Below are 144,179 nucleotides of genomic sequence, written 5' to 3'. Positions count from 1 at the left end.
GTCAGCTGAGGAGGGGGAGTAAGGGAGCAGCTGGATCAGAGTCTGGCAGTGAGTCAAAGTCAACCCACAGCAATGCTACATCGGTCCCTCAGACATTTGATCTGTGAAGGCAACATGTTCCCCAAATATACCAAAAACACCCTGTACACAAGTATTTGCCATTCTTGGATGTTTTCCTTCTTATGGGAGACTGATAGAGAAGCCAGAATGTGTCAGGTAGAGTAACGAGACTGGGTCTTGGGAAAAAAAAACTGTTAAAAGATTTGCAATTTTTATGTTTCTACACTCTCAGGAGGATAATTATTCTTCTGTTTCATTCAATAGTCAATCTGGTTGTTTTCCACAATTATTTCTGTGTTAATGTTTCAGAATTATGTAAAGAAAATGGGAGTTGAGACTTTGTTTGCTTTTTCTGATAACCAGCTATATGTTTTAGCTTCTGGGAAGGTTGCAAACACACCATGTGGAGCCAAACACCTTTGCATCTGACAGCTACTTCAGAATAATTTCTTTAGTTCACTTTTAAAAGTTTCAGAAGTCACCTAGAAGTCCTTTCACTGAGCTGACTTGGTCTGACTTTAAAGATCTGAATTACAATAAATTGAGAATAGCATCTATTTACAAAGTAAATGTGCTTTCAGTCATTCAAAGGGGACAGAAATCAGAATGTAGTGTCTAGTGGGAAACATGAAAAGTTAGCATAAAATCTAATTAAGCAAGATGGAGGTAAAGAAGGAATAGTTAATTTATATTTTTATGATTTTTTTGTGTGCAGGAGGAGACAAGAATAATTGGCATGGAAAGCCCAAAATATTACTCACATTTTATTTTGAAGGTGTGTGTATCAGAAGGTATAGGTATCTGAGCCACTTCCACTGAACTTGTGAGCTGCCCAGTCCAACTCTCCTTTTGCAAAAACACCCAAAAAATCTTGCCCAAGGCACACAAAGCAAAAAGTCTTTACACATTTTTCCTACCTAAATATTGCAATGTCAGCCTAACTTCCATTAGTATTTTTCAAGAGTATTTTTCCAGGAGTATTTTTCAGCTTCAAATGGAACTTACTTTTAAGATAAAGTAGCCATTTTTACATTTAGAGAACAATACAAAATCTTAATCTGCAAAGCCAGAGCCTAGACTGAGAGCAGAACACTGACTTCCTTCAACTCACAGCTAATACCTACGATCTTCTTATGATGGTGAAGTTGTCAGGAACAATATTTGCATTGTTTTATTCTACTATATTTCAGCTGGAAATAACTCCAGTTTTTTATTAACTGCAAGACTGAGCCCTATTCATCAGTGAGGCAGGTGTATTGCCTGATAATGCAATAAGCTTTGCTGGATGTATGAGTTGTTTTATTTCTTTTATACAAGTAATCAGTTCCAAGAGCATAATAAAAACAAAAGGTTTATTTCTTTCTTACAGGTAGCAGAGTCGTAAATTATCATCCATCAGCAATAACTGTTGCCATTTAATAAAAAAAAATAAACCTTTCCCTAATCTCACATGGAACATAAGAGATAAGAATAAACAATGATATTAAAGTTGGTGCCAAAATGAAGGATTGCTGCAACTGGGGATGTGCAGTGAAGTTATTTATGTTGATAACACAGTTTGGCAACAAAAAGGAACTAATTCAGTCATATTAAAATAGATAACCTAAATGTTTCTGAAAATAAATAGCTATAAACAGCAATAATTAGAAATAATTCTTCAAGTGTTTCAAAAAGAAAAAAAATTGTCAGAAACACAAAGTAATTTTTTCAAATATCCAACAAAATCAAAGTTGAATGTTCTTCATACTTCCCCTGCAAAGTAGCTATAAGCTGTTTACCCAGGATCTCCAAAGGAGGTGCTCCTCTTTCAATCCTGTCCTGCCTGGCTCAGACCATCAGGGTATTGCCAGAGTTCTTTTTTTTTCTAGATTTTTCAATCTACTGCTGAGCTAAACGTTAACTTTAAACAACCAACATGGAGATTGCTACTTCACAAAGTCTGCAGGTTTTGCAACCACAGCCAGATATGCACCACATTTTTTAAATCACATACCAGAGGAAAAGTTATTGTCTTAAGCAAAAAAAGAGAAGTCTCAAAAGCCAGACTTTCAAATGTGGTCAGCAAGAACCATTGGACATGAACCTCTCTGCAAGACATAGTTTGTATTACCTAGAATGATCAAGCACTTACTCAGAAAAAACTTTCATACAGACTCTAGGAGTAGCCAGGATAACCAAAATAAAACATCTTAAACAAAGCACTGTTTTGCCTCCCACTCCAGTCAGGTCTCCTCTTTCAGGACTCTGCCCTGGCATCGACCACCCCTGAGTTTCTCCACAGCTGAAGGACCTTTGTGCATTATTTAACCGCTTCCGAACTTCAACATCTCAAGGTGACAAGTGCCGTGTTTGTTTGTAATATATCAGGATTCTATAAATATTTCATATTTTCTCATCACATTTCTCTTTTTGTGAAGCAAGACAAAGTGCACAGTGGGTACATCTGCCCCAGCAGCAGAAAAGCCATTTCCCAGCTACTCCCCCCGTGCCTCACACTCAGAGCTGCAGCAGGAAGGGGAGGGAGATCAGAAGCTCAATAAACCAACAAGATCAACATGTATGAGCAGGAGATTGTGTTCCCAGAAAAATGATCTGCTGATGGACTGCTTGTCTTCCCACCTGCTATCCTGAGAAGGTGATAATTCATCCTCTATCTTGCAGCTAGGTAAAAATACTCTTTTCCATTTGCACACCTGTCAGTTGGCAACTGGGTCATCACTTCTTTATTCAAGGAGAGGGGGACCCACCCCTTCTCCACTTGCAGAAAGGGCAGCGAGGGGAGCACAACTCACGGGAAGCTCCTTCACCTTAGGCTGGTAAGGGGCTGGAGGAAGCAGAGTGCAGGACCAGATGATGCTGAGGAGTAGTGTCTGTGTGAATGCTGCCTACTCCAGAGGCCTCATCTAGGTGTGGGACTGAAAGCTGAGGTTGTGAGGACAGTGCCCACAGCTTCCCATAAATCCTGACATTCAGGATTTATCTAAATATAGAAAAATGCACAGGAAAAATGCATCATGACTCAGCAATAAAATCCATAGGGATTACTATTTTTTTTATGCTTAAGGTTTAAAAATGGAAAATATCTTTCCATTATCTCTTCTCTTTATATATACGCTTTATAAATAATTGGCATTCCATTAGTCTACACTGGGAAACCAGTTTATATGAGCAAATGATAATGCAATTTCATTACTTTTTATTTCCTCACAAAGCTGACCAACTGGAGACTAAGGAAGTCACATATGAGGGACCCCTCAGAGTAGAGGATAAAGACACATGGGCCAGAGAGGATGCCAGTGAGGATACAGGGGACAGTCAAACGCAGTGGAGCATGCTCACAGGCAGCAGATTAATATCCACTCCTTCACAGTCACTAACCAGAATGGACCATTAGAACAAATTGCCTGACCTCCTTAGGTATCACAGCCATACCTTTCATTCATCTACACCTATAATAAGCTCAACAACTTGTCAGTTCATCTTTCTGTAAAAAATCAAAGGATAGTTAGGAATAAAAAGCTCAGCCTGTATAGGCAACAGACACCATCAGGTTTATGTGTTGGATAAACCACAGTATGCAGCTAGCATGAGGCTGCAGGTCTGCTTTTGCTAATGCTTTACCATGAGCCTACTTTCAGGTTTTGCTTTTTGTCTTTCCACCTCCTCCCCCTTGCAGATCAGCCTCCCATCTTGTGTAGTAGCCTAACTCATATGAAGCAGAAGTCTGAGTTCAGTGAATAAGGGATAATTCTTTGGTGGACATATGTAGACAAGTGGCTCCTAGGACACCAGATGCACTAAGCAATTGTGCTAGTGCTTATCCAGTGTTAATAAGAGTCACTTCAGACAGGACTCCACTAGACTCATCTCAGAAGGAAGAAGAGAGATCCAAGACCTGCACCAGTTTTGACTGAATAGTGCATTTCCTATGACAGTCAGCCAGCAGCTGTCACACAGGTAGATGTCAGACCTGCCAAAGGGAAGCTGGCTTTAGCTAGGATGGAGGCTTGGGAAGGTTGTGGTTTCATATGCAAAAAGCAGGTACCAAATTCTAGCTTTGCGAGGCTGCCAGAACCTCCAGCCCACGAAAGGAAAGTGCTGAGTCCCAGAGGCCCAGGTTGCCATATCCAATAAAGTCTCAAATGTATCAGTCTGAAATTCAAACCCCAAAGCCCATACAGACCATGCAGCCACCCACTTGACTGCTGACAGGGAATATTTGATTTTCATGCCAGCTAGACCACAGAAAACATATGTGAGAAAGGGTTGCGCAAAAATAGATAAGTCTTTATTTCCTGTCCCTAATCACTTTATATTTATTAGGGTTAAATTTTGAGAAGTTACATCTCACTTCACTGACAAAAGTACTCTCACTAACACAGTTGTCTCTTCCAGCCCATTCCATAACACATTTTTTCTCTCATTCCTCCCCTCTTTCACGTTCTCCTTCCCTCCTCCCAGTCTCTGTCAGTCCAGGTAAGCAATAGCTCTGTCCCTTTGGCCTTTAGGGCTCATCCTAAAAGGGAAGTTCTACTGGAGGCTAGTTTCTGAGGTTGTGCCAGAGCCTGGGGAAATCCTGGGATTCCAGATCAGCACTTCCAAAGTCTTGGATGTGGATATTCAACGGAAAATTTCTAGGGGGAAAAAAATCCCTACTGGAAACATGGTTAAAAGGACCAAGTGTGTCATTTGACTTCTGCAAAGATAAAAATGCTTCAAACTTCTTTCACTTTACACAAATAGCATAATGTACAAAGTCATCAACTTGTATTAAGAGAGGAGGGGGAATTAATTACAAACATTTGCTAGAACAATGAGTTCAGCAAGACAGTATAATATTACAGGCTTTAGTATTTAGGCATGAGAAGTCATACTTCATGAACTCATTCATTACATACCCTAGGAAAATCATGACTTTCTTAGTGAATATAGAGAAGGGAGAGAATGCGTTAAATCGTTTCTGAAAATGATGCTAAATGCTTCAAAGATCAGCAACATAAAACTTCTTTCATATTAACTGCAACAATTCTTCTGTGCTATAATAGCTTAGCAAATATACTTGGGATTTTTACAATAAAGAGAAAGTGATAAGGCAATTAGTTACTACCCACAAAAAGCTTTGAATCTATTTACTCAACATACCATCAAAATTACACATTAGATTAGCAGGTTGTAAATGATAAGATACCACAAACCTCTGTCCTGGTTTAGCCAGGATTAAGCCAATTTTTCTTTTCACTGATTTTTTTTTCCTTCAGTAAGCTTTCTTGTAACTAGCAACTGTGTGTTCTGCTAGGCTGATAAGACAGTGGAATGTTTTTCTAACTACTGAGGCTTCAAGGTTACACCTTCACTCCGCCGGCTCAGACACTATGGGGAGATCTCTGACCCCCCCGTGGGAGGCTGAATTAGACAGACAGCAAAATTGGCCAAAGATATTCCATTCCATATATCTACGTAAGCTCAGAGGAAGGACAGAGATCTTAGAAGACAGCTTCCTCCTTCTTCTCGCCTGCTTCTCTTCCGTCCATGGCCGGCGTCCGGGGAGGACTCTGCTCATCCATCACCGCCGACCCTTAGGCTCGAGCTCTCCTGACCCTCATAACTCTCAGCTTTCTCCAGCAGCGGCTCCGGGATTTCTCGGGACTCTTGCCAGTTCAGGGGAGTGCTGTGGGAGTTGCTGGGGGTGGGGGGAGGCGAGAGGCTTTTGCCCATATCTGAATATATCTGTATATAATTGTATATATTTTCTTGTGTGATTCATTAGTGTTCTAATTAAAGCTGTGTAGTTTAGTTTTCAATCCAGCCAAGTCTCTCTCCTTTTCTCTCTCTCCTTCCCTGACTGGGTGGGGGGGGGAGGGGATCGAGAGCATTGTTGTCGGACCTGAGTCAAACGGTGACAACAATTTAATTGGCGCCCAACGTGGGGCTTGATTTTAAGCCCAGATTACACATTTTCATCAATTGGGAGTGTCCAAAATTTCATCTCTGAGGGGAGGAATCCCTCAGATAGCAATGAGCAATAATTCTGCTGAGTGTTCTGACGGATTGAAAACTGAACAGACACTTGCTGCAATGAATCTATTGGATCTTTTTCCAAACCTGCAATTGTACATGTGGTATGTAGCCGAGGGCATTCTGCACTTTGTAGCTGCTCTTGTGATTCATTTGTGGTTTATTGACAGAACTGTAGCCATGGTCAACCGTATCATTACCAGCCTAGTGATCCTAGGGATGATGATACTGTTCTCTATGGGGTCACTGTATGTGTACAGTTACACTGCTAGTCCTACTGGTACAACTCCTAAAGTGAATAGAACGGTCCATGTTGATAACAGCAATAGCTGGTTCAATTTTACCTCTCCATATTCTCTCAAGCTGAATCTCCCAGCTCTTGATGTGAATAGCATGGTTGCAGTGGGGATGTTTTTGCTGAATGTTTATAATATATTGTGGATGCGTAGGGCCAGATGTTGTTCTGCTCACTGCCATTCCCCCACAGGCAATGTTGCTGCCACTGCTGCTGCCAACACCACTGCTGCCAATACCACCACTCCTGCTGCTACAAAAACAACTGCTTCTACAAAGAAAAAGCCTGATCCATCGCGAACCAAGCTAGTTAACCCTGTGACTAGGAGCAAGGCAAAGACAAAAGCAGCAGAAAGTGAGGGTGAGGAAGAAGAGGATCCTAATACAGTTGATGGAGCAGGTACCTCTCAGACAGAGGCTGATGGTGAGGAAGGGAAGGATTCTAAATCAGATGATGGAGCAGGTACCTCTCAGACAGATAAAAAACCAGACCACTCTCAGACAGATAAAAAACCAAGCCACTCTCAAGCAAATAAAAGAACAGCAGGTCCTCCTCAATCGGATGACGACGATGACCTTGCCCACCCTTTCTCTATGAAAGAACTGCGCCTCATGAGAAAGGACTTCACCCGCATTGATGGTGAGGGAATCCTTCCTTGGCTGCTCCGATGCTTTGATAGTGGTGCTGAGACCTACAATGTGGATGAGAGAGAAGCCAAGCAGTTGGGATCCCTGGCCAGAGATGCTGGTATTGACAGAGCACTTAGTAGTAAGACAGGAACTACTACCCTGTGGGACCGACTTCTTTCAGCTGTGAGAGAGAGATACCCCCACAAGGGTGACATCGGATGGCGCCGAAGCAGAACACCCACTCTCGAGAAAGCCATCACCTACTTGAGAGAGATTGCTGTGCGAGAAGTGATCTATAATAACGATGGAATCACAGATCCTGACGATGTTGAATGTGACACGCAAATGTTCCGGAAGTTTGTTCAGGCTGTACCAGCAGCGCATGCCCATATATTCTCCTTCATGGGATGTTTTGAAGGTTACGAAAGACCAACTGTACGTGAAGTAACTGTCAAAGCACGACAGTATGGAGACATCCTCTCTGATTCCCTTTACTTCCAAACCTCAGCCGTTAAGAAAATGGTTGACAGGAAGTATAAGATGCCAAAGGGAAGTAAACTCCAGACTCTTCCTAGAGACGACTGGTCACGTGTTGCAGCTATTAAGAAGAGACGTCCTGCTACGAGACAGCAGCAAGGAAGACAGGACTCACTGCGACGCCACCTGTGGTCTCTCTTGAAAAATCATTTTAGAGAGGACATGAGAGTCTGGGACAAGAAACCCACTGATATGCTCCAGTTACGTGTGCAAGAGCTTCTAAACAGAACAAAGCCAGGAGATGGTTCTTCCAAGAAGAAGGTTGCACCAGTCAACAACCAGGATGGTTCATCGAGCTCTAGTGCTCAACCTTAGGGATGCCCTGCCTCCAGCCAGGAGGAGGAGAGGGACAACCAAGTTTATTGGACTGTGTGGATTCGGTGGCCTGGCACATTAGAACCACAAAGATATAAAGCTTTGGTGGATACTGGTGCACAGTGCACTCTAATGCCATCGAATCATAAAGGGACAAACCCTGTCACTATCTCTGGAGTGACAGGAGGTTCTCAACAACTGACTGTCGTGGAGGCCGGTGTGAGCCTCACTGGTAAGGAGTGGCAAACGCACCCTATAGTGACTGGCCCAGGTGCTCCGTGCATCCTTGGCATAGACTATCTCAGGAAAGGATACTTCCGTGACCCGAAAGGGTACCGGTGGGCCTTTGGTATAGCAGCTGTAGAGACTGAGGACACTGAACAGCTGCGTACTTTGTCTGGCCTTTCAGATGACCCTTCTGTAGTAGGGTTGCTGGAGGTTGAAGACCAACAGGTGCCAATTGCCACTTCAACAGTGCATAGACGACAGTATCGCACCAACAGAGACTCTGTGATCCCCGTTCATAAGCTGATTCGGCAATTGGAAAGCCAAGGTGTGATTAGCAGGACTCATTCACCCTTCAACAGTCCTATCTGGCCAGTGCGAAAACCTGATGGCGAGTGGAGGCTGACAGTGGACTATCGTGGCCTGAATGAGGTGACACCACCACTTAGTGCTGCTGTACCGGACATGCTAGAGCTTCAGTATGAGTTGGAGTCAAAAGCAGCTAGGTGGTATGCCACTATTGACATTGCTCATGCATTCTTCTCTATTCCCATAGCACCAGAGTGCAGGCCACAGTTTGCTTTCACCTGGAGGGGAGTCCAGTACACCTGGAATCGACTGCCCCAGGGGTGGAAACACAGCTCAACCATTTGCCATGGACTGATCCATGCTGCACTGGAGAAGGGTGGAGCTCCAGAACACCTGCAGTATATTGATGACATCATTGTGTGGGGTGACACATCAGAAGAAGTTTTTGAGAAAGGTAAAAAGATCATCCAAATTCTTCTGGATGCTGGTTTTGCTGTAAAAAGAAGCAAGGTCAAGGGACCTTCGCGAGAGATCCAGTTCCTGGGAATCAAGTGGCAAGATGGTCGTCGCCAGATCCCAATGGATGTGATCAACAAAGTAACAGCTATGGCCCCACCATCAACTAAAAAGGACACTCAAACCTTTTTAGGGACTGTTGGTTTCTGGAGAATGCATATTCCATGTTACAGTGAAATTGTGAAACCTCTCTATGAGGTGACCAGAAAGAAGAATGATTTCAAATGGGGTCCTGATCAACAGAAAGCTTTTGAGCAGATCAAGAAGGAGATTGCGCAGGCAATGGCCCTTGGACCAGTTAGAACAGGGCCAGACATCAAGAACGTGCTCTACACTGCAGCCGGACACAATGGTCCCAACTGGAGCCTCTGGCAGAAAGCACCAGGGGAAACTCGAGGTCGACCCCTGGGATTCTGGAGCCGGAGCTACAGAGGTTCCGAGACTAACTACACAACAACTGAGAAGGAGATACTTGCAGCATATGAAGGAGTTAGAGCCGCTTCAGAAGTGATTGGCACTGAAGCACAGCTCTTTCTGGCGCCCAGACTACCGGTGCTGAGATTCATGTTTGAGAATAACCTTTCTCCTGTCCATCATGCCACCGATGTGACTTGGAGTAAATGGACTGCTTTGATCACCCAAAGAGCCTGAATAGGGAAACCTAATCGTCCAGGTATTGTGGAAGCAATTACAAACTGGCCAGAAGGCACCCACTTCGGAATGCCACCACAAGAAGTGGTGAGACGAGCTCAAGAAGCTCCACCATATGATCATCTACCAGAGACTGAGAAACAATTTGCTCTTTTCACCGATGGCTCCTGTCGTCTTGTAGGGAACCGCCGGAAGTGGAAAGCTGCCGTGTGGAGTCCTACACGACTGGTTGCGCAAGCAGCTGAAGGAGAAGGTGAATCAAGTCAGTTTGCAGAGGTAAAAGCCATCCAGCTGGCTTTGGACATTGCTGAGCGAGAGGGGTGGCCGAGACTCTACCTCTACACTGACTCGTAGATGGCAGCAAATGCCTTGTGGGGTTGGCTAAAACAGTGGCAGCAGAATAACTGGCAGCGAAAGGGTAAACCTATTTGGGTTGCTGACCTGTGGAAAGACATTGCAGCTCGGATAGAGAAACTGGAGGTAAAAGTGCGTCATGTGGATGCACACGTGCCTCTGAGTCGAGCCACTGAGGAACACCGACACAACCAACGAGCAGATGAGGCTGCCCAAGTGTTCCAAGTAGACTTAGACTGGGAACACAAGGGTGAGCTTTTTCTGGCTCGGTGGGCCCATGATGCTTCAGGTCATCAGGGCAGAGATGCAACATACAAATGGGCTCGTGACCGAGGGGTGGACTTAACCATGGACACTATTGCACAGGTGATCCATGACTGTGAGACATGTGCTGCAATTAAGCAGGCAAAACGGTTGAAACCTTTGTGGTATGAGGGGAGGTGGTCAAAGTACAAATTTGGAGAGGCCTGGCAAATTGACTACATCACACTTCCTCAGAGCCGCCAGGGTAAGCGCTATGTGCTTACAATGGTGGAAACAAGTACAGGATGGTTGGAGACATATCCTGTGCCTCATGCCACAGCCAGGAATACTATTCTGGGTCTTGAAAAGAAAATTTTGTGGAGACATGGTACTCCAGAGAGAATTGAGTCAGACAATGGGACTCATTTCAAAAACAGTCTTGTCACTGACTGGGCTAAAGAGCATGGTATTGAATGGATCTACCATATCCCATACTATGCACAGGCCTCAGGGAAAGTTGAAAGGTACAATGGTCTGTTGAAAGCTACCCTAAAGGCAATGGGTGGTGGAACTTTCAAAAATTGGGATAAAAATTTGGCAAAGGCCACCTGGTTAGTTAATACCAGGGGATCCATCAATCGGGCTGGTCCTGCCCAGTCAGACCTTTTGCATACTACAGATGGGGATAAAGTCCCTGTGGTATGTGAAAGAAACCTGCTGGGTAAAAGTGTTTGGGTCTATCCTGCTTCAGGCAAAGGTAAACCTGTCAGGGGTATTGCTTTTGCTCAGGGGCCTGGACATACTTGGTGTGTGATGATGGAGGATGGTGAAGTACAATATGTACCTCAAGGTAATCTGACTTTGGGAGAGAATCCTTAATTTGACAGCTGGTAATGTATAGAGCCTGTACGTAATATATGGTATGGAATAAGGGGTGGAATGTCCTGGTTTAGCCAGGATTAAGCCAATTTTTCTTTTCACTGATTTTTTTTTCCTTCAGTAAGCTTTCTTGTAACTAGCAACTGTGTGTTCTGCTAGGCTGATAAGACAGTGGAATGTTTTTCTAACTACTGAGGCTTCAAGGTTACACCTTCACTCCGCCGGCTCAGACACTATGGGGAGATCTCTGACCCCCCCGTGGGAGGCTGAATTAGACAGACAGCAAAATTGGCCAAAGATATTCCATTCCATATATCTACGTAAGCTCAGAGGAAGGACAGAGATCTTAGAAGACAGCTTCCTCCTTCTTCTCGCCGCTCTCTTCCGTCCATGGCCGGCGTCCGGGGAGGACTCTGCTCATCCATCACCGCCGACCCTTAGGCTCGAGCTCTCCTGACCCTCATAACTCTCCACTTTCTCCAGCAGCGGCTCCGGGATTTCTCGGGACTCTTGCCAGTTCAGGGGAGTGCTGTGGGAGTTGCTGGGGGTGGGGGGAGGCGAGAGGCTTTTGCCCATATCTGAATATATCTGTATATAATTGTATATATTTTCTTGTGTGATTCATTAGTGTTCTAATTAAAGCTGTGTAGTTTAGTTTTCAATCCAGCCAAGTCTCTCTCCTTTTCTCTCTCTCCTTCCCTGACTGGGTGGGGGGGGGAGGGGATCGAGAGCATTGTTGTCGGACCTGAGTCAAACGGTGACAACCTCAAATGATGGCTTTTGCATCCCAGAGTGATAACATTATTCCCAGCTAGAAGGGAATAAAAATACAAATTATTTTTTCATTGTGACAGTAAAAACTTTCCAGTTACAATTCACATGCAGTTCAGTATTTTATGCACAAGTGAAGGAAGTAACATTTAGATGACAGAGTTATCAGTCTTTTTTGTATATTGCAGCTGTTTGGAAAGCCACAGGGCAAAGGCATTTATGTATGAGATAAGCTCAGTCTGTAGAACAAATTAATGCTAGATTGTGTATTAAATGGCATGTCTTTGGACAGCTAATTAGCTTTGTGCCGCTCAATTAAGCTTTGAAAGGACATGTTGTGTTTCTTAAGGGAAAACATTTCCAGGCTGTTTCACATTCTCAGTGCTTTCTGTTTCTTTGAGAAGTCCAAGAAGAAAAAGAAAAATCCCCTAGCCTTAAAGAAAGGTATTCAAGTCTAAACTACAAAGTATGCAACAAAGTTATTTTCAATAGTCCCAAAAATCTTTGATTTCATGTCAAATGGCTTAAAAATTGAAGGTAGTTTGGGATGGGAGGGAACTACAAATCCATGTGTTCAATGCTTTTTAAACTGGAAAAGTAGCAGGAGCTCTCCAAGAAGAGGATAGAAAGCTGTAAAATAGCTTTCAATGATTTGTTAATATTGCATATGTCTTCAGTTAATCTAGAGTTTTCCACCTTTTTTTTCCTGACTAGTATCCTAAGCAGATGTATCAAGCAATAAACCCTCAAATGCCATTTGCGTTCCTTGCTCAGCAGTACAAAACAGACATTAAAGTTCCAAGTCCTGATTCACTAAGAATTATGTTTCTCTTGTTATCAAAATCCTTTGAGACTTAAACAGTAAATTAAAACCTTCCAAGATCAGGTTTCTCACAAGAACTTCAGTACTTTCATCTTTTTCCTATGCTGGTAGTAAATAGACAGCTCACTTCTAGCTTCTCTTTTTCCGCTTGCCAACCTTAGAGTAGAAAAGCCTGGTTAAATTGGCATGGAGAGGGGGTAAAGCTAAATAAGATTCCTGGAAAGGAGTAATGGTTTCCAAATTTAAAATCTTAGTGATTCAGGCTGCATTAGCTCTAGCAGTGGGATCTCTCTTGTAGGATGAGAGACCAAATTCTCTCTCCTAGTCAGATTTTCACATTAATCTACTGTTGAGCTGTGAAAGGCACATGCAGAGTATTTATTCAATGGGTGAAAACAGTCACCAAAAAGGAGAAACCTGTGATCAAATGCTGCCCTTTGGCACCATGGACTTTATGGATCAGCAGTCTCTCATGGAATCATATTTGGAATTTGTTGGATGGCTCTTCAATCTGTTACAGATATTCTGGCACAGTTGACCTTTAATATTTAAGCTAAACATGCCATCACAGGCTTCATTGTGTCTTTCCTTAGATGTTAACATGAATTAGCTCTGGACATTTCTCTACTACACTTGGAAGAGGAAAACAAAATGGCAGCAGGTGCAGCTGGCAGGCACAAGTCCTCACACTGACAGACAGACAACTACAGTGCCACAAACAGAGCAAAGGAGCACTATCTGCACATAAAGAAATGAGTCTGAGTATGTTATCAGCTGGTGTTGAGAACAGCTCTCCCATAAATAAATGAAGATTTCCCCCAAAATGTATTTTCATTCAGAAACATAATAAGAGATATTTATAAGATGTCAGTAGCAAAACCAACCATTTTGTTACTTAAATAGCAGAAAAAGAACAAGAAAAAAAAAAAAAGACACCTTTTTGGTCACCTCAGTGACAGCCAAAGGGCTAAGATTCCCAAAGCCCTCCCCAGCCAGAGGATTGCAACTACTTGCACAGTGGTTAAAATGTTCAAATTGCACAAATTACCTTGAAAATTTTAACAGTTACAGCTGTGCAGCAAATATTTTCAATTCTTTGGTAACTTTCATATTACATACCCCCCTTTTTTTTTCTTCTTTTTTTTTTTTCCCCCCTTTTTAAAGGCACCATTAAAGTTTATTTCTTCCTGGATTCTCTCTCAACATTCATACCACCACATTTAATTAAGCAAACTCTGAAAACTCTGAACACACTTCAGAAAGGCCAGGCATCACAAGCCTGTGTACAACACAGAAGTGCTTCATTTAGAAAGCTGTCAGAATGGAGAAACAGCATCTGTCTGAGCTGTATTTAGCATTCTCTGAGTGAATCTGACGTGTCAAGAGTGAGCAATCAGTGAGAGCCAACCATGAAAAGAGAGCTTGCTTTGTTCTGAGTCCAAGAAGACATTCAGCATCACTGCTTCCCAAACTGTGTATGAATCCTGCCCCGGTTCATTATTCAAAGCCCTTAATATGATGGGTTGAAAGCAGGCTTACTTCAAAATACACCAGCAATGGATCTACAATCATTAAATGTTCTGCTGTTTTATCCATGCAGGTTCTGTAGTGCCAGATCTCCAACTATTGCTATGAAGCCAGCACAGAGGAACAGTAGCTCTTTAAGCACCAATTTCTAAGACTTCATATATGTTAAGGTCACATGGAAGGAAAGCAACATGCATGAAAAGGAAAAGCAGGGGGGAGCATTAAGCAGAAAACTCACAATAACTAAAACCCAACCCTTTATCTTTTTTTTTCTTCTTTTTTTTTTTTTTTTTTGAAGAAACAAGCAACAAAACTTTTCAGTAACGCAAGAAGCAATACCAGGTGAAATGCTTCTTTCACAGGTGCTTATCAGCCCCCAAGCCCTTGGCCCATACGTTTGGGCAGTGGCTGTGAATCACCTCTGGGCAGCAGACCCTCCTTGTGCCCCGCACTGCACCTGCAGCGCAGCCTCTGCCATCGCGTCTGCTCCAGCCTGGGCTGATGAGCTAAGCTGGTGCTTTCCTTTGCTGCCTCCCCCAAACTCCTTTCCCAGCAAAGCCCCTTTTGAGTTCAGAAACCTCCCTCTGTGGGAAATGCGGGGCTGTGGGTAAGTGGTGATAGACATTTCACCTTTAGTAGCCTGTGCACAGAGCTTGATGTCAGCAGAAACCCAGATAAAAGCTTGATGGTGTCAAATGCCAGAAATGCTCCTTATTTCCTTTTTCATTACGAAAAGTGATTTTATCTTGACTTTTCAGAAACACAGTGTGATTGCTCTTTCAATTAACGTAGTGTTGTGTTTTCCATTAGGACAGTACAGGATAACTGTAACCCATTGTACCGTCCCTGGGCTTTTTTCAAAAACACTGATTTACAGCAGAAGAGGGATTTTGTGTTTCTTGCCAGTTACAAAATTGCTAAGGTAAAGCTGGGAAGCAGACATGTTAGCATTCATTTCATCTTCAGCTCCTTCTGTTTCCCCAAGAAGACTGAAGAAGGCAGTTCAATATAAAAGTTATTAAAAAATCCACACTCTTGAAGCAATCTACATAAAACTGATAATTAATTCAATTTTCAGATTGCTTAATACAGCCTTCTCTTGACTAACATGGTTATCCTAACTTAAGGACCTTTTAAACTAATGGCCTGGAAGGAATAGGGGATATTTCACTTGAATCTGTGCAAAAATTGAAGAACAGCTTTGTAGCCTGATTTTCTGCATCTCTTAAGACCATTAGTAGTCCCTGAGCATCCCTCTCTGCCATGGAAACTTACAGGAAAGAATAGGGTGATTCATAATGCAACACAAGTGATTAGGTATGTTTGAACTCAGAAATACTAATAAGTTGCTTGTCATTATTTAAAACAAAGTCATGCATAAGTAATGCCTTACAACTCCTGTTCAAATATTACAGTAGGTAAAATAATGAAAGTTTACTTAACTAAACCACCTAGGACCAGAACATATAATAAATGAACTTCTGACTTTGTTCTTGAATTGGAGTTAGGATAGTTTACATCTTACAGCTCTTTTTCAAATACAATATTTGATTTAAGAAAAACAAAACAAAAAAACCCAACAACTTTACAGAAAATAATGGCATGAACTTACAATAATAACTAGATTTCCAGATTTGTCCAGGTCAGTGAATATCAATTACACTGCTGAAAAGACAGTTTCTACAAAGCATGCTTCCCTACCTAAGAAAACACACATATAAATAAGTCTGCAGTAAGTCTAAAAATCAAATGGAAGGTAGTATTTGTCTTCATCAGCCCCATTTGAAGATAGTGGCACGGATTTCTAAAGGGCTTTGTGAGAAACAGCCACACAGAGGTGCAGACTGTGCATGTTTCTGGGTGATGACACTGGCCTCACGTCACCTGCAGCCCCTCCTGGTATGGGTTAACTCACTGGCTCAGCTCCACAGCAAGCAGGGCTTCAGCCTCTGAGCTAAGCCAGCACCTCCAGTGGCTGCTGGTGCATTTAGAGTCTTTACTGGACCACACAGACCATAAAATTTATTCACTCAGACAAGACTGGTCCATAGCAGAGAGCCACAAGCACTGGAGATGACACTCAGCAACCGTAAGTGACAGCCAAAGTTGCCAAACCTCCACCTTAACAGAAAGGCTTTGAAACACCCAGGTTTGTTTAATGTTCAGATTCCACTGTACTACTTGCTGCTAGAGATAAAATGCCTGCACCCTGGCAAGGGGACAGCCTGCTTTGTGAAGAAGCATGAGCAGTTTAAAGAAAACATGGTAAAAGTAATATTTTGCAGCAGAGTGTTCCCACAATGCCCATCAAAGCCTCTCAGCCTCTCACAGGGATGAGCCCTTCTGCTACACACTATGACTATTCCTTTTGAACTTCTGATGGGGTTTTAGTTCTGATTTGAGAACAAGCTTGTGTATCGATTAACAAGAAAAAGGGCAAAAATTCAGCTTTGAAACTCTGCTTTTGAAGATATTCTCTTCCAACTTCATGTAAATATCCAACGAATTTGGGAAATATTTACGTCATTCAAGTGGCTGGATACAATCTTAACCCATGGAAAAATTTCTACACTGATACTATTGAGTGTTGCAGAGATTTGGATGAGTGTATCCACTTGGACTAACATACTATCTCCAAGAGCTACTTTTAAAAGAAATTAGCAGATCAAAAAAAATCTGTATTTGAACAACTGCAGATAATAGTTTCTTTCATGTATGTACTTTTACAAACTGCAGTTGCAGCTTCATTATCTGATTACATACAGTGCATGATGTCAAATTCAGGGAGTGGTATGTTCATATATTCACTGAGCATATTTTTAATGAACAGCTTTCAAATTTCAAATTTTAATGTATGCCATAGGGACACAGGCTAATGCCTGGATAAGTTTAGCTCTAGAAAATTCTGAAGATGCTTTGACAAGCTGGGTTTCAGAGCAACATATATTACAACCAAGCCTCTGTCACACCTGGGAAAAAAAGATTAAGCAGCTCACATAGACACAATAAGAACACTTCAGAGCATAGTCTAAATAGGGACAAACAAATGAGAAGGAAAAGCCTTAACCCCACTTGACAGAGAATTTAACCTCCAAGCAAGGTCCAGAAGGGAAGTCTTCCCCAGAGCAGGGACATGAGCCAGCTCCTTCGAAAGCCCCTTTGAAAGCTTTGATAATAAAACAGTCCTTAATCAAATTGTCCCTTAGTGTCACACAGAGTGCCACTTTTGAGAAGTGTTTAGTGTTGACCTCTGCCTGTTGCCTTTCAAGTCAATGGCAAAGCTCCTACTGATGGCAGCATAAGCACAGGCAAGCCAACGGGAAGAGGCATTTAGCAACTTCTCCATAAGATGCACAGTGAGAGAACAATTTTACTTGCCCTGTTGGTTTGAACAAAGCATTATCATCCTTTTAGCACACCTATTTTCTAGTGAGCTACAATGGTTCTTAGAGCATAAGCACAATCTGCCATCGCGTAATAAAGTTAACACATTATAGTTTAATTGGATGGAGTAATTTACACAGTAATAACAAGGATTAAGACACAGAACACGACAAACCATTTTCTTAAATCTGTAACCAGCTGGTTTCACTGCAGGAGTAAAGAGTATATGCCTCACTCACCTCTCATTAGTCTACATATTTTGCCAGGTAATTTAAGAAACGTTTACCAAAAAATCCACCATTTTCAGAGAATGAGGCATTCAGCATCACAGCTGCTCACAGGGGAGTCAATCTGCACAGGACTGCAAGAGGGGCTCCTCCAGCTTTTACAAAGCTGCAATATTGGACTGCAATACAGATACAGAAAGAAACAACCAAAAAGGCAAATTAACTTATTTTCAGGAAGAAAAGTCCCAGTAAGACAGCTGTTCCCTGAAGCCCTTTGCTCTTGTGTACAACCCTCAGAAGAATGCTCCTAGAAAACTTTGGGATAATTACCTTGACCATGTAGGACCATGACACATGTCTGCTGCAGGACATGATTGTCAGCCTCAAAGATAAAACTGGTGACTATTTTCACTCACCAAGCAAACCCATGGCAGCTGTGCATGCACCAATACCACATTGCATCAACAGGTCCCAGGTGCACTCAGGGTGGGCACTGTTTTACAATTCCCACATTGCACTCAGGCAATTGAGGGGCATAACTTAAAACAAAGAGACAGCCTTTTAAGGGTCCTGAAAGCAAAGCTGTGCTCACTGCAAGATTCTGAAAGTTTCACATAGCCTCATTCCTAAAAGTATCTAATCATAAACTATTACATGGTAGTAAGTGGTTTCTGAATGGCTCCATGCACTTAAACGGTCTGGGCTGAATCCCTCATTTCTCTCTATTTTTTGCTAACCTTCCCGTTTCAGGAGATTCAAAGGGAAAAGGTGGCCAGACTGAACTTTGTTATTTCACATATCTGTGGGGATCAAGCAGGAACAGCCACTGGAGGGTGCCACACGGGTGCCCCTACAGAGCTGCCTTCCCCTTGCTCTCTGCAGCACGGAAAAAGAGGAAAACATGGCTAAATTAATAAACCAAGGTAACAATAGGTTGTCTGGCCAAACTGCCATTCTTTCAGTGCCTTTTGTATTGTTTGGTACTCTTGTGTTACTGAGCTGACTGGCATGAGGTGGCATCAGACATGCAGTGACACTAACACATACAGTGACAAACAAATAACAGTCACAGGCTGGTGACAGCCAAGCCTCCCCCCAGCATGTCTGTGAACAGCTACCAAGCAGAAAGCAGTAATAGCACAGTGCTTATTTGCTGGAATACAGCTCAATTCAGAAAGCTGACAGAGACAAGGATTGTACAATGGCCATTTGATAGATGCTATTACAGAAAGAGAAAAGTAAATGTAACCATAAGAGATTAATTATTCGCTGCAAGCTATTTGCCAAATTAAATCTTAGTATTTCTTTTAATGTATTTGCTGGTTGCATTTTATTCTAAATGAAATTTCATAACCTATTAACCACATCTTACAAATTCATCCTTGCTGGCTTGATCAGCACTAATTAGACAAAACATTTGACTGGATAAATACACTAATGTTTTCTCTTCCATTACAAAAATGTCCTGTTGGTGCCACTTTGCCAGAGTCAAACACACAACTGTGAAACCTGGAGCTGTTTTCCAACATCATCTTACCAATAAACTAAATGTTACCGGATGATTTTAGAAAACAAATTCTGAAGTTATGCAACTATTGCCAAACCTGATTCATTGCCAAATCAAATGAGTCTTTCCATAAGTTCTTTGGCATAATTCATCTGAATCTCTGCATTTTATTTTTCTTCCCCTCCCAGTGTTTGATTTCCAGCAACAGTAAACACTGCTCCATAGTACAGACAATGCAAAACAGTCCAGTGTGAGGATATCTGCATACAGAGACTGCTTCTCTGGTCATCTGCTGTATGGGCTAGGACAAAGAAGTTGGACTACTTCCCAAATCTGTTTTCTCCAAGGAGCTCTGTATTAGAACTAGAAAAATGAAACTGAGATTAAAAAAATTAAATAATTAAAAAAAAAAAAAAATCAGTTCTGTGATATTTTAGCATTTCCAGAAAGAATATTACATTTCTCACAGAAAGAAAATAACTTCCTAAGCAATTATCTTTCCAACTGCAATATATTCTCAAGAGCACCCTGTGCAGCCCAGGCCAGCTCTGGGCACTCTCCAGGTCCTGGCTCAGAGCAGCAGCTTGATGCAGCTGCTGGCAGGACACAGGGAGAGTTTCCTGCAGAGCCCATGCTGCATTGAAAGATTAATCCAGTTGAACACACTTCCATGAAACATTTCACTTATGACAAATTGGCATATTGTGACAAAGAAATGTACCTTCAAAAAAATTCTGAATAGCTTCTCTTGGTGTGATTTTGCTACAGAATAAATCTTGACGGTGTTTATTTTCATCCACCAGGACTCCATTAGAAGAATGGAAGTTATGCATAAGCTGGTTCTTGTAAAAGGTTGCCATCATTTAAAGTTTCATCTTCTCACATAATTTTATTTATTTGCTCCAGTTTCTCTTCAAGATGTATTTTACACATTATTCTATTGTATTATATGTCCCTGAATAAACAGTTCAGTAATTTTTTTGGGGTAGCGACTCATATCAACTGAGCTAAATACAGACTTTTAGCCTGTTTAATGCTATCTACTTAGAAACAAACACATTTAAAAGCATTTTTTTAGGTAAATGTAGTTATAAGCAGTACACAAGGTACTTTTATGTATGTGGTTTATCTTCATAAAGAGATTGGAACAGATTGGAATTCTTGTATCTTCGTTGAAACAATTGCTTCTAAGTACATATTACTAAGAAAGAAACCTCTAAAAACCAACAGCTCATGTTGGTGCACACACAGCAAGACAGTATTTTCAAACATTACTGAGAAACGTGACACTGGGTATGCAAACTAGGGGAACCTAAGGTCTAATTTTAAAATTGAGAGCAGCTTTCTAACATGTCTAGCACTGACCACTCCGAGAACAAATTAGGACACTTTAATATTTTTTTCCTGTGTTAACACGTAATACAAGACATGAAATACGTTTAGTATACTTGTTGCATAGGGAAATCCACGAGGTAATGCCTTTACAATGACAGCAAATATTGCAATATTAAGAAAAATGCCTCCAGCTAACTTGAAAGATCCCTTAGAACAAAAATTAAAATGACCAAGTCATACATCATTCATTGTCTTGATTTAAATCCATGTACAAAAATTAATCTCTAGTTCAAAGAAAGCATCTGGAAGTTTGTGAAACACTTTTCACTTTAAATTGTTTTAAAAATCCATCAGCATTCAGTATTAGCAATTACAATCAACTCATTTAGGTTTCCCCCGAGGGGAACCCAAGGCAGTATTGACTTCCAAAGTAACGAAAATAATGTAGATGGCTTTGATATCGGTTACTGCCTTCGCAAATCTGAAGCTGAGAAGATGGCTTGTCATTGTGGAAGGGGCTCATGTAATGCTAGAGAGCCAATTAAGACCCCAGTGATGTCTGTGTAATTACCCTAACCTCTCTCCCTCTGGTCTGCAGTGGGAGAGTCATTGCCCATAGATGTTTCAGATTTTCACATTTCCATTCAATGCCTAAAGTCGTGTGGGAGGTACCCAGACCGAAGCACTGCAGTAGCTGTTATGGACTTACAAGGTGCTTCTGTAAAATGGTACAGCAAGAAATGAGGGAACCTGTTCCTCCAATTTCTCACTCCTAAGAACCTACTCCATCACCAGGACCACAATGAAATTAGAGTAAAAGTTTCCAAAAACATTTGTTTTAAAAGAAAGTTCCTCTCCCAAGGACATAAATAAGTCACATGTCCAACTCCCGTTTTAAACATAAATGAGAGTATTGAGGAAGATTACTTGTTTGTAATTATGTACAAAATATCTTGTTGAAAAACACTGAGAGAGTATAACCCTACACAGTCTGACAAAAACTTGTGCTTCAGTATTAACTTTATGATTTACCAGGGAGAAATAGTCTCTGGCAAGAATTATTTAGTACCATTCTTTCTCCACTTAATTTTTCCCAGAGGAAGGCCATTTTGTTTTAACTTCCTGAATGTTTGTTGACAGGGCCTTCCCTGCAATAACTTTGCTTACTTTAAGAGGCAGGCTAAGAGAGATGTGATTTTCACCTCTGTTCCTGGGAGAGCAGAGGCCAGGGACACTAAAGCTTGCTCTCTACCCCTCCCCATTGCCTCACACATGGGCAATGCAGGAACTCGTTCAGCCCACAGTGGTTTGCTGCTTGCTGCAGAAGCTGAGAGAGGAGGAATAGCCTGGGTCAACTTTTCTGCCCACGGTTAACCACACATTTACACCCACCAAGAAACTGGGAGTGCACAGCAGCTGCCCTGAGCTGAACAGGCACAGTTATGCAGCCTTCTGCAGGCTGCAAATTTACAAGCACAACCTCAACCTTTCTTTCTTCCAGCACTTGCTGAAAGTAGTTTGGATACTCAGCAAATCTGGGCTGAAGCATTCACCCCTTTGTCAGAGATCAGAAAACCTGTTCCTCTAGAGCATTCTCTGCCACTCAAACAGTATGTGTTTATTCCCTTACTATTCTCCTGTGCTGTCATTGCTGTAAAAATGTCAGTCACTCCTCTTTGCAAACTAAATATTCCTGCAGATTTCTTTAACCATCCCTCTGAATGAAAGCACCAAAGCAAATATGAGTTAAGATTAGGCTGAGTATACTCTGGTTTTGATTAAGAATATTGTAAAGGTTGCAGTGAGGTCCAGTGTTTCCCTCACTCTTGCCTATCCAGTTAATAACTTCTATGGCTGCTGGATAACCTTGTCCTGGTAATAAGGGAAAATCAGACACTGCCCATTTCTAAAGGCCTAATTAAATACCTACCTGCTGGTCTTCTGATATGCTCTCAGTTGCTGCTGAAAGACCAAGAAGCTACCACAGCAAAGGGAACCTATTCCCAGCTAATCTCACGTGGAGGCTTGGCACTTCTCACAAAGAAAGACTAAGTAATAAAGACCTAGCCTTTTAGCATCTTAAAACCAGCCTATATAAAATACTTTAGAAGTGATCATGAAGAAACTGGTAGTCCACGTGGTGAACAGTATAAGCCCACTTTCTGCAGGTTCCCAAATTACTCAAACATGTTGGTTTTATCAGACAAAGCCCAAAATTACCCTTGCACCTCTCTGTTTCCTGGAAACACAACTGCTGTGGCTGTAGTCAAGCTCATGAGCAGAGCATTGTCAGTATGAAAAAAGTCAACCTTTTTTCTTTGGAGTCCTTGGACTTTGAAATTCTTATCTACCCACTACCCTATGAACCGAAGACAAATGAACTTTGAAGCCACTCTTGCCAAAAGTAGCTTTACAGCAATGTGCTGAAAAAGAGTACAGTGGTAGGAAACTGAACAGCAATTCTGGGAATTACTTTAGTGTGTATGTTTGTAGTGGGTTATTTGATTTGGGATATGAGTTGGGGAAAAAATTATAAAGATCTGCTCTATACTGGATTTTAGAAATTTTTCCAAGATATGCATGGTATTGGATCTTTAAGAAAATAGTCCAAATAATGTAAAAGGTGTTGTTCTTGCTTGGTAAGGACACAATAATGCAGAGGTTAAGATTCTCTACCCTTAATGGATATCAAAATAAGCAAAAACTAAAGGAAAACACTACAATTAAATGTTTGAGTTTGTGTCTTTCACACCAATATCCTTTAGCTCCTGATGTCCTGCAAATATTTATGCCAGCTGCTGCTGCACTGGGACATGCATCCACTATGCACACCTACAAAAAGTAAGACCTTTGCTATGCTCAGGTCTCTGAACAGCATCTAAAAGTATTGGGTTGCACAGAGGCACCCTAACACAAGCCCTGCAGAGGCTCTTCACAGGCTACTCTTTTGCAACCCATAAATCAGAGATGTGCCAGGAATGCAACTGCTGGAAAGGTCAAGTTGGGAGTGAGAAGCTTCACATAGTTCTCATATGAGCAGGCAGTGGTGGCCCAAGTCACACAGACCCAGGGCAGTGAATAAGCAGAAGGCAGCTGAGCAGTCAAAGCCATCCCTCTGTCCCGCGGTTGCACCTTCTGTTTTTTTCCTCCTACACAACACAAAACTCTGCCCATGGTTTGCCAAACATCTGGAAGTAATGTAAATAAGAAGTGCTGCAGAATGTGGGGTGTTATAATTCCACACATATCTCAGACAGAAGATCCCTGTTAGTGACCTAACACAGCCAAGATTGACATGAAAACTGGTTATCTTCACTACCTCTCACAAGCGAAGTGCTGCCCATGCCAACACTGCACAGAGGACCAGTCAACCTCCCAGCACTGGCTGACTTTGAGCCTGGACCCCTCGTGCTGGGTGCTGTGCAAATACAGAGCAAAACCATGCTAGCATTCCCAACAAACAGAAAATGGGGATACAGTAATGCAAACTGACTTCTGCACATCATTTAGATGGCCGTACTGTGGTTTGTAAAAACATGAGTCAATGTAGATAAAAGCCTTTAGCAGAACAGGAAGGTGATGGGGAAACACCTCTTTCACACCCACGAACCTTCAGACTTGTTTAGAGTCTTGCACCTGACCAGGCTCATTTCATCCAAGGGTTGTGATCAGCACAGTTCATGTATCTGTGGGGTAGCAAGGGCAGTCTGAAATGAGACCTGGCACATCTGGAAATAGGGACAGGACTGGGTGGATCTGCTTTATGCACAACTGGTTGTGTGACCAAGTGCTATCTCACTGAAGGGTAATGAATGATAATGATAGGAAGGGTTTAAGCATTGCAACCCTTTTGCCTGGTCCCAAAATCTTATTCACCTGGAGTGCAATAAAGATTTTCTGTGAGATTGGGTGAGGTTTATCTCTATCAGGCTGGCCAAACACCAGTGTTTCTTCATGTTTTAGATTCCCAGGACAGAAACTGCTTGTGATCTTGTTAGTAAGTATGTTACTACACACTTTTATTACAGTAGTTTTATTCATTGTATTCCTTAATTAGCATTCTCAAAATTTTTCAAAATTCATTCATTTTAAACACTTTATTTCCTGAGCTGCTGTTGGCCCCCAGTTATGACTGGAAGACAAAGATTTATCGACTACGATGGGATTTTATGTAAAACAAAGTGCAAAATAAGTTTGAAAAACTAGAAAGCCCAGTTTTGCAGCCATAGTTTGTTTCTTATTAGCCTGCAGCAATTTCACTTAAAACTTCTGTAATCAAGCTGTCTCCTACTTGCTTTTTAAAAATAAAATACTAACCATCTTTCCAGAGAGGTGATTGGAACAATACATTAAAAATGCAAGTTGTAGAGCCTTCGGGATACAGTTTCACAAAAGGCCTTCACTCAGTTATTCAGACATAAAGAGTTTGGCAGTATCACCATCTGAATGTTGGTGTCGAGGACATCACCCATGTGTCAATCCTGTAATCAACTCAATTTGCTAAGCTCCCAAGTTCCTTGCCACAGCCTTTAGTCTTCCTGAGATGGAAATAAAGCCCTCTTGTTAATCATGAGGCTAATCGATTTTGCTGTAATTGACAGTGACAGAAGTAAAAACAAATTGCCTTGGGTAAACAATGAACTAGCAAAACCCTCAGCAGCAGCCAGCTATGACCCACATTTCTGAAACAGCAATAGCTGCAGAAATAATGCTGAAAGCAAGCAGCAGCTATAATCTGCACACACTTTCCAGTACTTCTTAAGCCGTAAAATTCCACTGGTAATTTTTTCCAGAACAAGAGGAGGCTGAGATATCTCAGGTATGAAAACAGGGGCAAATCGTGCTTGACAAACCTGATCACCTTCTACAACAAAGTAACCCACTCAGTTGATGCAGGGCGGGTAGAAAGACAAGGGGTAATGGGCACAAGTTGCTCCTGGGGAGATTTCGATTGGACACAAGAGGTAAATTTTTCACCATGAGGACAGTCAAACACAGGAATAGTCTCCCAAGGGAAGTGGTAGATTCCCCGATGTTGGACATTTTTAAGTCTCAGCTTGACAGGGTGCTGAGCCATCTCATATGAACTATAGTAGTACCTAGAAAGGTTGGACCAGATGATCCTTGAGGTCCCTTCCAACCTGGCGTTCTATGATCTGCATAAATGTAAAGGAGGAAAAGCCTTTTCTGTTAAAGTTGTATAACTCAAAGCCATAGCAATAACTGAAGTCAATGCTATTGTATATGTAAGTGCAGAAAGTATAAAACATCTAGCCCTTACTGTGTAATGTAGAAACAAACAGTTCAAAAGCAGTGCAGGCCAGGATTTACAAGCAGAACTTATGTGGGGGGAAAAAAAAAGTGTAACAGCAGTTGTTTATATTTGCACTCTGCTGTCACTCCAGTAGGTGCAGTTCAAAAACAGATGTCCATTTTGACATCAATCCCTACTTTAGGATTATTTAAAAAATAACCAATTCATAATAACATTTCAGAAAAATGTATCAATTTCAGAGCTACCAGCTCCCAGGTTGTGGACCACCGATTTAAAAGGCTACCAGGAGAATAAGATGGGGAACATGTTACTTTGGAAAGATTGTACACTCAGACTTAGCAATGTAATACAATAATGAGAAAGCAGGATGTGCTTGGTAACAAGTGTGGGTATCCACCCTTATTGTTGGCCTGGGAGCTGGGAAAAGCGCTTGCTCTTTCCAGACATGACTTTTCCTTTTGTCAACTTGCCATATAGCTTTGCATTGTGAAAACAAGACTCCATTTACACTGTAGTTATCTGAGGACTTCACTTGACTTAGCTTGCCCAAGTACCAGCAGGAGGTAAAAGTTTACACATTCCTTATACCCAACAAATTGAGTGGTCATGAAATCAAGCAACTTGCTAAAGGATACTTTGTGACACTTCAGCAAATAAGTGAAATTACAGGACCTCATGTGCTGTGTTAGAACTTAAGATACTGAGGGTACAGTAAATTAAAAACCCTAATACTCACAGGAAAAAATACTCTGGATACTGTTCAGTTTCTGAAGTAGGTGACATACAGACATGACAAATCACTGATTCTTTTGCTATATCAATCTATGTAGCTCTGCAAAACAGCTCTAACTTTTTCCACCAGGAACATTGTGGACATCACGTTTGCAGCTCTGACACACTGCAAAGTATATGTGCTCACCTTTCAACTCTCAGCACATATCAAGGCTGACCCAGTAACTCACAAGCTGCTCTTACATATGCTATATGTACAATATGAATTCTGAGAACCCGCTGTCAAGCAGCATTATAAAAATCCTTTAGAGCCAAGTTCTTTAAACATTTATGGCTAACTGCTATGCGAGACAAGTACACTGTTTATACTGCCAAATGTCATATCTAATTCCCTGTTATGTACCCTTGAAATAAAATTATGTGATAATTACACAATCTGTTTGAAACCTGACAAATATATTCCCAGGGCAAATGATTTATGAAGATAATGTGTTGCTATAGTATAATAGTACTTCTTCATGAAAGCAGTAAAGCTGTTTCCTATGCTCCGATAACTACAGTGATTTCTTACACAAGTACTGATTAAGCAATAGATAATGTAGGCATTTTGGAAACTATATATGCCACAGATTTGTTCCAGGCTGTTCAAAAGTTTATGGCCTGCCTATCTAACTGGCCTGTTAGCAAGGTGTCAGCTTCATTTGGGCTGTTTCACTCACTCCTACCCAATTTAGTGCCACTGCAATAGATTTATGTTTAGAGTAATGCACAGTTTAGTCTCTTTTTGTAAGAACTGCTGTTAATCAGAAAATCAATGACATAGCTGGTGTGGTCTGAGACAACAGTAATGCCTAGTCTGGTCTCCTGCAAGGGACTTTGGTTCAGTAACTGGTGAGGATACAAGTCCCACACCTTAGAAAGGCTCTTTCCTGGTGATTAGCTGTGATGAGCAATCCCTGCTGCTTGGAGATCATCACTAGTGACAGTAATTGAGGCACAGACAGCAGAGTGCAGCTTAGTAGCATCTTCTGTGTGTCCTCCCTTTGTTCCTCCACTGAGTGTCCTTCCTCCCACCAGAGAGGAAAGGGATGCTCAAGAGAGAAAGTGATCCAATACACTTTTCTCAGTTTAAGAGTGGCCCTACCAACCACATATTCCATTTGTTCCTACCTCCCTTTCCCACCAAGCGAGAAGATGAGCTTCTACTCAATTGTTTCAGCATCATTATAATTAATATGTATGGGAGATGATAAAATTAATTGTTTCTGGGCTGAAATCTAATACTGGTAAGATGTTAACAATTTAAATGAGACCTTCAATTTTCTACACATTTCTGCAGAGACTTTAGTAATTGCTTCAGCTTTGTTCATTCTGACAATCCATGCTTCATAACACTGATTTCATTAATGAGCAGCTAAACATGACTGCCCTGCTGATGATTTGTCCCTGTGCTACCTGTGAAATGTCATTTGAAATGGCCTAAGCTCAGTGAAAGGACACTGAAACATTTTAAGTGGCAGCACTTTGTTTTACTCCAAATTACTGCATGTAGAAGAAAATTTTTATCTTATACAGCCATATCCAAAACCACATCCAGAAATGACTGATGTGTGTTGCAAAACCATATCTGGTGTGAAGAAATATGAAAATTCTCATTGTGGCAAATAACGAGGTTTAATCAGCATAAATGTATATTTTTTAGTTCATCAGTACTAGAATCAGAGTCTACTTAAGGAGGGACTCTTATCTGATTGGTTCTTGCCTTAACTCTCCTTTATCAGTAATGCTAGATCTGTAAAGCATGAACATTTGATATTTCAAAACCAACATCAAGCAGTCTTAGGGAAAGGGGGAAAAAGGTTTGGGAGAAAAAGGTTTCAGAGGAAAAGGAAGTGGTTTAAGATGTGGCTTTCAGGAGCACAAGGGCCATGTTCACTTAGACGGGACAGGACAAAGGGCATCTGACACATTCACCTCTGTGGCTGGAACATTTGCTTAGGACAGGAAAAAGAGGATTGGTGTGGGGGGAAATGCACTGTCTGGTCTCAAAAGTAGGCATCCTTTCAGATTGACTAATTTGTGTTATTTTTTCTGTTACCAATACTATTATTACAGAGATAGGAAGGTTTTCAAGTAGCAGCTTGGTCTCCTAAAAGAAATCACTTTTTGCATAGATGATAGTATGTCTAATAGAGTTATCCAGTTGGGTTTTTTTATCTCAATATTCACTTACTGTGCAAAATTCACTGAAGTAACACTTGTTTTGTAGAAGAAGATTAGCACATTGGTGTCTTGTGAAATACATTAATAAAACATTGATATTTGCACAGTATATTTGATTAGTTACAGAATTTTTACATCTTAATATATCAAAACATTTGATCTTTGGAAGAAATGGCTGGCTGGGGAGACAGGAAGAAATGAAGCCTTACACATTATGGATATGTTTTGCCTGACCTATTGAGAAGCAATCATACAGAGGTGAGCACCTAGGGATTCTCCACTAAAATGAGAAGGAAATTTGACACATATTTTGATTCTTGTAGAAGATTTACAGAAGATTTCCAAGAGGTCTCCCTAACATCCTTGCTCATGTTCTATTTTCCTCTAAATCTTTTTATATATTGAAGTGTTTAAAGGGTGCACAACTTACCCCTTTTAAAAGATGTATCTTTACCGTAATACTTTCTGTGGTGGCACTTTACAAAGCTCCTAGCCTCTTTCCTCATCTGGGCATTCATTCTCATGTGTTTGTGTGTACTTTTAGCAATATTTGATAGCACCACCGTGTTAATTTATAATTGTTGCCAGATAACACACTTGGATTGATAATTTTTGCTACAAACATTTATTTTTAACCAGATTTCTGTCTCTGTAAAGCTTACTTCAATGCAAGACTGGAAAAACATATTATTTCTTTCTTAGTGGTATTCAATATTTTCCTGTGCTTAGCAGAGAACTTCTGTTGTCTCCAAGCTTTCAAGTGGGCAGATGAACATTATTTAAGGGAATAGAATACTATTACAGACATGTTTCTTCCTACTTTAGTAAAAATGTATCCCTACACATTCAAATCTTCAGTATCTTTTGTTATCTGAGTTTACAGATGTTCAGAACCTGATAAATCCTCCAGCTGGGACAGCAGGAGGGGAGCCACAGTCGTTCTTCCTGGCAGCTGGGGAGGAGCAATGGCAGAAGCAGAGTCAGGCACAGATCAGTCCTGTGGACTGGGACCAAGTCAGCTAGAAACACTTCCTCAAACAAGCAAACACTTACTTAGCTACACTGTACAAACTAATTAACTGAAATTTTGGGGTAGTTCATGATTGCACTGAGGTTCACCTCAACATCTTCCCTGCTACTGAATGAGGTTAGATCTCTTCATACAAAAGGCTTACTCTTTTCAGTGCTCCATTGACTGCAGACGTCCAAGAAGCCTACCAACACTGCTGAAAATTGTTATAGGAACATTTTTAGCCTGAACAAAACAAGATTTTTTTTTTCATTTAACTTTGTTCTGAATCAACAATTTCAATCTAAGCCTTCCTAAGAAAAATATGTCTTGTGACTCACAAAAGGACTGGTAGTTGAACAACCTTATAAGCAACAGAAAGCAAAATCCTAAGGAAACAAACAAACATTGAACCAGGCACTATTACCTGTACTGCCAATTGAAGGATTAGCCTAAACAGAAGCATCAGCAAAATACTGTGCTCATGAATAATTTTAAGGTGGTTATTTAAATTAGAAGTACAGCAGGTGTTAGATAATCATCAGTTGTGCAAAGTAATTACATTAGTTCTATGCAATGTAATTGCAAATGAGTGTAAGAGGCACTGAAGTAGGGGTTGGAGATAAGAGTAACAAAGGTAAAAGCCTGCAACTACACAGGTGAACTTCATGCATCTATTTATGAGGTACAAATAGGAACTTTTTCTAGCTCTCATTGGGCATGTGATGATGCTATGGCTAAGCAAAGTTACCAGAATGCAGCAGAATGGATGATGCCAGTCATATAGCAGTTTTCTGTTCTCCACAACATTTAAAAGAGCAGCTTGAAAAATGCAAGCAGATTATGTTAACTGCTGTGTAATATTTCCATAAGAGAATAAAGTTCACTGTTATTTTGAGACATTCTCAGATGTGAGAAGGGAACTGCAAAGAGCCTCAGACAAATTTGATTCAGTGGCTGACTGTTTTCCTTTCCACTGCCTTTCATGCACACCCATGCTGTAGATGTCCCCCTTTACTCCAGCTTGGCTTGTTGATGGTAAGTCTGGATGTCTCCCAGGGGCAGAGCTGGCTTACCAGGCCACCCTGCAACCTGTCTGCAGGACAAGGTAGGTGCACCAGCAATCCTCTATCTTGGTAGGTTAGGAACAGTTTGTCAGCAGCGTAAAGTACTTCCTGGTACCTCAGCTTGTGGGGCCCCTGCCTAGAGTGAATTGTAGCCAACAAGGAAGGATCTGAAAAGGTGCAAGAATTTTCCTAGAATAAACTGGTTGATGGGAGGAAAGAGTTTCAGAGAGTGAAGATCAGCTTCACAGGAATGCAAAATATTTTTTACTTGGGAAAACAGGATGAGGTGGCTTGAGGCTAAGACAGGCCAGAAAGGGGAGAAGGAAGGAGAGGAAGTTTCCAAAAATCCTGCCTATTGTGCATAGTATCAGGCCATCTTGTTGAAAACAGAGTGAAGACCATTGAACACCATTAATATTTAGCAATATGGATTAAGATCACATGATCAAAGCCAAACCTCATGGAGAGGTTTTCCCAAGTGTACCACACAAAATCTAAGCGGTACATTGCCCCTCCAGCTTTCCACCAGCAGAGGAGCCATGCCCACAGTCCCAACACTTCATGAGGTTTGCTGCACAGTTTGAGGTGTTTCTTCACAGCTAGACACTTCTCCTGGCCTAGACTTCACAAACATCTCGCAGGTACTTCCCATTCACAGAGTACTCCAGAAACAGTCACAGGTCCAGGGACTGAAACTCAGGTCCTAGGGACTTCCTGGTGAACCCCGGGTTCAGAGCATATACCAGCCTTCATGCTCTGAAATTCTGCATTCATCCAAGACAAGCCACAGTGTCACATCTGATCTAGCTTCAGCCAGAATTATTATGTTTCTATGACGCTTGTTTTATCTACCTAACTAGAAAACAAATACTCTAAAGGTTGGAGGAGGGAGAGCACAGCTTTATTCCAAGGAAGAAGCCAGGTTTCATTCATGTAGACAATTCACATGTAGACAATTCATATGTAGACAATATCTTAAAATCAGAGCAAGGGAAAACATTTTTCTGTGTATTTTGTGCTATTGACCTCTGTCAGTGTTCAAAAAAGTAAAACATTTGACTTCTGAGGAGGTTTTGGTTGCTTTTTTAATTCTCCAAGAATCCTGGAGTGATTATTAGATCAATTCCTGTCCCTTAGAATTTGAAATTAACCTATTTTGCAACTAGTGAGTGTCCTTCTAGTATTTCACTGAGTGTTTTTGAGAGGTGGATGAATTTAAATAGAACAAAAATTTATCTGATAATGAAGTCATTATGCTTGTTCTGATTTAATCAGAGTATTTGTACCAATCAAGTCCGTTAGAATATCATCAAAAAGATGATTCATACCAGGTTTCTTCAAGGAAATAACAGGCATTTTTTAAAATGTTACACTTCCAACAGTGTGACTTGCCTCTCACAAGCATCCACTTCACACCAAGCTTTGGTATGTTCATTGTATGTCTCTGCAGCCCTACAATCCTGCTTCAATGCTTTCTTAACAAAGGTGCCATCATTTAGAAGATGCTGTATGAAGAATTGTAATTTACCTTTAAAAGGTATTTATTATTAGGTTAATAGTTAGAGGGAAGTAAGTAAGGAAAAGCATATGTAACAAAGCTTCTGGGCGAAACCTGTGTCTGTTTCTCAGTTGCACGAAGAGAGCCAAGAGCAGACAAGGACCAGGAAGATGGCATCATCAGTGCAGCAGGACAACATAGCACTCCCACCCACCCAACCCAGAAATTCCATGGTGACCAAGGACAGGCTTTGGGCACAGGCCATTTATGGCCATTTGCCAAACACATGCTGCACCTACTTTTGGGGCTGTGTCCCAACCCCAGCACCTGTGGAGCCATCTCTACCCCCAATTCCAACAGACTGGATCCCACCCCACTGACACCAATATAATATCATGACACAACTCTGACCCCAAAGTTTGTGGGACCATTTCCTCTGGCCCCAGATAACTGAGGAGCAATGCCCCTTCGTTTCTAATGGCTGTGGTACCATCCCACTGACTCCTGATACCTTTAAGGTTTACATTAGATTTCCCTATCATTCTGCATTACCCACCAAAAGTGCCCTGGTCCTTGAGTAAAAGTAAATCCATTAATGAGTTTCCCTTTTGCCAAGAAAGAAGGAACCCACACAGTCGTTCTCAGTGCTTGAACCTCATCTCCATACACAACACAGTGGGTTTGTTTAGGCATGGCCAGATCAGTTAGCACAGCCTCTTGTGTTAACCAGCCAAGTGGCTTATGCTCCAAACATATTCACATTTAAAATCTGCTTTCAGGAAAAAAAAAATATCAGATGCAAAATTTCAGAAAGGCATTTTTTTTCTGCCATGGGTGTAATTGCAAGAGAAGATTCTCATAAAGCAATAGCAGTGGAGACATCAAAAAAGTGGCATCTGCAGAGTTAACATAACTTAAAATTCTCTCAGTGGATTTTGTGAAGCATCAGCATTCTTTTTCTCTAGCATACTTGAAAATCATCCACTGAAGAGCATTCACTGTTAGGAAGCCAGGATTCAAGGTTTTAGCTATCCTCTTTATTGACAGGGCAGATAAGTATCCATGTTGGCTAATGCAGGTGATACATTCTGCAAGAGATACCTGTTCGTGTTGCACAACTCTAAATTCACGATGCATCTTCCTGAGCAACTCAATAAAAATCTCTCTTTCAGGCTACATCAATGGTCAAAAAAATCGAATCAAACAATTGTATGCCTAGAAAATGTGTTAGAAAATTCTGAAATCGGAATAATGTCCTCAGATCAATATTACTCTTTCAGAATATAAAGACTGGACAGTCTAGCTGCAAAGGTGAAGGGTTAAGCTCAGTGTAAAGAAAGGCACAGAGCTTGCAGAAGAAAGTGCCCAGATTTTAATTCTAAAATCAAAAAGTTTGGTCCCCTCATTACAGCAATCAGTGTGAATGTATGTGACGAACACAAACCTGAGGCTCTGTCAGCATCTGCAAGCTCTACTCACACTCTCAGTCATACAGGCAGAACACTTTATGGCTCAAACTGTCTGAAATAGATACTGTGGACAGCAGCAAAAATACTTACTTTATCAAGAAAGCTGACACTGCGTTCAGCACATCTGTAATTGCAATCTGGCCCCTAGCAGAAGTAATTCCAAGCAACCACTTAGGAACTATATTTTTCTCCCTCTCCCTTTCTATTTCTAAAGAAACTCAGGGAGAGTCTCCAGATGACTCAGTGCTCCTCACTGCTGCAACCAACCAGACTGAGAAGCCAACCCGTAAGTGCACACACATCCACACACAACTGGAAAATACAGCAGCAGCTGCCTGCATCCCCACTGGACAAGTAGGGTCCTCTCAATCACTGCTGTGGCACTTGGTGAATAATTTCAGAAGGAAAAGTGTTTTGCTGCAGCCATCTGGTAAATCCCATTAGCATCCTGCCTCCCCAGGACTGCTGCACCACCAGGGAAACTCAAACTGCTTCAACAGCCAGAAGGAGCTACAGAACTTGTCAGAGTATAGGCATCTAGGCCATCTCATTCATTAAAATCACAGAATAAAAGCATTTACAGCTACATTTATCAGTGGTCTCTGAAAGCACAAAGAGGAAATGTCAGAAGCTTTTCTTTCCAGAATGGCTTTTGGATGAATTCACCATTTCATTGAAGGAAGAAGAGTCTTAGAGTACTTTTGCTCTCGAACCTGGCTAACACACAGCACACGTTATCTGTTAAGATATGGTCAAGAGGGAACTTTGATGCAGGTAACTTAACTGTTGTATTACCAATAGAAAGGCAATCCCAGGCTGATAAGGCTCAGAGCAGTTGCCACAGATATGCTAACTATCAGCATGTGTTTATATCCTGCATTACTGAGTGGCAGGGAGGAATAAGTGTCTGCTGAACTCAGGATAGTAGCATTCAAATGGTACCAAACCTTAAGCACACCTATTCATTTTAGGACAACATATTAAAAAAAAATATGCTACCTTAAACATAAAATCTCTGCTTCCCTTCAACCAAATCAAATTGTGATTTATAGCTTGCATACTTAGATTCACACATGCCGAAACCTGATTCTACTGTTATCCATCTTCACACTGGCTTTTGTTTAAACCTGCTTATTTACTGCCCCAATACGTAAGATCACAATGGAACCTAAAGCAAAAACTTGATCAAAACTGAAGTGCTTTTGTAGACAGTAACAAGAACACTTTTAGAATTCAAGCATTTAATAAAAAATAAATGTACCAAATTAAAGAAAACAAAAAAGTGTAAGCTAGAAACTTGTTGCCTTGTTGCCAGTTGTAGTATTTTCTATTTGAATGGCATCCTGTTTTTTTCAGCTTTATGAAATGATTTGCTGACCCAGCCTATGTAGAACTGAGGCCACACTGCAGACACTCAGATCCACAACTTCTTGTACCACAATTGCCACCCTATCATAGGAAAAAAACATCTAACCATTTTCAGTAAATGGTTTTACCAATGTTTTTATTTTTTAAACAAATACTACAATTTCTTAATAGGCAGGAATCAATGACTACTATAATGAGGTTCAGTATAGCTGTTCCAATGCCAAGAAGTAATTATGGTTTATTAGATTTACTGTTTTACTGGAAATGCCCACACTGATGACAAATTGCTACACTACTTTGTCTGGATGCTAGACCGCATCCAACATTAAAAGAAATCATGAGTTTAATTAGACTAGCTGTGACATCATGCTGGCTCCTTGCACTCAACGGTACCATCTTCCCCACATTAAAACAGGAAACATCTGAATGTTTTTATTTCATACAGTTAATGAAATATATTAAGGTTCCAACTTTTCCACGGATATTTTTTTAATACAGATTTAGAGCTTAAAAGTTGTAAATGATACCTATCAGCTGTATTTGCTCCACAGTAATTTTAACCATGTATCTTTTCTAATTATGGACATGTATATTTGATTCACAAAGATGTTCTCTAAGCATTTTTTGGCCATTTTTTGTTGGGAATATAGCATTAGCACCAGCGGCAAACACTGCAGCACATACAAGTTTGAAGTAAGTTGAGCTAGCCTGAAGTAGTTTCCTCTTCCACAACTTGCAGGCTCTTTCCCTTCCCTATAGTGCAGAGATCCACTTGAAGGAGGGGGTAGAAAGGAAGGATATCACTGTTGGCACTGGGCGTGCTGGCCGTGCTGAGGCCAGCCACCCCCAGCCTCCCCACACCTCCCAGTCACTGTGCCACTGCTGTGCTGCTCTCTCCAGTGCCTCCATTACCATCCCATACTGGCATCTGTGAGCACAAATTTAGTGCTCACAGAAATCTCAGGAGTGCGACGGTTCAACATGTGTTCAGAAGCTCTGAGGGCACCCGAAGCACATGCACACAACTTTCATCTCCCCATTCTGAGGCAGCACTGCCATTCCAAGCTTGGCTCAGCCAAGCTCCCAAGGCCTGGCTGCACAGAGCCATAAAGGAGACAGGCCATAAAGCCCTGGCCCACCCCCTGCTCCCCTCACCTGTGCCGCCCCAGCAAGGCCACGGGCTGCTGGGGATGGGTCCTGAGGGGGGGGGCATAGCAGCCCCTTTGGGGATAACCAGGGAAGAAGGGCCCTAAGATTGTCACGTGGCTGTGAAAAAACAAGTGTTGTTCGGGAACTTAGCTCCCAAACCAAGGGGGGTATCTGAGAATCGCCAAGAACTGGGCAGGGGAGGAAATTAAGAATCAACTTACAGCAGCAGGACTGCTCCTGGAGGCGCCTGGGCTGCTGGCTCTCGTGCTCACCTGTCACCCTCTCTTTTTACACTCCGACTGGGAAGTCTGAGCGGTTTTCGCCGAGCCTCGCACGGGTGCGCGTCTCCAGGCGCTGGCTGCGGGGGCTCTGCGGTCAGGAGGGGCCGGGGCTGCTGCGCGCCGGGCACAGCCGGTTCCAGCCGGTTCAGCCGGGTGGTCCCACCACAGGGCACAGCGGAGTCTTGTCAGCCACGCAGGAGGCCCTTAAGAGAGGACAAAACGCCTCAGAGGCGTGAGGGAAAGAAGTCTGAGAAGCTGCCCAGCGAGTGCCCAGGTCTGAGGAGGAGGAGGAGCGGGTGGGTATTTCCTTGCAGCCTGTGAAGGGGGCTGGGAGAGCAGCCACCCACACTGCAGCCCATGGAGGGCCCCGTGCTGGAGCAGGTGAAACATTCCCCAGAGGAGCTATGGCTCTGGAGGGCCCATGCTGGAGCAGGGAAAACGTCTCAGGAGGAGGGAGGGGCAGAGAGGAGCTGCCACGGCCTAACTGCGGCCCCCCGTGAGCGCGGAAGCATTCATGGGAAGATATCTGTGACCACGACAACTGAAATATTTCTCTCAAAACATCTTTAGCTCGGTGGACTTGTGCTGAATCTTCAGGCTGGCTCAAGAAGCAGGGCTTATTTCCAGCCAGACATTGCCATCATCCGTAAGATCTCAGGCAGATCTGCCACAAGGCTGATTTCCTCTGGAAAGGGATGTTATCTCCAAGTCCTGTCAGCCTTTCCAAGAATTTTTCATTTCTGCCACACGCTCAGGGAAATGGCCTTCCCATGACTGCTGAATGGAGCTGGGCTCTGGTATCTTCCCAGTTTCTCCTGAAGAGGTGAGTCTGAGGCTGGTAAGGAGCCTCCTTTATTTGGGTGTTTGGGGTTTTTTCTAGAGTTTCTGGTTGGTAGGAAATTTTGAAAGTTTGCAGGTGTTTTTCACTTTGGGTTGAAATTACATATCAAACCCACACAGGCAGAAAAAATCCTGGCAAATATCTGCCTGCCCTGTCCTTTAAACCTCAGCCGTGGAAATCCTACAGCCTTTCCCACTGCAGTTCAAATGAATAAAGAGGCATGGAGAAAGAAGAAAATCTTTGCCCGTGACCCCTTCACCAAAGGAGAGTGACAGACTAGCCAGCTGCTAGTCTGAAAAGTGTTGAATTGGTCTATATTTTTGCACACTGTGGTGTATTTTGAGCATTCTCATAGTCAGTTAGAGTGCCTTCATGCTTAGCTGGCCCAGAAGTACAAACATCTTCCTAATACCTGGGTCCCTTGTGCTGCAATTCAAGTTCAGCGCTTCTTCCTTTACCTGTCATAACCCTGGAAACAGTTTCTTTTTCTTTGCCACATTTTTCACAGCTGTATTCCAGGGCTGAGATCTTCTGTTGATCCTCTCTCTACAGATACAGCACCTCAGTCTTTGCTCATACATTTTACTTTCAGTAGCTCTGAACTCGCTTGGACAGGTCCGCTTCATATTATTAAGGACAGCACTAAGTACACCAGTGAGGCCTTCCCAGAGTGCTGCGTACACACTACTTCAAACATGTAAATGCCACACTCCTCCTTAAATATTGCAGTATTTGCTATTTTGGGGTAAGAAGGAGAGTTGCAAGAATATGATGTTTGTGATTTCCCTGGCATAGCAAAACAGCTGGAGGATAACTCAGTGTGGCTCAATTAACTGTCTTATAGGCACCGTTTATCACCCGCTTTCCACTTTATGTAACAATTCCTTTTAAAATTTCAGGTTGCTAAACAGCTCAGAATTTAACAGTCTTACTCCCTCCCCACAGCAGGATAATTTGCTCTTAAATTTCTTAAGAAACAGCCCAGCCTCCTGAGTATGTTTTCTCTGTAGATGTCTTTCCCACGTGGAAATCTTACTGATTACTGGGGAGAATTGAAGTGTGCTGTCTTGGATTCATCTTCTCTATTATCTTCTCCCTCTTTGCCTTCCCAAGAACACTACCACTATCATTTAGTGATCACAAAAGTGCCTTAGTAAGTCCCCTGTGCTGCTAAGTTCAAAGCTAACATGCCTTAGAAAGTCCCCTGTGCTGGTAAGTTCAAAGCTAACAGAGTGCTTCTCCCCACTTTCTTTGCTTCTCTCCAAAGTTGTCTCCAGCTTAGTTCTGGAGCCTCAGTCTGTGTCTCTGAGGAGTCTGTTCCCCCCGATAAAGTCCTCCATCAATCCCAGCCCTCCCATCAGATAATGGTGTTTGTTGTTGCTGAGGTTCCATCCACCCGATGTGGTCACCTTAGCCTGTACCACTGACATCTTTATTCCTCATTCCTTTCACATTTAACCAGTGGCTTCAATGGCTTTATTGCTGGGGGTTTATGTTATATGCTGGGGTTTTATAAAGCCGTTGCTAATGGCTTTATATGTCAGGGGGCATTGGCTTGCGACAATTGCCTACTACCTTCTGGACCTCAAAGTATTTAATAGCTCCTTCCTTGATTCCTCCTCATTCCTCATCCCCCATGGCAGTGTCCTTGCAAAAATGAACCTGTTTTTCTTCTTAGCCTTCCCAAAGCTGTACCTTGACAGCGCAAATTCACATCACCACCTCTCTTCCTCTCATGTCTTCTCCAAGGATCAGCTTAATCAGTCCCAAGTCTTATCTACTAGTTGGCAACTCTGCAACCAAATATACTCTTTCCAACACTTAGATTTTAGCCCATCTTTTCATTTTCACATCACCTTTTATCCATAAGCTGAATCACTCTACTCTAGGTATTTGATGTAAGTGGGCAGGTTCTCATAGAAATGTTTAGCAAGAAACAAATAATCACAGTGTTTCAGAACCAGAAGAACACACTTCAATAATTCCTGTTTTTTTTAACATTGATGGAACAAGAACAGAAAACATCTATCTATATATATAAAGAGATTTGTGTGTATGCATAGACAAACAGAGAGTTATAAATTTATAAATAAAAAACTTTTTTCATCATCAGAATCTATTCCCTTTAGTGCATTTTCCTTTGGCTTTATAGATGGCCTTTCTTTAGATCAAAGTCTAGCTTCCTGGAAACACATTTTCATAATTTATTAGTTTTAGAAAACAAAGTCCAAAAATACTGCAAAACTTCACATATGTATCACATGACACTTTGAATACAAAAGACCAAATGCTGCTGATCTTGCAGCAGTAGAACACCCACTCAATGAAGTTACATTTTTGCTTAAGGAAGAATAGCAAGTTTCAGTCCAGAATTGTATTTGTTTTGATTTTTAGAGATTTTTATACTGCAGGATTTTACAGTTAGGATGATTTCCATAACACAAAGCTCTGCACCCAAGTTGATCAACTTACAAGTGGACACATCTCTCACAGAAAATCTGTTATGCCTTTAAGGTGAATAAGAAATAAATTAACTAATGCTAAGGAAGGACCGTGCAGCCCCAAGAATTCTAAGTGTTTTAAGAGAAATGGGACGGAAAAGAGAGAGGACGGTGATGATCAGAAGTTCACTTTTAAGCCTCTGCAACACCTTCTTCACCTTTCTTCTTTTCTTTTCTTTTTAATTCATTATTTCTACTCCATAGAAGACAATTTCACAAATCCTTTTTTGGTAATTGAAGTATTTGATCCTGTGGCACGTGCTTCGTGCTGTACACAGAAAAACTGTCCACATTTCATGCTGCTGCTCAAACCTTACCCACACTGAAGGCTGCTTACATCAAATAACACAAAAGCCAGTGTTCAGTGTTCCTGATGAGGCTCTGCAGGACTGAGACTCTCCAGGAGCCCGGGAGGCTCATGAAGCTGCTCCCCAGCTCTGCAGAGCACTTGCACAAAGGCTTTCTTGGCTGCTAGGCTGAGACTACTGCCAGATCTTGCATGGTTTGTGGTAAATAAGCTTACAAAACCTTCCTTGGAAGTTCCAGAGATGACCAAGCTCTGGACGGTTTGTCAATATCAAACTATTGATATTAACAGCAGCCGAGAATATCAGAGGATTTTTCTCCCATCATTCCATAGGAAACACCTCCGTGTATCTGCTCGGTAACCACTGGCATTACCCTGGGGCTTGGCAAACTGTCCATGTCTTGGCCCAGACCAAAGAACAGAAAGCAAATCCTGGCAAGGTCTGCAGGACAGCATCAGCACAAGCCACATCCACAGAGGTAATGAACTCAAGGAGTGAAGCTCTTAAAGGAATGAACATCCCAAAATTAATGAATTTTTTTATTTCATTAGGAAGTGAATACTCTTTCTTTTTATTCTACATCATTGAAACCATAAAGACAGCCCCTATGGAAAGGGAAGATTCATCTGAAAAACTGATTTCATCTTTACCCATTATCTTTCTAAAAGCAGCATCTTAGTGCCTATGCTTTGAGTGTTCTCCAGAGAGCTGATGGGATTTCTTAATGAACTCTGTGCTGGGCTGTAGGAGGATGGCTCTGGCATTTATTTCCTTGCATAGCTTCACCTAATATTATACATGTAGCACTGCAGCTGAGGAAAGATGGAAGTTGTCAGTTATTGCCTTGCATGTGGGAATCTCACTTTTTCATTGCATTTGGGTGGATTTCCTGACAGAGAGAGCTCCAGTCCAAATTTCTGTGTAATTAAATTTGTGTTTAACAAACCCAGAAAAAGTGGGAAGCAATGCAACAGTGAGGTAAAGCATAGACTTGTTTTCAAACAGTCCCTGGGCTAGTTGAGCCAAGCAACTCTCAAGAGCTGTGTCTGAGGGTGCATCCAGCAAGGATGGGCTGTCACAGGGAGCCATGGAGCAGCTGCAGAAGGTGCATGGGGGCCTGACAGGGGCCGGTACTTCAAGAGGGAGGGTTTAAGGGAAATTTGGGCATCCTCTGCAACTGCTTCCAGCACTGTTGGTCTCAGTGCCAGCCACTATCCCTGGACCTCTCTAAGGACCAGGGAGGACAGCCTGGTCCCAAAGTCCCCAGTCAGCGGTGTGGTTGGGCACATGAACATTTCTTTGCTGGGGGGAAGGATGGAGGCAGGACTGGCCTCTCATCTAATTCCAAAAGTCTGCAGGTCCAGCTTGGCCACTCATGCTGTGAGTAATGAAATACCACCCTGTTACCTCTCAGTTAAAACCAATACTTTTTGTTTAACCAAAGATGTCTGCTCTGGGCTTAAGACAACAGGTTGTGATTTGAAAGCATTGAGAGACTGTGAATCAGCTGCCTCACTTGGTAATTTGTTCCAGTGATTAATCTAAAAACTGTGCTGGATTTCTCCTTTGAATTGATTGGTCTTCAGGTTTCAGCTATTCATTTTTTTTATACCTTATTTTCCCTGAGCCAATTAACTCTGTACTAGCCATTACTTTTTCCCTGTGGATTTCCACTGTAAACAAGTTACTTCTCCATCTCCTTCTCTGTAATTTAAACAATTTAAACTCTTTAAGACTGCCACTTTCAGATCAAGCCTAAACAATTATGAAGCCTGAAAGTCTAAGTACATCTTTTTTTTCTTTACCCCAATAGTGTTCTTCAACAACTGTTTTAAAATATCAGTCCCATTAAAATCAGATTAAAATGCATTTTGCCCAAGTAAGCCCTGTCTCCCAAGTGATCTGCATGACTTTCACAGATTTCCACTTCCTTGTGTTAGTTCTCTCTTTGCACCAGCCACAAGTTTGTAGCCCGTGTTGTTGTATTAACTCTGATGAAGTGCAGTAGTACTGAGGGTGCTCCTCTCCACTGACCCCAGAGCCACCCAGGGCAGGTGGCAGCTCTGCACACAGTGCTGTAGCACTCTGCTTATTAACATCCCACATGGCAACCACCTTTCTCCCATCCTGATTCTGCAAAGCTGTGACCCCTCCCTCTTGTGAAAGTGATCTGAGGGACTGCCTGGGGCTGTAACCCCCTGTGCCCCTCTGGATCAGCTCCAGCCATTCCCTTCTGTCTCAGGAAAGCCGTTAGGTGAATGCAGTACAGTACGCCTCTACATTTGTCACAGTATTGTCTATGCAGGCAGCATAATAAATAAAAGAAGCAAGGCATGCAACACCAGATTTTTGCTGATATGCCTTTGGTGCAGCCAGAACTCCCAGTGCTGTATACCAATACTGCTTCACCCATGAGGAGATGTGAAATGAGCAATTTTAAAGCCAAGATCAGCTTCAGTTCTTCAAGATTTTACATATTTCCATTTAAAAGTCACCATAGGTATCATATTCCTTCATCATAGTGCTTCCACAGGTGCCTTGCCTTTTCTTTTCTTTCCAGTAGTGTTGGTGTGTCCAGCTTGTTCAAGATAAAAAGCTCATAAATAGTTGATTGATTTTAACAGGCTACTAAAACTACTATTTATAATAAATGAGTGACACCAGGAAAATAAGGCTGCAGGGCGACAGAAGGGTGACAGGGGTAGCACTGCTCCCTGCCACTGCCATCTCTCCTTCACCCTCACCAACTCATGCAATCCCACCCACTGCACATGGACCCATAGTTTTTGCAGACCCAGTGCTGACCATGGCTACAAGCCCAACCTTCTGGGCTTCAGCTGTATAAAGAGGAAATGTGGATTCCACATCCTATTGTCTCTGGGGCTGCAGACACAATCCCAGTGTGGTTCATGTGTATATTTCAATGGAGTTTTGATTGTCTCTGGGGGAATTAAGGAAAATTAGGTTACAATGAAATATTTGTTTGTATTTTCAGAATGTGCCTTGTGAAATCTCTCCCAGGATTCACCTTCATGCATTCCTTGAGTCAGGAGTGAATAATGGGATTTAGCTTCTATGTTTGATGGACCTGCAGCTGCAGAATTAAAAGCCAGAGCCAAAATAAATAATAAAAATAAAACAAGTGCCAGAGAGACACTATTGTCAATCTGAGCAGAAGGCAACTCCTATAAACAGGAGTGCCAGGAAATGCTTGCTGGGCTTCTTTGGGAAAATAACAGGACAGCATCTTTCCATCACTGAAAACATCTGGGAAACAGCCTCTATGGGAAGCTCTCTACAGCTCCTTGTTCTTTGTATTATCTTTAAGTTAGGGCAGATGCTACTCAGGGACCTGCCATAGCTTATAACGTGACAAATAAAGGATAGTGTTTGTGCAGAGTTGAGTGGTTGGTGGATAAGCACATCCTGGCAAGTGTAAAAATCGGCAGCAGTGGCTGGTTTCTGGCCAAGCACACCCTCCTTTGTGGGGCACAAGAGCCACCACTAAGCAAAGCCTGAGTTGGTATATAGGCTTTTATAACTAAAGATTAACAAAGAGCCACACCTTGCCTTCTGGGAAGGAGGGAGTTAATACTTCCAGACTTATTTATTTTGGAAGCAAACCCTCTCCAAATGCCAAGTTTTCTTCATTGCCTCTCTGGGAGCTGGTGTGGTTTCTGTGCAGCACAGCACAGGGGGTGAGGGTATGGGGTTCCTGCCATGCAGGGAAAGCTCTGGGGCAGGACTGGAGGATGCACAACAGAGCCTGCTCAGCCCTCAGTGCAGCAAGTAATATTAAAGCAGATGGTCTGAAGTACCATGCAGTACTAACACATTTTAATTCTCTGTCTTTCCTTTCCTCGCCTTCCAACCACACATCTGTAATAATTTTCCTGTTTTACTTGCTAATGGAGTCAAAGCAACTAAGAGCAGCAGCTTTAATGCTCAATGAAGTGCACCTCCTCTGGAGCGCTGAGTGTGTGAAACAGCACAGGCAAGTGCTGGAAGTCAAGCCAGTCTCTCTGTAATGTGCCTATGCAGTGACATCCTCAGCTAGAAACATGTGGGCTGACAGATAATATATTTTCCTTTTCCCTATCACTGTGCACTAAAAGCCTGAACAGTTTAAGTCTTTCAAATACCAATGAAAGATATTTTTAACAGTTTGTAAAATTCTTTCTGGTTTTATTCTTTTTCCCGGACAAGGACTCTTCTTCTGACTGGTACTTACTGGAATTGCTTTTTAATTCAAATCACTCCACCTCTAGGTCACCCTGTCAGTTTGAGAGGTGCAGCCATTACATTTCTGCCTTCTCAAGTTTGGAACATATTTTTCATTTTGCATCTATAGGAATTAGCTCTCGTTTTTACTCCCAGAAGAGCAGCAATTACAAGAAATGTGCATCTTCAGGGGCAGAAAAGGAAAAAGTTACACTAAGCGAAACCCTGGCAGAAAGCCAGGGGAGTGCACTGGTGTCCTGCTGCCATCTCTGTTTTGAGGCATCTCTGGTTTTTTACAGCTAATTGGGCCCAAGCTCAGAGAGCTTCCTGGGATGGGAAAGAGGGCTGTCGTGAGGGGGAAACAGCTCTATAAAGGTGCAGCCACAATGCAGAGACATTGAACCCTTTGTTAGGTGCCGCTGGTACACCCTGGGATCTGCTGTGATTTCCCTTTGGATGCAATTATTGAATCAATACTTTGATGTGTTTGGGCAGGTAATTCCACTTCATTTTTATTTATTTATTTATTTTAATCCAGTTCAGATTTTCCATGAAAATCTGATTTCCACTTGGAATGGCAATTTCCATTTTCCAGCAGTTCTGATTAACTGTTGAACTTGGAATCTCTCCCTTTTTTTGTTTTTGAATGTGGCCAGAGTGCTGCCTCTCCGATCACTGCACGCTGCCTCCTGTCTAGTTCCCATGAATTCTTCTGCCTCTGTACATGCTGGTCACCTTTCACATTTTGGAAATTGCTTTAGATGCAAATAAATTCATTTTTGGCTCCACACTCAGGATTTTAAAAGTTACTAGAAAATTCAAAGTAACATATGACAGATCTGAGCCTTTGCTGCTGATTCACGTAATTGTTTTTAGGGGGGTTTGTTTTCTCATTTTCTTCTTTTATTAGCAGATGTCCTCTTTCATTTTACAGAGCTTCAAAATGTTAATTGTTTAAAATACCAAGCCTGATCATTCTTTATCTTCTCTACTTTTTTCTGCTTTTTCTTTCAGCAAGAGCACCAACCAATACACAGCACAGTTAATTCACCCAGTAGATGTCAGTTATAGACTGATTTCTTCCACACAGCGTGCTGAGACTTGGAGAAATAGAAGCAGAAACTATTGGACTTTAAATAGGGGTTCAGACACAAAAACAATTTACCCTGGCTTGAAAACTTTACAGGGAGCAGCTGGGCTCTAAGAACATGCTTTTAGTGTGAGTCAAACAGGAGGGATATAAATTTAGTTTTGTCTGCAAGAGGGAAGGATGAGCAAAGTCCAAGTATCTGGTATTTCCAGTGGGCTCAAACCATGCACACAAACTATTGGCACAGCTCAGCTTGGGCACAGCAGCTTCATTTATGGCTGTATTTTGCTGCCCTTGAGCTCGCATTGTCATTGACTGAGATGGAGCATTTTGGATGGGCTATAGGGCATATTGTCTTAGTTGTGTTTTATCCTTAAATACACATTTACATCAATACACTTGGACTTCGTGTAGGTTTCTAGGCAGGTGAGCAGTTCCATGCTGAAACCAAATGAAGGGCTCTGAATGATCACCTGGAGGGTCCTGGCTCTAAAATGTGCCTTTAACCACAAGGACATTCTGCCTAACTTAGAGCCATGGGCTCTGCACTTGAAATGAGTGTGTATCTTCCCCTTATCTCCTGAAGCACACTTCCCAGACCAATTCACAAAGGCCAGAGCACAATGAAGGCAAGGCCCCAAGGTAGCAGGTACACAGACATCAGCTTCTTCCTACTTAAGGGTTTTCCTCTAAGTATTCAGAAATCACATGAAGCAATGTTTTTGGCCATTGAAATCTGCTGAGGGTGGCCCTGTGAGGGGGCAATAGCAATGGTGCCAGCACTGTGTCACTGTCTTTCCCCCCTACTGCCTTCCCTGCTCCTTCGACACATCTGTCACACAGTGTTGGAAAATGAAGGGAGTTTCCTCATCCCCACAGAGGTGACCATGAGGCTCAAATAAAGGTTTTGAAAGACTTGTAGGGAAAGCACTAGAGGAATTCAACATCCTGCCAGTGCTGGGGGACAAGCAGACTGAGGAGATAACACAGAGCCCTGGGGCTGCCTCAGGGAAGGGTTTCTTGTGCCCTTGTTCCCATCTCTATGCATATTGCACCTCAAGCAAAGAGCCCTGGGATAAACACAACTTGGGCCTTTAATAATATACAGCTTGCAGCAGGCAAGGCAGCAAAAAGAAAGTTTCTCTTCTCCATATCCTGGGTAATCAGGTCTCCTGTTTTCTTCCACAGAGGGCCACCATTTTCCCAAGTCTTCCGTTTGTCACTGACATACATATAAAATCTCTTATTCTTGCCCTTGAAGTCCCTGGCCAGATTTAATTCTATCAGAGCTTTAACTTTCCTTACCTGATCCCTGGCTGCATGGACAATTTCTCTGTATGCCTTCCAGGCTACTTGTCCTTGCTTCCACTCTCTGTAGTCTTCCTTTTTGTGTTTGAGCTTGTCCAGGAGCTCCTTGTTCATCCATACAGGCCTCGTGGTATTTTTCACTGACTTCCTCCTGGCTGTAAAGAGGGGAGTTCAGAGACAACTTTTCCAAACTCTGGAGATCATCAGGTGTGACGTTTGAGTCTGGTTTTATAATCGGGAGAGGGCAGAATAACATATATATGTACATACCACTTTCCATGTAATTCTGCTAAATAGAATTTTTTCTATCTCATTCTGTCAGCTACAGCATTTCTCTTCATTATTGCTGCAGCCTAAGAAAATCTTGCTGTAAATCTTCCCCATCACTCTGCTCTGTCATGTCTACACCAGCAGGCAGCTGCCACTTCTTTTAGTCCCATTGTTTTACATTATCCTCCTGTCTTGACTATGTGGTCACCCTACTGACTGCATTCATCTTCTGCTTTCCCCCAGTTCTTACATTTTTCAACATTTTAATTTATTTTGCTGATAAGGATTTAGTGTCAATTAATCAAATAATTCTTGCTGCCACCACCTGCTACTAACATGGGGTAGGTGACTATGGACATTTGATAACTTGAGCCCTAATTTTCACCAGTTTTCAGGGGAAACAAACAGCTCAGGGCTGACCTGCCTGTGCAGGAGCCCTGATGTCTTCAAAGGATGCCAGTACTGGACTAAGCAGTAGAAATCTGTGATATCTGAATGAGGAAAAGAATGAAAAGTGCAAACATGTCATGTCTGTTACAACAGTAATGATATCACAGTTAGCATGTGTTGTCTTATTCCAGGTTTCTAGGTAGGATCTGTGAATACCCCAGGACTCAGCATGCAGTCCTACAGGCACTCTATTTGCATGTACACCACATTCTATAAATAAAAAATGGAGATGTCAGAGAAGCATTTTAAAACACTCTGTTATTAAGCAGTTACCGGCAGATCTTGTGCTTTTCAGTCATTAGTCTTCTACGAGTTTTCCTTGCGTATTGTGACAAGCTGTATATGTTCTAGTGTTGGTGCCAGACTGAAAACCAAAAAAAATTCTGTGTCTTAAGCTAGAATCTTACCTGCAGCCAGACTCTGCCTGGCAGAAGGAGTGATGGCTAAGCCCCATTTCCTTTTCTGAATAGCCACTTCACTGCCAACCTTAGACATGCAGCCCTGCACACCAAGGGACATTGATGGTCCATGAAATTTGAGCCTGTATCAATGATACATTTACTCTCATATCCTTCACTCCAGTTTCAGAGAGGCATAACTCACAAAGGACAAGTTTTGCAGTTAGCAGCAGAAACAGAACCCATGTTAACACAAAAAGCCCAATGTTTTACCCATGCATTGGTTTCCTAGGGCAATTCAGGACCTCAGAGATGATTAAAGCAATTACTTGGGCGAAAAGCACATGGATATTCTTTTACTCTGAGGTGTAAAGCATGCAGAGAAAAGAAGAGACCTCCAAGATCTCTCAGCAGGGCCCTCACTGACACCTCCATCTCCTTTTTGAGCTGTCTGCACCCTCCCCAGACCTCCCCCAGCTAGCTTTTACCTCTGGCCAGGAAACACAAGACCATCATTCCTGCAGTATGTCTACTTCTCCAAAAGCCCACATGAGTGGGCTGGTAACCAGCTCTCCCTCTCTCTTCCCAACAACAGCATGGTTAAGGCTCAACCTCCCCTTTCACAGGGGCTGCCGCCTGGAGGAGAAAACCAAGTGGTCCAGAAGGAGGTCCCTATATTCTTGCTGATGTCCAATGTTACCTGCACCCTGAAGCTGTCCTCCCCCAGGACCTGTCCTTTACTTTGCTGTCCCTTCTTCTGCTGATTTCTCCCTTACTAGGATCTTCTGATTTCACTTCTGGGCATCATGCAGGTTCACATCAACTAGATAATCCAGGCATATGTGATATATTTAAACACTACAGTCAGCTCCCTTACTTTTCACCCTCTAGAACACATATTTTATTTTATTTTTTCTTTCCAGCAGAAGGCAGAGCATTACTGTGCAATGACCTCTTAGAGATGAGTAAATTTATAGCTCTCTCTCCCCCACAAAGGCAAAAGCGCAAATTTAATTTGCTTCCCTAAGGCAAGACTCTTCCCACTCCATTATGTTAGTACTTACCACTGTCAGGGCCACACTGCCAGGTGTGAAGGAGAGAAAAGCAATTCTGCAGTCCCAAGAAACAAAATAACTTGTGCTGTAAGGTATCTCAGTCATTAGACAATTAATCTGAGTTATATTTATGTTTGGGCTAGAATAGAAGGGTGAGTCCTACCCCAATAGAAGCCAAATGTTTGTATATCCCAGGTTTGTTGCCCCTGTCTGCAGACATTTCACTATCAAGTCACTCCTAGCACCTACACAGGTTACAACAAACACAAGCCTGTGTCTTTTGCTTCCCTACTGGCTCTGCCAGGCTTGGTGACTCAGTTGAGATCTTGCTGTTTATCAAGTGCCTTGAAGCTCTAGCCCCCAACAGGGTTACCAACAGGGAGCTGAGCAAGTGGAAGGAATCTCACCCCTAGACACAGCCATCCCTCCTCTGCCATGTGCCAACTCAGAGTGTTTCCATGGTATGACAGTTTCACACCTCTCTCTCTGCCCCAGCGTGGGGATGGGGCTGCAGTTCCAGCTCTGCCTGGGCTGGTGGCTGAATAGGGCTGATGGCCCCAAGGAAAAGCAGATGAGTCTGAAACTCAGGAGCTAGAAAGGTCCACCATGTAAACACCTTAGCAAGCTAAAGTGCCTTTTTGGAAGCACACCAGGGACTGGGCAAGCATAACTTGTGAGCCAAATCCTACCCCTGAACTTGACCTAAGCCCTGGGCTTCCCGGGGCAGATGGCTGCCAGATGGGCAAGGCCACAGGGGCTCTGACTCCCCATTCCCCAAAATCAGAAAGCAAGGACTGCTCTTCATGTAAGCAATTTCAGAAGCCAGTTTCCAAATCAGCCCCACAAGCAGTTCTGTGGAAAGGACTGAAGGATCAGCACCCTGCAGCGAGTAGCAGGGGAGAGGGGAGAAGGGGGAAGTTTGCAAACTGCCTTTGTGTTTTACACATCTATAAACTCATCTTTTTCACGTGTCGGTAGAGGGTCCTACCACATGTGAGATTACCTGCATCTCCACTATCATTTTCCTGATTTACTGTTGGGTCATCCCAGAAAAGGCACCATTGCAGATGAAGCTGCAAGTTTGAAAATTGCTGGCTTGGGCTTTTTTATTTTAATTCTGTTTCCTCTGTGAGAGATGAGCTGCACTCTCAGCTCTGTGTTCTTTATTTGCAGGTGATTTTTACTTAACTGCACTATTGATCCCAAGATGGATGGCAGCTTAAGCCCTGTCCCCAAAGGTGTGAAAGCTTCATTAGATTTATGAAATTCTCCAGGATACACTGAGGCTCTGCAGTCCATCTAGCAAAAAGGCTTTACATTTTATTCACACTGCCATGATTCTCATTCCTTGATTAATTATTATGTTTTTATTATTATTGTTGTTTAGACTAGTTTTTCTTCTAGTTCAACTCTGTTTGAAATACAGTCAAATAATAGATGCAGAGAAGAGCAGTCCACCCCCCATGGGTCTCAGATATCCCATCTCTTAACCTCATCCTAATGCTATAATCTCTTCTTCATGTCCTTTCTCTCTGGCAGGAGAGATGTGGCATTTTCCTCTGAAGTAATTAATGAGGCTTCAGGAGCTCCCATAGTTTTTGTCTGGGATAAACAAAAGTATCTTTAGAAATGGTCAGAGAAAAGCAAGAAACAATCACCTAGAGTTAAAGATACTAATAAAAACTGGTGTTCCCTTCTGGTGGTGATGCTCACAGGGAGAGTCACCTGAAAGTGGGGACAGCCACAAGGCAGCATACTGGGGTTCCTGGAGCAATGCTGTAGACAGAGTCCAGGGAAGCAGCTCCCCAGCTGCTCCAGGTCTTTGAGCAGAGTGTGGGTTTTAGACCTCAGTTACTCATTTACAAAAAGGAAAAGGACTGGCAGGATGAGCTATATGGATAGGCTGCCTCCTCTCTCTGGACCCAAAAAGAAGGATTTGCTGCTCTCATTGCCTCCCGAGGACCTGGCGAGTTCCCGTGGGGGGCAAGACATCCCTGGGTTGTTTTACTACCTCTTATTTAATGTGATAATACTGACTAAAGCATTAATGGGGCACAAAAGGGAGAGCTTAGGACTAACATTAGTTGATAAATTCCCTCACCATGTGGCATGGGGAGTTAGTGGCAGATTCATGACATTTGTAGAGGACAATAATTCAGAGGTTGAGAAGTCCAGAGAGAATAATGAAGTTAGGCAGATATCAGCTAAATGAGAGAGGAAAAAGGCCACCTTGTACGTAGAGGAAATATAATAAAAAATGCGGGATATTTATTCAGAAAGAAAGTGAAGCTTGGAAAGCAGTAACACAAAAGTAGTCAAAGAAAAAGAATGAAGTATATAATAAAGTGTTATCAGAAACTGGCAGATGTCACCAAAACATGACTGTGCCTTGGGGCTGTTCCCTGGAATAGCAGCAGGCTTTGCTGCCCCACTAGGAATACAGGCAGGTGGTACCAGCTCTGGATGGATACACTGGCAGGATCAGGGAGCACGGCAAGGACTGTTGAGGAGTGGCAAGAATGGCCTTGAAGGTGCTATGCAGGAGACATGACAGCTACACATGTGAAGATTTTGCAAAATGGGAGTACCCAAAGGAAAACCAGTAGGTTTCACTGTAGCTGTTGGTGGAGAGAATGTAAAATAGCCAGCTGGAAAGAGCAGGAAAACCTCCCTGACAGCCAGATTATTTTGTCTGTGAAGTCCTGCAGTTTCCAAGAGTTTTGGACCAGCAAGAGCCATCTCCCCGTAGGTGCTAGCATCAGGACTTGGCCTAGCCACCTCCTCTGGGCTGCTACAGAGATAACGTCCTGACTCTCAAAGCAATGCTGCTCCAGCACTTCCCTACTGAAAATGTCCCTGTTTGCACTTTTCCACAGTTGTGGTGAAGACTGAGCATGATAAATCCTTACAGAAATTACATCTTTTTTAGTAATTTCTGGGTTTTGTCCATAGCAAGAAAACACGCTTTTCTTCACAAGAAACAGTGATTGTCTTCACCATTAAATGGCTGTTTAGATTTTCATTCCATTTCCTACTTGCAAGAACCATTGGACACAGGCATTTTTTTTAAGCTAGCTGTAGCAATGACAGGAGCAGCAGTAATGAAAATGGAGCTTTAAAAGACCCTTTACAGCTCTTTGATTTTCCTTATTTCTGCCCTTAGAGCATCAGAGATTTTGCTGGCTTGTTTTTTCAAGGCAGTGTTTTTCAGAACAAATTCTGGTATATTTTTAAGGAGACATTTCACAGGAAATCTCCTTGGGTCACTGGCAGTATCCATTTTGCACACAATTTTAGCTGTACCTGGGCAGTTAGCAGGGATGGTTCCTTAGGTGGAGAGTACCTCAAGCTCTCCAGACAAAAAGCACTATCAGATGCACCAAGTGTTACTGTAATTAAAACCTCTCCAGACAAAAAGCACTATCAGATAGACCAAGTGTTACTGTAATTAAAACCTCTTTGGCAAAAAACAATTGCAATGGGCAGTGCTGTGCTAAATGACTGCTTTCAAGTGCAAGGCTCCATGTATAATTCTGGCTGACCTTTAAAGATCTTCACTGCTGTACCATTAATTTTCACTGGTCCCTTCAGGTGAGCACTTAAGAGAGTCTTGACTCACTTTGCACACTGCAGTTCCAGGGTTATGGTGTTCCCAGACACTGCAGCCAAAGACCCATGCAGACTTATTTTCTTCAGTGTCTGTTTTTATACATCATTTCAATCAAATATTTGGCTGCTGCAATCATCTTGATTAATGAATATGAGCAGGACCCTTCCTTATTCAATGACTGGGTCCTTTACACCCACATCACACCATTATTTATTTAATACAGGGACAGATGTAGACACCATCTTGTCAGAACCTAATTTATTATTTCTATGAACTGCTAGAATTTATTTCTTCCTCTTGAACTAGAATCTGAAACAGTTAATTATTTTCCTATAAGGAAAGTTACCTCAATCTTTAAACCTGCGATCATGTTGTTTATTTAAATACATTCTTTCTAAAAGCTATTGAAAAAGATCCACATCTCTTCAAGTTCATTTTTCAAGATCCTGCTTTATGTAAAAGCATAGCCCTTGTAAAACCTCTGACTGAAAACACTAAACATATTTCAGAGCTGTCCAGGAGTTATTTGAGTTGATTTAACAATGCCCATCCATTACAGCTAATCAACTAGAATCCTGCAGGAAAAAAGAAAGACTAGGCAGGTTAGGGTCCTCCTTTGGAAAATAACATTGCAAGTAGCAGCCACCACCCCAGAAGAGCCCACAGTAATCACAGCCCCACCAGATGCACAATGGGACACAATCTAGTGCAGTTTATGAAGTTCAAAGTACACCTGTATATCACAATTCTGCAAACAACTGTGGCAAACATTACACAGGTTTCCTGTGGGGATGAGTGAAAACTATACACACAGTGACTAGAAATCTATTTAAAGTTATTCAGCAGGTAATAATTCCTGTCAAATCAGGCAGTTATGTTAGTTGTTTATCAGCTGCATTAGATACTACAGGCAGAAGGCATCCTACATTGTTCTGTGGCACAGCATTATCCCTTGATTTGTTTCAGGCCATTTGTATTTGTCTCCATCCCCCTCCCCTCCAGGAAGCCACCACCTGAAATAAGTTAGGCTGTAGGCTTCAGCTCCGGAAATTGATCTTTGTGAATTACAGCACTACAAGCTGTGAGCTGAATTGCACCCAGCTGTCTACAGGGTTGTTTTAAGAGAAGATTGTACCTTAAACTCAGGTGAGCCAAGGAAAGGATGAGGAAGTTTTGCTGCTGCAGTACATGGTATCCTAAAGGCTTTGTGGTCTTCCCCAAAACAGTGCTGCACAACAAAGGCACACAGTTGAATGACCCAAGTGGTATTAGCATTTGTATCTGACATAATGCTTAGCAGATAAAATAGTCTGTGCTCCTGCAATATAAGAGTAAAGATGCTTTGATAGATATTTTATAGACATAAAGGTAAAAACTAGGTTTCTGTAAGTTACGTGGCTCCTTGGCCAATTATTGTATTGTAATCTTGGGGAGCAATCTAATTTAAATTTTTATTTACTGTTACTATTTTATAGTCACAAAAAACAACTGCCAGTTCCCTCCCCTCCTTTTCTCCTGATTGCCTTCAGTTTTACTGTGGAGCTGCTGCTCTGAAACTCCAGCAGTTCAGCTGACTCAGGAGTAACTTGGGCTGTTTTGGTGCCTCAGGTGAATTATTTGTATGCTTCGTGTCTGGAAGCTGCTCCTTACCCACTGGTGGGAAAGCAGAGCAGCAAGCCCAGGGACCTGGGGGAGCTCTCCTGTATTGCTAGCACATGTCACTGGCAATGTTCCCTTGGTTTTTAGTTTAAAATGTTGTTGAAAGCAACAATATGAAAACAGATGGGAGTCCTGGTGCCAGCAAGGCATTCTCCTTGGACAGATCGGCTTTGTAAAAATCTAAAACCCAGTTGGGATGCAGCATAAGAGATATAACAGAAAATTCCAGCAGTGCTACTGGGAGATGGAAAACATGCTGGTGTTATTGAAGAAATATTAATTTCTGGGGACCCCTGAAGATATGCAGCACCACTGTCCGACCTCTACACTGAACAACCAAAAACTGAGACAAACACATGCAGAGACAGCACAGCAGCAGGTCCTTGGGCAGACCCTGCTGGGATCTGAAGGCAGGGTGAGGGGAGGAGGATGGAGGTGTGCAGCAGCGGCATCTGCAGCGAAAGCCCCCAGGCACAAAGATTGTAGCCCCTGGGCCTGAGAGCCATCCATGCTGCGGGGTTAGCATCCCCACTGCTGGATAAAGAGCTCAGGCACGTTAGCTTCATAAGTGACCCAGCCATATGACTTATTCAGAAATCATACTGAATAGTAATTACTACCTAATTTCTATGTAAAGCCTAAAAAATCATGGTAGAGAGGCACCATACAAACAAACATTATGCAGCAAGTCACAGAAGATTCATGCTCATCGTGGAAAAACCTGGCTGTTTAAAGGTCTTTTCCATCACATCTTCATTTTTTAAAGGGCAGATAGACAGTTATCAGAGTCACTGCAATCTAAAGTCTAATATACATGATGAGCTTTGTGGTGTGTGATTGAGCCACGAATGAGCAAAATGTTGTCTCTTTTCAATGCTGCCTGTATGCATTTTTGTTGTCATATCAATATAAAGACAATATTGAAAATTCAGCTTTGTTTACCTAGTTGACACACACATTTTATATGCTGACTTGAGCCAGCACACTATTTCAGAGGCAATACAAAGCTGTTATGAAGATGAATGCAAGTACTATAGAAAAACTTAATTCAGTTTTCCTGTCTTTGCAGATGCCTCTTTTTTGTATTCTCCTGCGCCATTTTAACTCTCCATGTGAATGAAGGCTGGGCACTTCCTTCACACAGATGACCCACCTGGCTGATGAAGGAATGGCTGTGGATGTTGTCTACCTGGACTTCTGTAAGGCCTTGGACAGTTTCCCACAGCATTCTGATAAACAAACTGGCTGCTCATGGCTTGGACAGGAGTCCAGTCTGCTGGGTAAAACATTGGCTGGAGTGAACGTCACTGGTGAATGGACTTACATCCAGCTGGTGGCTGGTCACAAGTGGTGTTCCTCAGAGCCTTTATCAACAATCTTGATGAGGAGGTAGAATGCACCCTCAGTAAGTTTGCAGATGACACCAAGTTGGGAGGGAGCGTTGATCTGCCTGAGGGTAGGGAGGCTCTAGAGAGAGACTTGGACAGACTAGATCAGTGGGCCAAGGTCAATTGTATGAAGTTCAACAAGGCCAAGTGCTGGGTCCTGCACTTGGGCCACAACAGCCCCAGGCAACGCTACAGGCAGGGGGAAGAGTGGCTGGAAAGCTGTCCAGCAGAAAGGGACCCGGGGATTCTAATTGCTAGGTGGCTGAATGTGAGCCAGCAGTGTGCCCAGGTGGCCAAGAAGGCCAAAAGCATCCTGGCCTGTATTAGGAATAGTGTGACCAGCAGGACCAGGGAGGTGATCATCTGTCTGTACTCAGCGTTGGTGAAGCCACGCGTGGAATACTGTGTCCAGTTTTGGGCAACTCAATACAGGAAGGACATTGAGGTGCTGGAGCGTGTCCAAAGAAGGGCAGCAAAGCTGGTGAAGGGCCTTGAGAACAAGATTTATGAGGAGCATCTGAGGGAACTTGGGCTGTTTAGTCTGAAGAAAAGGAGGCTGAGGGGAGACCTCAACACCCCCTACAGCTACCTGAGAAGACTCTTTAGAGAGGTAGGTGCTGGTCTCTTCTCACGAGTAAGTGGGGTTAGAACAAGAGGGAATGGCCTCAAGCTGCGCCAGGGGAGGTTTAGACTAGACATTAGGAAGGACTTTTTCACTGAAAGGTTTGTCAGGCATTGGAACATGCTGCCCAGGGAGGTGGTTGAGTGTTTAAAAGTCCTCTAGATGGGGCTCTTGGGAATACGGCTTAGTGCTGGACTTGGTAGAGTTGGGTTAATGGTTGGACTTGATGATCTTAAAGGTCTTTTCCAACCTAAGTGATTCTATGATTCTGTGAAGAATCAAGCACCATTCCCTGCTGAAATCCTGACACTTCTAGTTATAACTTCACTGCAGTGGAAAAGGCAAAAGCCCCAAGAAGTAGGTGGCTATGGATCTCACCAGCAAAGCTGGGAAAGCTGTGGCAGCCCCAGCTGCTGCACTGAAATGGGGAGTGCTGGAGCTGAGCAGCTGAGGGGCTGGCTGTCCAAACCCCACTTCACTGCACACCAACATCTCTATTTTATCTGTCCTTCTGAGGCACCCATTTGCAACATGTTTAAACTTCCAGAGCACTGGAAAATAGCATATAATTCCATTTCTCTGTCCTTTGGAGTCTGGAAAAGCCTCCACTACATCTCTCACGAGGGCTGGACTGGGCCACAGCATGCAGTCTCTGACAGCCATTACCTGCAGACAGTGTTTAAATAGTCCTGCTATCCAGTGGGGTCTCCAGCCAGGATAGGAGGCAGGGAGCAGGCGTGAAGGGGAACACTGCATACAGCCAGTGTGTCTGGCTGGTGACCATGGCCTGGACCTCACCACAAATGACACAGAGCTCCCCAGTTGCCAGCACTACATCCCGTTTCTCAGCCTAGTGCTCAGCTCTGGTGCTATTGCCACTGCAAACCCACCCCTGTCACTAAGGGACCAACAGGCACACAGGGGAAGGGGAAAAAAAAAAAAAGAAAAAAAAAAGGAGAAAAAAACTCAGAGGAAGGCAACTGCAGAGTGCTACAAGCCAAGACATTGATTCCAGAAGTTGTGGAGCATTGTCTTCTGTTGTCCCTGATCATTAGTTTTCACCTATCTAGCTCTGTAGGGCAAAAACAATAAATAAGAAACCCTTTCCCTAGGTCCAACAGGAGAAGGAGAGGAAGGCACTTTGTGGATGATGAGTAGAACATGCTAATGGCACCTAGGTACAACAAAACTCTATCAAGACTCTGATAGAGCAGAGCTCTGCCTGGCTTTATTTCTGCTTATGGGTACATCAGGTCTTACAAGACATCAGCATTGCCCACAGCACATCCAGGTTGTCCCCTGTGCCCACCCTATGATCAGGTTCAAGAAAAGGCTGAATTCATTTGGAGTTGAATTGCAATGAGAGTACCAAGATCTCCTCATAGTTCTTTCCTGAGGTAGTTTCACATACTCTCTGTGACATCTTCCCATATGTTGATTTCCCTCCAATGCATCTGACACCCCCTGCACTGAGGGACTAGGTCCAGCTCAGCATCCACAGGTGATGTCACTTCTGTTGGCTGGAGCATCTTGCAGGCATCCAAGTCCCCCGCATCTTCAGGGAGACACTGATTTATTGGCACCAAATCCGAAGATGATGCTCAAATCCCCCTCACCACACCCTGACTAAAAGGCATCAGCCTTTCTCTGAGGGTTTACCATTGGCCTCCCTCTATTAGATCCTTTTTTCCAGGCGGGTTGTGCGAAAGGTTTTCCAGGCTGCGGCAAAACCAGATTTCTTGTGGAAAAGTGCCCTCCCGTGGCAAAGTGTGAAATCCTGACTGCATCATGCCTGCAAACTCAAAAGCCACCTCAGATAATTATTATCTCATTAGTAAATGTATATGTAAGTGCAGCCTTGCTGCCAGTTGCCCACCTCTCATCCCCACAGTGTTTCAGCAGCAAATCTTCATTATAACTCACTCTTGTATCTTCCTTATTTTCTGCCTTCCTTGTAGTTTTACATGGACACAGTATTTGTTACCTGTTAGCTATGATTCTTTGGGCACAACTTTTGCTGTTTTTCATTGTTAACAAGGTCTGACTAAAACCTGGGCTTTAGAAGTTAGAGAAAACAAGAAAAACAAACCAAAACTAATCACCACCCTGGTGGATGGAGAGTTTCAGGGATTTTAATCTCAGACCAGAGCTGCTGCTGACAGCCCCCTTGCTGGCAGTGCTTGGCCCTGGGGCTCTGCCACATGGGAGGGATAAGGACCCTTCTGGTATGCCTGCCCAGATACACAGAGCTGGACACCTGGACATATTTTTGCCTTCCCAACTCAAGCCAATTTAGAAAGTCCTCCTCCCCCAAGCACTAAGCACATCTCAGGCAATACATTGCCTTGAATCACTGAATTTTAGACATCAGTACATCAAAAATGCCTCTCATAAGGCATGATACCACTATGCTGCTGCAAAGTATTGAGCTAACGTCTCTGGGATTTCCATCTGAAAGGAGATCTGGAGGATGTCTTACTCTAATCTGACCTCATGTTTATTTAAACCTTGAACCTACTTATGCTTGGAACATTTCAACAAGTAAAACACAGGAAACCGTCCCCATGACAAACAGCAGAGACATGCTGAGGGTTCAGCAAACGCTCCATCAGAGGCTGGCAGGACTCACTGAAACACTGAATTTCCAGCAGTGCTTTACAGGGGAGAGAGGCAGCATCCAACCTATGTGACCCAAAGAAGGTGGAGATTAACTGAAGGGAACAGAAGTGGGGTGCAGATGAGCAAGCAGGAGCAGGTCTACTGAGCTCTGCAGCTCAGGAATGGGGGTTGAGCTCAGGGTACCAGTAGCAGAGTTGGGGAGACCTGCAGAGCTGCTCCCCTAATCCCTGTGTTTCAAACCTTGTCAGAGGAGCAGCTGCAGTGGGGAAGGGAGTAACTGTGGGTGTTACTGTTCTTGCACTCCTGACTTTTTAGATGCTGCCCCACAGGGGAATTTGAGCCCCCTCAGACCCATCTTGGTTCATCCATCCCTGCAGGCCGTGCGAGGCTGAGGCCCCCAAAGGCAGGACGTAGAGCAGGGAGCTGCTCACCCCAGCCAGCCAGGAAGGGCAGGAGCAGCCAGTCCACCAGTTCTGCACTGAAAAGGGATTAATCATCCACTTCAACACCACAGGAGATGCAAGCTTGAGCTCCAAATCGTGAGGTGTAAGCCTTCTCCCAGGATTAGTCACCTGAACAGGATGAGGAAGAAAATTTACAACTCAGTAGCCAGTGCGCTTAGCTGGAAAGATGAATTTAATCCCCTGCTCTCATTAATTTATAAAAACTGGAACCACTTCAACAAGATACTAGAAAAGATTTGTCCTGGATGTCCATGAAGCTGGGCAACTTTTGGACTTCGGAGAAGTGAAAACGGCTTCTTCCCTATTGGCCTGTCTTTCAAAAAAATATGCCTTGCCTGATTTTTCTTTTCATTCAGGAAAAGAAAAAAACATAAAAGACAACCTTCTTTTTTCCTTTTCTCAACTGTATCAGTGTTACATGTCCTATATTAAGCACTACATTTTTTGTTCTTATACACTCACTGCTGCTGTATCCTCTAGGTATCTCTCCAGCATTAAATGCATTTACATGCAAATTTGGGAGGGGAAAAAAATAAAACAAAAAGCCCCAGGGCACGAGTTAGCAGAGCTCATTCACAGAGCTTTAAACTAGACTCAAAGTGGGAGGGGGTTGTAGCTGGGTTTTAACTAGTGGGGCATTGTTCTAGTATTAACAAAGACCAGAAGGACTCCCAAGGGTGATGGATCATGAACTGGTTGAAAGGAAGAAATCAGAGAGTTGTGGTCTATGGGACAAAACCTAGTTGGAGATCTATGACTAGTGGAGTCCCTCAGGGGTTGGTACTGGGACAGGTACTATTCAATATTTTCATCAACGATGTGGATGAGGGAACAGAGTGTGCAAGTTTGCTGATGACACAAAACTGGGAGGAGTGGCTGACACACCAGAAGGCTGTGCTGCCATTCAGTGAGATCTGGACAGGCTGGAGAGTTGGGCAGGGAGAAACTTGATAAAACTCAACAAGGGCAAGTGTAGAGTCTTGCATCTGGGGAAGAACACCCCCATGTCCTAGTACAGGTTGGGGGCTGACCTGCTGGAGAGCAGTGTAGGAGAAAGGGACCTGGGGATCCTGGTGGACAGGAGGATGACCATGAGCCAGCAATGTGCCCTTGTGGCCAGGAAGGCCAATGGCAAGCTGGGGTGCATTAGAAAGGGTGTGGTTAGTCGGTCAAGAGAGGTTCTCCTCCCCCTCTATTCTGCCTTGGAATATTGTGTCCAGTTCTGGGCCCCTCAGTTCAAGGAGAGGGAACTGCCTGAGAGAGTCCAGTGCCGAGCCACAAAGATGATGAAGGGAGTGGAACATCTCCCTTATGAGGAAAGGCTGAGGGAGCTGGGTCTCTTTAGCTTGAAGAGGAGGAGACTGAGGGGTGACTTCATCAATGTTTACAAATACACTAGGGGTGAGTGTCAGGACAGAGCCAGGCTTTTTTCAGTGATGTCCAGTGATAGGACAAGGGGCAATGGGTGCAAACTGGAACACAGGAGGTTCCACCTAAACATCAGAAAAAAATGATGCTGTCCAGAGAGAAGCTGTGGAGTCTCCTTCACTGGAGACATTCAAAACGCACCTGGACATGTTCCTGTGTGATGTGCTCTAGGTGACCCTGTTCTGGCAGGGGGGTTGGACTCAATGATCTTTCGAGGTTCCTTCCAACCCCTAAGGTTCTGTGATTCTCTTGTCTGGCTTCAGGAAGTATGCAGAAAGGTGTTTGCCCGTTCGAGTAACACATGAAGGCTTATTTTAAAACCATGTCACTGGTACTTGGAACCAATTACTTGAGTTTTGTTCAACAGTTAAATCAGAAATGAAACCTGAACTGCAGAATTGCTACCCTGCAATATTTGCTACTTCAATAGGGAAAACAAAAAAGTGATAACCAAAATATTTCTCTTCCAACAACCTGGTCCTCAGGCCATAAGCTCAAACATTGCTATCCTGCCTACCCACAGCAGGAGCACATCCAGCTCAGCACACCCTGCAGTCCCCTGTGGTCAGCTTTGCAAGTAAGAACTCATTCCTCCCAACAATACATTGTTTGGGCACTGGTGTTTTCACAAAATTAAGAGCTGAGCCTAAACTGACTTGGCAGTCACCTTTATTTTCAATTCAGCTGCATGAAAATACGAGCTTCTTAACCACAGAGAGCAAATTAAACAAAGAGTCCCACTAGCAGAATAAATCAAACTCCTGGAGATCAGAAAAGTGAGCCAAGTTCTGGCAGGTCAGTCTGCAAGTTCTCATTGCTCCTTGCAATTTTCTGTGCAGAAACAGCACTGCCTTGGGTCACCTGGCAGTTACCAGGACAATAAGGTGTGAGTCTCCCTTATGCTGCTTCATAACATCGGTCCCACTAAATCCTCCATGACACAATAAGCAGAGTGACTTTGAGGTACAGCTGATGATTAAGAAGAAACTTGGGGGTTTTGCCACCTCACATTTCTACACACGTTTGTGGTACCTCTAGCTCAGTGTCCACCACATCCTGCAGCCACAGGTTGGCACTGGGAAAAGAAGTTCCAGCTGGGTGTTTCTTCCATAGCCAGCCAGGTTATCCATTTGCACTTTATCAAAGAAATTGGGAGAGATTAGGTAAAGGATTTTGTGGATCCTTGGGATGTTAACTACCAACACAACAGGATTTTGAAACCAAGAGGGGCAAAAAAAAAGCTACATTTGTACACAAGTACAAATAATAATTGCCTTTATGTATTCTTTCTTATAAGAAGCCTTGGAAGAAAAAATACTATTTAACTTTACAAAAGCAAATAGGGTTTGTTTGAATTGTTGTTTTTTTTAATTAACCTTTTGGATGCTTTAAACCCAACCCAGCACAGAACAACAATGGGAGGTACAAGGAGAGTACAGGTTTTTTCTGAAGTTGCCTTTTATTTACACTGTCCAGTGTGTTTTACACGATCCCTGGGCTGACCTACCTGCAGGCTGCTCAGCCCCTCCACCACCCCACCAGCAACAGCAGCTCAGATTTGGATCCAGTATTACAGGTGAAGAACACTGATGTAAACCATTCCCAGTTATTCCCAGCATACAGGACTGTAATAGAATATTGTACCTGGTGCCTTTAAGTACTGATGACTCTCCATTCAAGTCATTAACAGGAGCTCCCTAATACACCAGGAATCAGCCATGGCTGTTACCTGCTCTGAAATGATCTCTACAGTATATAAAAAAATAAAATCCAAAAAACCCAGAAAAAACATTGCAAAAAACTCCCACTTATTCATTATATCAGTAACTTACCATCATTTGAAATTACAGCTACAGGAAAACAACTGCTGTGTAAAGGTGCAGGTACTTTCCTCTCTTTCTGTTCTACACAAATGACTAGTAGAAGTTTAAAGCAACTTTCTTGGAGCCATGGGAAGACAAGCAAATATTGGAACAAACAGGTATCCCTGCATCCCTGGTTTTGTAAGCAGCTAGATAAAATTGTACACATCTCACCTGAGCAAGTCAGGCAACAAATGGGCTTCTCAGCAGCACTCAGGGCACACATGCCACCTCTTCAGGAAGCTGAGACCACACTGAGGCAACACGACTTCTCTTCAGAGAATGAGATTCCTAGTTCTGCACTCAGGATGGAGAATTTGGTGTGGAAGGTGCCTAACACACCACTCTGCTGGACTGCTTCAGCTATTTTTATTCAGTTTTGGCAGCAGGGATACCTCATCCTAGGAAAAAGACTCCTGGCCTTACTCCTGAACATACCAAATTAATGATGAAAACCCCAATAGTACCTGCACTTCCTCCATTGGATACAGTTGGAATGCAAAACCCATCTTAATTTCCACTTGGCAGCAATTCTGCTCTCAGCCTGACAGCTTTCACACTCAACTGTCACCTTTTCCTTCCATCAAAGAGCTCATTTAGGAGCTGGCTTGTTTCCTTGACATCCCAAGTATTTGCTGGACCTGTTACGACTCACCAGACACAGCCCAGCCCTGGAGCCCTGCCCCCCACCACACGGGGTGTATTTCAGCACAATACTAACCTAACAGGCCTGCCTGAAGCAACAAGTCTGTTGGACACCATCCCCTCCTGCTGCAGCCCTTTTTTTTCCTATTCCCCCTCTCTTCTCTTGCAAGAGCTCAGCTGCTGAAACACAGTATGTGAGAATTGCCTGTCACCTCTTGTTACCCACCATACCAAGAACAGCCAATTTCAGTCTAATCCAGACAGCTGTTTGCAGAGCAGATCCACCCAGCAACCACACCCAGGGCACCTCAACAACTTCAGCCTGTAAAGGATCTATAACCGCTGCTCCCCTCCCTTGGGTTCCTTGTGCATCATCTGAATTCTGCTAGTGCCTTTTCACTGCTACTTTTCACTGTTCACCAAGGCACAGCAGTGGAGGCCTGAAAGTGACAGCAAGAGGAAATAGGGGAAACCATCTCTCCTGGGTTCCAAAAGATCAATAAATCAGAGCTATGATTACACCTAGGACTAGCTGTAGTACAACTTCCAACTAATAAACATCAGGTGTGTCCTTCAGTCAAGAGTGTTCTCTCCATACCTAGACATTCTGTGCATCTTTGCACATACACAGAGCTGTGAGAGACAGAAATCAGCACTCACTCCATTTCCCCACTACACTATCTGTGAGGAATTTGAGGTTTTCAAGTGAATTTTTAAGACTCTTTTTAGACCTTGCCTTATCTTCAGGTCATTGCAGTGTATCAGGAAATCCAGTCCCTAGAGCATGATGCAGTAGCAGAACTAGAGGACTGTTGGAAAAGCACAGCTTAAATTAACTTATTTTCCACATATTTGCCTATTAGTCTTTCTTGCCATATGAATCACTCAGCAATTATAAGTTATGACTTATTCAAAAAGTCATATTTGAAAAGCTCTCAAAAAACTGTATCACTGATAGGGGAGATGTCAATAATACAGTTTTTTAATAAAATTATTTAACACTTTCTTCTTTGCACCAAGGTTCTATTTGATTCCAGCATGTGAACTTTTGTAGTGCTTGCTGTAAAAATCCTTTCCCATATTTATCCTTGTTTTGGAGTCTCATTTACCATGCTTTGAAGCAACGAGAAGCTCTGGCAGTTGATAAACTTCTCTGAAAAAAAAAAATCGGAGGCATCACTGCAACTGAGAAGGAACCAGTCTCCCTCTTGTGGTCTTCTACATAAACAACCTTAACTACATTTGTGAGTTCAGAAATGTCTAAAAAACAGCTTCCTCCCATCAAATATTAACAGAAACTGTAACTAACTCCAATATATCAAGCGTTCCTCCTAGAAAGAATGAGAAAGAGATTGCTTTCACTTTATTTTTATCCACATGGTATTTTCTTGCAGAAAAACCACAGCAATTGAAAATGCAGCACTGTCTCCTGTCTGCCACCACTTGAAAGAAAGTGGGGGGGGGAAAGTTACAGAACAAAGTAGATGAACAAACCTAACAATGGAGACATTAGGTTTGTATGGGTAAGTGCTACCTAGATGAACATATAAACTGCAGTTCTAAAATGCTCACACTTCAGTTTACACAATCACATAATTATCTCTACCTTACACACCAGTCTTACTCTTCAAAAACCACACTGGATATGTAGGAACCCTTGCTCACAACTTCCCATGTCATGAGATTAACAAGTCTGACACAAACATAAAAAGAAATTTTGTGCCTTTATTGGAATGGTGTTAGGCTTTAAATACACCAATTTCGATAACCTGATTATTTGGTTTTAATTAGAAATGACACTACAGAACTGCAATACTGGTCCAACAGTCTTGTCTTTACTTTTTTTTTTTTAAAGCAAGAGATAGTATGAAAATGCACCAAGTAATCAGAAAGCACTAGCAGGCATTAGTTAATCCAAGATACTAGCTTCTTAGTTCCAAAAGCACTCGCATTGTATGGAACCCAGGATTTAGACTGTCATGATTTGCAAGAACTAGTTGCATGAGTCATGACTTTTTTTTTTTTAATTTAGTTTCAAGTTGGTCACTGGTAATATTTTTTTCCTCAAATATTACAGTTTAATTTTTTCCTCAAAGTATAAAAAAGTATGAAATATAAACAAGCTCCTGCATTGCACCCATGAAAGGGTACAATGGAAGCATTAGAGAGCTGACTATCTACACACCATCAAATCCATCAAATCTTGGATAATTCATTAATATACAAAATACCAGGGCACAGAAAGAACTAAAATTCACTTTTTTGTTTTGTTACACACAGGTTCAAATAATCAATCTAAAGATAAAACGTGATCATTTTGGCTTTCCACTACATCCGCATGTTGAGACACTTATTAAAATAATCCTGCTTAATTGTGTTTGGTCTTTATCTTATTGTCAAGTCATGTTTGTTATCTTAATACCAGCCATCAGACAAACAAGTAATCAGAAAGATGCCTCCTCCTCCCCACCTCCTTGTCCCTGACCCCTCTGAGGTCAGCTTTAAGACATGACTCCAAACACAGGGTTGTGACGACAGATGCTAGGACCAATCTCTTCATAATCTTTTTTGGTATGGCATACTTGGTAGAACTCAGGCTGTAATGGGAAGCAGAAAAAAAATAAAATAGTAAATGGTACATAGATCTTAATTTTAACATTTATGTAGCAAATGGGAAAAAACAAATACAAGTGACTTGGAAGTCCTGAAATTAGTATTACATCACACATGGCTAAATACCAATGCAAACGATGTATTTTGCCACAAAACTAAAATGCACTGTTTAACAACTCACACAAAACTGTAGTTCAGCTTTCATTTGCTCTTTCAAACCTTCCCAGTCTAATGCAAAAACTTCAAAGGGGGCAGGCAGGGTGTATTTGCTACCTGAGGCCTATCAGGAATCCCCCAACTGCAGTTAATATAAAGTGAAGGAGAGAGAAGAAGTCCCAAGGCACAGCCAGAATGACTGGAAACATGCTCAAGTTTTACAGCCAACTTACTGTGGAAGCCAGCATTGATCCTCCAAACCAAACAGCATATCTTTGCATGTGGTGTGTAATGACTTGTACATCAATGGGCTTAGGCTATAAATGGAAAAGAAAGAAAGGAAACATTAAAGTCACTTTTGCTGGTAAAAAATCATAAACAGTTTTAAAAGAAGTCTATGTTCCAGGATTATTTTTCACAAATTAGTGTTTGCTTAAATGCTGGGTATGTAGATTTACAGTTATACCACCACATTTTCTCTTGTACAAGCCAGATAAAGAAATATCTTTTGCTTCTGTATCACCAGTTACATACTTTATTGGACATTAAGAAATGCTGGCATTCATATCGATTTTCTCCCAAGACCTCCACTACAGTGCTCCTCTCCAATTATCCATGTTCTGTTTTCTGCTGGATTTCCTAAGGGACCATTTATTTATGAAGTTTTAAGAACAGATCCATACTACTTACCCCTTTTAAATAAAACACTCAGAAAGTTATTTTTTTTAATTTTCATGTCATTATTTTAACAAAGCATCCGTTGCAGATCCATTGAAAGCTTAGCTAGGACCAATACAGTCACAGTCCTGCTTTTCAGAACTACAGCCCTCATTCCAGTTAGGCCCTTTCCCCTCCCTATCCACACAAACATCCATTCCTTACTTATGCTTGTGTGTACATAAGTTTCAGAAAGAAATAACTTGTTTCTTCCAGTTCAACCTGCTGAAATCTGAACACTTTGAAACAGTATCTAAAATTATTTGGAACACATTTGCAAAATTGAAGCCAGAGATTCCTTGCAATGTCAAGAAGGAAGAATCACACTAGACTCCTTACTCACATCCTGCTTCCTTACTAAACAGTAAAAGACTAGTAAGGAGAACCAAGAATTACCTAGGTTACTGCAATCAGGTAATTGTACATAACTGAAATTTCAGACTTGTCTACATTGCATATTATGGAGCAACACTGGGGGTTTTAAGGATTGTTTGAGCTCACCTAGCTAGATTACTAAGAAAAAATAAATGAGGAAAATTACTTCAATCTTGCCTTAAAAGGAAAAAACACAAAATTTATCTCTGCTAATATATTTTAGGTATGCAGGCTCAACAGAAAAAAATATTAAAAGTTAGATCACAGGTCAAAGGTGGAAAGAACAAAAATTAAAGATCATGCAGTTTAGTGATAATACAAAGTGATTTCATAGGATAATTGAGGTGGGAAGGGACCCCAGAACATCTCTAGTTCAGCCTCTGACTCTAAGCAGTGTCAGCTACAAGGCCAGAGGAAGTTACTCAGTTTTATTCAGCCGAACCTCAAAAACCTTCAAGGATGGAGACTGTGCAACCCCTCTGGGCAGCTTGTTCAATGCCTGATTATCCTCCTGGAGAAAACGTTTTCCTTTTATCCAAGCTGAACCTCTTCTGTTGTCCTTAATGTGCCACCACTCGGCAATGTCAAATGGCCTGGTCCCACTTTCTTGTTCATCTTCCCACACACACCGAGGGGCTGCTGTGAGGACCCCCAAAGCCTCCTCTTCTCTAAGCAAGTCAGTTTCCTCAGCTGCACTTCACACAAGTGCTCCAGTCCTGTGAGGACTCTGGTGGCTCAACAATGAGCTTGCTTCAGCTCTCTAAGTTTAAAAGACCAGGGATGATGATTTACAAGTAATCAACAAGCGTTTAGCACATAAAAAGCTGGGGAAGGACCCACTGCTTTTACAACAGGCATTGTTCATTCATTAGCTAAAACTGATTAAGTTCAGTAATAACTGACAAGCAGCAGAAGTGCATACCTGGGGAAATAGTACTGTAGCTTCCTACAATGAAATATACATATCAATATTTTCCAATAGCAGCCTACAACTCTCTAAAACATATGAATCTCCAAAAACTTCTATAAAAACTTGAAATAAAAATGAAGACATTTCAACAAAAAAACCCCATATTGCAACTATGTTATTTTTGCTTTTTTTTTTTTTCCAGGTAATATGGGAGAGAAAGGTGCTTGTTCAAGTAGCTGCCAGAACTTACCTTCAGTCTCCCACCACTAAGTTCTTCACTAAGTTTCAGTCTGGCATCAACAGTCCTTTTCAAGTCTCGCTGCAAACGGCGACCAAAGTCCCTGAACATGGTTGAGCCTCCAGAGAGGACAATATTCTGTTTTGAGTAACAACAATTATTAACTGCTGCTGAAAATGTAAGTCTCTTACTTTATCCAGTTCTCAAATCCTAAATATCTCAAGACAGCTTTTAAAATTACAGTTACTTCAATTTTTAAATTATCTAACACTTAAGCATGACAGATTATGAATTCTCAAAGAGGTGATCACATTAAAATTGGGTGTACATCTCACTTCTTTCAGGTTTATCTCCTTTCTTTTGCTTTTAACTAAGAGTTTGAGTAATGAAACATCACATCCTGAAAAAGTGTCAAATAACACAAAACCTTCTGCATATTGGGGCTCATTTGTAGAAAAACAGTTGATTTATTGTTGAGTTTTTTTAATAGCATTTCAAATAGGTATTTCAAGATAAAGCACAATCCCTCTAAAACAAGTATTAAAAACTTCATTATAGCTACTGACCTTATACAGAGGACGTCTAACATCAATGGGACAATTCTGAATAACTTCATCTACTACTTCTGAGATTGGTTGTGTAAAGTCAGGATTAGCAAACTACAATCAAGAAAAAAAAACAGATGAGTTAGCAGGTCCACATAATACAAAAGAAAGAGGATAAAGAGGATGGTTCTCCTCTTCCCTTTTTCTATTATATAAGAGATGTCACAGAATCTTAGGGTGGCTGGAAGGGACCTCAAAAGATCATCCACTCCAACTCCCCTGCCAGAGCAGAATCACCTAGAGCACATCACACAGGAATGCATCCAGGTGCGTTCTGAATGTCTCCAGTGAAGGAGACTCCACAACCTCTCTGGGCAGCCTGTTCTGTCACTCTCACAGTAAGTAACTTTTTTTCTGATGTTTAGGTGGAACCTCCTATGTTCCAGTTTGCACCCATTGCCCCTTGTCCTATTACTGGACATCACTGAAAAAAGCCTGGCTCTGTCCTCCTGACACTCACCCCTAGTGTATTTGCAAACATTGATGAGGTCACCCCTCAGTCTCCTCCTCAAGCTGAAGAGACCCAGCTCCCTCAGCCTTTCCTCATAAGGGAGATGTTCCACTCCCTTCATCATCTTTGCAGCTCTGCGCTGGACTCTCTCAGGCAGTTCCCTGTCCTTCTTGAACTGTGGGGCCCAGAACTGGACACAATATTCCAGATGCGGCCTCACCAATGCAGAATAGAGGGGGAGGAGAACCTCTCTTGACCGACTAACCACACCCTTTCGAATGCACCCCAGGATGCCATTGGCCTTCTTAGCCACAAGGGCACATTGCTGGCTCATGGTCATCCTCCTATCCACCAGGATCCCCAGGTCTCTTTCCCCTACACTGCTCTCCAGCAGGTCAGCCCCCAACCTGTACTAGGACATGGGGGTGTTCTTCCCCAGATGCAAGACTCTACACTTGCCCTTGTTGAATTTCATCAAGTTTCTCCCCACCCTACTCTCCAGCCTGTCCAGGTCTTGCTGAATGGCAGCACAGCCCTTTGCCAGCTATTCTCTTAGAGAGCTTTAACTCTAAAATGTCAAAATATACATGCCCTTTATAGATGCTGAGCACCAGAGCAAAAGAGCATCAAGGGAAAAAAGGACAATGCAGAGAGGGATTCGGGGGGGGGGGGAGAAAAAAAAAACAATACTAAAGAAGCAAAAAAAGCTGTATTCCCTTTTGATTTTTCCTAATACTCTAAAAGAGACTGAGGATATAAAGACAGAATATTTAGAAACTTGACTTTTCAACGGACAGGTGCGAAAACAGGGTGGAGTGTAGCAAGACCTAAAAACTTTATTAAAAACAGAAAGAAGATGATACAGGCTTAGCAATTCATTTACTTAAAAAATTTCAAAAATAGTACTTTGTTTAGACATCGACCTGAATTTGTGTCAAGATTACTAGCAGTAAGAGTCAAAATTACACTGCCTTCCAATAGTCTTCTTACCAATAAGGAGAACTCTAGGTTGGGATAAGCACCTCTTTACAAGTTTGCAAATACTATTTATATCCTATCATCTAAAATGCACCCAAAGCAAAAAGCATAAAGAATTCAAATCAACTTACCTCAGGATGGAAGAAAATCTCTGGCCCCAGGAATCTCTCATAGCCAACATCAATGGTAAATTCTTTCTTTGAGATAGCATTAATTCCAGTATACTGTTTAATCCACTTTGTACCATCTGTGTCGTACTTGTTAAATTCTTTTACTAAATCTGGGCAAACATAACTAAAGCGTTCCTGAAAATTGAATATGTACAGTTAGAAGCATCTTCTTAAGTCTAGCAGGGAAGATGGTATGAACTTTAAGTAAGTGCAGTCATTTAAACTTTTAGGAATACAAGTTTTATACTGGCAGATACAGAACAGACCTCAAAAGCAGCTGAGCTGACATTTACTGTAATACAGTCAACAAATAGCTCTGCTATTACAAATCATTTCTGTGCAGCACTGAGTGCAGCACATCTTGCTAAGCTAAATTATTTTTCTTTCTTTTTTCCTCTAAACTTCTACAATGGTGAGAAATTAATTCTAAAGTAGATTGAAGAATTGCCATAGAAACAAGGTTTCGGTGTACTTTAAACCAAATGTCTTTCAGAATAGCTTTGTTCTATAAAAGGGGATGTAATGACATTCAGAAAGAAGAGTAATTACAGCTCTTCACATTACACACCCCACCACGAACATTTCCTACTGGGTATTATAATAATAAGAGAGGGAGGAGAAAGGGGAGACTACAAGTCAAGAGTGAAATTCTAGGCCAAATTCAGTATAACCCAAATGTATACCTCATGGTATTATATTATTTAAACATTTAACTATTATTTAGAAATGGAGCACCATTAGTAGGAAGGACATGATTTTTGAGAGATTATTGTATTTTTAAAATAAATATCAAGCTCTGACCTAAAATAAGCTTAACATGTGCAATGTTCACATTACCTTCACTGCTTTAGCTGTTTCCAAGGATTGTTCAGGAGGAATTCCTACTTCTCTCTCCCTCAGCAACTGCTGGATGAAGTACGTGATATCTCGCCCAGCAATTGGAATGTGTTTGATACAGCTGCCAATCACATATCCTTCAGCCTGTAAAGAAAATTAATTGGAGAAAGATATTGACAAGAACTCTTTTCAACAAAGCTCAGGAGGGAGAGGGAAGAGATGGAGTCTAAACTCCTATTCACTCCCTGTAATTGTGAGATTGAAACCCTTTAACACTGCTTCAATTAATTACCAGCAATCCAATCCTTCAGTAGCTTTATTTTACTTGTAGAAAGTGCTTCACTTTGTATTGGTTCATAATTCTTACAAGGTTAGGAGGAACAGAAAGGTCACTAGTACATAAGGCAGACAAACAGCTATACTCACTATTCCTTGGCCTTTATTTTCTCTTCAAAATGAGGTTACTCTTACCAAAAAGGTCAAGGAACCTTGTATCATGAAATATTATTTTAGAATAAATGATGTGGCTCTGCAGTCACAGCCACTGATGTAAGACGTTACAATCCACATGAACCAAAATTAATTTTCTGAAAGCAGGGAGAAAATGTATCATTTCAGCACATTAATAGAGATGGCTTAGAACATCAGACTGGCCCATCCTCATCCATCAATCTACCCTTGAAAGTCACACTTACCCTGCAGGTCAGTACGAGGGCATTAAAAATATCTGGTCTAAATGGAGAAACCAAGAGTGTTCAACATCACCAGACCTGCTACATCCAAGCAGATTAATACAGCTACCACTAATATTAAATACCTAAAATTTCTTATACAGACCTTACATTAATATAAAGTGTTCTAACACAGAAAATAATAATGTCATGAAGAACACCACTATTGTTAGCTTAACCAGAGATGACTGTTAATTTCTCTTTATTATAAAAGTTTTTATACTATTACTGTCAATTTGTTCAACATGTTTAAGGATTCCAGAAATCAAGTGAATCTGACTCTAAAGGAGCTTAACACTCCAAGGGATATAGAATACCTACTCTTACTTCAACTAAAAAAAACCCCAACAAACCCACAAATTGGGAAAAGTTCAACTGCTTTAAATAGCAATATGAATGACCAAGCACAGTTTTTAAAAGTTTACCTATAAAAGGTTTGAATTTATTTATTTATCAATTATTTCCTACAAGTTATTAAAAATATGCCATCTTGGATAAGTAGTCTGAACAAAGACACCATTTTATTCCACCAAGATTAATAACAGATTGTTCCATCACAGCACATCTTTGATCACTGCCAATGCTACTATTTGGTATAAGAAATTGTTTTTAAACATTAAAGTTACTGTGGCATGATAAAGCTTTGTATAAATTTTTAATCTTAAAACTGTAACCTTCATTTTGAAAAGAAAAATGCATCTGGTGCCTAGACATGCATTTAACTTGCCAAGGAAAGATGGACAGAGAAACATGTTACCAGCCTCTTGAAATAAAGAGCACCATTAAATGTTCCAATTATACAATGTCAAATATGTAGCTTTATAGAAGAAAATACATGCCTAAAACAAAACCAACAACTGGAAATTGTTAAGAAATATGCAGCTATAAATATTATTTAATAAAGCATCTTATGATCAGATTAATTTTTGCTTTTTATATATTGGAACCGATATTCAACATTTATTAACCTTAGGGGGTTTTTATTTCAGTCTGATAGGAATTTTTTTTCTTTTTGCTTGTATTGCTGATGCATGATAGCATACTACCCAATGTTGGTCAGTTTATGGAGGAAAACTGTAAACAAAATACACAATATTTGAGGGAGATGTAGCAATTCCTATTTTTATATTAACTAAATAAAAAACTTCCTGAACTTTTTGGACTACTGTAAAGAGCATATTCACTCTTCCCAGCAAAGCAAACTAGAAATATGACAAAGCAATACAATTTCATTGACTACTCAGCATGGCCTTGGCAAATCATCTTTTGAAAGTCACAAAAAGTAATACGCCCTGACAAACTCGGGATGCAGAGAAGTTGTGTTCTTGCACTACAAAATAAACAAAAACTCCACAACCCTATACATCAGTCTACGTAAGTGGAAATTTCAGACATTACAGGAGAAACTGTTCTCTGCTTAAAATGTTTGTAAAGTTTTGATGGATACTTACAACAGGAATAACATGGGTGACACCGTCACCACTGTCTATAACTGTGCCAGTCAGTGTTCGTTCTCCTACTTGTCTTGACGTCCAAGATGCAGCTAAGGCAAGGACAGCCTTGTAGAAGACACACACACAAAGCAAATCTTGATAAAACCACTGCATTGCAGCTCCCACCTTCCACCACCCCTCCCAGCAACACCCAGACTGATATTCTCATGGTAACTTAAGGCATGGAAACTGATTTAGTAAAATCACATATGTGTACACAACAGCTTACAGAACAGGGACTGCATAAATATGGGGTTTGCTTCCTAGAGGTTTTTTTAGCCATGTTCCAGCAAACATATTTTTTGCTACTTCATGTTTATGAGAGATTTAATTCTTGGCCTACTACCAATATGATGATGTGGTGTGTTGTTTGGATTTTAATTTATGATGCAACATGTACTATACTTCTTCTATACAGGTAACAAAAGAACAGTATCTAGACTAACAGACAACAGAATCAATGCATATCAAACATCTACTGGTTGAACTCCTAACCCAAAGTACATAAAAGTATTCCTAACACCACTCAGTTTTTGTAGTGAAATTAGCTTTAGCTCAGGGAGAAATACTTTAGCTCTAACATTCAACAGCCCTGCCCTTACCTGAACAGCAATATATAGCCCTGGAACATTGAAAGACTCAAACATTATTTCAGCAGTATATTCTCTGTTTTCTGGAGTATTTAACGGAGGCTCAGTCTGTGAGACAAAAAAAAAAAGCAAGTTTTACTTACATTCAAATTAAACACTTGACTTAAAAAAAAATTACAACTGCCAAATTCTAAAGTTTGAAAGATGAGTCATTCAACAACAATGGCATGTAAAAATAGTCATGTGCAAAGGGTGCTTTTAAATGGCACAATTAAGAAAATGTAGAAACTCCTCTGACAATAACAGAATTTATGCCAGAACATGATGATTGAGTGAAAAGAGGAAAACAGAAGTGCAATAAAAACATTACAGTAATTACTGCTTAAGAATTTACATTGATAACCCCTTTTGTGAGTTGGTTAGCTCATCACAACTTTTCATTTCACTGAAAGAATCAAGGACTATCAACCTAAAAACATCAAAGAATCCAGCTGAGCATATTTAAAGAATGGCAATTATTTTTAAAAATTCTCAGTGATTCATTGAAGGAAAAAGCTGTTTTTCTTCAGAAAACAATCACTTTAAAATGAGTTGATATGACCAGCTGTAGAAATGTACTCAACTGAGAGAAGCTAGCAACAACACACAGCGTGCTGTAATAGTATGCTATAATTTTCATTAAAATACCAAACATACTGAAGTATATCTGAAAGTGCATTTTGAGGAGTGCTACAGAATATTTGAGAAAAAAAAAATAAGTCTGGAAATTTTCAGGTAATTTATATTTACTTCAGTTTTCAACAACAGCATATTCATAGTTAAGAATTATTATGTAAGCCAGCACAAACATTCTTACTAGTCATACACAATTTTGTAAGTAGGACGTAATTTTACCTACCAAAAGAAAATAATGGTCCTCGGGTTCTGCCCTTAGATACTTAAAGATTACTTGCTCCATAAACCTCTCCATTAGGTCCCAGTCTTCAACTATACCATGGCGGATGGGCCACTGTTGCAGAACATCAAAATTTTAGTTGGTTTCAACTGCAGTAAAAGCATATAACCTACATATGCAAGAATCCTGCTAGACATCTACCCAGAAATCATTCTAACCTTGAATACCCGAGAAAAAACACTGCACTTTTCTCAGTACAACAGAATGGTGGCACTTGGATACACCCAAGGTTCGCCCCAAGCATCCTCTGATGTTGCTGACAGAAGATGCCAAGGAATGTGAAAGAATAGGATATTTTCTCTTAACACTCTCCCAGCCTCCCGTTCACTTCAGAAGAAATATATATGCACATACTTTTTTGCAAAGGTCAACAAAAACTAATACCAAACCTTATTTTCCATTACTACAGAGTTAATAAGAAAATAAGATTAAAATTAACCAAAAAAGCATTCATGAGAAGCTGTTTACTGCATAGCTAGCTGATGCTTTGTAAAGAGCATTGGGAAATTATCTTAAACATTTCTCTTTATACCTTGGTTGCATAAGTTGGTTTCTCTATTGCTTCATCCCCGATAAAGAAGTCTAAATCATCAACACCTTTCAAAACCCTTCTCTGTGCTTGATCAACCACTTTTGCAGATTCTTTGATAGCAATACCTTTAACACAGAACACAAACACCAATGGAGATCATACATCCTGCATCAAAAAAGGAAATATTCAAGAATAGGAGCACACTGTAATTGTATTCATCCTTTGTGTCAGGTAAAAACATAGAAAAGCTAAATAAAACACAGGTAATTTGAATTCTAATCATAGGTAAACATAATCATGATTTATAAAGTAACACAAAACAGATCTAAATATAGACTTGTTGGACACTCAACATTCAATCAGAGAGAAAATATAAAAAGAATCACTAAGGGTATATCCCTGATTTTATTCAACACACATGCTACTTTTCTGCACACGCCTCTACTGATAATAACGATAATACTAGTAAAGGAATGCAGTTGTAGAAGTTGTATAAAGAGCAAGAAATAAAACATGTTCCTCCTAGATAAATGGATGACTTACTTCACTAGCATCAGTTTCATTTCTGGAAATATTATGAAAACGAGATAGAACACACAAAAGGATTTGAACAGCAACCAAGTAAGCGAGAAACACGTACAAAAGGAGGAATGAAGAAGTAAGAGAAAAAGACATACAGAAAAAAAAGTAGACAAAAATAAAAAGAGCCCTTTTAAAAGGACAGAAATTTGTATGGCCACAGGATGCAGCTTTAGATGCTTTAAAACAGATTTTCACAAAGTCTATATTCAATTTCTTCCTTTATATCCTTCCTACTCCTATCTCACTGTTAAGATGGAGCTAACTGGCAGAAGCTAAGAGTTTGTATCCTGGCAATTTATTCTTTCCAAGATTACTACTCATCATAAATAAATAATTTTTAAAAAGTTTTTTAGCAAAAAAATACTGGCTAAGGCTAAACACAGGATCCTGGAAAGATGGATCCCTGATTAAATATCATAGGATCACAGATGTTGCCTTCTCTCATCTTTTGCACCAGCCCCATGGCTACCAGGGTTGCAGTGCCAGCAATACCTGCTGTATTTTTTCCACATCTTAATAATTGCCTTTAAACACAACCCTTCACATAAATCAGGGAATCCATATATATATAAGCATTAATATCAGCCTCAAATATTCAAATTTGTGATCCAACAGGTCTTTCAAAGGCAGAACTATTTTGCTAATTCATAGAATCATTTAGGTCAGAAAAGACCTTTAAGATCATCGAGTCTAACAGTAAACCTAACACTGCCACATCCCACCACTAAACCATGTCCCTCAGCACCACTTCTACACATCTTTTAAATACCTCCAGGGATGGTGACTTCACCACTTCCCTGGGCAGCCTGTTCCAGTGCCTGACAAACCTTTCCATTAATGACTTTTTCCTAACATCAAATCTAAACCTCCCCTATAACAACTTGAGGACATTTCCTCTTGTCCTATCACTTGTTACTTGGGAGAAGAGACTGACCACCCCCTTATTCCAACCTCCCTTCAGGCAGTTGTAGAGAGTGATAAGGTTTCTCCTCAGCCTCCCTAATTCTCACCTTCAGAAGACGTTCTGTTTGCTCACAACTACAACTAAAAAACATATGAAAATAGCACAAGGCCACCAGACACAGGGCAGCAGAGCTACAGGGTCTGGAAATCAACAGCATGCTAGGGTAAAGCTAGCATCTCACTGATGCTCCCCATCCTTCTCCCTTCTCTTCCCATGAAGGGCAAAAAAAGCAGAGCTGCCCAGCCACAGTTAAATGTTGTGAAAGACTTAACAGGATAAAACAAAAGACATTATTTTGAGCTCTTCAGGAAGAAAACTGAATCATACTGTAACTGCTGCAGCAGCTTACAGGAGAGGAGAGAGGAAGCAGAAGGCTGGAGGAAGCTGAAAGCATGGGGGGTAGATAGGAAGTAGAACCTAAAACTGTAGAAAGGAGATGTTGCAAGGCCAGAGGTTGCTGCAAGTGAAACGAAGAATCTTGCCAAATATTTTTCAGGTCATCGTTATAGAGCTCACATACTTTCAGAAAATTTTCTGTACAGATGTGTGTTATCTTCAAGAAGTTTCAAGTAAAACATCATCACTTGCCCCAGGATTATAGAAACTTTCAAGTCAAAGTGGTTCCACCCTGGTATAAGCCTAAAAGAAGATGGGAACTCTCAATATTTTGCTGATGTTGAGGCCAGCCTGTTCAGTCCTCGTTTTGAAAGTCAGATACGAGAAAGAAACAACCTGAATCAAGAATTATATCCTGAAAATATAAACAAGAAAATCAATCTTGCTGAAACCAGAGCTAAGCTACTGCCGTGCCCGAGGATGGGCAGCACTCCAGTGGTATCGCAGAGCGTTTGCCTTTGGTTTGCTTGGCACAAGAGCCAAGAGCTTTCAGAAAAAAAGGGGACGTACTTGTATCAAATCAAATTTTGTGCTCAGCCACTACTCAAGCCATTTGGTTTTTTAAAGGTAAAGAAAAGACATATAAACTATCATAAACTGAAATAGATAACAAATCAAGGGAACTACTGGGTAACAAAAATAACTGAATTCTTACTTTAACGTACAGCAGGAAAAAAGGATTAAGTGAATAAAAATCAAGTAGAATTCATTATCTGCTAAGATCTAAAAGCAATCAGGAAAGAAAGGCAGTGCAACCAAGTCTCTTCAAAATTTGGCTCAATATATTCTCATTTACTTCACTTTTCAAGCAGGCATTTGTCATCTCTACAGAAGCATATTCAGAAACACAATGTAAGAGTAGTGGGAGATAAAAAATTTGTTAAGAGCAGGAGCAAGACAAGGAGCAAGTGAACAAGACAGAAGGAATGCTGCTTGAACCTGCTTAACAGCAAACATTTTTGAGAGAACCAAATTGTTAACATGCAACCACCACTGCTGGAAGTCAAAGGAGAAACCACACCATTTTTCCTCTGTGGATAGTATTAAGGAAATTAAAGACATTAAAGTGCTTTGAAAAGATCCACAGGTTTTTGTAACATTTTACTTTGAAATGAGGTACTGCTATGTTCTATTTTCATTTCTCTAATGTGGACTACAACTGGGCTATTTTACTCATTTGAGGCAGAGAATTAATCCAGTCGTGCAGTTCATGTAATTATCTAACTTGGATTACATTACAAATGAGGAAAATGCCTTTTCCATTAAGAGAATTGCAGTCAAGGACCATTTCAGCTGTGACTAAAGTGCTTTTTTAAAAAAACACACCACACTATATCAAAAAGCTGTCAAAAAAAAAGTCTCATTTCTTCCCATCCTTTTCTCCTTCAATAGCACCCCTGTTGTATAAATTTCTCTGCTTAGTGATCCAACAGATCATTTCATTCCCAGAATTTGTTTAAAGTGTCACAATACCTCTTCTCCTTCTTTGGAACAAGAAAGTGATTTTAAAATTGATTAAACCAAATTTGAAGATGCAAAAAAAGGATATAAACTCTGTTTATCTGAAATTAAATAATCATTTGCCAATTTTTAATTTAAAAACTGCCATGAAGTTTAAAGAGCTATTTCAAGTTTTTTCCAATGCTTCATCAACTTTTTTTTAAATCTAATGTTAAAACTACTTCTTGTGTTAACAACAAAATTTTAGAGTATATTTTATATGCCACTGAAATAAACCAAATAAATTTCACTTGGAAAACCAAACAACTAAAGAACTACATATAGAAGAGAATGACAGGATTCTGTCACGTGTATGAAAACAGGAGAATGCATTAAGGGAATTAACCTTAGCTTTCCATGAAAATTGCTTTTTGAGGAATGTTTTCTAGAAAAAATTAATATAGGTAGAGCCTGAACTATGAAGTTATATTTTAGAGTGACTATGCTTAAGTATTATTAAGTCTAGCTCTTTTCCTGTTGCATTTAGAAGGAAAACTGGGTGTAGTAATTATTCCTTTTTTACCAGGATGTAATACATGATTACTTTGGCACAGATGAGCAAGGACAAATGCCAAGTGGTGTAAAGGTCAAAAGGTGAAGCATTTCTAAAGGAAGCTGATTGAGTTCCACTCTCTGGAGTAGAGCCTTATCACTTCAAGTGGGAGAAACAGTTCAGGAGACAGTGACTGAATAAGCAATTTCACATATAAAAAAAAAGTAAGTGTTTTCAAGTTCTATTTACAAAACACAGCAAATTAATATAGCTGTGATACTGAAAAATACCAAGTATAACATTTTAAACCCCAAAAACACTGTGACATCCAATTTTTATTTTTTTCTAATTAAAATCCACTAAATTTTAACCTGAGAACTCATTAATAAGGGAAAAACCTTCTAAAAAGTAAATAAAGCCACACTACTGTATTCCAATATGGTTTAAATTTCCAATATATTAACTTTAAACATTAGTGTACCATTTTAATGAATATATCTTTCCAAAGTGAGCATCCACAGCATAACAGAACACAGTCATGTTATCACTCTGTGTCATCACTCAGAGGTATTTTCAAGTTGCCCTTTTTAAACTTTTTTTATATAGCATGTTACAGGAACTCAAAGTGTAACTTCAGCATTCATAAGTAATAAATACTTACATGAAGGAATAATGAACTGGGGCTCAGTATTACCAGCATATCCAAGCTTTGTATACCTATTGAGGCAAAAAAAGATTAGGTTATAATATTTAATACTACAAGCACCAAAAGATAACTCCTTTTTTAATTAAGATATCCCTCTTCCCCTTTAAAAAAAGATTCACTGACCTTACTTAGGAAAACAAAAAAGCAACCCAAAACAAAACAAGAACAACAAAAAACACAACCAAAGAACTTCTCTTTTTTAAAACGTAAAACAATGCTCCCTACACAAATCAAGCTCACCATCATTGCTAACTTCTACTCTAGTAACATTTTACTAGAGAATACACAGTATATAACTCAATTTATCAATGCTTGGAAGTATAATTTAGAATCAGAGTGGTTCTCCCCTGCTCAGCAGCTACCAATTCTATAGAAATATTTTCACATAACAAGTGTTAGTGGTAGAAGTGCTTTTGTAAGTGTTAACTATATGGGGAAAAACTTCCATTTCCCACGGCCTGGAAGCTGGGCTGGCCCTCACTACTCCATAAGTGTTTCCCAAGATCTGTTATAGTAGGTGGCACGTACTGACAGCTGAAAGTAACAGTGGTAGCAAAAGAAATTCCATCTAACCAATTGTCAACAGTCTTGTAAATGTGTTTAGTAAGACCAAGGAAAGCAAGAGGAAAATAACCACACACCTTCACACACCTGATTTCCAGAATGTGCTATGGAGATATACATTACTTTCACTGTCACAATGAAAGGAAACTGAAGAAATTACCAATGTATTCATGGAATATAACTACAGAACTCACAGTACCAAAACTATCCAGCTGCTAGAACTGCTGTTACTACACAAGAGTTACAGCCTACACACAAGTTTTTCACAAACACGACAAAGTTCTCATTTTCTTTATATATCAGACAGCTGTACTAACTAAATTAGCACCATCAGCAAAAGCATTAAACACTCCAGTAGCACCTCTACAATTTTCAGCTCTGATACAAACCTGGAAGATCTTAAGCAGCGTAAGGCAGTACTAATTTTAACAACCCACAAATGTATGTCACTAAGACAGGAAAATGCCTGGCAACAAACAGTGTAAGAGGTTGGCTTTTACAGGCTAGAAGAGGAGTGCTGCTGCAGTAGGTTTTGGCATGATGCTACTGATGCACAACCTGCTCACATGTTCACTAATGCCCACACAATTTCTGCCGCTGACATTACTTGCACTCATTAGTGCTGGGCCAGGAGAAATGTATCTTCATCAAAAGCAGGGCGTATTTCTCTCTAAATAACAAAGCAGGTAGCACAGGACAAAAATGCTTTGCAAGAGAAGCATTTTCAAAGCTGTAGACCTGACTCGGTATGTAACATACTGTAACAGTTGGGAGTAACCATGCAAAAAAAATCTTGACTTCATATTGATTAACTGAAATGTACACTGAAAAAAAAAAACTTCACAGGCAAAATAAGATAAATAATAGAAAAAAGAAGCTAAATGCCAGAAAGAAATTCACACTGCATGAAGAGATCAGCATTATACACTGTATGTGCCTGAACTCAGGACACAACTCAGATTTTGCAGACTTGAGTTACACAATTTTTTTGAATTATCATCTTAGATATCTAGTTCCTAAAAGAAATTTCAATAACTTAACAATCTGACACATCCATAACCTGTCATGCAAAATAAAACTGTTCACTATATTTATATTGTTTTAAGCAGTTTTTAGTTCCACAAGGAAACAAGAAAACCAGCAACCATTGACTCACTTCCTCTACCTTCCCCTGCAAATCAAGAACTGCAGCATGCAGCTTTTAAAGCTACATCTACCCAGGAACTTTGAAGCCCAAAGGCTACAGAAACCTACAACTAGATCAGAAATGCCTCAACAAGCAAAGAAGTAATTTTTATTATTAAACTCAGTATTTGAAAGAAGACAAAAGCTAAGCGGTTGCAGGTAACAGGCTACTCAGCTGCTCAAAGTGTGAAGACTGCCCAGCACACACAGACACAGCCAACAGACTGAAAGAAAAACAGTCAAATGAAATGCATTTTAGATAAAAAGGCCACATTCAGACATAAAATCAGCATATCTAAAAATACTACGGCCTACTCAGCAAGAAGTCTCCTGACTCATGAAAAAAAAAAAAAAAAGTCCCATTTTCAGGCTTTCAAAAGAAAAGGGAAAAAAAAAAAAAAAAAGGGAAAAACCCACATGGCTCCTGTCTGAATATGGAAGTATTCACAGTATCACTCTGGTTGGAAAAGACCTTCAACATCATCAAGTCCAACCACTACCCTAACTCTGCCACATCCACCATTAAACCCTGTCCCCTGGCACCACATCTGTCTTTTCAGACGTCTCCAGGGATGGTGGCTTAACCACCTCCTGGGACAGCCTGGATCACCAGGCTATTCCAGCATCAAGTCTCCAATGTAGCCTCCAATGCAAAGCTTCGTATTAGTGTACCAAGACTTCCTTGCCTTGGACTCCCTTCCACATCAGGAATGCCACCACTGGTCAGGATGGGCCCCATTGCCACCCCCTGCACCTCAGCCCATCCCCCAGCTCTGCGCTCACTGGGCCACAGCCATATCCACCCTGTGACTGGTACTGAGGGGCTCTGCTGGGGCTGCCAGGGACCACAGCAACACACATAATAAGCAGGAAGCTTGATTTTCAAAACTAAACTTATATACAGATACTCTTGAGTTAAAATGGAGTTTAAAAATGTGATGAGACAAAAAACGGTAAGTTAAAAAATGAATAAAAGTTGATACAATTGAAGTTCTCCAAATGCACAATCTAGTAACAGTGCTTTTTTTTAAAAAAAAAAAAAGTTTTGAAAATGAGGCTTTATTCAGAGTGATCAGATGTATTCTACTAATGTGACTTGGAAGAAAATATTTAAATAACATGAAAAAAAGGATACCATGGGCAAGCTGGATTCCGCAGATATAGTTTCCATAAGCAGTTCACACAGGGCAAAGTGTCTGACTAATGAATGATTCACAGGGGAATGCGGCACACCCTGTCTTCTTCGGAACAGCAGGCACTGCCACTGCAGAAAAAAATCCTGATATTCAAGATATCATAAGGCAGTTCCAATACTAGATCACAGTTTTCGATTAAATCCCAGCTTGTCTTGCCTGCTACAGAGCACTGAAGAATGGCAGCAGGGACTTCCATGGAGACAGGCAGGCAAATGTCATTTAAGGAGACATGAACTCAGATTTCCTACACTGAATTTGAAGCAGTGAGAGAACAAGTCACTGTTCAGCTAAGTATAAAAGTATAAGCAGATCTCTATTAAAATCTTTAACAAAAAATAATTTTTCCAAAGGTGAAAACCTGTATTCAACCTTGATCATTCAGATGTTTTCCTTCATTTCTCAATGTTCAGCTACCTGAAGTGCTTTTGTTGGCTTATTATTAGCTCTCTTAAGTAGAAAAGGAGAAAAAAAAAAAGTAAAAATTTTGTCAGATAATCATGACCTTCAGGTTTACATTAGAAGATAAGCTTCCAATTACCCAAAAGCAGTCTGCAAAGTCACAACATGTGTGTGTGGGTCTATATGGTGCTGATACTCCCCTGCAACATCTTTTCCAAAAGACAATGGGATCTCAGACACCATCTTCTGACCTATGCAGGTGAAACTATGCTATTGTTGTAGAGGACATTCACACCACATATGGAGTTGGGCTAGCAACTAATGAAAATTCCTTGTAAGTTAACTCTTCTAATCGACATCTTAACTATCAGTGGAGAAATACCTCTACAGTCACATCCACCTCGATCTCACACCCTGAAACTGTGAAGCAGCTCAATACTGATCTGCCTGAGAGATCTCTGGAAGGACAGCCACAGACTCTCCACAATGTTCTCAGCTGCAGTAATGGGATTTGTTTTATGTGCTCTCTGACCTAGAAGAGAGGTTTCTGAGGCTATGACATGGAAGCCATGTGACTTGAAGGTTACTTACATATTAGTCATGCAGACAATGTTAAAGCCAAAAGGAAACTGCACTCAGGGTAAGAACGTCTTAGGAGAATGTCATTAACAGAACCTTCATCCGCAAACCACAAACCATGACTATGTGCCTCTTCTCCACTTTTTTCCTGTCCACATCTGTCATTTTGCATATATTATCTCAATTATACACCCTAGATCTAGCACAACTGCAATTTTAACAAAAGGATGAGGAATATGGGGACTACTGCTTCATGGGCAATTCATTTATATAGCTGATCTGAATAGTACAACAGAATTGGGAAATGGGGTGGCCCAACACAAATGGTATCCTTGTCATTTTGCTGACAGCTCCATGCAAAGACAAAAAGTTAGCCAAGCAAAAAGCAGAGAAGAGCACTAGAAAACAAATGTCACCTGATCTTCAACTTCTGTAGAGCAAATCCAGGCTATAGCCTACCCCTCAGCTACTCCTAATGACCTGGACTAAAAGCATTTTCATGCATAGGACACTTGTTTTTTTAAATACACACTCGAACAGGAATGAGATGTATCTCTAATGCTGGCCCCACTGGAAAGATGCAATGCAACACAAAACAAAACAGAAAAAACCACCAACACTTTCCTGTGGGGTGGGAATAACAAAACTGAAGCTCTGGAAGGAAACTCAGGACTAAGCTGAAATAAAAATGGTCTCTTTCTTTTTCACCTTCAAGGTGCTTAAAGTTAGAAAAACAAATATATACATATAAATATATATATTTATGAGGATATTTTTTTCAGGTTTGTTTTTTGTTGTTGTTGCTGGTTTAATTCAACCAACTGCCCTGTCTTCATTATGGTTCTGAATTACCATCCACCATCTGAGCTACAGCAATCCTTCTGTGCAAGCTGTCACTCCAAATGCAACGCATTCATTGCCTTGCATCTTACCTTGCAGATGGAATAGGTTTCCTGAGTATACCAACTTGTACGGTATATGCATTAGCTTGTGTGCCTAAGCCCTACAATTCTGCTGTTATGTACACAGGAAGCAGGCTTGCACAGCCTGTGCACCAAGCCCAACAAGGTTTCTCACACTAAACACATCCCTGCAAAGTCCTATGTAGAACCTGTCCAAGGAGCCATGTCCCAGGTCTAACATTCAGTGATGGGATTAGGCTTTACAGAAAGTTAAACTGCATTTATTCTTAGAAGCAAGCAGATACTGCCTTTTTGCAAGAGCTAAGTACATGAAACACTTGCTCAGGTGGCAGATTTGTACTCCACATCCTCTTCCATCCAAACAGGTTCAGAGTCACATCTCCCATTTCCAACAAAAGCCTCTTGCCATTTCCTTATAGACTCTCCAGAGGCAAGAGTGCTTTGCATTTCTTTCCTGAAAGAGTGTGGAAGACTCCAAGAAACAAGTGCCAATGCTCAGCTGTCAGAAGTGATGCCTATGATTAGAATTTTGATCCCTATTCCAAAGGCTGCCCAATGATTTTATTCCATGGCCACACAGGCATGCATACGGACACCTTAGAGACATGCCACCCACTGCTTTCTGGAAGAAATTCTGAATTTTGCAAGTGATACTGTGCCAACCAGAGTCAAAATCATCATTGTACTAACAGCTGCACACAAAAGCATACTGGGTATTTAAAAGAAACAAAAACAGATAAGCAGTTTCAAAGAAGCAATTCTTGCTAATTTCTGAACACAGAGATACTGGAGTTCAGGAGTTTTAAAGTCTGGTAATCATTATTTGACTAAACTCTTTTCCTACAGTTTGAACTCAGATGCCCAAGGTCAAGAAGTCTGAAACGCACTCTGGCATTTTTGTTTTCCTATGTAGATAATTCCCACTAGCTTCTCCAAATTTCATGCTGAGCGGCCAAACTGACAGGCCTGCATTTCACCCCACAGCACTAAACCTCCTTCACAGGTCTCATCCAAAGAACATAGCTGAGAAAAAGCCCGTATGGGGCCATTTCTTTCAATCAACCAAGAGCAAAGAAACTCCAAACAGTGGCCTCAATTATGTAAAACAAAGAACAACAAAGAATATTATCAAGTCTGTTGCCTTTGCACAGAAATTGTCTTCATTAGTATGGTCTGCAAGCCACTTCACCATTTAAATCCAATTTCATAACCTCACTTCTCTCAAGTAAATTCTCCATATGTATTAGAACACCAGCAAGGACTGTTATGATATTAGTATGTGCGTACTAAACCAATCTTTGTTTATGCAGGTGTCCTCCATCGTAGCTTGACGCTTTGCTGCATAATTGATTTTACAAAGAAACAGTTAAAATTATTGCACCACAGTACTTTAATATTTCAATTTACAACATTTCAGGCATTACTTAGGTCTTGAAATTACATTATTATAAACAGCTCACAAACCCAAGAAAGGTTATTTTAAGATTTCACAGTTTCATAGTTTCACAGTAGGCCACTGTGTGAAGGCATGCAAGACAGTGCAGATGTGACTTAAGTTTGCTGAAGCATGTAAACTTTTTCTTGCAGGTGTGCATACAACAGCAGAAGTCATTGCTGGTTAAATTACCTTAACTCTAGGAAAATTATAATTAAGTGAGCAGGTTGCAGAAGACAGAAGAGCTGCCAAAGTAGGGAGATTCAGAGAAAGATATAGATATGTACAGAATAGAAAGGGATTCTGCTCTTCAGTGCCCAGCTCCTTACAGATGGTTGGTTCAAAGACTTCATCAAAAAGGGCTCAATGGCCTTTCCTGTTTCACCTGGATAAATTCTACATAGATGAAATTTATAAGACAGGTATGGTGCCTTTAATCTCTCATGTCTTTCAATAACAAAACTGCTTTAAAAAGAAGTGGAAAACTGCTGAAACATGGATGAGCCCTTAGTATTCATACATAAGAGTTCCACATACCTGAAAACCCTGAACAAACTTTCATGTTTTTATTTGTTGCTTTTCTTCTATCATCTTTCTTGTACACCAGATGAGACTAAAAAGCCTAGGGAGTATTTACTTTTCAAATCCACATAAAGAGAAATGAGAACGTGATGGCGAAAGAGGAAAGCCATCCTGTCCCTTTAAAAAAGGTCCCAACTTTACCATCAGGCGCAAACTGGTTAAGCAGCAGCAGATCAGAAATCCCTGAAGGAACCGATTATATTAAGAAAATGGGACTTGTATTAATAAATTCGTTTACTATCTCTTTTCAAATGTCCTTGATAAAACACAAGACTGAAAAAGACTTTGAAATGAGTCATGCCTTTCATATTTTTGTGTTTTTAGCCAAAATACATAACCTTTTGTATACCACCAGTTAGCATTTCTAAATAGCAACTCTTTGTCAAGCTTTAAAACACTTGATCAAAAATGTTTTAAGCAGTCAATAGTAAAAGCCAGATAATTAGCTCTGTAAATGGAAAAAGCACACAAAATCAGAAGTGCTCTCAGATGAAAAATCTCGTTAAGCTGTAGAAAAGACACATCAAGGGATGGCAAAAGAGGATATTCCAAAGACATATGGGATCCCTAGACACAAGAGATGCTACAAATCTGGCAGTCTGCAACCTTGGCCTTGGAATTAACTGCATTACTGTGGACCTGAAACTATTTTCTTACAATATTTTCCAAAAAAAATATCAGTCCACTCAAACAAGAACTTTCACCTTGACAACAAATACTTCTGTAACTGTAAAACAAACCATAAGCAGATTGAAGTGGTGTGCAATTTAAGAAGCAAGCTCAAAAGCAGCTTGAAAGATAAATGCTTTGAACAAATATGTATTTCCCAAACAGGGGGGGCAAAAACCTTCTAAGAAAGGTTAACTTACCTTTAAAAGTATCTATATTTTTGTCTCAACTGCTTATCCAGTGCTTTTTATCAGCAGCTACAGCTAAAACACAAAGCACAGACAAGACTATAATGCTTGCTAGTAAAATCTAGCTAAAATGGTTACCAAAAAAGCACAACTCATGGCCATCAACAGCCAGACCAGAAACTCTTGTGTGTGTGACTAAGAGGAACATGGAGGCAACAGCAGCCTGTGCTATACAGCATCCAGAAATAGTTCACATGCATTGTAGTAAGTGTCTTCAGGTGACAGTTTTTACACCAGTGTGGAGAACAGAGGAAGCTACAACACTGTGCAACTTCTAGTTTCACTAACATTTGCAGAGCAGAAGAGAATCTACTTTCAAATTTGCTCCATGTTTACTTGCATCAAAACTTAAAGAAAATAAACAGCAACACTGATAACTTGACTCTGGAAGAGCTCTCTTCTCCTACAAGTGAATAGGAGGATGCAATGCATTTATTACCAAAGACTCTAGCCTGTGACTGAGTTGCGAAAAGTTTATTTGAAAACTAGCCCATATTTAAGTGTTTACAACTAACAAAATCCAAGTTCAAGCATTCTGATGATACTCCCATCTCAACTTGTAATCCTAGTCAATTTTATTTGCATTTGTAAAATCCATTTCAAATATTTAATGCTGACATCTACCTTAACTCAGAAAATAAAGTTCACTTTCCTTTGACTACATTATCCTCAAAGTAAGAAGAGCAAACAGCTTTCAATATTATCTTTGTATAATGAAAATAGTTTGTGTTGGCAAAAGCAGAATGCCCTCTTTTTACTTAGCGTTTCCTTTGAGACTTCCAGACTAATTCATTTTAACAAGTATCTTAACAGTGCCTCTGTGTTACACCACACCCACACAATACTAACCTATACTGCTGGGGTTTTTTAATATTTAAAGTTTTATGCAAGTTTTTTGAGCATCTTCCACAGCCTGACTACTCCATGTGATATTTCCAAATATCGATGACAGACTGTCCCCAAAGCTTGGAAGTCTGCATGACTAATTACTTAATAGCATAATTACTTGGGGGGGGGAAGCAACCCGAGCAAATAGATTAACTATATATACACTTATCAACACTGTATATATCAGTCAAGGAGGGATCAATTTAATCAAACACTTTATTGCCAAGTAAACAAGATCTTCCACTTGAAGAAATGAAAAAGGCAAAATCTGAGTCATATGATGCAGAAAGAGCCATAGCAGATACAAACCTGACTTCACTTGCAAGTTTTTTCAAACAAACGAAATCCAGCAGCTAAAACTGAAAAGTTATTCCACATTAAGAAACAGTTGAGCATTTCTGCTTGCTATTTGCACAATTTCAGCACTTGAGAGCTCCAGCTTTGAACCAACAGCTACTGCACTATCCCTCTAATCAATATCAATCTGAGCAGAGGGCAAGATGAGAACAAACAGAGAGCATGGACTGGAAGGAAGGAGCACACAGGAAGCACTGCAGGAGACACTTCCAATCTGACCAACACACTGGTTACCACTTCAGCATTTCAGTAGGTAACCAAGTGTTTTCCATCAAGAACTGGCTTGTATTAAAACACCAGTTTACATATTTATCATGTTACACCATGCTTCTAATAAGAGACAGCTTCCAATTAGAAACAGTTGTCTTGTCGAAAAAAGCCATGGACAAATACATACACTGAATTTTGGTTAATATAAAAAGCAGATCTCAGTTAATGAGCTCACAGAGATTCTGAAGTCCGACTGCAAATATGCAAGTAGTCACACTGTAAAAGCTCTTGCAGATGATAAACAGCATATAAATCCAAGGCAAGTAATGACAAATAAAATGCTAATACTGAAATAATAGATAAGAGATACTGCATCAACTGAAGAATTAAAATTTGGATTCATCCCGATAGCAGGGTACAATCAAAATAAAGTATCAACAAACTCCTCCTGTCTGCCTCTTGTTCTCTACAGACTGACCATGCCAAAACACATCCTGTGCACAGCTGCAAATACTTGCAATGACCACAAGAGAATAATAAAAAGGAAACCTCGGGGAAAAAATAATTCGAAGTTTCTCTAGAGTTTTTCCTTGTCCAGTCTTAAAAATGCAAACTCATGATCAGAGAAAAAAAAAAAAAAGGTTTGATTATGTCATACCCTACATTAAGTCACTGGATGACTTATGACTTTTTCAATTTTTTATATAATCCTTCTTACCAACCAATTTAAAAAAAAATAAAAATAAAAAATACCAGCACTAGCACTTTGAAAGTACAGATGTTTCATTCTGATAGTAAAGTAATCCTGCTATGGACACTAACGAGATTGCAATCAGATTGGTATTTTAATTATCTACCCAAGAATGATTCTTGTTAGGCTGGCACACCGAAATATATTTTAGTTCAGTGACTAAAGCAAACCAAAACTTAAATTTCAAGCAATAAAGATTCCTTTTCTTAAGCAGTGCAGAAAAGGAAGTAATTAATTTCACTGCAGACAAACTAAAATATTTTAGTTATTTTATCTTCAAATTGAACTTTTTCTCTTTAAAGTCTTTAAATGAAAAATGTTTGTCCAAATTTTTTTTAAAAAAACCTTTGTTTGAAATAGTCAAAGCCTTTTTATGTTTCCCAGAGAAAGTCCACAATGATGAAACTAAATGTTGAAACCTTATGTTGAAACTTTTACATTGCATTAACTAAAAGAACAACTGCAATGTTTTTTATACATGCCTATAATAAAGGCTGGATTACTACTCAGGAACTTGCACAGTACTTCTGAACTCCTAGAAGCTGTCTTTTCAACTAATTTAGATAAGCAAATGTGCATCACACTCATGTAATCAACATACTTCATGGGCAGAATGTTCCAACCAGCAAGAAACCAGAAGGGAACCTGCCCTGTCCCACCCATGCACACCCACAACCCTCCCTCACACCTCTCCTCTCAATTAAGCTGTGCTCTGGTCTTAGGTACTGTACACAGAAGGCTCATTTATCCTTCACTCTACAGATTCAACCCATGGGTGCAAGCAGGTTTGTCCTCTACTCAGAAATGCCACTCTCCCTCCTCCTTTTTAATATATAAATGATCTTAAAGGTCTTTTCCAACCCAGATGATTCTATTCTATGATACATACTTATAAAGCCTAAGTGGAGCACAGGAAAAGCAAAGCAGAAACAGAAGAACTGGAAGGTGCCACGCATCTTGGGTGGCTTCTGACACGCATTCCATTAAGAAATAAACTGATTCCTACAGTGGTATTCCAGTAAATACATGTGTGTGTATACGGATACATCTATTCCTAGCTGAATTCCTATTACTCCTACTTACATTGTACACTCTGTGCATTTGGTATTAAAACACAAAGTCAATGTATTAGAATCATTTAAGAGACACCACAGGTCATGATGGGTCTTCAGAACCTCTCTGCAATTATATATATATATTAGATATGTAAAACCACAAATCTCCATCAAGCACAACTTCTTTTTCCATGTTAAGGATAAAGCATTTCCCTCTCCCTCCCTAACCACTTCAGCTACTGACAAGTAAAAGATACTCTTAAAATCCTGGAAGGGTATTTTTTCCATATTCCATTAAGGAATTATTTTGTTCATGCTTTCCACACTGAAAAATTACTTCTGGGATGACACAACAGAGAAAATTAATCCCAAAAGAGACTATTTTCATGAAGACTGGGACCCATGAAAGGTCATGACAAGATATTCAGTTGAAATATTAACTGCAAGAACCACAACAATGCTGAAATATTTATACTGAATCAAAGTTATTATTTGAAAGTGTGTGGAAATAACCCATGCCTGACATGTTAGGAAAGAAAAAACATTTCAAGGTCCAGAATAAGATACTAAAAAAAGTGGAAGAGCAAGCAAAATACAGGCTGTTACTTCCCCTTACCTTGTTTTTATAACACTGGACATCTCACCTCAAATACCTTTGCTGTCTATTGAAGATGATGGGCTTTGAATGGATCTTACACTCATTTATGCTACCAGGTCAATACACAGGTGAGAAACAGAATGACAATCTTGTCATAACTTTTTCACATCAGAGGACACTCAGCCCTTAAATACTTCACTCTACTTAAGAGCATGGAGCTACACAGGAGTCGTAAGAAGATTAACTGGAGAAGTTAGTAGAGAAGTTCCCCAGTGCAAAGCCCACCCCACTGCACACACCACCCAAGTACCAGCCAGGATATCTGCTTCTCTGAGGTTACATCCCCCTACATTTCTCCTTTCTTCATTCACAGCAAAACTGGTTATAGAAACTCAACAGTCAAAAAACTCTGAGATGTGACTCACACCAAAGAACAGTTCGTGATTTCATGTCAAGAAAGCCTGGAAATCCTGAACAGCCTCAATTTTCCAGGCTCTCAGCTCAGAAGGAATGCAGACTGCTCTGAGGTTTCGAGGGATTCTCGTGCTCCTAGCATGAACAGCAGGGCTTTCTCCCCTAGTGCCCAGGAAAGAAGGAAGAGAAAAACTCAAAACACACATTTTTGTAACCTGTGTAAGGGAAGTAAAAAAGGGGCCAAGCTTGGGATATGAAAGGAGATACAAGAAAGCAAAATGTGAGACAACAGATTTTGATTTTTATTTTTTTTTCCCCACAAAATCACATAACCAATTTATTTAAGAAAAGGCAAAGCAACAGGCTGACCTTACCAAAGAAAGGCACTGGGGTCTTGGTCACCTACAATACTCAAGTATTAATTGGTAGTAGATCTACCTGACAGCCACAGAAAAACCGAACACAAGCCTATAGGAAAGTTTAGGTACAGAAAATGCAATTTATTTTTTTTAAATCTCTTCCATTGCTAAAATTAAGTTCTCACCTTGGAACCACAGTAGGTTATACAGCCTCTTAATTCAGCTCAGCTTAGGAGCCCTTAATTTGAAGACTTGCAATTATCTGCCATCCCAAATGAGCTAATTCAGTGTTATACGAGTTCATACTAAGGGAAAAAATGCATTCACACAGAAAGACAGCTAAAATCTACTTGTCAACCTAATCAAGCTAAATGCTGAAGTGGCGTAGGAAGAGCTTTTAATCATGACTTGCAGGCTGCACTGTGGTTGCTTGTAGAACAGGCAGCAAGAACTATTCAAACACCCAAAAGGCACAGAGCAAAAGACTGCAGCCTATTGAGATGAAAATATCACCAAGAGCCATTTTCTTTCTTTGGTGTGTTGTTCATATGCTTTAAGGAAATAATACCTTTTATTTTTTCTACTTTTACTTTAAAATGCATGTAATCCTTAGATACACTAGTCTGAAGTAGGTCCCACTCACAGTATTTTCCTGCATTTGTCAGGTATACATTACTCTATTTTCTAGGTATCAGGTTTGCTTAAGGAAAGAATGCAAATTTAAAGATAACAAATGAAACACTGGAAGAATTTTTGCTGCACCCATAATCTGATTGCCATGTCAATTATTTCACCCATTTGCCAGTTCCAGGTGTGTAACATACTTGGATGATCCTTAAGAAGTTTGACTAACTGTTAAAACCTTCAATAACAGGGATCACATAATGTCCCCAACCTCTTCTGTGCTTTTTGGCTCTTTCTGCTTTGAAAGGGGTTCCTAAAATTTGTCTAATCTGTGCCGGCTGATGCTGAAAAGCACAACTCTGCAGCCTTTCTCATCTACGTCCTTCCCCTCAATCTTAGCTGGGAAAATGAATGCACACCAAAAAAATATCACTCAGATCAACAAACTGAACCTGTGGCTACATGCACAAGACATGTAGGAAGACACCCTTAAAACCTCTTCTACATCTGCCCTTTTGCTGGTTAAGGCAAACTCTCCTTGGACTGTAAATTAGTTATCATCCCTTCCCGCTACAAAAAAAACTACTTATTGGGAAAAATGTGCACTTTTAATAACTTGCCTGTTCTAAAGGCAGTTCCTTTCAACGTTTCTTCAGTTTTACTTTCAAAAGCTCTTTTCCTGTTTTCAGAGGCTTTCTTTTAACTTGTTTGCTTTCTTTCAGTAGCCAAGACAGCACCCTAGGTAATACCTCGAACTGATCCACACAGAGCACAAGGCTGATGAACCTTATATACCATGTTCTTGCTTATATACAAAAAACAAGATGGTGTTAGAGAGAGCTGCACCGATTTACAAAGATTTTTAAAGGCTATGAGCATGATTATAGTATCACATCCCACAGCACTACTACCCACCAGTTCCCTGTTTGCCTCAAGGATTTTTTTCTTGGTAAATGCACCACTTTATGCCTTTGACTACTGCAATCAATGAATTTCAACAACCCCAAGACTCTACATAATTTTCAACACTAAAAATCTTTGCCTACAGTTTCCTGAAGCAGAACTTCAGGGAAGAACAACCTTGGAATACAAAGTGCATCAGAAAGGAAAAGCCTGGAGAGCAGAACAGGCTGGGAAATGTAAAAAAACCATATATATGTGCACAGTAAAACAGTATCACAGAGAGTGCAAATAAATAAATAAGGAGCAAGACTTAGTGACATCATATACAAGAACATTAGAGTATCCCCTGTGCAATGAAGTTGATTAATGGACTACTTACACACAGATCTTCCCCAGGAAGATTTGTCTGAACACTCAGGTCCCTTGGTGTACCTTCAGCATGATAAAGAAAGTACTTCCTTATGCAGCTATACCCTACTATCTTCCTTAGCACCACTGAAAGCTCTAAGTGACTCTCTCTACTCTGGTGGTCACAACCTGTATCTTGCAAACTTATAAAGGCATAATTACTGACTTGAATGTAACTACCTGCAATGCAGAAATACGTGGCACGGGAGAAAGCCTCTAGTAGCACACAGCAGAGTCCATGACAGATCTTTTGTTTTGAAAGATGAGCAGTGCATATACACATCATGTTAAATTCCTGTATACTCCCATTACACTCAGCTGCACACTCGCATTCCCACTGTGCTCACCTTCCTTCATCCCACAAAATTCAAGGTTTTAGTTCTTGCTCTAACAGCAGGTATGACTCCTTCATACAACAGTTAAACATATAGGTGTTATAAACACATTTATGCCTGCCCTTCCTAAAGGCCAACTTACTGATGTCCTACACCAGGTTCTCTTGAAGGAAAAGATGAGCATGTCCCTTCAAAACAAAGTGCCTGAATGTCAAAAGAACAGAGTAAAAATCTTCAGAGTAAAAGTATCTATCTATACTGCAGTCACTGAGAAAGTGAAACAAAAAGACGAGTTACAGCATCAGCATGCCAGCAGTGCTAAAGCCTTGAAAATATACCAATACTCTCCAGTAAAAGCCTGATATGAAATAACTTTAAAATGACACTGCAGAGAGCAGGTCACAGAGAGGTTTTCACTTCCTGAGCGTGCTCCTGCGAGCAGTCCCACCTAACCTTCCAGGTCGGCTTCCTACAGGCACCTCGGGGGGCTTGCTTCCCAAGCTAAAGCCTCCAGGAGCTGTGCACGGGCAGAAAAGGCAGCCTGAATCCCCAGGGCCTTCTCCCGAATCCCTTTTTTTTTTGCCGTGTACCACTGGCACCACATTCTCTTCATCATCTGGTCACTGCTAAACAAAAAGAAGCGTTTCTGAAACGGATTCGGTTCAGGTTTGACACTGAAAACTGCCTTATAAGGTATAAAAGCCCGAAAGCAGGAAGAGGCTTTGACAAAACTAAGGAAGTTCCTCTGCGCTTGCTCGCAGGAGGGGGAGGGCTTTTTTTTTTTTGCCTTTTTTTTTTCTTTTTTTTAATTCCCCCCCTTCCACGGCGAGAAGTAGCACAGAATAAATGACACTGCCTACATAATCAAAATAAGTAAATACACCAGCTTCCCCCCCGGACAGCACGGAGCCCCAACCCCCCCTCCAGCCGGGGCCGCTCCCTCCCCTGCCGCCCCGCCAGCCGCGCCGGGTCCCCCCGCAGCCCGGCCGAGCAGCCCCGGCCGGCGGGGCGGCCCCAGGGCTCTGCCGGGCCGGCCCCAGGGCTCTGCCGGGCCGGCCCCAGGGCTCTGCCGGGGCAGCGACCGGCGCGGAGCCGGGGCGAGAGGCCGCGCCGGGACCCCCCTCCCCGCCGGGCGGCCCGGCAGAGGGGACGAGGGGAAAGGAAGGCAACCGGCTGCTTCCCTTAGCCCGGCCCGGCCCTCCCGCTCCCAGCCCCGCGGCTGCCTGGCCCCGGCCCCGGCAGCGCGACCCCCACCGCCATCTGCGGCGGCGGCGGCACCCGCCCGGCCCCGGGCGGCAGCGAGCTGTCAGCGGCCGCGGCTCACCCCGTGCCGCAGTCCACCACGCAGGCCGGAAGCCGCCCTGCCATGCTCCTGGGTCGCGGCGGTGCTGGGGGACGGCGGGCAGCCCTGGGCGCGCTCCGGCGGGGCTCGGCGGGGCGGGGCGGGACGGCGGCACTTCCGCAGGGCGGGCGCTGCTCCCCGCCCGCTCCCCGCGCAGGCACGGCCCGGCCAGCCAAGATGGCGGAGCCGCCCCGCCCGGGCTGCCCCCGCCTCGCTGACGTCCGGGCTGCGGCCGCGCCCCGGCCGGGCGGGGCCGGGAGGGTGCCCGGAGGAGGGTTGTAGTGCTGAAAACCCGGGAGGATGCGGGGCCGAGGGGGTTGTAGCCACAGGCCTTTTGAAGGAGGTTTGGTCCCAAAGGCAGCAAGGGCATCCTGGGGCCGCGGCATCCGGGTGGGCAAAGTTAACATTTTTCCCAAGCTCTCGCTCTTTCTCTCTTTTTTTTTTTTTTCCCCACCTTTCACACAGCCCCTCAGAGTTTGATGGACGGGCCGCTGTGCCCACCGGGTCCGGCCCAGGACTGCAGCCACGCTATTTTTTTGTTTGTTTGTTTGCAAAGTATTTTAATGTTTTGACAGTTCTGACGCTGTGGTTTTCAGGTGTTTTCTGTCCTTTGTTTGCTGCCACCCCTTGGCGATGCGAGGGGGTGAGCTTCGTGGTGTCATCCGGAGCCACGCTGAAGACAAACTTGGTACTCCCGTCAGCAGGAGCAGTTGTCAGGGCTCGGGATGCACCAGGGGCTTTGATGCCCCTGATCAGCCTCGCCTGGGGTCTCCACCCCACACTCCCTGCCCGAGGGCACGGGAGGCCCATTTAAGATCAGCCCTAGGTCCTCGGCTCGTGCCTGAGCCATGGTCTGGGTGTGTTGTCCTGGCCTTGCTTTCTGGCTTGATCTTGTGTTGTCCCTGTGGGCCTTCCTGATTCCCCTCACTAGCTCTAGTCCTGGTCTGCAGACTGACATCCTGGCTTCACCTTGGGCCTGTTTCACCACCGTGAGCTTGTCCAACGATCTGGACTCTTGGTTGAGCCTGGCCACAATCTCAGCCTGCCCGCCTCGCCTCTGCCGTGGGCTGTGGAACGTGCCCAGGCTGGGGAGTGAGTCCCCGGTGCGGCTGGCTGTGTCGCTGCGAGTGGTTCCGTGTTTCTTAGGGAGCCGCTAGCCCTCGAGGTGTCCTCGCAGTGGCCTGGCTTCCTTGTTCAAGGATTGGTTTTCCTCACTTAGTTTAAACTGTCTCTAATTTAGTAGGCTCATTCCCTAAGTTCATTGCAGGGTTAAATGCAAGTCAGTGCCAGTGCAAAAGAAGGGCTAGGCACATGCCCTTCAGGTTGAGATAGGAAGAAGCAAAAACATCCCTTTTTGTAGCAGCAGCTAGACAGTTCAGCCACCATCTGGCTTCTGTGGGCTGCCAGATCTTCCTGAGGAACACAGGCAAGGAAAGGAGATAGTGAGATTATTAACGGTTTGATTTCAATGTCAAAGCAAATTACTAATTTAATATTATGAGGCAGTTTGCAGATAATGAAAGGGATTTCTGCAGGATATTGTGTAGCCTGTGAGCTATGCTGTGCTAGAATATGCAAGATTAATATCTCTGAAAGCTTTTCAGAGAAAGTGCAAATAGCCTTTTTAAATGCACATGCCCGTGTGCATAGGTACATGTTTATCTAAAACAAATACAGTTAGTATATGAAATGCCATGTGGACTTTTCACTTTCCTCTTGGTTTTATTACCTGGTATTCAGGGGTATACATGCAGCAGGTTCAACAGCTGCATCTGGCAGATGGAATCCTGGAACAAGAGAGCAGCTTAGTGCTCCAGTTGCAGCTCAAGTAACCCCTCAGAGGAGCATGAGGCAAGGGCCAAAAACTATGGCATGCAGAATATGTGGAGCTGCCAGGTCTTGCCCTGGCTATAGAGCTCAGAGAGCCAGCACACAGGGATGAGCACCGTGGAGTCATTATGCCCAGCTGCAGTGAGTTTTGAACAGTGCAATCTCAGTGTATCATAGCTGATGGATCTTTACCTAGTATTTCCAAATAATGCTCCTGATTAGTCTCGCTAAGCCAGAATAGCAAAGTCAAAGGAAGTGGTAGGACACTGAGCTGGAAAAAAAATAATGCTGCAGTTTATATGGAAAGTGAAACAAATCTGTTAAGTAACTCCATTGCCATCAGTTTGTGTTTTTCCTGCGTCTGCATTAACAGTGACACTGAAAACCAGCAATGCTGGTGCATTTTGTTTTACTGAATTACAGTGGAATTTACATGTGAGAACCAAAAAAGCACAGGATTTCTCTCTATATCAATGTGCCAAGTCAGTCACAGTTTTGCAAGGGAAAGAGTTGAAAGACTAAACTCTCTGGCCATGAGATCTCACATTTCATTTTATTAGTCTTGCCAGATGGAGGTCTTCAGGTGGCCATGGACGCAGGCCAATAAAATTAAGGTGCAAGGTTTCTCTTTAAGCAATATTATCTCATGTTTTTGTACCATAAACACAAGTTTGGCATATTAGTCCTCAAAATTCAAATACACCAATCTACATTTCAATACTTCTTCCTCTATAGACCCTTTGTAGTGTCATGCATTGGCACCTAGATTGTCTTGGTGGATATTTTTAGAGAAGTCTTGTGCTCAAATTACAAAATTGAGCTGATAAAGCTCAAATTCAGCTAGATCCAGTAGATTTGCAGCGCTGACTGGTATGTTTCAAAACTCTCTTGTATTAAAATGTTTTCCAGCCCTTGTACTGGAGCAGTAGGAATAGCCTACTGTTTGTTTTCGTGGTGTAATTTTCTGAATCTTTCCATCTTCATTTGGCCAGAAATCAGTTCCAAACGTATGCAAAGCTTTTCACTGTTTGAGACTGTACCGGAAATCAAACTCGAATGTGTAGAGGCAATGTCTTAGTATGTTCTCAGTGTTACCAATGGAATGCGAGTGAATAAAGCCTTGAATTGCCTTTATTTGGTACCATGGCATAGAACAGACCTAATCCAGCACTATCATTGTTCCATGATGCATCACAGTCCAGCTTTTGAAAGCACAGTTGGGTTGCAGGTCATCTTTTCCTGAATATCCATAATAACAGCAGTAATTACCATTGCAGAGCATCCTCCTTCTGTTGCTTGTTCCAGGCAATTTACCACGTAAATATGAAACAAGAGAATGCAGGTGAATATAAATGCATAAGGAATGAGAGAAGTTCAGAAGGAAAGTATCTCTGTTAGTCAACAAGTGAACACAGGGGTAGTCTAACAGTTTCATTCAGATGGAGATTGAATTTTCAGATGAATTTTCAGGCAGCTTTCAGCCATTTTTATATGAGTAAGTCTTCAGGCCCCAAATTTTCTGTGATGCAGGTTTGATTTACTAGCTCCAGCAGTACTACATATTAAACTGTCACAAGTCCTTCAGCCTGAAGAAGTGCATAGCTAAACAAAAGCATTACAACCCACTTGCTAAGCTACATGGGGAGCTTGTCAGCATCTTGCTCATTCTGGATCATTTTCATGCAGTAAATGGCCTGCCCTTGAGCGTGCAGAAAGAGCAACTCTGGGAATCCATGTATAGATCAAGGCCTGGGAAGCACAGTAAAGTGCAAGAAATGAGACAAAAGGAAGGGAAAGTTGCAGGGATGAAATGATTTTGGAAATTTCCAAGAGGGCTGAAAATCTTGCCTGGATCAACATGTTGCCTTTTAGATTGGTATAAACTACCTGTTGGTCTACATGTTAGGTAGACTAATATCCAGTAGAGGTAGACTAATGCATAGGTAGACTAATATCCAGTACATCACACTCAATATCCCTTAAACCCTAGTAAAGCTGACAATGACAGCTAGAGAAACAGCCAAGAAAAATCAGGTCTGGAGTAGACAATATCCACTTTATTTTAAGAATTTATTATAAAGTACATTGCTTAATAATCCATCATATTCTGAGTATTTTAACAGAATGAGGTTTTAACAATAGTTGGTGGAATACTATGGAGAGCTAAACAAGAAAACATTTTACCTACCCTGATACATGATGTATGTAGATTTCTTCCAGAAAGAGCCACAAGGAAAATTATAGTGTCATTGGTTGATTTTGGCATAGCTGTAGCAACAGCCATATGGAAAGTATGTGATTTCATGGAGCTGCACATGGTAAAGTCATGGCAAATTACCAGAATCTCATTTGATGTGGCTGCTTTCCAAGAGTTCTGACTTAGAGCAACTATAATCATTAACTTTCAAAATATAATTAGTCCAATCCTATTTTTTTAAAACAATGAATGAGGGGAAAAAACAAAACAAAACAAACAAAAAAACCACAACACTGAAACAAGGTATTTAAGGAGAGAGAAAAACTCCTAAAAGGGGCCTTGTTTATATCCTTGTACTATTATAATGATGACACCACTATTGCCCGTTATATTTTAGAGGAATAACAGTAAAATGTATGTAAAAAGATCAGCCTAGAAAATATAAAGGAAGAATTTGACTGAAAATGTGATGACTTAAATAAGATCTTGATGTTCTGGGCAGAGGCAAAATCTGTAAAAGTCATGCTGTCTAGAGAAGCACTGCATTCCTATTTACAGCTTGCTTTTCCATTCAGAATTGTTTATGCTGCTATTCTGTGCTTTTTCATAACAAATACATCTTGTTCCTTGCTAAAGCTTCCCTAAGTGAATGAGCAAAACAGTGGCAGCAGGATTCCTGCCACACCAAAACAGGGTAGGATTCTCTGCCTTTGAGTTGTGTCCGCACGGCACAGGCTCCACACAGGGACACCTGGGAGCCAAGTGATGTTAATACATAGCCTGGCCATGATCAGAAATCTGTGCTTTCTGTTGTAACAAACATCATTGTGTGTTCTCAGTTGTACCTATTTCCTTTCTTGGTTGGAACACATGGGTATTGCTGTTTTTTTTGTATGACTTAAACACTTCAAAAGAACTGAGAACCTAAATCTATCACTAATGGAAGCATCTGACTTGCCTTTATGGCTGTACTTTAGGCATCGACTTTCATGTTCATTATGTCATGAACCATTAATTTCAGCAGAACCCATGATAACTTGCAAACGTATGTAAAAACACCATTTTTAATATAGTTATCTTCTGATTTTTATTCAAAGATGTCATCCATGTCAAATTAGTACCTCACTACTTGATAAGCTTGCAGTTCAGCAGTCATTGCAGGTGTCTAAAACCATTGGGGTTTCCAGCAGAGCACAGAAGCTCACTGAGGTCAAACCAAGCCTTAAAAATGAGCAAGAGATTCGAGATGATCCAAGTGGGTCATTTCACAGAAGTGGGAGCATGAAGAATCACAGAGCAAGTGATGGCACCATGGATTTCTGAGCTATTCAAACATTGGAACCTGCGAGCAATCGAATGTATGACAGGTAAACAAATTAGTTTCTGTAGAGATACACTTGTTCAGACTTCCAAGAGATATTTGCCAGCTCTTGAGAGAGTTTTGCTGCTAATATTTTACCTCCTGTTCTAACTGGCTTTTTTTAGAAACACTTGTATCATACCTTTTTGGATTTTTTCATTGTTCTGTGACTTTTGAAAAAAGCATGTTGTTTTCTGTCGATCCAAACTGTTGGCTCCTCAGATTAGCTTTTAGAAGACAACAGATGTTAAAGGCTACTGTATCACAACTACGTTTGGTGTGCCATGTTGCTGTTATTGTAGTTACTTCAGGATAATGCAGGGAAGGAGAGGAGAACTAGGAGAGTTTGGAACTTGCATAGCCAGATATCCTGCTCTGGATGCAACACTGTGCTGCTTGAAAATGGTACCAGCCTTTCCAGTCAGCTGGATATTATAGCACCCACAGTTCTATTAGCAACAGGATGAATAAGCACTCCCTAATCATCTCCAGACAAAATGAGATGTAACTAAAAATATCCTCTCTGATGGGTTAAATAATTTGCCTGCCTTCTTTCTAGCAGGACAAAGAATGTTCTCTCTAGTATCTCTCTCCAGCAGTGCTGGGGGGTAGCAATGAACAGATCCTGCAGTACCTTTTTCAATTATCATAGCTGTATGGAGCCCTAGCTTCTTACTAAGATTCATTATTTATTTAGACACAATGAACAATAATAGTTAAATTAGTGGAAACACTTGAAACATACTATTTTCATAGATAGATAGATAGATAGATAGATAGATAGGTAGATAGATAGATAGATAGATAGATAGATAGATAGATAGATAGATAGATAGATAGATAGATTGATTTCTTCCCAGTGACAATGCTGCATATATAAAAAATGGAAACAATTTCAAAACACTGTTTCTGAATGCTGGGTACCTCCACACTAGGTTTATTCAGTTTGTTTGATAATATATAGAGAAAGAAAATGGTAACTCATTTCAGTAAAGTGGGAGTTTCTTGCTTGTCCTGCTGAAAGACTCTAGGAAATTTTCCTGAAATAGTGCCTTCATGGATCATCAAAAAGTATAAAAGCTGATTTGCAACTCTACAATACTGTGTCAGCCATTGTAAGGATTATATGCATGCTTTTGTCTTTGAAGAAGGCCACAGTCAATTTGTAAGAATATGCTCTAGTATCAGATAGATAGTCTAGTATCAGAAATATATCAAAACTAACAGAAACACTGTACCCAAGCATTTCACTGTACTGCTTTTCAAAGCTGTACTGAAAGCAAAGGCTGTGGCAAATTATGCAAATGAATATATAAGGTGGGTAAAATCTTGTAGACAGATTACATGGATTATGTTAGCCCTTCCTGCAAGAATAGAGGCATTAAAATACCTTTTGGGAGCACTACCTGCTTTTTCAAGTTGGTGTGCCATCCTAACAAGCTGACCAACTTGACCTTTAAGGACAATTTATTTTGAAAACTTACTGTCTGAAAAAAATGCACTGGCAAAACCTCAGATCAGTAACTCTGGCAGTGCAATTTCTCATCTGATAAACTTCATTTTTTGGTGCAAACTGAAAAGAGCATAGGTACTTGCAAACATTACAAGATGTGAGAAACAGAGACTTTCTCTCCTGTATGTCCCTGCAGAATAACTTCCAGTTTAATCCATTTGCATGCTCTGTGTATAGAACCTATATACACACAGTATGTCTCCCATGCTAATTCTGTAAAAATCAATATAGGACATTTGTTCCTTTGCATAAGGTGCTTCTTATGAGAATACTTGACTTATCTTTAATAGAATACATGCCCAGCAAGGGATCACTAAACTATTACCATATTGGGCAATACTGCAATTCACTTCCAATGGTACCTTATGTTGCAATGAGCCTCAGTGAATCATTCTGATTATTCATACAGGAATGTGCAAAAGCACAAATGTCAAAATCTGTTCTGTGTTCTGAACATACAAGGGTCAGATCACATGCAATTGCAACTGTTTAGCCTTGTGCTGGGAAAACTGCCTGACATTAGAAAACTTCCTTTAGAAACTTGCTTTTATGGGAATATTCAATTTAAGTAAAAAACACATTTGACTTTCTGTTAAGGCCTGTTTCTTTTTTTCAATTGCTCCTCCAGACAGAGCAGGTACTTGTGCTCACACATGCATTTCTGCTAACTATGGTATTCAAATGGCTACTTGTCAGCATGCATGAAGGTTATGCATGCAGTCCCCTCCTGCATCTCATTTCTTCTCAATGGCATGGTAATTCTGTAATTCAGAACACTTCTCAAGGTTTACTTTCCATTTACTTTTTGTTTTGCTTGGGTAGGTATCCAAATGGCTTTTTAAATTGTCTTTTTTTAACAAGTTATGATCACGGTTCATCTACTGAAAATAATTGACTGATAGCAATTTAGCAATTTTCAGACTGTGAAATACCATTGCCAATTAAAGCTCCTGTTTTCTTTACTATTATAAATCAGCAAAGTAAAGAGACTGAAATAAGTGGTGACAAGTTCCCCAAACAAGTTGTTTTACTAGTCTGTAATCTTATTATTAGCTAATATTTGCAAGCAATGTTCAGTAAGAAGCAGAAAAAGCTCTCAATTCTAGTTCATTTTTACAGCTATTAAAAGTAATGGTTGACAAAAAGCTACATTGCAAAAATATTTGTGGTTCTTGCTTCTAATATATCTGCAGCATAACATTTTCCCTCTGAGGACTGGTAGTTTGCATACTAACCAGCATAATTTTTATTCAAAATAATACAGTTTTAAGCACTGATGTTCCCTAGAGCCTTGTCACAAGGTAAAACAGGAAAACTGCTGTGTAACAGCTCAGCAAAGGTAATAAATACAAAATGTTTGCAAATACACAAAAGAGGACTGAGAACAAAATGGAAATAGTAGCTACCGCAGTCAAACTCGTGATATTTTGATGTTTTAATTCCAGCATCTCCAGAATTGGATTGGGAGCAGGGGAAGGCAGAGAGGATAGTCAAGCAATAGAACTGTTCCCTCAGTCACGAGTGGCTTCATGCAAAGTCGGATTTAGGGCTCTGCAAGGGCAGTGGGGAACAACTGTAAGATGCATTAAAACTCAGATGGTGCAAAGAAGGTGAAGTGGAACAACTCTTACAAGTTATGTGATAAGACTATTAACCAGCGGGCTAAACCCAAGCAAAATGAAGCATTTTCTTTTATTCCACAAGACTCTACCTAAATAAATCCTTAACAGCTGAAGTTTTACGACATAACTGGGTTCACAGAAGGCAATAGCCAAGTTCATAAAGTCCATCAAGAGCTATTAAATATACTGGCTGAATTACAAACTTCCAGATAAGGATGCTGTAAACCATTTATTTCTAAAAACTACAAGGATGTGCTATGGAAATGATTGCTCTCTAAGTGCCTTGTTTCCATTACCCTTTACCCAGGCATCCACTGAGTCATTGTGGAGCACGATTCTGAGCTGGATGGACTTCTGGTCCAACCCAACAGAACAGGGGAAGACTCTGCTGTCGTGCATCCTACACCAAGTCTAGTCCTGAACACTTAAGACTACATCCTTCCCCTAAGAAGAAGTTGATCAAAACTGACTTTATCAGTTTAAACTTAAATACAGTTTCTTGTGCTGCTTTCTCTTGTTCATCAACATGAACAGCTTGTTCATCAATGATCTTATCCAAATTCTTCTGAAGGAAGCATTTGTCTAAAATAAGTAGATTAAATTCCTTTATAAGAGATCTAGTATGAGCCCTTCAGAGTATTAATGTTCCTTCTTGGGATGTGATCTATTTCATGCAAATCAGTTATGTACTCATAACTAGAATGTACATGAGCAGAAAGTAAATTAAAATTTTCTGTAAAAGTGAAATTTAGCAGGTTTGTAAAATAAAATTGAGGATGTTTTCTCTTATGAAAATATCACAGTGTTGCTGGGAAGTAGATAAAATTTTCCTTTGCCTATAAAAGTACTATTTGTGTAATTAAAATATTCACAGTACAAATACTAAATACACAGCATGTGTGTATTTGCAAGATACATAAAATTTTATTACATGTGATTACTGAAACTCTCATTCCTAAAAAAGGAACAGTAAAAAAAAAAGGGAAATAATTCTTAGAATAGTTTCTTTCAGAGAGACGCAAGATCATTATGTGAAATTTTACACTATGAAGTAAAATACTTAGTCAAGAGCTAAAAATACAGGAATCTTGTTATATTTCTCCATGTAGAAGGTAGAAACTTCTGGGCTTCTGACAATGTTGACCTATTTTTCTTCAAATGCCTCAGGAACCCCAGTGCCAGTGCCTCAGCCTATGGTGAAGAGAAACTTGGCACTCCACCTTAAGAACCACATTTTCTCCTGCCTCAGTCAAAACGTTTAAAATCAAAACATCAACAAGTTGGATTTACCTGCTGACCCATTGAGATGCAAACTGCATAGCCTCATAAAAAATAAATAAGAAAACTCACATGCAAGAGAGGACATGGAGCTGCTCTCAGGAAGATGGGTTTAATTCACAGTTGGGATTTGATATGCTTTACTCTGTCAAAGGAGACTGGAGGAAAACAGACATAAAATCTGTGCATCTCCAGGTGTTTTGCCATCCCTAGCACCAGCTACTGCCACACACTGTGGGACAGCACTTGGCCTGGGACAGCAAACCAAGTTGAGCTTTATTATGCCAACTCTCCAAGGTGAATTCCTCTTTTCCAGAGCTTTTCTATCACTGTGTGATCAGCTAAGACAGAAGAGACTGGGAATCTGCATCTTCCCTATTCCCTTAGCTACTCTCTCTGCTCACAAGAACACATGCAGCTTTTTTTAAAACAGAAAATATTTACATCATTTTAATATAAACTACGCATAATAATTTTCAAGATACTTAGTAAAAGCCCTATTAGCTGTTAAAAAGTATTACGTGTAGTTTCTCTGTAGTCATAACTCTTCTGTTGTCTACTCAGGTTTTGCCACTTACTAACTAACCGACCTTGGATAAGCCATTTCAGTTTACTGAGTCTCAGTATAAACACTTGGAGCAAAGATGTGCAGGAGAATTAGATGCTGTGAGATGCATACACATTTTTGTCATTACCTTTTATATAATTTTCAGCTCCTCCAAATTCCACAAAAAGCACCATTTCACAAGAACTGCTATTTTCCTGCAGTTTTGTCCAAGAAATTAATTTTACCTAAAATCTTTTACCAAAGTTGTGAAGTCAAAATTTCATTTAAAAGCACCATAATGCATATTTTGGCAATTTTGGTGTAAAGGCAGAAGATAGTGAAGCCAGAATCACAACAAATCAATGCAGTATCATTTATAATATATACTCAGAAGACATTAAAAAATACAGTTTGAACCAAGAGCATAACCCACTGCATTTTCTTGTGTTTAGACTATAAATGCTTTAGTGTAGGGATTCTATCTTACTGCTTCTGACAACTGATTTTATGAGGCATCAAGTTTGTTGCATGCCTCTCAGTGCTACTACAGGCAAATAAAAATACAGGCCTATTAAGAAATGAAGGCTCACAAAAAAATCCCCAAACCAGTTTCAGGCTAGAAGTTCCTAAAAGGTTTTTCTTTTCTTCTTAAGAAGTAACTTTTATTTACTTACTGGAAATAATTCTAGTCCAACAGTAACACTTATCCAGACATATTATGATATGTTATAACATATTCATAACATATGAGAGGTAACAGATCTCTTGAATCACTGATTGTAGGAAGGCTGAAATATTTCTTTCAAGTTTGTAAGTGTGAATAGCACTTGATGGGTGAATACTGGATAATCTGCAACACATTATTTACACCACTGGTTATCTTTAGGTCAGTGTTACGAGTTCAGTTCTTAAATACTGATCAACACTGACTACAAGGAAGTAACGTGGACTATAAAACCAATCAGAACCTGAGTTTGCAACTTCATCTAGGCCTATGCCAGTTTATTTTAATCATTACTTATTGGTAGATTGTAAGTTCCCCTCCTATTTCCTTTTAAGCTTGGAAAGTCAATAACCTACACACATCTCAAAGGTAACTGTGCTTTAACATCTACACAACACAAGCTACAACTGTAGCTTATACATCTATACAATGATACATCTATACAATTTCACGTTGTTATGATATTAGAAGCGTGCTGACAGTGAAGCAGACATCCGTTTTGAGAACTGAATTAGTTGCTACTACTTCCCAGTCCCGTGAGATTTTGCATCGCCGTGTAAGGATGACAGTAACTGTGGAAAAAAAAGCTTCCACCATATGCCTGCATTTTAGGGCGTTTCTCAAGGGTCTTCCTCACTTTGGTTTTTCGGTCTTCCCCCTTCTTGACAGACTAGTTTCGAGCTCCATCCCACTTCTCCATCTCTCGCTCTTCAGTTCCTCACTCTTCCTCTGCGTCCTCTCTTCCTGCACCTTTCGGCTTCTTTCCTTTCTGCCACCTGCTCATCTCGCTGCTGCGAGCGGCACCCGCCGGGCCCCCGGGCCCCCGCATCCCGAGGGACCCCCCGCATCCCGAGGGACCCCCCGCCGCTCCCGGCAGCCACAGCACGGCCCCCGCCGCCGCGGGACGGATGCTCCACGCTCTTGATGAAAGCAGCAGAAGCTCTTACTACCCTTTTTTTTTTTTTCCTCCCCAGCCCACGGGCAGCTTTCCACAGAACCACAGGACGGTTTGGGTGGGAAGGGACCTGAGCGATCCTCCAGTCCCAGCCCCCCGCACGGGCAGGGACACCTCCCACCAGACCAGGTTGCTCCACGCCCCGTCCAGCCTGCCCTTGGACACTGCCAGGGACGGGGCAGACGCAGCTTCCCTGGGCGGCTTTTTTTCGCCGCTGCGAATGGCTCCGCGCTGCTCGGTCGGTCCGGCCGGCCGGGAAGGCACCCGCAGCCCGGGCAGGCAGGACCCAGCCCGGGCAGCCGCACCGCCCCGCTTCAGGCGCCGGAGCCTCCCGGCTCGGCGCGGGAGGGACGCGGGGGCCGCGCTGCCCTGGGCCCGGCCCGCCCGGGCAGGCAGGGCAGGCAGGGCAGGCGAGCGGCTCCCGAGCGCCTCGATGGGCCGGGCGGGGCCGGGGGGTGGGTTCTCGCGCGCGGCTCCATCTTGGAGGCGGGCGGGAGGGGAGGAGGAGGAGGAGGAGGAGGGGAGGGCAGCGCAGCGCAGCGGGCGGTGCCGCCGCCGGACGGAGCTGCGGGCCCTGCGCGGCCTCAGGTACCGCCGCGGGGACGGGGCCGTCGCGGACCTCCGGTCAGCCGAGCGCGGGGGGGGCCGGGCCTGCCGCCCCCGCGCAGCCCAGCCCCGCCGCGCCTGTCAGCCGGGGGGTCGCGGGCCAGAGGCCTCGCCCGCCCCGCTGCCCCCGGCCCTTGGGGCTGAGGGGGGCGAGACCGGGCCCCTGCTCGCCGGGGCGGGCGGGCTGTGCCTCCTCCCGTCGTGCGCGGCCAGGGGAGGCCGGGGCGGCTCCCCCGGCGCTGTCAGCCGGCCCGTGTCCCGCCGGCCCCTCTCGGCGTCCCGCGGCGGTCGGGGGGAGCGTGTGACGCCCCTTCCTCCGGCTGCCGAGCCTCGGCCCCGTCCCGCGCACGTCTGTGCTAGCGGGGTTGCGGGAAGCGCTTTCCTCCCTTCTTCAGGCACAGCCGGCCTGCCCGGGTTCGGAGGGGATGTGTATGAAGGGACTCGGCTTTCCCTGGGGCGAGCTGGCAGGTGGCGGACTCTGTCTCCTGCCTCGTCCGAGGTGCGAGGAGGTTGCTGCTTCTCCCTGCCTGGGCTCGTGTCTCCCTTTCCCCCCTGCAATCTCCGGTGTTAGTTTTACGTGCTGGTGCGAAACGGGTGCTCATTCTTCCTGCTCTCTGATCCCCAGGGCTTGAGTCATGTTTCTTTCTCCTCAGGCTTCCAGTTTTCTGAGTGTGTTAAGGAGTTTTACTTGTTTCCTTCTCTTTACTGCCTTCCCCCAAAGATCCCCGTGGGCAGGAAGGAAGGAGAAGACCCCCCCCCCCTTCACTCTGCAAGCACGTCTCTGAACGCGGTGATTTTGCAGATTTCTAGCATGCCTGGAAGGCTGAGCTTTCAGATACCGGAGTGACGTGCAGTTTTTGAAGGCTGCTGTGCTTGTTCTTATCTGTGGCTGTTGATCCTGTGACAAAGCGTGGTATGTTTAGATCTTGCACCAGACAAGATTAGACGGATAGAATGTGAAATGGATATGACTTGTCATTCTCAGCCAATATTACATGTCTAGAGGTTGCTCTATGTATGGTAACCCTTAAAGAGGCCTTGGCAGCTTGATATTAAGTTTTTCTTCTGATGTTGTTGGAAGAGGTTAAGGAGGGCCATGTCAATTCCACTTGCCAACTTCCATTCTGCTTACTAGAGACGAGTGTTTCTGACTCTGTGTGGTCACAGATCTTCATGCCCAGCTGGGTTGTAGTCCTGCTGGGATGAAGTGAGAATGAACCTGAGAAGTATGTTGTTAGATACTCCGGTAGCTTTGGTAAAGGCTACAAAGCACGCAATAAACTTAATATTCCTCATCTATTGCTATCTGTTTAAAACAGCAAATTATAAGTAGCTACTGAGTAGGAAACTTTCAGTTGTTCCTTAGGTACCAGAATCCAGCAGTGTCAAGGCAGTTTGACTGTTGTGCACTGCCAGCTCTGTCTGGGAAGCTAAATTCTCCCTCTTTTTGGTACTGATATTAGTGTGATTTCTGTTCAAACTTTGGTCTTGTATAACTTTTTATTTAGCTAGGAATGGTCAACTCTACTTGCAGTACTTGGTACTGACATGAAAAACTTGGTTTCAGTTTCTTTTTTTTGTCTTGTGCTTCACTATAGCCTACAGGTTATACAGGAAACTTTCCTTTAGTAAAGATTACAGGGCTGTAGTGAATATAATTGTCATGTTGTATAAAGCTCACCTTCTCATCTCCTCTGAAGATTCTTGCTTTTGCTCTCTTACTGTGATGCCCTTGAAAGTTGAGCGGAGGTCAGAGTTGTATTCATGTTGCTTTAACGTACATTTTCAGAATTAGAAGGATGAGTGTAATATGTCCATCAATTTACTTTCAGCTCTTTTCTGTCTGGAGTTAAAACAGTGTCTCTGTTCATCTTACCTTGAAAGTAATCGAATATGAAATGAGAATCACCTGATGACAGTACATGTTACAGGAGAGGGGGTGGTTTGTGTCCCAGAACTTGTATTATTGGAGCAGCCAGTATAACTGGAAAAACTAAAACTATTCAGTGTGCAAGCCTTATCTTGGTATGTTATCTTTCAAATTGTGTTTGAAATAATCTTGAGTAAATACAAGGAAGAATTTCAAGTTGACTTGCACCATGGTTTGTGACTGAGCTGCTGTTCTGGGTCTCGTGTTGTACTTTTTTGGGGGTTGTCTTCCTCTTAGGACAGCTAGAGGCAATACATCTGTTTTGCAAGAATCTGGCAGTGCTACTCATAATGTTCTCTTCCCTAATGTCAATGCAATACAAGTTATTTCTAATTTTGTGAACTTCACATGATTTTTCCTTTTAGGGTAGAACTTTTACTATGGAAAAAGTCATGGTCTGCAGAAAGAAACATTTAGTGCTATAGAAATAAGGTTGCAATGGTGGAGTTATACAGCCTGTCTTGAGAAGTCAATTGCACATTCAGAACAGTAGAACTGAATGGGCCCTTGAGCCTCTTGGCTTTTGTGTCATCAGCTAGGAGAGAATATGTTGTAGACTACGTAGTGAGACCATTTCTTATCTTTTTTGTGTTATCAGTTATGATGGTGACTCAGCTTACGTGATCTAGGGCACTAGCATTTTAAAAACAAAATAGTGTTGTGACAGGAAAAGTTATTTTTTTATGTTTCTTTTTGCAGAAGATCTTCATGTAACTGGATGGAAAATGGTTCTGCAAGATGGCAACTCTAACACTGCTAAATGGTAAATGAAAAAGACTGCTATTTGCTGAAAATTATGATATTGAGAAATGCCTTTTAAATTTCTATTCCTTCAAATGTCAAATTTCAACTGGAATATTAAATATGCTTTCCACATGGTATAACTTCTGTTACCTAATAATGGAAATGAAAGGCAAACACACTGAAGTTTTGTTATATTTAATAGGGTGGAATATTGTATTTACTTTTAAACCATTTCAATTTCAGCCTTTTATGTCTTCTGGTGGCTTAAAACTGTCATAACTCTATGCACTTGATGAACTAAATGTTTTGCAAGAGTGAAGTCATGCTCTTTCAGAGAAGTGTCTTGTATAGTTCTCATTTTAGGTGTCAGATGTTATATTAACATGCTACATTTTTATCCTTATCCTGAAATGGTTTATTTATTGGTAATAAGCGTTGAACAGTGTTCTGTGTAATGAGCTCCAGTCAGCCCACAGCAGATCTTAGATGCTGACAGAGGGTAAGGTACATACCTTGCATAATAACCAAATTTAGGTGCAAGTTCTGCACCTCGTTACTTTAGTATAATTAGTATGGATTAAGTAGGGGCTGAAAGTAAGCAATTGAATTTTATCTTTCTCTTAGTGATATTTAGTATTGCTGTTGATATGCCCAAACCAGAGCTTAGCAACCTTTCACATGAATAAGAAAAGAAAAAAAAAAATCCCAGCACTTCCAGGCAATAAAACTTATGGCTTTATTATTCTGGGTTGTCAGTTCCAGGTTTGTTGTGCCTTCTTTTGGAGCACCATATACTTGCCAACATCTGAATTTGCAAATACTTGCAGGTTAGATGGGCTTTTGATTGGTATAGTATAACACTTTTACTCAAGTCCCCTAGGTGTAATGTTTCTTTTCTTATATTACAATTTGAAATTGGGTGTTGCTGAATGTCTTTATAGGGTCTGAATTTAAAATAAAAATGTAAGTTTTTACATTTTTTGATACAGTAATAATACTTGTTCAAATTGTGGAAAGATCATAGAATTGGAAGGGACCTTAAAGATCATCTAGTTCCACCCCCGCTGCCATGGGCAGGGTCACCTTCCACTAGTCCAGGTTGCTCAGAGCCCCACACAGTCTTTCTCTGGGTAGTGTAAAAATTTAGAACTGAATGTCATCAGCTTCTTCCTTCTCATGTGAGCCTCTTGTATTTAATTAATAAGGAAGGTATTATATTCTTTGAAATATCCAAACCAGTAAGCAGTGCTGTTTTCTTGCACTTCAGTGCTGTTCTGCTAGCATTTTTGATGTGTACTGATTCTGAAGGTTCTGTATCTGCATGTCTCTAACATTTAAAACTTGAGCTGTGACTGACACTTGTTGATCTTGCAATTTTAGAAAGTGTTTTGCAAATATAAGTGGTTAATATACATACGTATGCAAATTTTCAAACTTTGTCTTTTTTTTCTTTTTAGGAGACTGTCTTCACTTTGACATGATGTGTGAAGTTTGTTAGCATTTTTTTCTTTGTTTTTACAGTTACCAGTGAAAGGTAGGTATGTTTGTTCTGTGTTTGTTTTTGTCAGAGCATGTTGCTGTCAATGTACAGAAGCCAAATACAAAGAAATGTGTGGAATTGGATTTCGTTACAAGTTCACACATCCTGATGCTTTGTCAATTAGTTGGATAATGTGTCTGTCTGTAATGTCTCAAAATATTTGCTATCTGTCCTTGCATTCTGGGTCAAGTTTTACAGGTTTTAATTCTGCCCTAAAACTTAGTATGTAAGTAAGGCTCTGTTTTTCTGCTGAATATGATAAACATTTTAGTATTGCTGCTTTGTAACTTTTTTAGTCAGCTACTAGCTTGAAGGTACATCTTGCTACATGGTGAAGACTTTGTAGTCCTCCTTCCTTGTTAAGCTTCTTTCTGTTTTAGGGAAGAACCAAGCAAAGGGTTATATTAGGCACACAGAAATGTTAAACAGACACTTTAAAGTCAGATGAAGATGTAATAGCAGCTATTACTGAAACATATAAAGAAGTTTAAGATGTAAGTATGGGCTCTTTAATTAGAATTTTTAAATCTGCTTATAGGTAGAAAAGAAATGGTGTATCGTGTACTTATAGTCTGAAAAACTTCTTATGTAACCTCTTTTCAAAGAAGTACTAGATATTCCAGCATCCTTTCTTTCCCTCCTGCTAAGGGATCTTAAAGCAAGGGATTTGTACAAGCCTAATGTTGACAAGTTGTGTGCTCTGTGCACAGTGTATACATGCTGTATGCTTTGAAGCAGTTTGTGGTGAGAACAGAAGAGCTAGGGATGTAAGCCTGTGGAGTGGAGATGGCAAATTGATCAGGCTACTGCCATTCCTTCCTGTCTCCAGCTACCTCTTCCCCTCCTACCTACAGAATGTCACTGATGAAAGGCTGGAGTGGTTCCCATTTCTGGTACACCTTACCACTGTTCATGTGGCATGCTGTAGCTTGACAAGGAATGAGATGTCTTCCTTCTAGCTCCTTTGGAACTCTTTTTATGCTCAGCTTCCTTTTCTGATGTATATTATGCAAACCCATCAGCATTTTGTAGTCTGTATGTAAGGTAATACGATGGCTGTAAGCTATTAGTCACAACAAAATAAAGCCAAAGTTTGTGAAGCATAATACATCTGTTAGACCAATTAATAAAAACTGAAAATACCCTTATAAGCTTCAAGCACAAAACCCTTTCTGTTGCTTACTCAGGTTTATGATAGTATTCGTATTTATTCTCTCTTTGAGAAAAAATGTTTTCTCCTTTATTCTGCATCAAACAAAAGCTGCTATTCCTTGCTGAGTCTTTAATAAGACTTCTGCTTTCTCTGTCAATCCCACCTTTTTATCAGAAAAGCAGAATAGTTATCCAGTACTAATGCCCACACATGGAATATATCACCATAAATCTAGTGGTATAATTATACTTCAGGAACTTTGCTTGTTGATTTCTCTTTGCAAAGAAGTCCTTTGAAAAATGGATGAAAGAGTGGCAAGGTTTGAACATGGCAGAGGCTGCATTGCAAAGGGGAAGCATGAGTCAAAGGTGTGAAACAGTGTAGTGATCTCAAGTGCCCTTCTGCCTATTCATGCATTTAAATGATTAATCTGAGGAATAGGCTAGTCTGGAAAAAAACCCCAACATTTAGCTTCCTGACTGAAGATACTGTAACACTGTCTCCTTTGTAAATAATTTGTAAATAATTAAAAGACAGTGTTTGCATGTTGGTATGTGTGGAAAAAAACAAAGTGTAATTTACATTTGTGGAACTGCATTAGCAAAGCAGATCGCCTCTGTTTACTGCAAGTCAAGATTAGATCCATAAATGTGAATTGGATTTCACTTCCTTGAGGAGTTCTCTCAAAGATTTTTGAGTATTTGAGTTTGTCATAATAAATAGCAAGAGTTGTTATGTAATCTGTACCAAATTAACTCTTAATTTCTTCTTAAAACACATATATAAAAAGTTAATGTGAATCAGAACTACTGTATGTGTATCTTACTGAGGTTCATTAGAAAACATTTAAAAGATTCTAGTATGAATAGGTTGATGAATGAGACATCAGTCTCTTGTCACTTGTATTTGAAGCTTTTGAATAATACAATTTAAAGTTTTCCTAAATTTAAGTCTAAATGGACAGTTGTACAAATAGGAATCAACTTCTAGTAGCATTAGAAGAAATATGAATGCATGTAAGTCTGGTATGCTCGTGATCAGCACTTGTTTGGAGTAGGCCCAGTCAATCTTGTAATTTTTTTGGAGTTAAAACATGAGCAATGTTTTTAAATGCTCATTTGCCTTGCCTTTTTTTTTTTTTTTTAAAGTACTTTAGTGGTGTCTTAACATTACTTTAGTGTTTTCAGGAACATTAATACTTGCTTTCAGTGCAAGTTGTGCAAAGTCAAGCCCTCTAAAGTCACAATGTACCACTTCTTTGGCCAACACGAACAATATCAGTTCTGTTTCCTTATGTTTACTCTGTGCATTGAATAAAGCAGAAGTACTCTGCCTGCTGAAGGAGAAGAAAGAAGCTTGGTCATGATCTGTTTATGCACTGCTGCAGTGTTCATCTCCTGCATAAATGTTAATGTTTTAACTGCAAATAGTCTTCTTCCTAATACAAATTTTTGCAGCTCAAGCTGTATCTTCAGAAAGAATTTTCTGTTGAGTGGTAAACTCTTACTCTTCCAGTATGTACTGGCTGGCTGTAAGCAGCTGGCTATAAGCATTTAAACCCAGCTGTGCTTTTCTGATAATTCACCAGAATTGCTTAAGTTGAGATCTTTCTATTACTACCTTGAACAGAGACTTCTAGAAGTTGTGAGGTGTGTACATGAAAAAGAAAATAGGTTTGCGTGTGTCAAAATCTGAACTTGTCTATATTGTAATTTCTGGGAAATCTGCATGACTTTTGTACTAGATTACAAGCTTAAAAGCTAGTTTACTGCTGTAGTTTTGATTTCTTAGAATGTGAAGTGTTCTTAATTAATTGTTCCTATACTGAGGCACAGTCAAAATAATTCTCAATGTTTTGGTTTTATTAATAGGTAAAGCTTTCTCTTTCATATATTTGTATGCTTACTCTTATTTTGATAGGCATGTACCAATTCTAGGGAAAACCTGCATTTCATAAACTGTCAAATAGATGTATAAATCTCCTGGGTTCAAGCACTTGTGTAATCTAGTTTTGTATGTTTTCAGTGGGTTTCCTTGGGTTTGTTTGTGGGGTTGTGGTTTGGGTTTTTTGTTGTTGTTTTTTTGTTGGTAGTGATTGTTTGTTTTTTTTTCCTTGAATTATTTTATACTTTGAAGTCTCATCATTTACCCAAATGTGTTGCTATTCTTTGGAAATATTTGTCAAATGCTTAAGTTGAAACATGTTTACAACTACCTTTATTAAAATTATATTCAACACAACATTAAAATAATTTCTATTGTCAGAGTATCTGAATTTACAAAAATGTAGTGGTTTCAAATTTTGCAGAATTTGTAGCACAGAAATTCCAGAAAAGCATTGTGTATCTTGTCTACTTTTGCTTACTTCAGTGGTAGAAGAGTTGATAAATTCCTGAGAAGTTTAATACACTTTCCAATTGCACCTAATGTCTCTCACAATCTCACACCAATCTGTGAAAGATCCACTTTTTAGCCAATAGAACAATGTTTCATGGCATTATTTGGTACATTTCATACAGAGTAAACTCTTGCCCCTGCTGTTGTTGGTTTTGTTGTTTTTTGGGTTTTTTGGTCACAATTTATAATCTTTTGGATTTTGTTTCTTTATCAATCTTGAATAGGTTACAAATGGTGTGGGTTTTTGTCATGAATCGAATGAGCTCCCAGAGCAGTTCATCCACTCAGCGTAGGCGAATGGCTCTAGGAATTGTCATTCTTCTCCTTGTTGATGTGATATGGGTTGCCTCTTCAGAACTCACTTCTGTAAGTATTGTTCCATGCACATTAAATGGAAAAGAAAAGCTTATTTGAGAGAGAGGCAGCAGAAACGTGGTCACTCAAACGCTCGGTGAGCACAGTTCAGTCACCTTTCCAGTGATGATGTCCTTTATGTTGGTGAACTAACTAGGATCCACTAAAAGTTATTAGCAAGCACAACATGGTGACTGTTGATTTCAAGTTGATGACTTTAAAATTAAACAAGAGAAGCTCATAACTATGTAATTAGGGAGTTCACTTTGTTTATTGCCATATTGATAAAAATAATGCTTGAATGTTTCCTGAGAAGTAGTAAATGAGCCATACCGTTGCAGGCTATGTGGTACGGTAGCTTATAGTCCAGAACATCTAGAAGTCGAGGACCAAAGGACTTGAGTCATGGAGTTAAGCCCTGTCATTGCAGACACGTTTGTCATAATCAGTTCATACATTTACCATCTCGAGACTGATCTGGTATTTACTTGATGTTAAGTTTTTAGGACTTAAAATAGAGTTTTAGCAATGGAAATTGAGTTTTTAATAAATTCTTGTCAAATTCAGATTTCTGAATTGTCATTAAGTTGCTATTTTCCAAATCAGTTTTGAAACTGAGCATATAAAATCTGCTTAATGTGCTACTATAGGAATATATTTTTTTCCAGTGAGCTGGTAAAATTACTATTGAGACTGAAATGTTAAAGTAATATTCTCTCATTTGTGATTACTGTGCTGCTGCTTATAAAAGCAGTCTTTCATTCAGAAAGTATTTGTATGTGAGTGTATTTTCAGTCCTCTGTGAGTTCAGTGGCATATCAATGTGTGGCTTGGTTAGACACAAGTAATAAGTAGCTTTTCTCTGGTGACATTGTATCTTAGAAAATGGCTTGGTGCCTTCTTGTTGCCACTTAAGAGAGCTTGGGAGAGGGTACCCCCAGAATAGGTAGGGGCCACTTCTGTGTTTAGTCACACATGCCAATACTCAGCGTTGTTATTCTGGGAACCAGACTGTTCTGGACTATCTATGTAAACCTGTTCATTCATTTTGTGAATTGGTAATTTTGGATACTGCAATTATTTTCTTTCCACAGTATGTTTTTACAAAGTACAACAAACCTTTTTTCAGTACATTTGCAAAAACATCCATGTTTGTTCTATACCTCTTGGGATTTATTGTTTGGAAACCATGGAGGCAACAGTGTACTCGTGGGTTTCGTGGAAGGCATGCAGCTTTTGTGAGTATTTTAATTTTATAAATGTTTTGGTCATTGTTGAAGTTTGTACAGAAGAAACTTAAAATAGAAACTAGAGAGTGGCAGAGTTTACATATTTGTGAAATAATGTTTTCAGAAAAGAAGTTATAAACTCAATCATGGAGTAGGAAGGCATGGCAATCATAATTGTATTCTTGTGAGAGGAAGAAAAGGAAGGAAAAAGCAATGTGAAATATGTCAGGAATCAGAAATGCTCTACTTGGCCAGACCATTGGCCTGTCTAGCTTGGTTTTATCTTGGACAGTTGCAGTGGATAATTATTTTAAAGAAGAGCTGGTGAGCATCACCACTGTTGGTTTTTGGTTCTCTTTTACTTGCCCAGCATCTGGAACCAATGAAATCAGTATTTTAAATTTGTAGTTGATTTTTATTATTGACTCTTTTTGTTTTTGGCAGAACTATGAACTATTCACTAAGAGACTTTTAAAGTCATGTTTAGGAAAGGTGATAGGTTTATGTTCTTGTCGTTGACAATATTTTATTTTTATAGCTTTTTTGCATGACTGACTTTTACCATTCTAGAACTGGGCATAGTTTGTGCTGGAGTCTAGAATTATTGCCGTATTACAGAAACATGCACTTTTTTCCCAAGGACATTAGAGATGCCAGAAAGAGTGCTTGTTTTGTGCCAGTGTTTCAGAATGCTGAACAGCAGGACTCAGGAAGCAGTAAGGCATTTGGCCTGATATTAATAATGCATTAAAATAACCGAAGATGGAAAACAAGAACATGCTGTTAATAAACATACCTTTATAAAAAATAGCTTGAATTAAAGGAATTAACTTGAGTTCTTCTGGACATATGAGACTTGACTGATAGTGACAGTTGTAACATAACTTCAATATTTTGTTTTTAAACAAATCCTGTGTTAAATCTATAGAACAGTTGGACTTGGCTGGTATCTTGAAATAATTTTTAGTAGATTGGCCTTTTTCTATCAAATGTCTGTGTGCAGTATGGTTCATGTTAGACTTGATGCTACTCAGGGTCTTAAGATAATCAGGAAGTAAACAAAATCTACAGATTCTTTACTGGCAGTAATGACAAATATGGATGATGAGAGCACTAAAGGATGATTAGTTGTACGGAGCAATTATACTGATCAAATGTATTAATCTCAGCAGATGATTAGAATAAAGGGCTGTTGCCTTGTGACAATGGTAGTGATTACATTGACCAGCTGAATCTCAGGCAGTGCAATGTCAAGGAGAGGTACTATCAACTCATAGGAACCCATCAGCAATGGGTGAGAGTGCTCAATTTGTCACCTTTGTGGCTCTTACAGCACTGCTATTGGAATCTTGTTGTTTTGTTCTTTAAAATCCTATGAAAAGTAATTTAAAAAATAACTTGTAGGAGAGAGCCATCAGTTTTTGTTATTTTGAAAGAACAGGGCAGAGACAGGACTTGAAGTGTGCAGTGAGAAGATACCCCTCACCTTCCCCAAGGAGTTTAGTTAAATGGTCAACTGTATAATTTTTAGAAGTGCCTTTAAAATATCTTCTGTCTATTAATCTGGAACAAAGTCTGTACATTTATAGATTTTTATGTCCATAATGATTGCATGGGTAAACACACCTTACTTTTAAGTCTTCTTCCATATTAGGGCTTTGCTTAATTACTTACCAGAATGGAAGAACAGCAAGCTGCAGGTCAGGGAACAGGACTAGTCATACTTGTTAAGATGCAGAAAGGAAGAGGAAAAAATTATAGTTGACCTTATCCTAATTTAAGCCTTGTTAAAAGTAAGGCAGAGTTCCAGGTTTTTTATACAAAGGAACTTTGCCTCAATAAAATGAAGGAACAAGAGGCTTGTTGTTAATACATGCACAATAATTTAGTGAAGCGTGTCTCACTAAGGCTGAACTCTACAGGTTTTGGCAGCCTGGTCCTGCATTGATACCTGGGTTGTTGTTTAGTGAGGCTCTCCCAAGAGGTACAAGGAATTACTGAAATTATTTGCTAAACTTGTAACCCCTCTTGTTTATTGGGGAAAAGGGCTGGAGGGAGAGTGGGAATTGTGATAGAATTATGAAAAAAAAGCATTAAAAATTTTCGTATAAAAAACCTCCGTTATTGGCAACTCTGCCTTGGTAGATTGTTACATTTAAGATTGTTCTGTAATTAGTTTGCAGATGCTGAAGGTTATTTTGCTGCTTGTACAACAGACAACACTGTAAACAGTTCTCTGGTGAGTGCCTTGATTTGTGAAGGTCAATGCTTTATAGTAACATGACACCATTATCCTGACTTAATGTTTGAAAAATATGGCAGTTTTAAATGTAATAGCTTTTGGCTAAGGGGATTGGTAACTTAGATGTTACTAATAAGTGCTGCAAACAGTAACATCTCTTATTATGAGAAATACAGGTTCTCAGCTCAATAGAACACTTGAATATTTCTGTAGTAGTTTGATAAGAAATGTTTGTTGTGCAGAGGAAACCTTTACATATTCAGCTCGGTAGCTGCCACAGCAGAATGTGGAGAGCTAGTGATAAAGCCAAACAGTTTTCAAGACTAAAATACACCAACAGAATAACTGAGTTCATGAGTGTCTTTGTATACTGTTATCCTGCATTGCATTTTGGAAGAGAAGTGGACTGCTTTCTTCCTTTCAGTGGGCAGTGACTACTGTTTACTGAGTTTAATGTCAGTATTGTCACTCTCCTGATAAGCTGCATTGCCTGATGGCATTTCTGTGGTGATTTTCATCATCCATAAGTGATTGCTTGTTGTGCCCATGTTGATCACAGATTGCTGCTTAATCTGCATACCTAATTCAGAGGCCACATGCAGGAATGTATCCAAAACACAAAACTTTTAAAGTTTGCACCATCCCTGGAGTAGACATGGGGTATCTTGTATTGAATAAGGAGTTGAAGAGGTATTTTTTAGAAGTATTTTTTAATTTTATTCTTTGTGATTCCCCCCCCCTCCCCTTTATCTACATTTAAGAATAAAATCTCAGTCTGTTCAATTCATTAAGATCATCTGATTCTAGAAGCAGGATTCATTGTCAACCTTGGACAATTAAGCTTAAATATTGACAAAAATTCTGGTCCTAAAAAAGGAGCCTGATGAAAATACAGCTACCAGATCTTTCATTATTTCATTCTTACAGTTTATTTAATTTAAGCAAGCAGCTTAAAAATTGTCTTGTCAAAAGTATTTTAAGTAATTAAAACTGCTGCTAAGTGCCTTTCAGAAATTACGTTGACTTTCAGTTTTAGTTCATGAGCTTTTAGAGTCATGGGAGGAAAATTAGTATGTATTTATTTATATACATATATATATATATTCTCTTTTATGTTTATCATTGGTCAGAAAGATTTAGATGTAATGAAATGTCAGTGATTTTGGTGAGTTATATTTTAGTTTTAAATCAGTAGGTTTGAGTTTTCTAGGGATGAGTTTTCTGTTCATGAGGATTTACATAAAAGTGCACAGTTATTTTTTAATACTGCATCTTACCAATATGTTTAACATAAAACATAGATTATGTATGGACATTTTTTACAAGCCTATCCACTGTGTGCAAAATAACTTTGTTAAATTTTATTCTCTTAATATTCACTAAGCTTTTCTTTAGTTTTCTAATTTGCTACATTAATTCTACTGCTTATATTTTAAATATCCTGCTTAACTGTATTTTTACTTATACTGATTTGTTTCAGAGTGAACCTTTATATGTTCCTGTAAAGTTTCATGATTTGCCAACTGAAAAAAATGGCAGTAATAATAGTGATGCAGAGAAAAGTGAGTAAAGACTTTCGGAATGCTGAAGTGCTAGTTCCCTGGTGAATGAATTACCTCTTTGCTGGTATAACTGCTGTAATGTTTCAGGACTTCCCCCCCCCCTCTTTTTTTTCCTTTTTCTTCCTTAAATCTCTTATTGCATGAATTGCAGTCTTTTATATATTTACTTTCAGATAGAGAAAACATAGGCCTATTGTTTAGTTTACCTTTCTTGGTCACTACAGATCCAGCCTATGTTTATCTCAAGGGACCAACTGGGTTCAGTACTTGTGATTCTTTCCTTCTGGGCTTGTATGACCAGCAGCAGTGAGTCAGCCCCTGGAAAAACAAGCTATTGTCCTTTTTAGAGCAGGAGCAAAGCAGTCAAAGTAAGAACTTTAACAGTCTATGTGCTCTCTGATTTTATTTAAGCCTCACTATCTTGTGATAGTAGCTGAAACTGGCCTGACTGTTCCAGACAATTACAGAAACGTTGTCTGTCAGATAATCCAGTTATCTGATCCTCAGCAAAAGAGTCCCTGCTTATAAAAGGGAAGGTCTCTTTGTTAATTTCTAGATTGCACACATGCAGAACCACTTCAGAAGGCTCTGCTGTCCTGTGATAACGTGTACCAATCACCTCAGGGTTGTTTGAGCTGTAGCTTTTCTCTTTACTTTTTTAGGAAATTAGGTATTGTTTCATGTTGCATTAGGCTAATATTTATATGTAGTGTGTAATGTTTTCATCACACAGGAAGCTAATTATGCTTGCAATACCCACAGAAATAAGATCCTGGTTTGTAAGATTATTTAGAGGGTGGATTTCAAATGAGCAAATGCCTTTATGATCTTATGAATGAAACACTGTCCTTGCAGTTAGATATAGACAGTTGTGTGCAATATTTGGCTGTTTGGCTATTAGAAAATGAAAGAAAATCTTGTGTGATATTTATTAATGCAGAGTAATTCCTACCTGAGAATTTGCGGTTACTTTGTGAGGATTTTTTTGACAGAGAGGAGGAATAGTGCTTTTCAGTAAGGTTTTTGTGGATGAACAACTGTACTGATTGAAACCAATAATTGTGCTTTGTCTTAATGACCTATCAAATAGCAAAACACTAGTTTAATAATATAAATAATGGCATGTCTTCTGCTTGGATCAAAACCTATTATTTGTGAAGTATTGTAATCAATGCCGCATTAGAACATCATCGCTTAATTTGCACGTTGTGTTGGCTTGAGAAGTTTAATTATAATATGTAGCATTTTTTCCCCATTTTTTTTTTCTTTTCCTCTTAAGCTCTCAAAAAGCCTCGTGTAAGGTTCAGTAATATTATGGAGATCCGACAGCTCCCATCAAGCCATGCCTTGGAAGCAAAGTTGTCTCGTATGTCATACCCAACGATTAAGGAGCAGGAATCACTATTAAAAACTGTAGGAAAACTCACTGCAACTCAAGTAGCAAAAATTAGCTTTTTCTTTTGCTTTGTGGTATGTGTTCCGTTCTTTCAGAAAACTGAAGTATAGATGCAATTAAAACTTGTATAACAATGGTATTAAGATTACTTGTATTCTTTATTCATTATTTGATAAATATACTGTAAAAAGTTAAACCTTCATGTGCTGGACAAGAAAGTGCAACTTCTTGAAAGGGTAATAAACAGAGATCCTGGGTGTGTTGTTAACTGTAAGGTCAGTTGTAAGATACGCCATGTTGTCTAATGTTGGGTATGTTTGGTACAGCAAAACCTGGGATTGTATGTACACAGGCTATTAACAGCTGCAGTGAGACTGCATGGAATGGGTAAATACCAGTATGGCTTCTTTCTGGGCCATCACAGAGAGAGCACCACCTTATACCTCACTGCGGCATTGTGCCCTCCAGTAGTATGAAGAAAAGACAGTTAATTGTCTTTCAGCTCCCTGGAGGACTGCAAGATTTACTTAAAATGTGTTGGTTACTGGTGTTTCTGCATTGTTTCTCAGTTCTAGAGGGAGAGAGAGTTAATGGCGGCAGGATTTTGGAGAGATGGTGAAAAATGTAGAGGGCAGATCAGTAATAGCTGTTCAAGAAGTAACTGTTCAAAGTTCTGAAGTAGGTTAATTTAGAGTTAAACACATACTTGAATCTGGTTGGTTTGGGCCAGTTCTGATTTTTACATACCTGGCCACTTTAATTTAAGTTAGTAATCTATTTGAGGTAAAAGTTTTCTTCTGATTTTGGTTTTGGACAAATAGTTGGTTTTTTTGTGGGGTTTTTTTGTCCTTAAAGTAGGATTTTATTGTACTGATAAACTTAAACTCTGCTCTTGCTATCCGTATGACCATAACATTATTTTTCTTTTCCCCCAGTGGTTCTTGGCAAATTTCTCTTACCAAGAAGCTCTGTCAGATACCCAGGTTGCCATAGTTAATATCTTGTCTTCAACCTCTGGTAAGTTTATTTACACTATCAGATGTGCATTATAAGGCTACTTACCACACAATAATAATTTTGGTTACAATGGCCTTGTGTAATGATTTACCTGTGGTTTTAGGGGAAACCCTAAGGCTTAAAGCAATTGAATATGTGCATTTAAAAATTTCTGTTACATAATTGCAGGGGTTTAAGGTATCTTCATGTTTCCCCTGCTTTTTTGCTTTTCAAGTTTGCGTGTGTTGTGTACTTCTGTGGTTATGCCTCTGTATTAAGAGCTATCTTAGCAGTATAACAGATTTGAAGGAAAGGTGGTAAAACTTCTTATCAAAATAGATACTGTTCAGAGTAAAGTCTTCTTGATAATGACTGCTTTTTAAAAAAATGGTTTGGGGTTAAATAACCCACCTAAATATTATGCATATCATTGGCTTACTTAAAGGCTCTAATACAAACTTTAAAGTATTTAAATTATGTGTCAGTCAATGTTTTGGGAGGTTTTAATTCTGTTGTTTAATAAAATGAGTTTTAAAAGCAGTTACTTGGTTGCTTTTTTTCCCACTGACTTTTCAGGCTTCTTGCTGTTTATTTTGCTAGTATGTTTGGCCTTTCCTAAAGTTGAGCATGTACTTGCTCACTTGAGGACTTGCATCACAAGGTGCTAGTTTTGATTAAAATCATGGATGCTGAGATCAAGTGGATAAAACAATTTTTAAATATAGAGAAGCAAATGTCTGTGCAGTCTTCTGAACAAACTAGTAGGAAAACTTGATTGTATAAACTCCTAATTTCTCTTGCAGGGCTTTTTACTTTAATCTTAGCTGCAGTCTTTCCCAGTAACAGTGGAGATAGGTTTACCCTGTCCAAATTACTAGCTGTCATTTTAAGGTAAGATCATGGGGTGGAACACTTGCTCAAAAACTGATACACTGAGAAGATATCTGTGGTACCTATTATAGTATTTGATATGCTTTAGTTTTTAATAAGGTCTCTTTAAATACTTCATATCATAAGCAACTACTGAATCTCATGCTCCTACAGGAAATAAGATTTATCAGGTTTCTGTTGGAAATATGTGAACTTACTTTCTTGTTCTTTAACTATGTTTTTTCTGGTTTTGTGTAGATGGGGAAAAAGGAAGAGGCTTGGCATTCATTGTTGTCAGCCTGTTTCATTAAATGGCCAGTGTGTTGTTCAGGGAGTTTAAAAGTGGGATTTGTTGGATTTTAGCTTAGGATCAGGCCTTAGAAATAGAAAACTCCTTTTGGCTTTTTCAAAAGTGGGTTTTAGTTAACTAAAAATACATAAAGATAGTAGTCTATTTTGTTAACTGTTCTTTTATTTTTTCTTTCATAAAAATGTATTGTGTCTAAGTAGCGTTTTGCATTTCTTCTATTTTGCTAGCATTGGTGGTGTGGTACTTGTTAACCTTTCTGGATCAGAGAAATCTACTGGAAAAGATACAATAGGTATTTCCCCTTTTTCTTAATTCTAGAATGTGCAGTGATAGGTACGATCTTTTAACAGTGCTCTGCAAGTCATAGAGCAAGCTGTGTGTTTCTTACTTGTGTAACATTTCATAATCTGGCTTTTTAGTTTCGTTTTCTGAAACCAGACATTCATGATGATTCCCCTCCTCCCCTCCGTGATTATAGCTTAATTGGGAAAGTATTTACATTTTCAAGCTTCCAGTTTTAACACAACAACAAAGAACCAGCCCCGTGGCTGCTCACTCAACCCCCACACCCACACACACTGATACTGTGGAGAGTGCAAAGGCCAACTAGAAGCTCGTGGGTTAAGACAAAGGACAAGGAGGGTTCTTCACCGATCAAGGTCATGGGCAAAACTGATTCATCTTGGGGAAAAATAATTACAAATTAATTTAACACTAATCAAATGCACACAAGGCACAGCCAACACAAAGGGCAGTGCTTACATACCTTGCTCCCACCCCTCCCTTCTTCCCGGGCCCAAATCACTTTGTTCCCAATTTCTCTCCCTCCTTCCCCCGAGCGGCACAGGGGGACAGGGGATGGTGTTTAGTCAGTTCACAGGCTGGTGGTTCCTGCCACTCGTTGTCAGGAGGAAGGATTCTTTACAGTCCTCGCCTGTTTCCGCAAGGGGTCTCTCCCATGGGAGAGAGTCATTCACAAGCCTCTCCAGAGTCCTTGCCACGAGGTCGGGAGCAAGTTTCACCAGCATGGGCTTCCCACTGAGTCCCGGGCTGCTTCAGGAACATCACCTCCCCTGGAGCAGGGTCCTCCATGGCTGCAGTTCAAGTCCATGGGCTGCAAATCCACGTTCGTCCCTCCTGGCGCTTTCAGGGAATGTTCCATCGTGCTCCTCCATGATTGCAGGGGAACAGCTTGCCATCTCAAGGGAACTTGGGCACCTTCTTCCCCTTTTTCTTTACCAGCCTCAGGATCTCCACCCTGGCACTGCTTTCACCTCTCCAGCACAGCTCTTTTCTCCGGCTTGCTTTCTGCTCAGGTCTTACAGCAGTTCGTTCATATGTTAATTATGGAGGCACATCCATTGTCTCTCTAATGGCTCCTTGACTCTCTGGTTTTGGAGCTGGGGGACCTTTTTCAGCTTCTTACCTGAGCCACCCCTCGGACCTCTCCCCCACTACAAAAAAACCCCACCAAACCAGCACACAGCATTTTCCCCTACTTTTCATATAGTAATAGTTTTGGTAATAAGTTACTTATCCCTGACAGTTTTACAATAGGTGTATGTTTAGGATAGTTGATCCTAGTGTGTGTAACATGTTTGGCATGACTTAAGTGAATGTTTCTTCATCTTTACAGGTTCCCTTTGGTCTCTTGTAGGAGCAATGCTGTATGCTGTGTACATAGTAATGATAAAAAGGAAAGTAGATAGAGAAGATAAACTTGACATACCAATGTTCTTTGGTAAGGCTAATTATTGAAAGTTTTGATTCAGTCTGTGATTAAATTGTTTGCTTTCAGGCACTGAACTGTGTATGAGTGGTAAAAGGGTTTAGGAAAGCCAAGGAAGTAGAGAAAGTCTATTGTTCCCATGGTTATAAGTACTTTAGAGACTGGTTGTGTGAATTCCCTCTTGTTTACAGTCTTAACAATGAGAGATAACATTACCTGTAGGGATGCAGGCAGTTCCTTTGGACTCAATGGAATTTTTAATTTATTTTTTTTTAAGCTGTAAATATCTGATGTAATTGTTTGTGACTTTCAGGTAAAGGCTCTTCTTTCTTTCCTTTGAAAGAGTTACAGTATTGCTTTGTTGCTGCTTTTATGTATGCATGTTGTCAAAACAGCAGTTCAGCTGAGGTTTTTAGTAATGTTGAAGGATACTGGTGATTTACTTCATACTGTTTTTATATTTAGGTTTTGTAGGGCTGTTTAATCTGTTGCTGCTGTGGCCAGGGTTTTTCCTGCTTCACTATACGGGGTTTGAAGCATTTGAGTTTCCCAATAAACTGATATGGATGTGCATTGTCATTAATGGCCTTATTGGAACAGTTCTGTCAGAGTTCCTCTGGCTGTGGTACGTACTGCATGCTTTGTATTTCACTTTTACTCACAAGAAATAAAATTCTGGATGCCTTTGAAGTAAGAGGCTGTCTCAGTAGTGGGCATTACTGCTGCAAATTGGGTAGATATCCCCTTGTATGTATTTTCCTCATATGGTAGAAGAGCCTGTTTCTTAGAGGAATATTTGCAAACCAGCCTCACTGTGACTGGTAACTTCTGACTTGGTCAGTCATAAAACAGGGGCTTTTTTATGTTGGATGCTATGCTCTTCACTTGGCTCAAGCTAGTCATGTTTATTGAGAGCCTTAAATTTATATTGACATGATGAAGATAGCAAGAGCTCACATGTCATCTTGGGTCTGTCCTACAGTTATTTGACGTTCTCTTTCATTTTTTTTAATGTCATTCAGTAAATCTATTATTTGTAAACTAAGTATGAGTTGCAAAGGTATTTGGAAAAAAGGGCCGGTTTTCTGTGGCTGTTCATGAGTAGCGTGACATGCATATCGTTTTGTTACTCTATTATTTAAAGAGATTGTAATGGCTTTTTGTGAGTCGTGAATGTAGAGAAGTCTAACAACCTTGTTCTCACTTACGAAATATGATGAGACCACTTGTAGAATACAGTGAAGTCTCACTGAGACTCCATATAATGACTTCAAGGCTGCATTTTAGAATGAGATTTAAAAAGCAGAGTCTGTTTAATTTAAGAATTTGTCTATTTCTAAGAAAACATTTCTCTTTTTGGGTAGGGTTTCTAGGCATCAGTAACATTTCTTTTTCAATTAACCAGACTGGGGCAAACAGATTTTATTGCTAAAACTATTTCAAGATGGAAACAAAATGCGGCTTTCTCTAGGTGAAATCACTATCTGTGAAGTCGTGAATTTTCCATCATAACAAAAGGTTTGTATGGGAATTAATCCTCACTCCAGAAGACATCAGTGACTGAATGTGGATATCTCAATTGTTTGTTATTAAAACAAACAATGACTAACAGTTAAGCTTGATCAAATGTCTTCTGCACTTTGTTGTATTTTAACTTCTAAATAAGACCTCTTTGTTATTATTATAAATAATAGTAATAATAATTACTTTTAAAATTCTTTTTAGGGGCTGCTTTCTTACCTCATCACTGATAGGCACACTGGCACTAAGCCTTACAATACCTCTGTCCATAATAGCTGACATGTGCATGCAAAAGGTAATGTACTACTAAGTTTTGAGCATTATTAACACAATTTTTTTGAATTAAATGGTGGTGTTATTTTTAGCAATGTATGCAACAAACAGTATTTTAGTTCTCTGACTTGTTAATAATTGTTGAATTGCATTATAATGAATATTCTCTTGATATCGACAGTTACAGTAATTTTGCCCTTGCAAGCATGTACTTGCACACTTAAATATATCTGATTAAGATGCAGCTTGTATGAAAAGTTCCCAAGTCATCATCCATGCCTGGCCGAATGCTTTACCTTGAAACAAGCACTTTTTCTAATTAAAGAACAACTGCAAGTACAGCATACATTAAATTAATATCTTTACAGGTATAGAATTATTACAGACTGCCTATCTTGAAAATACTCAATTAGTGACAAAACCAAAAATCTATAGGTTTACCACAGAGGAATGCAGCAGCTACAGGGCTCAACTGCATTTTATTAGATCCATGTGGATATTAGGCTTCCATTTAGGTGTCCTTTAAGTTAGTCTAGTTCCACTGGTTTTGAGGTAATAGCAGTGGCAAAACCCTGCATGTAAAGAGAGGAAGGAATCTTATAACAATGTAGAATAGAAACTATGTGAATTTAGTTATTTTACTCTTCAAGCTATATTGATACTTTTCATGCTAATAGAGTAGAATTCTCAGTTTAAAATATTTCATTATGTATGAACTTCCACTCTTTGAGTATTTTAATTTAATATTTGATCAGCTGCAAGGAATATAAAATTCTTAATTTCATGTGAATAATTATGATTTAGCATACACTGCAAGCATGCAGATATTGGGTGCTCTTGTATTTTTGTTTTTTCCTTTAAAAGTAGGTCACACAACTCCTTCCTGAAGACAGAATCATGTGTTCCTGCTTTTTATTTTGGATTTAAATAATCCCTACTGTTTACATTTTAAACAGGTGGTTTGACTTTGAAATTAACTTATTGAAATAGCTTTCAACTAGTTTTTATAATGCAACTGTTGTTAAAGCAAGCTTAATTTTTCTTAGTGTTAATGCCCTTTGTTTTTGGCAGGGCAGATCCACATAGCTCATTATGTCTATGATTTTTGACACCTCTCAGTATAGACACAGGTATATTTCTCACTGGGCTAAAGTGTGAGCATTCCTATCACATGCTTATGTGCACTTTGACCCCTGTTGACACCTGTTTCACTGATGTTAAATGTGTGTATATGTATGTTACTGTATATGTATGTTACTGAGATGCTGCAAGAGTTTTCCAGAAAGTAAGGAGTAAAATTATGTGCCAGGTAGTGTATTTTTCTGGGCTGAAAATTGTGAATTAGTCAGCATTTGAGCACCTTGGCCTAAAACAGTTTGTTACTGAAATACAAGGAATTCTTTACTGAGATGATAAATGTTCATGTGAATTAGGAAACAGTTTAGTCATGTAATAGTTCAGCTGAAAATTTTTATCAATGAAAATGGGCAAAATTGACTAAACTTACAACTAAATATAGAACACTACCTCTGAAATTTTGAATAGACTGGTGGTCTTGCTCTGCCAGCTGCTGCTTGCTTACACTGCTGTGTTCTTTTGAGTCTTGTAGGAAATGCAGATATGCTAAATTTGTATGTTCTGTGCAAGTAGAAATGAGAAAGTGTGAGAATACAAAAATTTGGACTATGCCTGGAACATAGCTTAAATTCAGTATTCTGTAATTAGGTGCTTCGCTGAAGAAAGTGGTTTTAGTGCATTATCTGTGAAAGTTCAATTTATGAGTTGTTTTCAGTCATGACATTTGAATTTTTTCTTCTGAGGCTTGTATTTGTACAAGACTGACTTATGTACAAGAAATTAGTCAATCTTGCACTTAATGTTTCTCACCAAAAAGAAGCTTTACAGCTCATTGTTGTCACAAATGTAAATTCTAAAAAGAACCTTTTGACTTCTGAAGTTTTCTGACTGCGTTTTGTTTTCATCTAATGTCAGTGTGAATTTTGGAAAATAAAACAGAAAAATAAAAGGATAAAAATAGGAAAGTCAAATTGACAAATAAAAGGAGAGTCAGAATTGGAATAAATACTTGGGTAATGAACATGTGATGTACAGTATTCTTCACATCAATATTAGCTGAGTATTCCAACATTGGAAGTACAGCAAAACCTTGGAGTGATTCTGACAATAGTAATTCATCTCTAAGATAACTGTTTCTTGCTGTTAATGTATCTGCAATATTCACTTGGGACATAAATTTTAACAGGAAAGTAAATAACTAATGATAACTATTAAGGAAATGAGGAAAAAAGATACATAGATTTATCTCCCAAAGATTCACTTCAGTGAGGTGGAATTAGGTTTTAATGTGAGCTAAAGCTGGTACGTATTTGTGCTTCTACACATTTATATATATATGTGTGTGTGTGTGTGTATCTTCTAGAGATGTGTGTATATACATATATAGTTATATATACTGACATTGGGGTTACTTAGCTTTCCAGTTAGTGCTTCTGGCCAGCCTTGTCTTCCCACCACATTTCAGTTGTCTTAAAAGGAACCTATGGAAAAATGCCACTGGCATGGCTAATAATGAAAAGATTAAACTGTGAGTACACGCAGTCTTCATGTGACTGTTAAATGGCAAGTGTACAATATATATAATTACTAACTTTCTGGGTCTGTATGATTCTGTAATCTAGCATAAATCTGAATCTGAAGAAACTACAACAAAATTGTTAACAACTATTTAAATATTCGTTTTGGTAACCTTGGTATTTTTTAATTTCTGTTAAAAATCAATAAGGATAACATAGGGGTTTTAAAACAGTGGTGTATTCAATTTTTGAGAGCATCAGTGCTAGGTATCAAAACTACCTTTTTTCTCCAGTCTTCAACTTTGGAAATTTTCCCCACAAGAGGGCGCCGTGCTTATGTCACATTGCTCTGTGAGCTCGAACGGTGTTTTGAGACTCTAGCATCCTTGATTTCTCTAACTTTCTATAATTTTAAGTTTTAAACAGTCTCAGATTATCACTTTTGAGTGTAGTAGTAGATAGATACAAATATCAGTGGAATTTAGTTTAAATTGGGCAAATAATGTGCTCTGCCATTTTAAAATGAAATGTGGTCTTTCTGTGTGCATTGATTTTGGCAGCTACCGCTCAGTGATGGTATATTCGTAGATGAATAAAGAGGTGCACACATCTTTCAGGTGAGATCAGGCATGGTTCTGCTGATGTCTCTCAGAGGGTCCAGTCTCGTTTCCGCAGCGTCCAGTGACAGGACAAGGGGCAATGGGCACAAGCTGGAGCACAGGAGGTTCAAGCTAAACATAAGGGAAAACTTCTTTACCATGAGAGTAACACAGCACTGGGACAGGCTGCCCAGAGAGGGTGTGGAGTCTCCTCTGGAGACATTCCGAACATGTCTGGATGTATTCCTGGGCGAACTGCTGTAGGTGATCCTGCTCTAGCAGGGTGTTGGACTAGACGGTCTCCAGAGGTCCCTTCCAACCCCGACCATTCTGTGACTCTGTGACTTCATCTCAAAGTTACAGTAATAATTGGACAGTATATCAGTTTATTTTTTTTTGCATTTGAGTGAATGGTGTTTTTGTTTTAATTCCAGGTGCAGTTTTCCTGGTTATTTTTTGCAGGGGCAGTCCCTGTATTTTTTTCCTTTTTCATTGCAACTCTCTTATGTCATTACAACAACTGGGATCCAGTGATGGTGGGAATCAGAAGAATTTTTGCCTTTATTTGTAGAAAACATCGCATTCAGAGGTAGGGCAGCCACCAAATATAGTCCTATCTCTTATTTCACCTTTTCAGTATCCTTTACACTTTTATATGCCACAGTACTAATGCTCTATGTATTTTAATTTAATTTAATTGTATATTCGGGTGTACCGATTTCTTAATAGTGGTAGTTGCCAAGCTGTTTATTAACCTATGTCATGCTCAGAAAATGGAAAGATGTGAAGTCTGTTTACCTTTTAAAATAAGGTTTCTAGTGGCTGTCACAGTCTTCTGTTTTTTTCCCTTTATGTCTCTATAATAGTTGTTTTATCCAGAACATGCAGCAAAAATTGTGCAAAGTTGAGTAGAATTTATGGAATTAAGGGGTCTTTGTGTATTTTTAATGGCTGCAGTTCAAACCACTAGCTTACTTAGTACTCGTGTTGGCTTCATAACAACTGATGCAGTGTAACTTCAAATAACTAAAGTTTTTCTTTTTAAGAATGCCAGAAGAAAGTGAGCAGTGTGAAAGTCTCATTCCTATGCATGGTGTTTCACAAGATGGAGACAGCTGTTCATAGATAAAAGTTATGCTTAATAAACTTCAAGCAACATGGAGAAAGGTGAGGATTGGTTGCATTTTTACAGAGTTTTGAAGGTTATCTTCAAAATTATTGTTTGTTACCAAGCATTGTTCTCATCTTGCTACAGTTTGTGGTCAATGGTTTTGAAATGTAAAGTAGTTTTTTTACTTAAGAGTATACAACATTCATTAAAAAAAAAGGACATGAGTCAATAATGCAGAAGAGGCATAAAACTTCTTGGTATGCATGGTGTGTGTGGAAGAGATAGGAAGTAATTATTTAGCTCTTGTTAATACTGTCAAGGTCTGAGTTTGGGCTATTGCAGTTCATGACAAACTATTTAAGGAAGTTTGGAGGACATGACCAGAATTTATCTCTATGGGTCTAGAAAATGGGAAGGAGTCCTTGTGGTTGACAAGAATTAAGTTGTTAAATTACATTAAGTATTAGGGAAAATATTTCTGATTATAAGGATAGGGAAGCTGGAGTAGAATAGCAAATAGGGGAGTCTGCAAAATACCCCTGTCTAAGAGGAGGTTACACAAACTCTGACAGGAGCTTCACATGGTTTGTAGATACTGTCCTGGAGCAGAAAGATAGATCTATTTTAGGACTGTCTTAGGCCTGTGCTTCAGGGCTCTAGTTTTCAAGTAACACGTGCAGCATTGCATGATGAGAGGTATAGTTTTGTTTTTCTGATGTTGCTTAAATCTAACAAGGAAATTCAAAATATTCTAACCAGAACAGACATTGTGATGTCTTAAAATTAAAACACACAAGTTATTTCCTTTATTAATAAGATGGAAACAAATACATATGGTGACTCCTTTTCTGTAATCTTTAATTGTGTAGTCAAGATTTTTTTTTTTTCTTCTTAGTTATAGAATGGAATGATGCCCAGCGAAGAGACAATCTTCTGGAAAAGTCCCTAAGGAATCATGTTTCAGTGCCTATTCTGAATTTGTAGAAAAATTAAGAAGTTTCAGTTCTTTTGAAACTCTAAACTCTTTCTTGCTTTCATCTGGTTTTATAAATGAACAAATTTGCTACATGCCTATCACCATAGGGAGTCTTATTCCATATGAACAACCAGCCTGCCTTATAACACTGAGCTGATGAAGTTACTTGACAAAATCAAGAAAACAAATGCTGTTAAATGATTTCTTTCTGTTTTTTTAAATCACAATTTTGTTAAATGCTGGACAATATTTTTTAAAAAATACTTTCAAATGAGTTATGTAAATAAGCTTGCAGATCATCAAGTCTTAGAGGCTTTCAGATGAAAAGGTAAATAGATATGTTACCTGTAGTAGGTACAAATTAACTTTTTTATGTTGTATAAACTATTTGCATATTAATAGAAGAAAATAGAAAAATAATTTATTAAGTGAATTCTTGTAATTATTGAGGCAGGATCTTTTTACAGTCCTGGAACACTACATATATATTGTCTTATCGAATTTTGAGAAACCTTGTAATGGCAATGGGTGCCGGTGTTTAAAAAATTTTGTTACCTAACAATCTGGACTGTTTAAAATCTTAGTGACTGGTAAAATATTTCTAATTGCAGTACATTTGGGTGTATATTCTCAAAATCTGTGGTTGTTTTAATGAGACTGATTCTGTAACCTGTTCTTATTCCAGATTATGTCAGATGTGAAAAAAAGAAAGTTTTCAGTCAGTGGGTTGGCACTGCAATAATCTGCTAAACAATCTGAAAGCTAAAGGTGTTTGCATAGATTTTTTTTTTTTCCAGTTGCATTAATGTATTTATTCTAAAATTGTTAAATTTCCTTGCAACCTTGATCTTCCATCCACTGCAGCGCTTATCTATTTGATTCTGAAAAGTTATGAGTAATTATATTGAGGAGTATTTGAAACTAGTCAGTGCTATTTTTCACCTTCTGGCCTATAAGACACTTACATAGTTAAGTTTGGCTTTTGATGGATTTTATTTTTTAATAATGAATATAAGACAGATTTTCAGATGAGATTCTCTTCCTATAAGAAGATTATTAATAATGTAGGCTGCCTCTACTATCCTTCCACACAAATACAGAGAGATGACAAAACACAAATGCCTTTTCATGTTTTGACACTCAGTAATGAACCTTCCAAAAGAATTTTGTAGTTTGGGGATACAGCTACTAGATAAGAGGAGATGCAGGAAAGCAACATGCCTAACTATATATTTAGAAGGATTGATTAGGCAGCAGCTAGAATGTAATGTAGAAGTCTGTAGTAGAGAAGAAAAAGAGAACCGGGGGACTTTTCTGGTCAAATATTGTACCTTGATCAATTAAGCCTTCCAATTTGTAATACTGGATTACACTACAAGTTTTAGTGATATAAGGCATCTCCCTAAGATGAGATAGTAAGTCCTTTGGACACCTGAAATAGGAATTTTAAAAAACCAAACAAATACAACAAAGCCACAAATCTAAAGCAAACAAAAAACCCCTCACTGCCTTTTGAGAAACTTCTCATTTAATTCCCAAACCTGACAAGTAAAGGGGTTGAAAATGCAGTATGTAGAAATAATTTTACATTTGACTTTGATAGAATTTTCAGTTATTTCTTTGGTAAGTAGAGATTCCTTAGTTGGTGTTGATTTAAACGTTATTTTTTTTTCTAAATTATGACAGAGGATGTTAGGGTCAGCTTTTTTCCAAGAAGTAATATTAAGGCTTACTGGCAATAAAAAGCTGAGGTCTGTTTTCAATTAATTATATGTTTCAGTGAGCTCATACTAAATATATAGAATACCAGGCATTAATTACAAATTTGAATCAGTTGAGACTTGTGGCCTAGGAAGACTGAGTTTGCTTTCAGGTGGGAATTACAGTATTTTTAGCAAAATAATCCAATACCTTAAATTAGTCGTACGGGTAGAATATGAGCTCTAATGTATAATGGGCAGTTGCTCTTTGTGTGTTCTTGTGTTTGTGGCTTAAAGTAAAAAGATCATCAGTCTCCCGTATAGGTGACTTTTGTTAAATTACTCATTAGTTTGAGAGGTTAAAAAAATAAGAGCTAGGATCATATTATTCTGTCTCTGACACCAGGAACGTGGAACATTTTGTTGAGTACACTCAAAGGTAGGGCCTTCCCACTGTTTTTGTTTCTAACAAAAATGTGTTAATAATCTTTTTTGTGTTTAAAGATACTTAAATATTTTAATCTGCTGGCACTAGGTAGCTTGAGCAGTCTTTTTGCACTAAAGTACAGTATTCTAAAAATAAACAAAGCAAACTGTCCTTCTGGAAGTGATTTTTAAACAGCGGTGCCCCTTGTAGTTACAAGAAATGTGTTAGTTCTAATTACAGAAGCTATGACATGTAACATTGTTCCTGCATTTAATAGAATGTGATGAAGTTTTTTTCTATAAAATCTTGTGATTTTTAGTACAATAATATTTTATAATGTCGGATTTGAAATGTAAATTGTGTAGCTCTCTAATGGGTGCTTGGTAAATGCACAAGAGGTTTAGCTTTGATTCTCAGGTACCTCTGAAGTAATGGAGACATGCTGGGTTTTTTTTCTTCCTCATGACACAACTGGAATGTGAAGAACCTCTCTCATAAACGCTCTACCCTCTGTGTGCTAGCATAAATTGTCTTTGCTCTTACAGTTTCAATTTGGGAATGTCTGTATCCTGATTTATTTCTTCTAGGAAGCACACACACTTAAAAAGAATGAAATTTTTATCTCAAGCATTTCTTTGAATGTCATTAGATGCTTAAAGAACAGTTATTTTCCATGCCTACAAAATGGAAAATGAATACTACATGAGTTGCTCTGTCAAACAGTTGAACTAATTCCTGTAATCCTAGGAGACAACCAACAATTTCTTCTGTGTGTGATTGAGGTTTTTGAGCTGTTTGTATTTCATATTTGGAGGAAATTATGATAATTTGCCAAACACCATGTAAGTATGCCTTTGCTTTTAGGGTTTTGGCAAGTCTTGCATAGTTAGAGGTACTATGTACTGCATTCCAGAACAACGGGGTAGAAAGGATTCTAGTTTTTCTAGCTACTTTTGGTTAGGTCTCAGTCATGCTGAAAATGTGCTTACTACAGGGGGCTGCAGTAGATGTAATAGGAATTCAGCAAAGGACTGAAATACAGGCAACATCAGTACTGAAGAATTATTTGGAAATTATGGGGCACATGAGTGCCACTGAAGATACTGATGGCCCGATGTTTCTGTTGTCCAGTGTGCACTGCATTTTGCTTGTTGGCTTTTTGCCTGTGGAAATCCATATAGAGGGGTAGGAGCTATAGTATGTGACTGATTTGGCTTGTCATGGAGTTAGGCTGGAGTGGCCTGCACACTGAAACTTGGAAGCAGGGAGGCCAAGGTACTGCCTGGTCATCTCAATGTGGTGGTACAACTGCTAACACCATTTTGTGGAAATACAGTGTTAAGCAGGGATGTTCTTGAAATGACAAACCATGGATACCTGACCTGATGTGCTGGTGTATGCATTGCATACGTCCTTGTAATGTGCTAGTAACACAGGAGAGTCTGCAAATTACTGTTTTTCTTGTGAGCTGTTGTAATTGTCATTCTCTTTCATGATCCCGTTCTGCCTAGGTACTGCTGTTGACAACTATGATTGCTTTAAATATGGTGTTAAAACCATTTCTTTGTTCCCATCTCTGTCTTGAATTCCTGTTACCTACAAAGATCCTGCTGTCTTGGGGATATTAAGTTACCAAGCTAAACTAAGCTATGGGAAGAGAGGGGAAACCAGTTAAATTTTAGATGTAGGGTGAGTTTATGGACACACTTCCAAATTCCATATGAAAATTTGCCTCAGTAAGGCACAATGTTTGTGTGCCTGTGAAGGAAGTTAAGAAGAGGCATACTCAAGAATGAAGAAACAAACTAATGCTCATATCACAATGGTGAGTTATATGGCTAACTACAGGATGGTACTTTTCATCAGTTTTATTTATTTGGGATTAAGTTTTGAGTTAGTTGCCATTTCTTTTATGACTGCCTTATGTAGTGTCTGCAATGCAATAGTTAGAACTGCAGTAGCATTTAAGTGTTTCCTCATAAACAGTCATTATACATGACTTTTTGTTTTTGTCTAGTCCAGAATTGCATTAATGCTGTATTTACATGGTTATTGCAGGGTATGATTTCTCAGGGAAATATGGATGATACCATGTGTTGTGAGAGCTGATAACTAATTCCTGTTTTTAATATGGTTATAAACACTTTTAAGGTTTCACTCAAACATTTCACATCACTTTAACTTTCATGATGAACTTCCTTAGGCTTATCAGGTAAAATAATGATGAGAAAATTGATAACCTTTAGAGGTGTTGATAAAATGCAGTCTGCCCAACACTTTGTTAATTTTTGGACAAACATCCATTCTAAACTGATGCTGCAATTGATGTGTGGTTTCCTAGTTTACTGTACTATGCGCCATATAGAATAATAGTTGCACTGCTGATTTGTGAAGCTGCACTTATGGCATGGCAGTGACATGATAGCATTGCCTAACCCTAAAAATTAGTAAGTAATACATAATCTGATTCTGGGGTAGAGTACCAGTGTAAATCTTCTGACACAAATATATTAATTTCTGTCATCAAAATTTTATAGTCTTTTCGCTTTGGGGATTTTTCATTTGTTTTTCCAGTGAAGTTACTGTGGCTAGAATGGGATTTGATCCAAAGCCCACCAGAGTCATAATAGACAGCATTAATAAAAGAAAACTTCATTGAAAAGAAACTCTGCAGTTAGGGTGACCTTCATGCCTTCGCAGTATTTCTGTCTGCAGGATACACTTGGAGTTATTTGCTTTAAGACTTCAGAAATACATATTTGAGGGATTTTCGTGCTGGTAAAAATGGTAAACATGCTACTGTAACTATTTCCACATTGCCAACATGCAGCTTAATTATTTAAAAGGCAAATTTATCTTGTTACATTAATTTTCTTTAAAATCCAGCTGTATAAAAAAAAATTGATCAGTTGCATACTTGGATAATTCTAGGATCATTTTTTTGTTGATGAGAACATGTCATCGTAGGGATCATAACCTTGAGGATAACTTTCTCTTGATGATTTCTGATTTGACATTTCCACTTACATACACTTCTCAAAGAATCCAGCAGGGCATTTCTTCTCTAGGTAAAGCTACTGTAATTGTATTTTACCTGCCCTAGTTCTCTATATTTTTAGAAATCTAACATATAAGTGTGACTCTGCTTAGTTACCTGTGTTCTCACACTCCTCTGAGTGAAAGTATTGCATCATTACATCTGGTATTGGTAGGTAACCAGACTTTTTCTGGAATGCCTGCTGTGATGTGGAATCCATCCAGAATTTCCTCTGTTTTTCACTTCCTACTTTTAAAAAGCATAAAAGGCTTTTCTCTGAGAATTTTTGTAGAAATCAGCTGCTTAGTTATAAAAGTGCAGAGTTCTTTAACTGCATCTCAGTTTGTAAGTTTGCATCCAGTGTTATTTTTTTAATGAACTTTTGACTGATGTGTCAGGGAAGGTGCACAAAATGTATGTTCCACAGACAAAATGTGATGATGCTGGAATTGCCTCAGAAATAGTAATACAGGGATGTTTCTATAGTTCTTCATGAATGTTCCTGAAGTTGTCCCACAGTGCAAAAAAAACCCCCAACATCCGAACAAAAAACAAAACCCCATACCTGTCAAACTGAGGGGATGTAGCTATTTAATATAGAGCTAACTTTATAATATGCAAATTACTGTATTTTAATTAGAGATGTCCTTCAATGTATTGCTGTTATTGCTAGCTGACAAGTCTTTTCTTCCTTGTCTGTGTTACAGTTGACGCTTCTATCTAAATCTGACCTTTTGCATGCCACTTAAACTAGTTCCTCTTACAATGAGTAACTTCTAAAATATTTTTAGAATCTCCTTTTTTTTCTCTCCCCTTCCTGCTGTTCCCCTAGCTAAGGCTTTTCAGCCAAACATTATCCCTTTCCCAATGGAGAAGAATAAAAAAGTTCTGAAAATAAAATACAAACAAAAATCTTAATTGAAAATAAGGTTATGGGGCAGCATCTGGGATCAGCTGAAAAATCATGAGGGTTTTCACGTACAGGAAGTTGTTTAGCCAGTAGTGTACTGGATTGATCTCTCTGGTTGATCTTGGTTTAATATAGAAAGTAGATGTTTTAAGTAACAATTTCATGTTGAAGCTGAATGCCTAAATTAAATTGAAAAAAAAAAATAAATGGAAAACTATATTTGGAGAGTGTACATACTGAGGAGTATTTTGGAGCTTTTATGGTTTTGAGTTGGTTTTTCTTGTGAAGTGTAACCAAGTCCCACATAGAACCCCATTACAAATGAGTGTTCTGTCAATTGAAAATTATGACAGGCTGTTCACACAAAGCTATATTGAGAGCTTAACCAATTGTTTAAGTTGACATCTGAATGGAATTAGAGAAGTGTAATAGGAGTGTGCAATCCAACTTCAGCATTGTATAGCTGAAGGGGTCCTGGTAATGATTTAAAATGTGTCTAAGTTCACTTTGAAGTGGGTATTAGTAAAACAAAATTGTTTATGAAATCTTTTCTTAGTTGTTTATACTGATTGGTTTGTGAAAAACTTTTGTGCATTAAATGCTGCACAAAATCAATAGCAGTTTTGATTGTCCTTGTGGCATTATGCTTTGTACTAAGTTTCAGTGAGTTCTGAGTGACGGTTTTAAAGGAGAAGCTGTTTTAACTGAAGAACTTTCAATGGAAGAAAATGCATTTACATGAAGTCTTCACGGTTTGCTGATAACTCAGATGTGCTGAGAGCACAGCTGGTTACAGGGATACCTCTACAAAACACTGTTGAACATCATCTTTTAACCAGTTCCTTAGTTGAACTAGAACCAGAATTGCTGATGTGTATTGCATTTGCACTTAAATACCTGATTTCAGAGTGTGTTAAACCTTGATCTATTTTTGATAAAAAAGAAATGTAGCATTTTTATTCTATTTCCATTTAATGATAAGTATGTTCATGCAGAGAAGAATATATAACCGTGGCTTGATGCAGTGATTTTAAGCCAAGAAAACAGAAGAATGGCAGTAGTAAATGTGAAGATTCGTATCTCTTCAGAAACTCTGGCTTTTGGTTTCTTCTTTCCCTCTTTATACCAAGTTGGTGTCTCCATTATTCCAGAATTACACAGGTGAAGCAAGGACCAGAACTTAGACCATTTGTTTTTTGAAAATTAACATTGGCTTTTGCCTAGTGTGTCTTTGTCCTGTCACTTCATTTACTGAGGGGGGCCAGTTAAATGAGAAATACAGATTAAGTATTTTTAATTAAAATCAGTTTTAAGCTATTAATTATTTTTAAATTCTCTATATTAATAGAGATCTAATGAATTGAAATTAAAGGCCTATATTGCAAATATTGAACAGTGCTTATATATTTTTAGCAAAAGCAGTATATATATGAATATTTGAAATGTGTAATGGTGAAAACTGGGGGATTGTTCTTGTGTTAATACATTTATAAATTGAAATTCTTAAGATCCAACACCAAAACCCTATAAAAGGGCTAATGAGAAGAAAATACAATGTATTCTGAGGAACAGCCTGTGTAATGCAATCAATGGGTGTGCTGTTTTTCTTCTGTATTATATTTATTTTATGTAAGTAAACAATAAAGATTATAAATCTTTGGTTTGGGGTTAATGCCTAATGTATTTTATACCATCCATTAAGAAAAAATGACTGGTCATTAAGGGTGGGCTGCCTTCAGGGAATATCATAGTGGTGAAAAGGTCTTGAATTTACCTGCTTATTTCCCCTCTTCCAACCTGAAAATGAGTCTCAGGATCTCATTTTATCTGGAGTCAGCCAGGATGCCGAAAGGTTATAATTTGTTGTCATCTTAGTCTGGTATTTTAAGTAATAAAATACCAATTTTTAATCCATCTTCAGAGCAGCGGGTGATTTTTACTAGGTGATCTTTGAGGTCACTTCCAACCCAAATCATTCTGGTTCTGTAAAAGGTTTCATCAGCAGGGGGAGCTACGGTAGTTTCAGTCTCTCTAGTGCATTCCTCAACTCTAGTATAAGAAATTATTTAAGTAGTAAAAAGACAATTAACTTACCTGTTTATTATCTTTGATTCTTTGAGTTAACTAGGACTAGATGTTGACCTTCCTTCATGCAGCTGAACTTTCTGTGTCTTTAATAATTAAAAATCTCTAGGGAATGATGGGCATTTACCTGAATACTGAATATGAAAATTAGAAGATCTTTTCCTACCATAGGTTTTCTGAGCTGTCTGATTACTCGCAACCCAATTCTGTGTACTGACATAAGCAGTGATGCTGCACAGCTGTAGCACGAACCAGTTTTTATACTAAAACAAGAGGATCATTGCTGTGCCATATCTAAAATATGCAAAAATGCCATATGATGTTACTGACAAATGTAGGTACCAAGTAGGTGAATCTTATGTTTTAGACCAGAGTTTCTCAGAAAAGTTATAAGCATAGGCAGAAAGACATCATGCCAAATACAAATCACAGCATGGAGAAAGAAGTAAGACTGCATGAAGCAAATGGCACTTTAGCTAATGACCTGGGACAGTGTAATGCTGGGAGGATTCCTGCCTGTCTGAGCCATCTTCACCTTCACAGATCCATGGGGGAGAGCCATGGGCTTCCCTGCCACTGCTGTGTCCTAATTTCTAACATGAAAATTTGTAATGAGTGAGGACGGTAGAATCAAAACAGTTATTTCATGGAAGCTGCTCCCACAGTGACTGCAATATCTTTGTGAATGTGGCAGTACCAGGAATAACTATTAAAATTGAAGAATAACAAGCCTGTGGCTATTTCTTTTTTACAGGAGACTAACAAATTATGGTAAGAAACTTGTTTACTTAGCTGCTTTGAAAAACACTTCCACTCTAGAAAGAGTTTATAGAAATCCACTGAAACTGACACTTGTGCAACAACTTTTTTTTGACAACAAAAGGACAAGTAAATATGCCCCTTTTGCAGTGTGGAAAGTTCTTTGTTCTGTCTTACTTGGCAAAGAACTTTGAGAGACATTTAACATAGCAACATTTTTTAGTCAAGGCTGTAGTGCACTTCAATACTTATGTTTTTGAGGGGATATTTTAACTCATTAATATGGAGTTCATCTCATTGTGTTTCCTGACAAGCAATGGGAATTATGGAACTTAAGATTTTGAAGTGAGTTGGTGTAAGAAGTTTGTATGGACTTGCAAAGGTAACTTGGCAAGAGCGCGTGCCTGTTCTTTTTATCTAGTGTCATGACTGAGGGCTAGAATCCCAGTCATTGTGTGATCCTTCCATTTTAAGTCCTAGAGATATGTAAAATGTGGAATCATTTTCCGTTTTTGGCAGGCTCTCTTGTTAAAACAAACTTAACCTAAAATGTATCACTTTCTTAGGCTACATCAATACTTGCAGTTGTGCTGAGTGGACAACTGGCTGCATAAATGGCGAGGGCAATTGGTCACAGAGCCAAATGAAGGCTTTTCAGCCTAAGTTTGGGTAAAA

General features: G+C 40.2%; 2 protein-coding genes across 7 annotated transcripts; one reads left to right on the top strand and one right to left on the bottom strand.

The window, feature by feature from the left end:
• Window positions 1-65,117: 65,117 nt before the first annotated feature.
• Window positions 65,118-96,578, bottom strand: ACTR3 (actin related protein 3). The gene is made up of 12 exons (XM_051623213.1): window positions 96,411-96,578; window positions 80,360-80,415; window positions 75,764-75,888; window positions 75,175-75,285; window positions 74,289-74,384; window positions 73,645-73,752; window positions 71,463-71,606; window positions 70,587-70,760; window positions 68,988-69,080; window positions 68,434-68,559; window positions 66,415-66,498; window positions 65,118-66,009 (listed from the first exon to the last, which is right to left on the bottom strand). The coding sequence occupies exons 1-12, from the start codon at window positions 96,452-96,454 to the stop codon at window positions 65,914-65,916; spliced, it is 1,257 nt and encodes a 418-aa protein (XP_051479173.1). The 5' UTR covers window positions 96,455-96,578; the 3' UTR covers window positions 65,118-65,913.
• Window positions 96,579-108,959: 12,381 nt separating this feature from the next.
• On the top strand, window positions 108,960-142,319 carry SLC35F5 (solute carrier family 35 member F5). Of its 6 annotated transcripts, XM_051622996.1 has the most exons (18): window positions 108,981-109,042; window positions 109,782-109,973; window positions 111,690-111,753; window positions 113,192-113,268; window positions 117,049-117,190; window positions 118,273-118,416; window positions 120,584-120,646; window positions 122,130-122,211; window positions 123,491-123,681; window positions 124,543-124,624; window positions 125,407-125,494; window positions 126,011-126,075; window positions 127,420-127,524; window positions 127,978-128,137; window positions 129,238-129,328; window positions 132,934-133,088; window positions 133,546-133,666; window positions 134,506-142,319. In XM_051622996.1, the coding sequence occupies exons 5-17, from the start codon at window positions 117,056-117,058 to the stop codon at window positions 133,622-133,624; spliced, it is 1,440 nt and encodes a 479-aa protein (XP_051478956.1). In that variant the 5' UTR covers window positions 108,981-109,042; window positions 109,782-109,973; window positions 111,690-111,753; window positions 113,192-113,268; window positions 117,049-117,055; the 3' UTR covers window positions 133,625-133,666; window positions 134,506-142,319. The 6 variants fall into 6 exon arrangements, with proteins under 6 accessions (XP_051478955.1, XP_051478956.1, XP_051478957.1 ...); XM_051622995.1 differs by lacking the exon at window positions 109,782-109,973 and having other exon boundaries at window positions 108,960-109,042; XM_051622997.1 differs by lacking the exons at window positions 108,981-109,042; window positions 109,782-109,973 and adding an exon at window positions 109,287-109,559.
• The last annotated feature ends 1,860 nt before the right edge of the window (window positions 142,320-144,179 follow it).

The sequence above is a fragment of the Apus apus genome, chromosome 6, assembly GCF_020740795.1.
Source record: "Apus apus isolate bApuApu2 chromosome 6, bApuApu2.pri.cur, whole genome shotgun sequence".
NCBI lineage: Eukaryota > Metazoa > Chordata > Aves > Apodiformes > Apodidae > Apus > Apus apus.
Note: the sequence above shows the minus strand (reverse complement) of the source record. Positions and strands in the feature narration are given on the sequence as shown.

What these genes read in the sequence shown, in the direction of transcription:
- ACTR3 (XM_051623213.1), bottom strand. Translation starts at nt 96,454, where the DNA reads ATGGCAGGGCGGCTTCCGGCCTGCGTGGTGGACTGCGGCACGGG. An exon ending in CCAGTTCATTATTCCTTCAT is followed by an intron (nt 75,889 to 80,359) that starts GTAAGTATTTAT and finishes TCTGTGTTAAAG; the next exon opens with GTATTGCTATCAAAGAATCT. An exon ending in AACCAACTTATGCAACCAAG is followed by an intron (nt 75,286 to 75,763) that starts GTATAAAGAGAA and finishes GTTCTGCAACAG; the next exon opens with TGGCCCATCCGCCATGGTAT.
- SLC35F5 (XM_051622995.1), top strand. Translation starts at nt 117,056, where the DNA reads ATGGTGTGGGTTTTTGTCATGAATCGAATGAGCTCCCAGAGCAGTTCA. An exon ending in CCTCTTCAGAACTCACTTCT is followed by an intron (nt 117,191 to 118,272) that starts GTAAGTATTGTT and finishes TTCTTTCCACAG; the next exon opens with TATGTTTTTACAAAGTACAA. An exon ending in AGAAAACATCGCATTCAGAG is followed by an intron (nt 133,089 to 133,545) that starts GTAGGGCAGCCA and finishes TTTCTTTTTAAG; the next exon opens with AATGCCAGAAGAAAGTGAGC.